This window comes from Alligator mississippiensis, chromosome 1, assembly GCF_030867095.1.
Source record: "Alligator mississippiensis isolate rAllMis1 chromosome 1, rAllMis1, whole genome shotgun sequence".
In the NCBI taxonomy this organism is placed as follows: Eukaryota; Metazoa; Chordata; order Crocodylia; family Alligatoridae; genus Alligator; species Alligator mississippiensis.
The window spans coordinates 75904582-76048760 of NC_081824.1; the positions used below are offsets into that span (position 1 = coordinate 75904582).

General features: G+C 43.4%; 1 protein-coding gene and 1 long non-coding RNA gene across 5 annotated transcripts; one reads left to right on the forward strand and one right to left on the reverse strand.

Moving 5' to 3' along the window:
- The first annotated feature begins 24348 nt into the window (after window positions 1–24348).
- On the forward strand, window positions 24349–78041 carry LOC109285549 (uncharacterized). Its single transcript, XR_002093327.2, has 3 exons — window positions 24349–24526; window positions 49209–49294; window positions 77917–78041. It is a non-coding gene; the product is annotated as an uncharacterized LOC109285549 (long non-coding RNA).
- CNR1 (cannabinoid receptor 1) lies at window positions 56428–79036 on the reverse strand. Of its 4 annotated transcripts, none has more exons than XM_059731878.1 (4): window positions 78913–79036; window positions 77729–77920; window positions 74501–74679; window positions 56428–62259 (listed from the first exon to the last, which is right to left on the reverse strand). In XM_059731878.1, exon 4 carries the CDS (start codon window positions 62193–62195, stop codon window positions 60777–60779), a length of 1419 nt encoding a protein of 472 aa, XP_059587861.1. In that variant the 5' UTR covers window positions 62196–62259; window positions 74501–74679; window positions 77729–77920; window positions 78913–79036; the 3' UTR covers window positions 56428–60776. The 4 variants fall into 4 exon arrangements, with proteins under 4 accessions (XP_059587861.1, XP_059587860.1, XP_059587862.1 ...); XM_059731877.1 differs by having other exon boundaries at window positions 74530–74679; window positions 78913–79035; XM_059731879.1 differs by lacking the exon at window positions 74501–74679.
- Between the last annotated feature and the right edge of the window lie 65143 nt (window positions 79037–144179).

Here is a 144179-nt window from a genome sequence, read left to right on the forward strand (position 1 = left end):
CAGGAAGCTTAAGACTCACATATCAAACCTGGAGAAAGAGGCTAAGGCTGACTGAATAAAAAAATTGTGAGCAGGTAACAAGACAGGAACTGGGACAAGGAGGCATGAGTGTAAAGACAGGAATCAGACAGGGGCAGTTTGGAGGGGATGTGGTCAAAAATACCAAGAACTGGAAAAATAGATCATGCTCCTATCAAGATTTTGAAATAGAACCCAGTGCTGCTAGGTCTCATCATCATTCCTGTACTGCCAGAAAACACCTGTGAAACCCACAGGCAAGGCATGTGTCAACCCCAGAGAGAGGATAACAACCTAATACTGCTGTCAGTTACTTCAATAGCTCAAGTGGCAGGAGGCCTGTAGTGCCAAAAGATGTAGCCCTGCTTTATGACTGTCAAGTTAATACCACATGATGAAATCTCTGGGGTTTTTTCAGCTTGGTATTTTTTTTAATGTAGGAAATTACACACAGAAAAAAACACATTAAAAGAATATTATTAGAGCTGCAAAATCCAGGTAAATTAAGTTCGCCTGTGTCAGTTTTTCATTTTATCTTTAAAGCTTGCAGAGCTTTATAATTACAGTATTTAGAAAGAGGGTAAATTCCTTGTCTCATAAAAAGTTCATTAGGTGAAATATGTAGTTCTTTCAAAATGTCATCAGTCTTCCCAGTCCAAGTGATCCTCCTAGCAGTTTCCCAGCTTGCAGAAGTCAAAATGTCAGCTTCCTTTCAATAGTGTGGGAGCCAGTCATGTATAATTGAATGTCTTGTTTTTATTTTTCCAGTGCTGATTTTATTCAAGCTGCCTGTGTGCTGCCCAGGTGATTTTTATTCGTTTCAGGGGAAGAAATTTTAAATTTCCAGAAAAAAACAGAGAAGCCAAGAGTTCATAAATTCACTGAGCTTAACACCAGAAACTCTAGGGATCATCTGGTCTGAAACTCTTGTATATTGCAGATCCTTACATTTCTGCCACTGATCTCTGTAATGGGTTACATAGCTTGTGTTTGCATTTGGCTAAGGCATATCTTCCAGAAAGGCATTGTCTCAAGAATTCATCACCTTCACTGTCAAAAAAACTGAGTGACAGATTTTTAATTTGAGGTGGTCTGCCTTCAACTTCCAGCCACTGGTTCCTATTAAGCCTTTTTATGCTAACGTATAGCCCTTTAGTACCCGGTATTTTCTCTCCACATAGTTACTAAACACTCTAATCAAGTCACCATTCGTTTTTGACTGAGCTATCAATGAAATGCATTCTCTCCAGTGCTCTCATAGTTTTTGTGGCCCTTTTCTGTACCTCTTTGTTTTATACATGGAAGAATCATAGTAGTGCTTTCTGCTATACCACTGCACTGGGAGCTCATCTTGAATTATTTGTCCCCTATAACCCCCAAATCCTTTGCAGAATCATTGCTTTACATGATATAATCCCCCTTTCTGCAGGTATGGCCAACACCCCTTGTTCCTAGATGTATAACTGTGCTGTGTAGCTGTATTCCATGTGCATTTTATTTCAATAGCCCCAGCATATCAAGTGGTCTAGATCACTCTGAACATCTGCCTTGTCTTCATCCTTATTCACCACTCCATCCGTCTTTGTGTCCTCTGCATATTTCGCCAACAGTGATTTTATATTTACTTGCATATTATTGAGGAAACAGTTGAAGGGACTGGGGCCTAGTGCTGCTCCCTGTAAGACACCATAAGAAAACTGCCACCAAGAGCAACTTTTTGAGATCCACCAAGCACTCAGTTGCCCATCCATTTAGCAGGTGCTCTGTTGACACTGTATTGGCTAGTTTTTTAATCAGAACGTTGTGTGCTGCTAAGTCTTAGGGCTGGACCCAGTAAGGAATGTAAGCCGCTAAAATAGGATTTAGGTGGAACCGAGGCACTTAAATCCAAAAACATGATCCAGAAGCCCTTTGCTGGCTGCTGCCTAAATTCCCTAAGTGTGACCTGTTCAGCCTTGAAGCTCTCCTTCTGTGCATGCCCTAAACTGTCCCAATCTGAACTGCTCATCTCTGCATTCCCTTAGTTACCAAAAACTGAGGTATTCTTCCTCCCTCACAGCCTTGAGGGGAGCTCATCCAGTACATGTGCTCAGAGGATGCTTAACACACACCAATAGTTTTGGGCTTCCTATGTTCTACCTAAACTTTAAAACTAACTGCCTGGAAGGGGAAGTGACATTTGTATTCAAGCAGCATGGAAGAAGTCAAATGATTTCACAGCTCCTTATAATTAGAGATCCTGGTTTTCACTGATAAAAACGAGCAAATTCTCTGATTAAAGAACCCAAAATCTGCATTTTTCCACAGTTAAAATGAAACACCACTAGATATGTAGGTATCTGTTGAACACAATGTTTTATTGACATATTTACAATTTTAAAGCAATGTGGAAGCCCATCAGTGCTTTAATCATTATAATAAAATAAATTCTAAATACCTATACATTTTGGCATGTGATTTGGGGTTTTTTATCATGGAAAATTAGAGCTCTCCCTATTCCCTTTGCTCACCAGGATGTGAGTCCAGCTGCAGCTGTCCCCGCCACCCCTTGCCCACTGCTTTGTGGCACTGAGCAGCCCTAATATGCTGGTGCCCTGCCCATGCTATTGCCCCTCACTCCTGACCCATCCCTAGCCCTGCCAGTAACTTTCACTCCCCACGCACAGCCCCCTCGCCCTGCTGGTACCCCTCACACCTGACTCACAGCCCCCTGGGGCCTGCTGGTGCCACTCACTCCACCTCCACAGTCCCCACAGCTCCCCCATCCCTGCCAATGCCCCTTATACCTAACCCACAGCCCTCTAGGCCTCCTGATGCCCCTTACTCCCATCCTGCTGGTGCCCCTCACTCCCAACCCACAGCCCCCACAGCCCTGCCAGTGACCTTCACTTCCCCCCAAGCCCCCTGCCCCCCCTCCGGCCCATCCTACCAGAGGGGGATCCTAGCTACCAGGGTTACAGGGCCAGGGACCCAGGTTTGCAGCCCTTTGCCCCCCCTCCATCATTGCCTGAGCCTCAACTGCTGCTCACGGGAGGTGGCGGCTTCTGTGGGAGAGTGAAGCATGGAGGCCTGCTCCCTCTCCCCGATGGACGGCACAGCTGGAGTGGAGCCCATGGGGCGTGGGTGGATGTAGGCTAGTAGCTGCAGGCTTGGGGCTCCCCATTCTGCTACCCTCCCCCTGGGGGTCTCCGCTGCCCAGTGGGCAAGATTCAGCACAGCAGGGCAGAGTGGGGTGAGGTGGCTCAATGCCACTGCCAGGACCCATCACTATGGGGGCCTCAGTCGTCCCGTCCCTCCCCCCTCCAGATTTATCTGTGAGAAGCTGCAGGAGCTGCTCTTATGCTGCCTGGCTGCCACGTGCATGTGCGTGCTTACATGCACATGGTGCCCGCTTCCAGGTTGCCCTCCTCCCACTCCCCTGAGCCCCTTGCAGGCTGGAACTCTGCCAGCCTACAAAGGGAAACCTGCTATTTCCTGCATTTTTCTCCTGTAAAGGAGAAAATCTGCATTTTTCTCCTTAAAAAAAGAAAGCCCATGTTTTACCATATTTTTCTATGGTGAACAGAAAACCGAGATCCCTGTTTATAATCTACCAGATACCTGTTAATCTTTCTTTATTCTATAAGTATGAACAATCAGGGGCAGTTCTGGGGCCGTGGAGTAATGGTGCAATTTCACCTCTCTTTGATTACTGCTCTATCCCAATACTAGTTGCCAGGTGGGAAAGTGGCATTTCTGTTTAGACAGCACTAATGGAGCCAATTGATTTCATGGCTCCTTATAATCTCCCTGATTCTTGCTAATCTGTTTTTTCATTCCATAGGTGTTAACAACCTTCTCTCCTTTTTAATGGTCTCAATGTTCCACTATTCAAACTATCCTTTTTCTGTGATTTTGCTCTCCGTTAACCATTCTGGGTAAGGTCTCTGTTCTGCTTTGCAGCCCTGTAGACCAGCGGTGCTCAACCACCAGCCCAAGGACCAAATGCAGCCCATGGATCCTGGGAATCCACCCCATGAGTCTCCCCATGGGTTGGGTAATTTTGTGGTGGGGGAGAAGTGGCAGTACTGCCACCAAAATTCAAAGCCCTGATGGGTTAGTTGGAGTTAGGCCAGGACCCTCTTCCCACACAGGCAGATTGGAGTCAGGGCACACCTCCTTCCCTCCATGCAGCTGGGTTGGGGCTTGGCTGTGTCCCCTTCTCCCTGAGGCTGGCAGTAGTGGGGGGCACTTCTGTGTCCCCTTCTCCATAAGGCTGAGCCATGCCCCTTTCCCCCTCCCTTCAGGGCTGGGCCATGCCCTCCTGCAGGGCTGGGCTACATCCCCTTCCCTCTGTAGGGCCAGGCCATGCCCCCTTCACTCTGCCCAGCTATGTTGGGGCTGGCCTATGCCCCATGGGGCCAGATTGGGGCTGGACCAAGACCTCTTCCTCCATATGGTTGGATTCAAGCTGGCTGCCCCCCTTCCCTTTCTGTATGGCCAGATGGGGCCCTGCCAGATCCAGCATGTGAAGGGATTGGGCACTGCCCATCCAGCCTGCTGGCCAAAAAAGTTGAGCACCACTGCTGTAGACTGTTTTTAGCTTTGGATAAAAACATTAACTCAGGTGTAGTAATATTACACCTGAAGGTGTAGAAATGACTAACAGCGAAGTATGGGAGGCACTGTCTAGATGTACAAGAAGACTTGATTTTCTTTTATGACTTTGAATAAGAGATGTATAATCGAATGACTACAAGACTAATGAAACAATATCTTTTGACTGTTTTGACCATTTTTTGCCTAGTTTGTTGTGTTTTTTAAACTTAATATAGAAACTAGCAAATTAGTGCACATTCCAATAAAGTTATATTTGTTTTTGCTTTGATATTAAACTGAATAACATAGCCCTGGGCTCCTAGCATATTTGTAAAGCTTCTAGTTTCTCTCTAACTGGAGAAAATATTGGTTACATTATATGTGACAATGTGACAATATCTGCATACCCCTTTTCAAAATTCTAGATCTGCCCATGGCAATGATTATGGCACTTGGGGAGTGGGAGTCCTGGGTTTTGATCCATACTCCTAAAAATACTCTGTATGTTAAAATAAAAAGCCACTGGCTAAGACAGCGGGACAAGGATATGGCTCATGGTCTGGATCTAGCCTGCAGACTTTTGCCCTGATTCTGGCTGTGATGAACAGCCATTTGAGTGAGACCCACAGCTCTGCAGCCCCAGTAGCTTGTTCTTGTAGTGGCAGCCAAGTGCCTGGGCAAGAACCATAGTGCTGGAGACACAGCAGCACAGTGGCTTGTTCCTGTGGCAGTAGCTAAGTGTCTGTGATGCCGGGCTTCTTTTCACGGTGCTACTGGTGCTCCAGCACCACAGTTCTCATAGTCCTGACTGCCAAGCACACAAGCAAAAGCAGTGGCACTGGAGTCTCAGTAGTACTATGAGAAGAAGCCCAGCACTGTGGCATGTTCCTGCACCTGGATCTGGCATGGGGGGATGGGGAGGAGAGACTATGGGTCTGATCCAGCCCACAGGGTGGGGTCTGCACCATTCATCCAGCCTGTGAACTGGTCCTGCATCATTTTTCTGGCCCTTGAGATTTCACGTTCTGGTCTAATGAATCTGCACTGCTTTACATGATATAATCCCCGCTTCTGTAGGTATCACCAACATCCCGTGTTCTTGTATAACTGTCTATATAGTGCTATTAATATGCACTTTATTTGAATAACCCAACACTAATGAATTAGCACTAATGACTGCCCAGGGGGTTGGCTTCAGTAGAAGAAATAGCAGGTAACTCTTTATTCCCTGGCTAGCTGGTAGCCTGATGGTTAGCACATTCTTCAGGGAGCTGGGAGATGAGGGCTTGAACCTCCTCAGATTGAGGAAGGAAGCAATCCCAGATTTCTGACTGCTCTAATCACAAGTCACTTATGATATGTGGGTGGTACCATAATAACTATTACTACTTTTAGAAAGTGTGATCCCTGCTCAGTTCTCTAAAAGGATCTAGGTGCCTACCTACAAGAGAGGGTCTAGGCCTCTGTGTTCCAAGTGGACAAATTTGCAGCCTTGAGTCAGGTGTCCACACTCTGGAGAGGTGTGGGATTTCAGACACCGTCCTGTATACAATGTTTTCTATATTCAAGCTCCAGGAGCTCCCTACTCAATGTGGTGGCCACTGTGAACCTGTTTGGAGGCACTTAGTTCACTTCATGCCCTGCACCTGAGGGTTCAGTAGAAGGGACAGTGTGACAAAAAGGAAAGTGACCTGTGACTTCTTGGAAGTCAGAATTGCAAAACTTTCCATTTTGCTATTCTAGCATTCCAGACCTGGAGGAAGTTTTTCAAAGTTACAAGGAACTTCACAGTGGAAAAAGAAAGAAAATGTGGAAAAAACCCTAGGAATTTATTTCTTAGCACGTGGTGCCAAAAATGAGGAGGAGAGGAATAAAACACCAAATTTTGTTTTCTGTTTTCAGAAAATATAACCAAAACTATTTCAAAATACCTTTAATTTTTCCAAGTAACCAAGACCAACATTTCCTTTGAAAGAATAATTTTTCAGGAAGATTATTTTTGTTTTCAATCAAAAAAATCTGGATTAGCTCTGTCAATGACTGGTTTATACTGTGAGGGCAAAGCATGTTTTGGAGTTCCCTGTGTTAGCTTTCCCTGTCACCGTGAGTAAAACTACCAAGGATGGATGCTGCAATCAAAAGCTGTAGATAATGAGAAAACACCAAAGAGGTACTTTACTTTAGATTGTACTTTATGTTTTGAAAAAATAGCGGGGGAAGAAGAAAACCTCATCTGAGTTTCTGCTGTCACAGCTCTGTTCATTTCTGTTTCAATTCTAGTTGAAGAGAATAATCAGATATCCTCAGTGTGTAAATAAAAGGAAAAAGAGAGACCAGGAGAATTTTTCCCCTTCTGCATACAGATCTGCAGTATTGCCTCGTGTGACAACAATATGCTTTTATAGGGGAAACTTTCTCAGGGGCTCACTCAAAGCAGGACTGTTGATGCCATTTACAAACATATATATGAAATGAATATTTTATAAGGGGGAAACAGACATATTTACATAGATGAGATCCTTCTTTAACTTAATCAGATTGCATCCTCAATCCAGGCAACCACTGTGCATACATTTAAATGTCCTAACCTGCTGAGTAGTAGGTGTGCTGTTAAAAAGTTGCTGTTTTAACATACATTTTGTTACATCTCAATGGGGGTGAGATGGACACTGGGTTTTAGTCGGTAATTTGGTTTCTGAACTGCTTTGGAATTCTCTGGTATGAAAGCTGCTGTACAAATAGGAGAGTGTTATCACTCAGTGATTGGTGGCATAGAATCTATGATTACAGAATGTCTACTTCAGAATATTTTTATCCTTGATAAAAGCTAACACAGCTTTTCTTGACCATGATTTGCATCTTACATACTGACAGGGCCTTATTCTGGTATGAGTCAGACTGTTTTTCTAGTTGCCTAACACCACTAGTTGTCAAAATTTACACCAGTATAATAGAGCAGAATCCATCCTGCAGAAGCCTGGAAAGGACCTAGCATACCTCTCACTAAAATCTTATGATTTCACTGCATTCAGCAAAATTGGTTCATCAATAAGTGACATGTCAAAACCTTACCAGGGAAATGAGTAATATCTATCACTCCCCACCTCTTGCAAGACACATCCGTCTCTGGAAGACTGATTCACAGCAGTGTTTGAAATGCGAATTGCATTGCTAGGCTTTTCAACCATGAGAGGAAGCACAAAAATGAGAAACCAAAAGTGGAAGCACTGGAATAGAATGCAGAATACTTCTTTTCAGTTGTCACTTGTAAATGCAAGTATAATTCATGTACCTGTGATGCTTTCTTCATCTTCAGAGCTGAATTTTTCTGTTTTCTTTCTTTCTTTCTTTCTTTCTTTTTTCTCCATGATTTTTTGTGGTTTGTGCACAAGTTCCACATACAGGATGAAAAAAATCTATTGACACTGGAAAATGAAGAATAAAAATTTAATTTAGGAAAATTGTAACCATACTGCTATTCATGGTGCAACCCCATGTTGTTCTGTGATGATAGAGAATTACTGCCAGAATTGTCAACACTTACCTTTCTCAAGCACTCAGTTGATTTGGGGTTTGATATAACTGCCACAGAATCAGGTCCTATAGAATCAAATCATATAACAACAAAAATGGAAGTCTAAGTCTTTGGATTGGAAGCTGTGGCCCAGATCATGGACTGCTTTTGACAGCTTTGCACCACTTGAACAGTGCAGAATTTCAGGTTTTAAGAAGATTCTTCCAATGTGGAGTCTTAGGTAAGGTGTCGAGTAGTGACTATAATACCTCACTGTTTGGTCACTGATGCAGAATGCAAACCTGGGAGGAAAATGACACTTCCTCCCAATCAGGCAAACTGTGGTAGCTGGAATGAGTTCTTGGCAACCCATGATAATTACAGCAGCTTATGCTGGGCACATCTACATGTGATGCTATGCTGCCGTAGCAATGTGCTATGGTGAGGTAGCTTTTGCAGGCAAAAACCGTGACACTGAAACTATGTATGTAGCAGCTAAAAATAACTGCGCAGCATGCACACAGTGCAGTACAGGCTGTTACTGTGCTGTCATTTAGTACTTCCAAAAGGAAGTACTAAACAACGGTCTAGTAACAACAGCACGTGTAGACGCGCCAGCTGAGAACCAGATCAGGACCAAACAGTCTCTGGATGAAAGGCAGAGGGAAGGAGTAGGAATGTAACCCTAACCCAAGTGCTTGTCAGCTACACTGAAAATCTGGTTGTAAGTGGGATATACATTGTCATGCACTCACTCTCCACACCACAGCTTTCACTTCCAGTAAGGATAGTTTTTGTTGAGTATGATCTAACTGAATTTTCTAGCCCCCCTGAGAGGCAATTGGCAAAGTCTTGGAATCCTTTGGAATCCACTGATCTAAATGATTTGGAGCGCTTTTCCCTGGTATGAAGTCAAGTGACTAGGGCTTCACAAGCTTGCCATTGCTCCCAGGTCATCATGTGGAACATCTCCTGTGGCATTTGAAATAGGTTTAAATATTTTCAGCTGTGAAATTTAGTGACAGGCCACACTCTTTACCTTAATCTCCTTTTCCGTATTTATAGATTATGCAGTAGTATTTGTTACTGTTACTATATAAATTATGTTTTATTCTTTGATTCTGCAGCAACAGAAAGAACATTAAAAAATACAATCTTAAGCTTGAAAGAAGGAATCTCTGGGACAAGTAAGGCTTAGCAGGCAGAATGTGGACAGGAGATCACCTTAACATTGTATTATGTAAAATTCCCAGTCTTTGGTTTTCAGCAGGACCTAGAACGCTCATATTCAGGTGATTCTCAACCCACTTAATTTGCAGCAGCTTGGTGAATTAAAGACACCACTTGGCTGAATGCTATCTATGGCTCATACTGCTTTTATTGCTGTTCAGCTGGAACTCCTCAGTGGTCCCACACAGGTAATGGGAGAAGCTGCTGCCAGTTGAAATGAAAGCTGCAGAAAACAGCTGGAGCACTTCAGCAGTCTCATGCACCTGTTTGCTGTGGATCTTGGCAAATCCTCATCTTCAGAGGCAGATGAGGAACCTACCCCTGTGGAGTATCCAGGCCCACCATGCCATTTTCCCCTGGATTCAATCTTGATGGTCTATGCAGTTTGCATGCCAGTAACAAGAGTGACACATCCAAGAGCAGAACAATTTAAAATGTCAAAGTGATTCTGCCTGAAAACCACAACAAAGCACACAGGAAAACAAAAGGAGCAGTACATTTTGTGTCATTCCACATCTCCACCATTAACATAGAGGTCAGTCTGGCTCCTAGTAACAGTATATTCTTTCCTGCTTTGTAACTATGCAGATAGCTGGTTGAGTCACTTAAACAGTTTTGTTTCACTTTCCTGAGAGAAGCAATTTTGTGAGTAATTTCAAATGCACAAAATGAACTCACAAAATAGAGGCTGCCGAGTATGTGCACAGGAAAGAGAGGCTCCAGGCCAAATGCATTCAGCCCAGCAAGGGAGCATGAGGTGGCCCATTAGAGAATCATAGGCATGGCCACTAGGTCAATGATTACATAAATCAAGCAGTCATACACACACACTGGGGATTCACAAGGGTCACGGCCCACACTCTAGCTCAGCTGGAAAAGCATTTGCAACAAGGTATGTACTGCCTGGAGGTTGGCTCCCATTCCCACCCCTCGTGCGGTTCCTCCACATAAGGACTGTTGAGCTGGAGGGGGCTCAAGTCCAGAAAGCAGGACGAAGGGCTGTGCATCAGAATCTGGGGAAACAGTTGTGAGTAGAATAAACCCTGGAGCCTGCAGCCTCTGAGCAGCTCTCAGGGCTCATGTTAACAGAAACACTGACTTTATTTTGCAGCTCTTGAGCTGGTGCAGCCCAGGGATGGTGTGCAGCCTAGATAATGTTATACTACATCTGCAGTCCCTTCACCTCCCTATTCCTGGGGCTGGCTGAGAACTAGACCCACGAGCTGTAATTTACATCAAGCTGCCTTTGGTGCCAAAGCTCCTGGCTTGAAATGGTATATTGCCAGGGCATAGAAAAGGCTAAATTCCCTTATTCTTATGCTGAGAACCAGAATAGGCCTCTAGGGTTTTCATCCAGAGGTAGAAATCAGATAGTTATGCAGCCACGGTGAGGCTGAGGCTCTCTGCTTGGATGTTGCATATATACCTAATAGCATTAAAGGCAATATTTAGATGCAAGCGGGTTGTATACTTAATTGATTCTGTCAGTTCAGCTGATTATGTCCACCAGGGACTCCTTGTATCTCTCCATGCTGTCCCAGAAACTCCCTGGATGCTACACTCCCATCCCTCTCTATCACACAGGCTCTCTGCCACCTTCCATCTCTGCCTCCCTATTCTGGGTGTTCTGTGTGTGGGCCAATTGCTTTCCAAAGAGAAGGGTCATTGTCAGAGAAACCCAGGCCAACCACCAGGTACCTGGAAAAGAGGCCTGTTGGAAAAGGGAGGCAAACCATTTCTGGGATTGATCAGCTCAGGACGAGAAATGCTGAGCCTTTCACAATGACAAGGATATACCGGGGGAAAGGACATTACGAAGAGAATGCAAGATCCCACCCCCTCCACCCCCTAGCCAGAAGGGATGTTCAGGAAGACTTTCTTGCTCCCCTGGAAATGAGATAGAACAGTACAGACAATAGGACTTCATAGTTTATGAAGGGGGTGGTGGTGCTGATGTTAAGGTATTTAGGAAGCGTCTGTTGGGCAGATGTAGTTTTTGGGGTGAATCTTGGTCTCCAATTATCAGAGGTGGTACAAGTCAGTGGGAAGCTGGTCTCTGGAAATACTGACAAAACTCTCTGAAGGACCGTTATAGTCAGACAAGAAAGTGAGAATTACTTCTATACCCTGCCAGCAGATTCTATGGGTAATTTTTTCTAGAACCATTTATCTCTGCTGTAAAGAGATCCAAGCCTGCAGACTGTTGAGCTCAGCGGCAGAGCTGACTTCAGGCTTGGAAATTCTGAAGAGCTACTGCAGTCAGGCTGGACTGCAGCCAAGGGTTGAGCTAAGGGGTTTTACAGTATAGACAGTTGATGGCTAAGGTCTGTAGGGTGGCCATAAGGTTGACCCGAACCGGAAGAGCAGATATGGTCTCTGTCTTGGTCCTGAACATTGCGCTGTTTGTATATGCATGCTAGCTTACTGCTGCTCCTCCCCACTTGTCTTGAGTTTCATCTCCACTGCTGTCCTGCCTCTGTAGCTGTCTCCTATGACCTGAGTCCCCAGTGCAGCTCGGTGTGGTGCTTTTTGCCATTGTTGTGTATGGTTACTGGGTGGTTGGATCCAGACCGTTGATCAGTAGATTGTAGCCTTAGGGTACTGGCTGCCATGTAGTAAATCCTTTTGCTATATGTTTGCCTTAACTGAGAGCCTGTGGTAAAGTGTGATTTCAGAGCAACTGAAAGCTCAGGCTTGTAGCTTCTTTGGACCTATAATTTTTTACAGCCTGAAGGTTGTGGAACTGGCAACGTTTCCCGTTCCAGCTGCAGAGTCTGGTGTGAGGTCAGCTGGAACTAGGGGACAAGGAGTTGTCCAGGGGGAAAACCTTAGTCTGGTCCTTGAGACAAGCATCAGGACAGTGGGGAGAAACTTGGGGCTCCAGAAACAGCTTGACAGCAGGGTTTGTGACATTAGGCCATCAGCTTTGTGCAGCCCCTTCACTCTACTTTCCTCCCATGACAGGATCCCTCCCGCATCCTTAAACTAACCGGGGTGCGGGGGGGCCCCGCATCCATCCCACTTATCATTCTGCTTGGGAGGTAAAGTGTACTGGTCACTGAGACGATCTTATTGTTATGCTGACAGGTATTAATGGCTGCTGTTTCATAGACTACATGCTAGGTAATAACGTGAGACCCAATGCTTGTAAAACACAACCAGCTAGTTGATCATTAAAAGAACTATGCACAGAAATGCTGCCATTGTGACTGACTCTCTAAGCCCCAGCCTGGCTTGTGGGTGTCTCCTCTGAACTCTTCACTTCCACAACCTGTGCTCTGCCCTCCAAGTCCAGTTAAAATGCAGATTGCTGTATCTTTTTTCCTGATTGTTTCTGTTGCTGTATCTTTTGCAGTGTTAATTTACTTGTTGGGTTACTATACTAATATCTAGTCTCCTGCACAGAGCTGACTTATACTGCCAGTCCATTACAATCTTATAGTCTTTTTACTGTGCTGTTCTTTGAACCAGCCTTGTTTCCTGTTTGTGCCATTCTGATGACTGTCTGTATTCCTAATAAACCTAATTTTGTCTAACCCTTCCATATCATGCTGGCTGATGGCTGAGCTTCTAAAGGCATGTCTGCACTACTATTTAGGACTGACCATGTGTCCTCAACCGGTCTGAGGTGCAGGACCTGCCCTTCCCCTATCTACATCAAATGTTCTAGCCCAGACCAAAAATGTCCAATTTCTTTTTCCTAAGGCAGGGCAGTAAAATGCAGCCAGGTTCCCTGGTAGACCCCCACCAGCAATTGGTTTGCCAATTTCTCTTTTGTTTGTCTGGGTTTGTCCCTTATAGTTAGTAGAGAGAGGAAGTGTGGCCAAAGACAGGAACAGGGCACTGTGGGATTATCCTTAGCCAATGTCCTGTGCTCAAGACCTCACTGGGGTAGCTATAGGGCACTGGCTGCCAGCTCAGCTGCTGTTCTCATAACCCCTTCTCTGAACTCTCCCTTTTTCCTCTGCTGGGAGCTGCAGGCTGCTCCTCATGGGAAGTAGAGACTTGGTTCTCCAGTTCCTAAATTCCTGTGCTGGGCTACTAAGTAGTCTCCAGAAGCCTTCAGGAGGTCACACTCTGTTGGTTCAATAATACAAGATGAGGATACCTTCCTGTTTCTTTTGCCTCTATCAGCAGTCTCTTGGCTTTCTGTACTGGCAACTCTGTCTTCCTGTTGCTCTGTAGGATACCAAGGGAACATGTCTTGAGCTCACATTTCTGCTTGGTGTGGCCCATTCCCAGGGTCAGATTGGGATTTTGTGAAGTTGTAGTGTTTCATTCAGTAGTTGATCTATTTTCTGCATCTCTTGTACTGTTCCAGGTAAACTCTCAACTCAGCATTCATACCTAGCCAGTAGATACATGCCTTAACTCATCTGAGGAATGCATCTATCCCCAGGTGGGAGGCTTGTAACCACTGAGGATATATCAATGGATCAACTTAAATCCACTGGGATTATTATTTGGTCCCCTTTAAACAAAATCTTATCCTGCACAAACAGCTTATTCCTGACAATAAGGGACAACCTCCCAGAGCCCCTGAAGGCTAGGGGCAAGCAAGACTAGGCAGCATCTGAAATCCAAAGCCTCTGGGCTTGGGGTTTGCATGTAGGATGCCTGCCATGGATGCGGGAGTATCTGAAGCCCCAAACTGAAGAGTCTGGCAGGTAGGATACTTGTTGATGGTAGTGCTATATTGATTTGAACAACTGAGCTCTCCTTCATTGATAGAATTAGGAACTACTTTGGCCCAAGGCATGAAATTTAAAAAACAAACAAACAAAAAGCTTTCTGGAGAGAACCAACTGTGTCTATTCTCCCTTTTCTCTCACAGCAAGGGCATTCTGGTGTGGTCCTGAAATCAGATCCACAGCTTGCCCAGTTGGTTGTAGCTACTGTAAACTCCAATGAAATCTCTTGTCTTTCCACCTTATTGACAGCCTGCATTTGCTCACTGGCCTCAGAATGGTTTTACTGTACGTCGCTAGCACTTGATCACATTTCTTGAGGCTAATATTGTTATTTATCAATGGTATTGGGATTACATTGCAGCTGGCTCCACAATCCATCTGGAATCATATTACATTGGTTAGTCTAATAGCATAAGCCAATATACAATTGAATGCCTTTTTCTGCAGTGCATGTGTACTGAGAATCTCTAGTCTGCTAATGCACTCTGTAGACACCCTCCTCTTCACTGGAAGTCTCCATATTACAGCTGTTTTTTCTTCCTTGGAGCAGCTGTAACCAGGGCCAGATTAACCCTTTAGTGGGCTCTTAGCAAAAAAACTTGTGGGCCCTAGGCCGATTGAGACCCCCCTCCCTCCCCACCTTGGCACTGCTGCCTGCTGGGAACGGGGTTCAGAGCCACTGCTAGAAAGCAGCCACTGTTGTGGCAGGGCCGGCAGAAGGGACAGGAGGGGAAGGGAAAGGGAAGGGAGGCAGATGGGGACATTCGTGTCACTGGTGGAGGGAAAGACTGGGGGCCCCTGCAGCTCAGGGCCCTAGGCGTGTGCCTAGTTTGCCTATGCGTTAATCCAGCCCTGGCTGTGACAGCAAGACATAAAGTGGTTTCTGTTTCCCATATACTTTGTACTGTTGTCTACTGGTTGTGCAGTGTATTTTGGATGAGGATGCCTGCATTCTTAGTCAGTCTGTCTGGTTCCTTTGAATTATGTAGTTTTTCTGCTTTAGTGACTGAAACCATTCTGATCTTCCCTTGGACAGTTTATCTGCCATTGCCTATATGAGGGAAATTCTCTAGGGTTAGAGCTGTCTCACAAATTAGCCTGTCTTCAATTATGAAAACTTTAAGGTTTCCAGAGCTACACGTGGGCACCTGAATTCTCATCTCTGCATTCTGATATCTAACGGCAGTCCCCACATGTTTTAGCCTAACAGCTGAGTGATTAAAGCACTACCCCTGGAAGTAGGAGAGCTAGGTTTTAGCTTTCCCCTCTCCTCATGTAGAGGGGATATGAACTTGTGTCTCCTGATTCTCAGCACCATTCTGTTATCACCAGGCCACAGACTAGGCATTATACAGACCCCTTCCTGCCCCATCTCCTAGAACCTGGCTAAATTGACAGCAAAGCATGGGTGATATGTGAGGCCAGGAGGACAAGAACAAGTCAAAACATGTGTAGTTTCATGAGATCATGCTTCCCTGGATGGGATGTGTCCTTGAGTTCTGGCTTTGGGTCCTTGCTCCCAGTGTGGAAGAATCTTTCCCACTATTTCTCTCTATTTTATCCAGTTAATATTAAATGCAAGGTGCAGTGGGCGAGACACAGGTGGTGAAACAGAATTATAAATTGTTCATAGAGTGCCAAAAATGCCACTTTACACAGCTTGGTAACTGCCACTTAGGTACATAAAGGTAAACAGGGTTTTGACCCATGTGCCTAATACATGTCTGCAGCCAAAGCCCTGACTTGCATGATGAGAATTAGGGAGGAATTCTGCTTCGCCAGGGAGATGTATAGTTCTTTTATGCTTTCAGTGGGGAGTTCAGTGGACACTCTTGTGGCCTCAGAAGTGTGTGGCTAAACTTCACCCTGAAGAACCATATAGCTTTCCCATTCATTTCACTGGACAATAATTAGATGCCTCCAAACAGAGATCTTTGGTCTGATATAATTGCAGGACCTTCACCCTCCTCCTCCATAAGTAGCCTAATGGTTAGATTGCTTAGGGGACCTAGGTTTTAGGGCCCTTTCAGTCTCAGGGACTTGAACCCATACCTCTGAAGTCCCAGCAGAGTGCCCCAGATGGCCACCTCCTCTACTGAGTCTGTATGGTAAAACCTGGAGCATCTTTCATCATGCCCCTCTTAGAGCTGCCCCCTAGGCCAAAAGGGAAAGAGTCATGGGGCAAGGGGGGAGGGTTGGGCAGAGGGTCCTGTCCTGGAAGGGATGGCACTGTGGGTTCTGATCCCTGCTCCCAGGCCTGTTCATACAGCTGGATCCCTTGTGAGAGGTGTCACAGGAGAACTGTGATTTCAGGAGAGATCTGACTGTGGAGAAAATCAGCTGGTGTCCCACCAGGGAGGGTGGGCTAATGACAGAGGGCTGGAGAATACTGAATATTGCATGTGTTCAGGCCTCCTTATTTTCTCAAAGGAAAGTCAGAAACCTTCAGATTGGCTACTACCCTGTGTACCAGCCAGTAGTTTCCTCTAACCAAACACAGCCACATCCTCTTTCCTGGAGGAGCTTCCGGGTCATATCTTCCAAGTGACCTTTCCTTCATGAGGAAGTTCTGCAATGCAGGAAGCCACTCACAGCCTTTCTGCCCAGTGCAGTCAGCAGGCAAGGAGTTTCAAACAGGAGGGGCACCATGTGAAGAAACTTTCTCTCTACACGCACTGTTGCTTGTGCAGTTTTTCTCAAAGGCTATGTAACGCAAAATGCACAAACATTAGAAGCAAGGGCTCCCTGCCAAGGGAGCATGCACCTCTTGTAAAGGACAGAATTAGGTTCCCCCTTGCTTGTTTATTTTCTGTCCCCACCCCTGGCTGCACAGTGACACAGCCCCAACAGGAAGGTATTTTTAATTCCATAGCCTGGGAATTAGAGTGCTGCTCTCTGACGGGGGGTCTCAAATCTCCTTGGGGGAGGGGACCTAGAATCAGGGTCTCCAACTTTACTCCTTGTGATAACAGGTACCCTAATGCCTCAGCCATCAGGCAAGAGGTCAGTGCTGATGCCCTAGTACACTGAGTTAAAAATGAAAAAAGTTAATAGCTGTGATTTTTGACTCACCACGATTTGGGGCTTAACACGTTGCTTCTGGGCATCCTAGGCAAAGCTGCATAGCAAGAGAGTGTGAACGGACTTTGATGCCTCTGAGGCAGTAAAATATTGCTTCCAAGCATACATAATAGGGACAAACCTAGTTTGTAGTGCAAGAATGTAGCCAAGTAAGGTATTTAGGTGTACACAGGGGATTTGGGTTGTTACACAAGGCAAATTAGAATGTCATTAGGTGGCTTGCTGTATACATGGCACTTATTCATCTTAGCAGTGAAACAGAATTCTGCCTTAAGCCTTTGCCTCCTTGGTTGTGCCAATTTTTTTTTGGCTGGAATTTTAGTGTTCCTGGAAGTCTGAGTCTATCCATCCTACCTGTTTAATCTGTGTCTAGATGCTACTGTGGTTGCATGTTAATCACATTATTTTCCTTGCTGTGGATCTCATTTAACTGAGTTCTGTCACCATGTTTCAAGTACTGTGCCATGGGCAATAACTTAAGAGGTCTTCATGCTTATTACACTCAACTAGCTCTTTGATATTCAGGGAATAGTGTTCTGAAGTTCTGCAAGTGTAAGTAGCATTCAAACCACGGGCCCACAGACCAGCTTCCTGGTGCTTCTTTCAGTTCCTTCCATCTTGCACCCTGTATGTCCCATCCAGGTCCTTGATCCTTAGAGATTGCTGGTTAATTTGGTGTGTGCCAAGGGATTTGTGTGTGGAGGGGGCATTTCCCTCCAACAATTTTCAACATTTCACCAAACCAAAAGGGCTTTGGTTATTGTCTAGAGCATTCCTGGAAATTTTGGAATCAATCGGATGTGGCAATCCAAAGTGTTTATATTACAAGTAATCAGACAAATTCTGGAAGGCAATTTGTGACAGGCTCAGCCAATAATGAGAAAGAGGATGTCTCTTCAAAACCTTGCAGGCTTTGTCAGTCTGACTAGTACTGCCACTTTCCAAGTCAGATTTGCTCCTGCCTATACTGGTATGGAAAAGTTATACCTTACTGCACAGTAGGTGCTCTTGTGCACTGGAAGACATTCTCAAGGAAAAGTAAAGTGGGGATTGTACTGCTGTTTTCCTCTTGGTGGGCAAGGGTAGCTTTAAATGATAGCTGAGGCTTTTTTGTCAGTCAGCTGGCAGGCACTGCTAAGGAAGTGGACTGAATCAATGTATTCCCCACGTACCTTAGTCATGCTTCTTCCATAATCAATATCACCCACTGCTTTGGCTAGCTGTGAGCTCTGCTAGCAAAAGGAAAGAAGGGGCTATGTGTTGACACAACCCACCGCTGGGCAGATTTTCCTTCACTGAGAGTAGAAGAGTGAGTAACTTGGGGCATAATCTAGCCCACTATTTATGTATGAGTAATTAGTCATGATCCGTACTGATGTGCTGGGGGTTTTTTAAGTGCTATGAGTGAAAAAGTGTTTGTGGAGAAAAAATCACCTTCACATTCCATTCAATGAAGAGCATTATTGCAAAAAAAGCCTTAGAGCCACATCCACATAATTAAAATATGCACCTTAAATGGGACTTAGACTACAGATTAAAACACAGGTCTCTCTACCCTCCCAGATGAATGCACTAATGAATAGACCACAGAATCAGGCTCCCTTTGGTTTAATCGCCTTTTGGCCCCATGACTGTATAAAGGCACAGATTCAATAAGAGGGAGGGAAGATACTGCATTTCCTTAACCGAAGCCTAACCCATAGCTTGATGGTTGGGGCAGTCTCCTGAGATGGTAGAGATGTGGGATTGATCATTCCAGGTTGAGGAAATCCAGGTCTCCCACTTGTTGGGCAAGTGCTTTAATGACTAGGCTGTTTTGTAAATGGTAGGTGCAGTGGCATGAGCATGACCTTCTCCTCCTTTCAGCACGTACCCCCAGCAGAGAACTATGACTTCTCAATCTCAAGTGAATTAGGGCACCTAATGTGCAGTCCTGAGTTGGGAGCCTAAGATCTGGAAATAGGTGGGAGTTCAGAGATATCCCTGTGTTTAATGTTTCCTATTGGCCAGCTCCAAGCAACTCCTGACTCAGAGCAATCTGAGTCACCATTTGGAGGCACCTAACTCTCTTCACTGACTGTGTAGGAAGTGTGGGTGTGTAACTCTGTTTCTTTGAATTGTCTTCTTGGAGCTAATTTTTAGGCATGCTAAGGTCTGTCTATGTGCAGGGTATCTAAGGGGCCAGTCTGGATTTTGCCATTCATGTCTTCTGCAATAATTGTCCACTGTTCTGGGAACCTCCCATTTAACAAATAGCTTTCATCAGGATAATGTGATCACTTCCTACAACTGGAGGCCAGGCTTGCCATCTGTGGGTACTTCTCTACTGCATCCCCAGGCTGTCCTGCCCACCCACCCAATCCTGCACTAACACACTAACCCTGGAAATGCAGCAGTTGATACCATCCCAGAGACACTCCCAAAATCTCCCTTCAAACATGTCAGAGACAGACGTGTTTGCTCCATCTGCAGGAGCTACTCCCTAATTGGCCCCCACCCCTGCATTTCTGGATTTATTATGTATGATCAAGAACTAATGGGCAAAGGGTGTCCCAGAAAATACCTCCCTAGGAACCCTGGTGACAAGGTGCATACATATTATTTATGTTTCCAAAGAGCCTGTTAAAGCAAATGGGAAACTAAGGATTGTAGGATCAGGTGTCAAAATGCTGTAATATTTATGTATTTCAAATGCCATATTGTTCCAATTACAAGTTGACACATATGAGTCAACTCCATACTTTTTTGTTCAATTTTATGGAAAATAAGCTTTTTCCCTCAATATAAGTCAATAGCTACAGATAAAGACCTTGAACTGCTGTTGTCCCTACAAAATCTCACAGGAGAATCAGATAACCAAGGAAAGTAATCAAAAGGTTAAATGTATTCAAACATTAACCTGCCCTGAAAAAAAGAAGAAGCTAAAGTTGGTATTTTTACTGCTTATACAAGAGTATTGCAAGTCAAAAGTCAAGACTGATGGCCTCTCTATATGCTGACCCTGCACACAAGTCAAGTGCAATTTTTATAGTTCTAGAGGAAAAAAAAGTAGACTTGGGACAGTGAAGTAGCCAACCTACAATGAAGGCAAAAACCCTACCAGCTTGACATCTATGGAAATATTATATGAGTAAGGCCTAAGAACTATAAGCTTTAGTTTCTAGTAAAATAAATATTTACCAAATAATTCACACTGACCAGTCGGTGTTACCTTATAATAAGAAACTCTTTTATATGGTTTGAACCTGCTCTCAGTCAATGAGTGGGAGTTTCATCTTTGATTTAAACAGAATCAAGATTGGATTAATTATATATACCCTTGGGTTGGGGTGAGTTCCAGTTCAACATAACTGAAATTCTTAATCTTGGGTTTGACATACCAGTATTAATAGACTGTGGTCCAAGTGCACTTAGTGTAAACATAAATATTTTCTTATGGGTCAGTCACTAAATGCACAACTATCAACAACTATGTTTAAATAAATGCAAATACAGAAACATATCAAGATATGTAAAGTTAACTTGTTACTTAAACTTCAATTATTGAATCTGATTGAGTTCTTTATTCTTCACAAGGACCAGGAAATAAGGAGGTAATTGGACTGAGGTTTGAATTTCCTGGTCCTTTCTGTTTGCTGTCTCAAAGTTAACACTATCCAAATAGGGTTTTTCTAAATTTAATTTCCTTTTTCTTATTTCCAAGTCCCTCTGGCTTTGACTTTCAGGTTTTCCTATTGTGCAGTCTCTTGCAAAGGAGATTGCTTGCAGTTCAGGCTCTCACTTATGTTTTCTGATTACTTATACTCTACATTTACATTTTTTCTTGTTCACCATTCACGTTTCTGTTTGATGACATATCTGAATTCCTACACATATGCTGAACTTCTAATACCTGTTTGGAAGTTGAGAAATGAAGATATAGTGGACATATTTTCTAGTATATCTTCCACTTCCATCTGAAAGAGCTGCCTTTTTTTTAATACTGTTTCTTTATCTCTACCCATGGGCAGGTCCAAGTTTTCCTAAAGGGGGGTGCAGCATACTGCCCCTCAGATCATGGAGGCATGAAAATGAAGCATGGCTGGAGTCCCCAGGTTGGCAGAAGACACTGTGGAGCTGGGCAAGGAGCAGGCATATCAAGGAGAGGGGCGTGTCCTCTGTTCCTGCTGCCACCATTGCCACTGTCCCTGGCTGACCTGAAGGCAGGGGCAGGGGAGCAGAATTGCTTTTGCCCTACTCCAGCCAGGGGCTATGGGGAATGGCTATATGGGGAACTGAGATTGGCTAGGGACAGTGGTGGTAGCATGCAGTTTCCTCTTTCCAGTCCCTGTTCCCTGCCCACTCCCCACTCCCCTGCTGGCTGGGAGCAGGCTCTGGAAGGTGGAAACTGTACATTGCTACTGTTCCTGGCTGAATGAGCTCTCAGCATAGCTGCTTCCTGTAGCACAGGGCAGAAGTGGGGAAGGAGCGGCTGCCTCTGTGCTTGTTTGAGCTGCAGATGGTGGCCGCAGTGCACAGGTTGCTCCTTCCAGCATCTGCTGCTGGCCAGCAGGGAGCACTAGAGGATGCAGGAGGCAGGGATCAAGCGCTGGAAGGAGGAAACTGTGTGCTGTTGCAGTGGTCCCCAGCCAAGCCTGGCACCCTGCACAGCCACAACATGAGGCTGGAGTGGGTAGAAGCAGCTCTGAGGATCTCTGTGTGCTCAGATCAGCCTGGACCAGTGGGGGCTGTAGCAGAAAGGGGGTGCATCCATACCGCTGCATGGCCTTGGATCCACTACTCTTTCTACCTGCCGAAGATCACTAAAAATCAGGGCTTCCCAGCATCATCAGACCTCCAGCAAGTGTATCTTTGGTCCTTCTGCCTGTTTCAGTCAGTAGCAGAAATGGGCCTTTTACAGAGACCACAGTTCAGGCTCCTGTGATCCATGCTATTACTCTGTTAGATCAGTAGGCTTCCATGCAAATCCTTTGCTGTGATATTGCTTAGGGGTCCCTCTGTGAAGTTTCCAGCCACTGCTATTACAGAGGAGGAGGTGTAGAACTCAACATCCATTTTAAGGGCTTGACAAAACCAAAGCCATGTTGAGGCCTTAACACAGGGGCAGGCAAAATATGGCCCACAGGCCAGATGCAGCCCACCAGGCCATTCTATTCAGCCCACAGGGCCCCTAAAACTTTAGAAAAGTACTATTTATCTGCTTCTGACTGCCTGCCAAAGATGACAGGAGCCAGGGGCAGTAGGACCCAGGGAGAGCTGGCAGCAAGTCCCATCAGCCCAGCCCCGCCCCACCCCCAGCCATTTCCCTGCTTTCCTGTTGCTGCACTGCTCCAGTACCACATGGCTCCTGGCTGCATTGCCAGACCGTGGGAGCATGGGGCCCATGCCAGTACCCTGGGGCCAGGAGAGGGAGGGGTGTGTGTGTGTGTGTGTGTGTGCAGGGAGGGAAGGACAGAGTGTGTGTGTCCATAGGGTGAGTTCCACACGCACACCCCACCTCACACTGCCATGTTTGCATGCCCTCACACCCACACCCCCTCATGCACCCCAGCCACCCACCCTCCCACACAGCACCCCACAAAACCCCATACACACCCACATGCCACACCATACACACACCCACATGCTCCCTCACCCCACACCCACACCACCCACACCCTCCCCCACATCCCACATACCCACACATCCACAGCCCCCCACAAACCTATATCCATCCCCCATGCCCCCCCCTCACAATATACAAGATTAAGCTTCATTTTAAGCTATTTTGCAATATGTACACTATACAAACACATGTAAATCAGGACAAAAATATTCTTTTAAATCAAATTAATAAATGTTGTAGATGTTTACTTTTTAGAATATAATTTGGTATTTTTCTGGTTCTGAGTTGGCAAAATTCTGCCTTAACATAACCAGTACCATTAGCTAGACATGGGGCAAGCAGGTAGCAGCTTGGGGGCGGGTGGGAGAGGGAAGTGACCTAGCTAGTTGACCTACATAACTAACCTATTTAACACTTAGAAAAGTGAAAGAATGTGGGTAACAGTAACAAGATGTTTGTTGCTGTGAAGGGAGTGAGCGATGGGATAGTTGCTGAAAGAGAGTGATTGGTGGAGAATAATTGCTGTAAAGGAGAGATTGGTTGGAGCTGGTAACACCATCCTATGTGAAGGCATGTTAATCATGTAGAAAGGAAAAAATAATACTGAATGACATAAATAGCTATTGAAGCAGCTTAACCTTAGGAAAGCTCAATAGTTGAGAAGATGGAAACCTTAGAAGACACTTTGCTGTTGTGGGTGGAAGTCTCAGTGATTTGACAATGCCTGGCCAGCTGAGCTGTCGCATTGTGTGGAAGCTCTACGTAAGAACCCCCCTGTGTTTTTCATGTCTTTAATACATTTTGTCTTTAAAGCTGGAATAGCTTTGATCAATTAATCTGTCCATGTCACCCCTTTAATTAAAATTGAGTGTAACTGAGTGTGACGACTGTAGGTGTTGTAGGGCTTGCTACCACTGCCCTGAGTTAATTTTCCTACAGGCGGTGACAGGGTGGACCTCAGCTTCAGATCACCTTGTCTGCCAGGAAGTTGATCTTGTGTTTCTTGCCTGCCATGACTTTGATGAAATTATATTCCTAGGAGACAATGCCCAAGGTGATCCCACCCAGTCTCAATCTCTGTTTTCTTCTGTGGGGCTCCAAACCTCCCCTTTACCCCACCCTAGCCTCTCCAGATGGTACTCAAAGTCCTCTGCAGCCAGGTCTTAATACTGCCTGTTAGTCTATTGTTCCGCCCTCTGCCGCCAGGGTGACCATTGGCTTTGGTTAGGTGCACCCTTCCAGGGCTGGCCTTGACCTGTGCTCAAATATCCAAAAAAAGGAACAATCCCCCTCCAACCCCCCTCCCCCGCCCCCCAACTGCTCTCTGTCTCCTTGCCAGGCTCAGTCCATGTCTCCTTCACCTGGGATTAGGCTCTCATGTCCCATTCACACCAGAAAGAAATCAATTAGTCCGATCACAGTCCTAATGGGATCTCTCCCATGCACCGCAAGGCTCTAACCTGAGGCAGCAGTTCTTCTGTCCTCTTCCCCAGATCCTCAGCTGTCACTCCACTCCAGAGATTATCAAAAGCCATGTGTGCACAGGCCTCCCCCTGCCTCCTTCTCAGGGTCACTCCCCGAGGGTTCCTCTGGCAAGTTTCGCAACCCTTACCTTCCTTCCGGGACACTCAGCCACTCCTCTCTCTGTGGCTTGCAGGGATTTGACCCCTCTCTGCCCCTCTGCAAGACTGGAATTACCTCTGGGAAGCCTCCCACCTCCAGACCAGAATGAGATGCTGCTCCAGAAGTGTGGTGAGTGTTTCTCTTCCCTTCCGGTCTCCAGCTGCAGCCCTGCCGGCCCTCCATGCTGTAAGTGTTGTTTATTTTCACTCTCCCTATCTGTTGCTGCCCACTGTCTTTCTTCTTCTGCCCCACCTTGCTCAGCATGTAAGGTACCTCAGGGCTTTTGTTTGCTTTCTCTCACCCTTTCACACTGAGGGACCAAGCATACATCCCTATTTCATCCGGTCCTACTGACTTCTATCTCTGAGGACCATCAATGAACAATATACAAGAAGAGTCCATCCCCAATTGTACCCACATTCTGCATGAGCAGGCAGCCCCATTGTCACTTTGGTGGGACTGTGAGAGCATGGTTCTTTTCACAAATCACTCATTGCAAGATCAAGGTTTTAATCCTGAAATAGTTAGCTTGTGGTTCAACAGACATCACAGCTTTGATTGCCACTAGGAGCTGGCTTCATGTAAAATGATAGAAGTTTATTCCTATCTCATAATTGTGTTTATTATTGTGACTTCCAAGAATGCCAGTCTAATTTAACCTACACATTATGTTGCATTACTAAAACCCTATTATTTTTAGTTATTCTAATCAGATATTGTTTATTTTCTCAACATGGTTTTAAGCAAGATATTTCTTATAGAAGGAAATAATTTTTGGGAGCTATCTCTTATTGGACCAACTGCATGTTTGGAGTCAAGTTATATAAGCTTTCAAATTCAAGGCATTCTTCATCAGGTTTCTTTACAGAAGGAAATAAAGAAACATTTTCTAAACAAAAGTACTGCTGTTAATTTCAACCATATATACCAAACTTCCACTACAATTTAAATCAAATTAAAGCATATGGCTCAGCATGTGTTGAAATTATTTTCTAATAATGGGTAGATATTCCTGTTTATTATTTATGTGCATATAATTGAGAGAACAATTAACATCTTAATGAAATCTTAACATAGAATAATTTTTTTATGAAAATAAGACTATGAGAATGATTTGTTGCCTCTAGCAAACAAAACATAATCAGATTCTGTTTAACAGTGTACCCAACTATTAACATATGAAGAGCACACTCCAATAACTCAGGCCAGATAACACCAACATCATCAAAACAAGCTTAACTCAGTCTCATTTCCCAGGGTTTTGCAATACAGATGAGCCCAAGGTCTGATCTCAGTTATACCACGATGACCCCATTGGCAAGCTGCTCAGCAGTTTGTTTACTGAGGGCTTGTGCATTGTCAGCCTCTGTTTGGTTTTCATCTCTGTAGGTTTTCACCCATTGGGATTCCTTTCAAGTTTAGATTTCAAGAAACTTGAAACTCAACAAGCAATAAAGGTTGTGTTTATATTGGGGATTTGGCTGGATTATAACCATTAGTGACAGCCATCCATAGAGCTGCACTTGCACTAGACTGTGGTATAAGTAGGCAAAACTGCTGTTTTCATCAGTGGAGGTTATCAAACAATTTGTCATGATTTTTCCACTCTACAGGAAGCAGTGGTCCTCAAGCTTGCCAGACTCAAGGGATTTCTGGACAGACTCGAGGTACCCTCTGAAAGTGGCAGTTTTTAGTTTTCATTCTTCTTCGGCTACAGAAAATAATAGAACAGTTTTTCTATTGCAAATAACTCAGAAATACAACAACTATGGATTTATATTTGAAATCTCTGGGTTTATCTTGTTTGCATGCCTTATAGTGCTAACATTGTGTGGCACCCCACAGCACCCTTGAAAATATCTCAAGGCACCTTGGTTGAGAATCACTGGGTTAGACAAACATTTGTCTGGCATGGTTTAGCCAGGGAAGATCCTGCCTCAGGCTGAGGTGGAAGGGAACTAGATGGCCCTCTGAAGCCTCTTCCAGCCTTATTTTTCTATGAATGCAGGTTATGAAATGTCATTGCAGTAGATGCTGGGACTCTTTCCCTTTTGGGGCAGTGTCCATTTCATTGAGTTGCACTTTTTCTGTCTCTCCCCCCCCCAAACTTCTCTTCTTGGCAGTGCAGTTGCAAGCTTCAAGAGGAGGGATGGAGAAACCCAGGGCAGCTGTGCTGATGGCTGATGTGCTGTGGGGCAGATGTCTACAGCAGATAGGGTCTAAAATTAAGGCCATTGGTTGGAATCTCTAAGGGCCTTGTTACACAGTAATTTTAGGTGGAACTTGGAGCTCTTAACCCCTGGATTGTCCAAACATTAGCATCTGAAACTAGTTTTAAGCACACTTTAGGTGGCTTATAGTTATGCCACTGCAGACCTGTCCTGCCCAGCTCATGCCATTAAGCTGTGGCCACTCTCCACAGATGAGCCACCCAAGCTGCAGTTCTCCAGCATCCCAGGATTCAGTGTACCCTCACCTGCCCTCCTGTTCTGTGTGAACAAACTTTCCATCACCTGAACTCTACTTCCCAGGAGGCCATGCTGGCATCAAGCCAACTCCCCCTCCCACTTCCAGGGGTGACCTTTCCATCCCCAGGGGTACAACCCCATGCAAACAGTCTGTGGAGCACATGCCAACTAGCCAGGCTGTAGGACACAGAAAAGTCTAGGATCTAGAGATGTGAAGGGGAAGCAAGGTAGGAGGCCAGATCAGGTCCCCATGAGCTGAGGCTCCCTTTCCAGGGCAGGGGCAGTAGCTCCCCCAAAAGCATTTTCCTTCACTGCTCCCACCTCCCAGCCACCCCAGGAAGCATGACCAGCATCCCCCATACTCCAATCCCAATTTATTAAAACATGAGACCTTCTTTGGTTTACTTCTTTATTTCTTTGAACATTATTTTCTTTTTACTTGTAAAGTGGATTACTTTCTTCAGTTCACCATGCTTCCCCCACCCCATTTCCCTTCCACCTCCTATTTCATTGCCCACCTACATCCCATTAACTCTTCACCTGCCAGCTCCATGTTTCCCCCTGCACCCCCAAATCTCAACCCCCCCCCCCCCCGAACAGGGCTAGAAGCCTGTCCTGGCTCACCAGCCCTGTAGTGGCAACTCACAGCTGTAGCTCCTAAACAGGGCTCTGCTCGCCAGCCTTCTAGTGGCAAATCTCAGCTGTGCAAATGGGGGACAGTCAGAGGAGGTTTTCAGCCTTAAGGTGTAACTGCTCCAAGTTCAAGTCAGCAATAACACCAATCAACATTTGAGCAGGTCAAAGAGCAACATGTAACAAAACCCTAAGGTTCCCACTTGAAACCTTAAATCCCTTTCTAAGTACATGGTGGGGGGAGGGAAGTTTGCCTAAAATGTTTTTCCAAGGTTAGGTGAATCAGACCTAAGTCAATAGAAACATGGAGAAGGCAGGGTACATTTGTACCTTTATAAACTAATCAAATAAACTATATATAGTACAAGCTTTTGTGAGCTGATGCTCACTTCATCAGATGCTTTGAAAGGACATGTACAAAACAGAGTATGGAAATTTAAATACAAAAGCAGAAGAGCTAGAGTGGGAGGAAAGGGGAGAAGCGCAGTGCTGTGAAAGGTAAACATGGAAGTAGTAATCCCATAGGAACAAAGGAATCTCAAAAACGAATCCAGGTAGAAATCGCAAAATGATAGAAAATTAGGGTTGTAAGGGACCTCAGGAGGTCATCTAGTCCAACCCCTGCTCAAGGTAATGGGATAAAAAAACCATAGTCTCTGTTTAAACCATACTTAACACAATCCAGTCATGGGAACGTGGCCCAGACTCAATGGAAACCCATGCCTAGACCAATAATTAGGCTTGACCTTAACATCATCCTTGAGCCCATTCCCACTGATTCTTACATTCAGGCCACTTGAAACATGGAAGCTCTGCTAAACTTCTATGTATGATGTCAAACTTCCCACATCCACCTTTCTTTACATTTTGTTTAGAAACTACCTGCATGTTGGTACAAGTAGTCTGTCAGCAGCAGTCCCACAGTTCCTTGCTTCAGGACTTTCTGTACTTCACTTCCTCTTCTTACCGTCCATAAATATATACAAAACCAGGAAGTGAGACAAGTGGTCTGTAGATTCCTAGAAGGTCTCAGCTTTTCACTTGGCAAGGAAAGTAGGATCCTTTTTAGTGGTGTGTTTGAAAAGTAGCACAAGGTGAATAGAAGAGGCAGGACAGTTCATGTGACTGAAGCTAGAATTTCTAACATTTGACTCAATAGTATTATAGACATATTCTCAGTATCTGGAAACCTCTGTTAACCATTTAACAAGTTAGGCACAAGTTTGGGGTTCACTATATAAAATGAAATTAGACAAATTTGACTCCAGCTCTGCTTCTGTACTTTTTCAAAAGACACTGCTCTGCATGAGCATGCTATGTATTGCTGTGGCAGACCAGCAAGTGGGTAAAAAAAGGAGCCTGAGATTTAGGAACCTAAACCCTATTTTTAGCAATCACTTAGGCACTTAAGAACATTTAAACCTAGGTAGGCTGAATTCCCTTACTTTGATTTGAGTTTGTCACAATCTTGGTGTTATTTACATATTACAACCCAGATTTCTGAACATGGGTGCCTAAATCCATATTTACACACCTAATTAGGACCAGGAACACATAGTAATTGATTGACTGGAAAACCACCAGATTGGCACTTAAGTATATGTGAAGTGATGCATGCTTCATCAAAGCCATGTACAAAGGTTTAACAATTGATTCCCACAAGAAACAAGAGAAGCAGGAGGTGAGGCAGAGGTTAAGTAGCTTGTCCAAGTTCTCAGAACAAGTCTCTAGCAAAGTCAGGATTAAGGCTTAGGGCTACTTGGTTCCCAGCCCTCTGTTGGATCATGCTGCCCTGTAAAAATAGGGTATGGCTTGACCCTCAGTGGAAGGTTTTGGCTCCAAGTAGCAGCTCTTACATTACAGGTTTTCCTCACTAACCACGGTTTTGACAACCACGGTTTTGAGTATCTATGCTTCAGAGAAGGGGGTGGGGGGGGCAGTCTGAAAATACCCCCTATAGCCCCCCTGGCCCTACTCATGCCTCTCACTCCCCCCCATAGCCCCCACAGCTTTGCTGGTGCCCCTCACCCCCCACCCATAGCCCCTGCTCCTCCAGCCCTGCCAGTTTTGCCAAACACGGTTTTGCCAACCATGGGAACTTTTAGGAACCTAACCCCCATGGTTTGCGAGGGATACCTGTATTTGAAAGTTTCTTCCGTAACCTTTCTGCCAGACACCATATGGCAACAACAAGGGTTGAGTTCACCTTAGGTGTTTTACATAAATGAATTATTTTGGCTTGTGCTCTCACCCAGAAACCTGGAAAAATAATTTCTGCCTGCATGTTCCAATGTGAACAAGCTTCCCCACTCAGAAGCAATATCAAACTATAACAGGGTTTATTAATGGGGAAACTGAGATGGGATGACAAAACAGGTTTAAGAACTACTTAATAATTAGAAGCTCATCTCAACTGCATTAGTAGCAGCATTGCCAGCAGATGGAGGGAAGTAACTATTACCCTCTGTTTTGCAATGGTGAGGCCACATCTGGAGTACTGTGTCCAGTTTTGCACCCTCCCCCCTAATATAGAAAGGATGTGGACAAATTGGAGAGAGTCCAGCAGAGAGCAATGAAAATGGTTAGGAGCTGGAGCACATGACTTATGAGGAGAGGCTGAGGGATATGAGCTTATTTAGTCTGCAGAAGAGAAAACTGATGTGGGATTTGATAGCAGCCTTTAACTACCTGAAGGTGGTTCCAACGGGGATGGAGCTAAGCTGTTCTCTATGGTGACAGATGACAGAACAAGGAGCAATGGTCTCAAGTTGCAGCAAGGGAAGTTTACATTGGATATTAGGAAAAACTTTCTCACTAGGAGGGTGGTGAAGCACTGGAATAGGTTACTTAGAGTGATTATGGACTCTCCATCCTTAGAGGTTTTTAAGGCCTGACTTGACGAAGCCCTGGCTAGAATGATGTAGTTGGAGATGGCCCTGCTTTGAGCAGGGGGTTGGACTAGATGACCTCCTGAGGTCCCTTCCAACCTAAATTTCCTATGATTTTAACCCACTATTAGCAGTTCAGCACAGTCAATATGTTTAGAGGTCTCACTTAGTCCCACACAGGGTGAACAGTATAGTCAATAGAGCTAGTGTAGCTCTTAGTACAAGGTTTCCCTTGACTCACCACTGCTGGGGCAGTGTTCCTCGCTGCTGCTGGGGGGTGCATGTCCTCAGGGGTGCTGCTCATCATTGCTCCTCGCCACTGCCAGGCTCTTTTAAATGCAACCTCAGCTCTTTGGGAACTGGCAAGTACAGGCTTTACCTGCTAGTACCCTAAGGATTTCAGCCTTTTAGGAACAAGTGGGTAACAGGCTCAGATTGAACCCATTAAAGGAGCCTGTACATCACTAGCATTTAGCCCTTTATAGTTTGATTTTTTTTAAATCTTGTTTTAAGGGTCAAACCAGTTTTGAATTCTATTGGGAAAAGCCCAATAGTCAGATTCCAAATTTTGACTAAGTAGAGCTCAATTATTCAAGTCTACGTGTGTGACTCTATCATCAGGCAAGTGTCCTCCCTCCCAGACCCATCAGTCTTTGGCTTCGGATACTCCCTAAATCAATGGCAGGCATTGTACATGCAAGCTGAGGGCCTTGGGGTTTGGATGCTCCCTAGTCTCCTAGCCACAAGGCTAAAGAACAAGCCATGGGGGAAGTATGTAAGCAGTCCTCCATTGTCACATAGTTGTGCAGTCAGGATCCCCACATTCAGGCATGCTCACAGGGATCAGCCTACCCAGAATGCAATGGATAGGTCTCACCCTGGCAGAACTGCCTTGGGGAAATCACAGGAGTCAACCTGCCCAGAGCACAAGGGACAAACCTCTCCCTGGGAAAACCACTGTGTTGATCATGGGATCTCCCCTGCAGCAAGATGCTCCTGTCTGGAACCTCTTCTCCTTCCCTTTGGGTGCCTTCAATTTAGACTTCCACAGAAGTCACAGTGAGCACTGATCCCTCAGCTACATTTACTCAACTTTCTTATAGGGTATATCTACACATGTCATTAGCATGTAGCAATAGACTCCAGTGCAGTTTGCACTGGAGTTTATTGCTCCCAGGCACAGCATTTGCACATGTGCCCAGGACTGCAGCATGTTGAGCTGCGCCAGAGTAGCCCCAGCTGGCAGTCACAGTGGCAGTGGGGTCAGCCTGCCAGCCTTGGGCTGTTCTGACCCAGCTCAACATACTGTGGAGGGGCTGGTTGGGACATGTGGGTGCGTCAGTGCGGGGCTAGCCAGCAGGCAGCCCCTGCATTGTAGCACCTTTGTGCCCCAGCCAGCCATGTCAGTATCTACATGTGCGTTTTGTGGCATGTAACTATTCCACTGTAGAATAGTACTTGTGTCAGTCAGTACTATCCTATAGCAGAGTTAATTAATTTACTGCAGCCTAATAGCATTACACATGTAGATGGTGATGCTTTACAGCGGAGCTAATTAGTCAGCTCCACAGTAAAGTGTCTCATATAGATGAAACCATACAGCATCAGTCTCCATTAGGAATGTTACAGTTTTAGAAGGCAGAGCCAGATTTCCCTGGCCACTCACATTCAAAATGTTAAAAGCAGTTAAAACATGTTATCACAGTCAAAACAAGCACAAAAGATTTTTTCACTCCCTTGCCCATGCATACCAATGGAGGATATGCAGATAAGAGATGCAGTCCCCATAATCCAACCTTGCATACCAATGGTAGCATGCAAATAAGCACCAGAGAGAGTTGTCATACCAGTAGAATAGCAACAGGGTTACACTTTGGTCCTGGATCTGTTCCTCTGCAAAGGAATTAAGGATTCATCTGGACAAAATCTTCAACAGTGATTTACCAGGGGTTCCAAGTGCATTGTGAGGATGCAGCCTGGGGCAGGTGGGACCATTACAGGGACTTGTCTCCTAAAAGACAGTACTGAATACTTTCATTACCTTAGTCAAACAAGCGGATATGAATCTCTCACCCAACTCCCGCAACATCACACTGAACTGTATAATATAAAAAAGAAACATTAATCCAACAGAAAAAATACCCATGTCAACTGACCAAAATTTGAAACACCAATACCATCCTCCCCTCTTCTCCAAGGAGCTCTGTTATATGGAAGACTACTAAAAGACTAAGATTCTTGGCATCTCGCAGCTCCAGGGTCTGTGTACATAATCTAGTATAATATATTCACGGTTTGTTTCTCTGTCAACATGTGTTGGCTTTTGTTTATCGCTTTCCTTTCAGTTGTGTGGCATATGTCACCTGTGAAAAATGTTAATCTGCAGAACACAGCTTTCAGACACCAGTTAAAATGGTATTTTGGGCCCTGGGAAAGACTGAGCTCAGACAAGAGTCTGTGCTGCTAACATAATACTAATTTGATGTTTCGCTGGCTGAGTAGGTTAATCCTTAGTATCATGCTGGAAAGTCATGGGGAAAACCTGTTCTTTTCACTTAACAAGTTGTTCTGTTAAACTCAGGGTTTTTTCCTAGCACATCTTGGACCATAGCCATGATCAATGTGGTTCTGTTTTATTTTGATGGGATTCTGTATGCACCTGGTGCTAAATACAAGTTGTCTGGTATATGTGTATTCTTAACAAGATTATTGTATCTTCAAACAAATAGATCAAAATACTTTTCTTCCTGACTGCAAATACTTCAGACATTTATGCTTCTGAAAAGTCTGGACAACTGGGAGCTGTTTCTATCTAGACATACCTGTATATTTCTGATAGAAGTGTCTGGAAATATGCTCCTTTCTCAAATAGGTGCACCATGTATAGCTTCCAACCTATAATGCTGCTGGATGAGAAAAAGCCCACAACCTTATTTTGGTTACTTAAGAATTGCTGTGTTCAGTTGCTTCTGGAAACCCAATTGATCTTTTAGGATTTTTCCCCTTGAAATGAAATTGTGGATTTGTATTTCTAATGTTTGTTTCCCATGACATATACAATATTTACATGTAGGGCCAAATTCAGCCTAGCCAGTAAGTGGGTGGCTCTAGGATTTTGAAAAAGAAGGATGCAGGTGGTGTGGTGCATCACCACATAACACAACACATATTTTATCCAATTAAAAAGACATTAAAAGCGTTACTAATATTCTAGGGGGTAGGGCTATATGATTCAGTTTCAGATCCAAGCAAAAGCATATATAACTGAGTTTGGGTGGGTGGAGGGGTTGACTGACAGCTCTAGGGTGGGCAGATATCTGGTGCCAGGAGGGTACAGCTGTTACCCCCCGGCTCAGCTACAGACAGAGCTTCTCCCAGCACCCCAACATGTGGGTCCCCAAGACACTGCACCATGGCTCTAAAGTGCCCCTCACTCCCGTTTGTGCACTTCCCCTGCCACCTCAGATGCCCCCTGGCTCCATTCTGCCCCCGTTATCCCACATATCCCTCATGCTTAGCCTCACCTCATTATGCCCCAAACCCTATCAGACCCCCACCATCTCCATCACACTGCACTGAGTCCTACCTTGTCTCCTAACGTCCCCATGAATGAACTGCATCCTGTACTGACCTGTCCCCATCATGCCTCAGACTTCCTGACCCCTCACCACCCCCTTGCACCCCACTGAGCTTTTCCCTTTTCCTTTGAGCTCCCAAGCCTCACTACAGTCCCTCCCATTTGCTGGTACTCCCTCACCACAATCCCTTTTGCTTCCAACCCCTCTCGCATCCCATTTGACCCCCACAGACCCCCACCACATTCCTCAGCCCAAAACCCCTTGTGTCTCTTACCATAATGCCCCAGCCCCTCCTCACTCTACAACCCTCTAGCCCACAGCCCCACCTTGAGAGCCCCTTGATGCCTGTGACGCTCACCCAGTCCCTTATAAGCCCCCAGGATGGTGTCAGCAACCCCCCCCCCCCCCCCCCGCTTCCCCTCACAATCCCTCCCAAGCAGTTCTCCCCACCTCTCATGTTCCCTGGTCACAGGGCAGGTGAAAGTAGGGCTGTAACTGTCCTCCTTCCCCACCATTTTCTCACCCTTCCCCACAGCATGCCCATAGCTGATCTCCACTGCCCTCCACCCTCTGCATAAAGAAAGAAACAGATGGGCTTGGGGAGGACTCACTTCAGCTGCTTGCAGCACCTACTGTTACCAGATTTGCCCATTACTTTGGGGCATGCTCATTTATTAGGGATACATTTCTAGGGTCTTGGTAATTCTATCAATGCTCTGCTTGCGTTACTTGTGTTTCTATACAGAGCTGTATATCTCCCTTCTGCAAGTCCTCACCCCCAATGGAGCTATCTTGCAGGACTCAGTTTCAATGGGGCTGGGTTTCTCCAGTCCCCAAATCAGTCCTACACACAAACACACACAGATTAACATGACATGCCTGACCCGGCCGGGTTGATCAGCATGGACAGACTGACACCCTCATATGCCAAGAATCAGTTCATCAGAGCAACAGTAAAATGCAGTCAGACACAAGTGCACAGGTGAACAGAATACCTCTGAATCTGGCTGGGTGTCCAGCTGACACCCTCATGGGCCAGCATTCGGTTCATTAGGGCACGCTTGAGTCAAACTGGGTCAATCAGCGTGTAGAAGCTGATCCCCTTATGTATTTCAAACTCAGCACGTCCCAATCTTTGGCCTCTTGATGAGCAGACCTCACAGTATTTTTGGGCTTCACAGGGATCTTTAGCTTAGGTAAAAGATGCGCTGCTACAGAGCACATGAGGAAGGAGAAGTAGAGAAGGAAAAATGTACCCAGTTACTACCAGTTTGACTATAAAAGTAATTTATTGCTAAGTGTATGAAATATATATAATGGTACTAAAAGTAATAGAAATGCAAAGGAAAAACAAACACAAACCATTACAGTATTACCCTGGTTTCACTAAGTATTTGGGGAAACTTAGCTCAAGCTTAACTAATACAGTTCAGGTTCAGAAATGTATGCCTAGAGAGAAAAGAGAGAGAGAGAGCGCTGGAATCTCACCAGTCCAAGGTACTCGGGTTGCAAAGCTGACAGGTAAAGTTCATAGCACAATCCTTGAAGGGAGACGATCTGTTCTTCCAGCGTCCCAAGAACAACAGGGGATGGTGTCAGCAACCCAATTTTTCTTCTTGAAGCGCCCCCACTGCTGCTTTTTTACAGATTTTTATACCCTCAGTTCAACTGCTTCAAAGCATTCTCAACAGTGTAAATCATTGTCTTTTCTATTGACAAGGGGTTATCTGGTTTTGAACATCTCAAGAAACTGATTGATAATCAGGAAACACATAAGGTTAGGGAGTAACCAGATACTTGGGAGCCAGCTTGAAATTCCTATGGATAGCAGATATACTGATGGGATATCTCCTGGCTTCTTCAGAAACAATAGATAGATTGCAGCATCAGGCTTTTGGATTTTTACTTGTTGTGAACAAGCCTCAGCTTAGTATGACTTTTCCATATAGTCTTTTAACAGACTTAAGGCAATTATTGGGGTGTTTATAACCTTTGGGCAGGAGGACTTCCACCAGTTGTCCTGGGAAAAGTATGACAACACCTGTGGTTAGGGCTCCAACGGGCTGGACGCTGTGATGAACCCTTAACCATTGTTCGAATTTTGCCCATACCCCTTCTGACTCGGTCTCTTGCCTCAGCATTCCCTAACCCGGCAACTGAGTTTTAGTCAATCAAGTTTAAATAATGGGACCGGGGAATGTACGGCCCAAGATGCCTATTAAACTTAGAGGTGTGTGTGTGACTGGGGGGAAAGGGGAAGGTCCTTTGTAAATCCAGATTAGAACTGGTCTGATAAATACTGAGCTGGGTGTGTGTAAATGTGGGTTGATTAGCATTTGGAGTACAGATTCCCTATCATGCAGTGCTCCCCTGCTTCTCTGATCCCAGAATTCACTGCAATCTCTGCTTCAGGCTTTCTGTTCTCCATCTCTCATGTAAATGAATGCTCATCTGGTTCCATCTTGGATGCAATTGAGACCTAGGGCAGTTGTTTCACTCTGTCACCCTTATCTGGAGGGTCTTAGGTGTGTCTCTCACTGCATCTTAATCAGTTTTGTTTAGGTAGAGGATGGGGGGGGGGAATTCTTTGTGAGTCAGACAGACTGCATCCTGTGCCAGGGTTCCCAAGACCACAGAGCTGAGATGTAACACTACCCAGGGAGACTAACTCCCCTGGATCTGTCCATGTCTGTCTTTGTGCTGCTGGTGCAGCCCCCCCCCCCCGCCCTTCCCAGCTGCCCTATCTTCTGGAAACAAAACCATCCAGTACAGGCTCCTTGGTAGCAGCACGTCTTTATTGGACACACTGGGGAGTGAGTAGCGAGACATTACCAGTAGATAGCAGACAAGATAATTGTAGAAGAAAGACTAGCTTTATTAGTGGAAGATCAAAGATTGTTGACACCTATGGAGTGAAGAGATTAGTAAGTATCAAATGGATAATAATAAACCCTGAAATAAATTGATTCCCTCCGGTCACCCTGAATAGGAGTGCAGCTGTCCTTGCTGGAAAAGTTTGTTTTAAACTTTGAGCGGAAGAAGAATCAAGAATTAAAGGGGCTGGATACCGGACCACCAACCCTCCCCAGATCTGCCCCTGATGCAGTCGGATATTGATGTGATCTCTGTCTCTGGTGTGCCCAAAAGTGGCAGCAGGGGGAGCTGTCAGCATGATTTTACTATCTTATTTCTGGGTTTGCCATGAGCAGCCCACAGAGGAGTAAAGCAGGCTTGAGGGCAGGGCTGTGGAAACAGTGTAGGTGTGCCCTAAGTCAGTGGTTCTCAACCTTTTTTGTACCAGGACTAATTTGTAAGCATCAATGGCCAGTCCCAACTTAGTGCCCCTCACTCCTGACCCACTGCCCGCTGCCCCCAGGTCCTAGCCACAATGTGGGTGTGTGAGGTGTAGGGTGCAGCATGGGGTGCCCCAAGCAGCGCTATGCACACTGGAACTTTGCCAGTCTGCAAGGGAAAACCCACAGTTTCCCACATTTTTCTCATTTAAATGAGAATCCATTTTTAAAGTTTGTTCACAACCCTTTCACATATTCTTGCAACCCGCTTTTGGGTCACGACCTATGGGCTGTTGGCCAGTGAAGGATTATGCATCAGATGGGGTAACCAGGGCATCACCAATGCTTCATGGAATGGGAGCCTAGTGGTGCACACACAGGGCCACATTGCATTCTATCTGCCAGGCATTTGAATGGACTTAGGTACCAAAGCACAATTATATTTCACCCTGTTCAACTCCCTGAAAATCCAGGAGTATGCCTACTTTTGTAACACACTATTACCGTACCCTTAAGAATGACTTGCAAGAAGGCAATGAAGAGGAGGATCCACCCACCTTTTGTATTAGAAGTTTTTCAAGCAAGATGAAATAGAATCATGCTCAGGTGTCTAAATCTACTTACTTGTAATAGAATCCAGCCCCTTGATAGCATCATAAGTGCCAGCTGGTTTGAGAAGCAGGAGATATCCCAACCTGCAGAACATACTTCCCTTGGGGATGATGTGGGCAGGCTATCGCATTAGTTAGGTTTGTCTGGTGCATCCTGCTGCTTATAGAGGGGGCCAAAACTTCCTGTGTTCCTTTGTGTAGAATTGTAAGAAGTCAGCCCTGTAACTGGGTCTGTCATATCAGCAGTATGAGTCTCTCTCTCTCACCTCCTCCATATCTTTTCCCTGCAGCATCTGACAATTACAGTATTCCTTCCATTACCATTAAATTTAATATAATCCATCAAGTATTCCCACAGGGACTATCTTTCACTTTGGATTTATCTGCTAATAGACACATGGTAGCAGATGATGGTTCTCTATCTATTTTCAGTGAGATTATTAATTACTAATGCAATTTTATCACAGAAGACTAAGAGTCTCCAAACACACGGTTATATGTTCCTATTTAATTTGAACAACTCCAGTGTAAATTACTACCTTATGGTCCTCATTTCTATAGGCACTCAGACTTCCAATATAATTGCTGAAAAAATAAAAATTAATTAACTGTTGTCTCTTCTTACTGTTAACTCTTACCGTCTCGTTAGATTCAGTTCTGTACTGACAATGGGCATATTCATTTTTCTCAGCCCTATGAAAGATACAGTGAAGGCTTTGGATCAATTTTCCCCCTCAGTTATGTACACAAGGCTACCATTTAGTGGAATAGCTTCATAAATTCTGAAGGCTGGACAGGACCATTATAACATCTTGTGTGACTTCCTGTATATCACAGACACTTAAATTCTAACCAGTCAGTCTCTACTGAGCCTAATAACTTGATTTTAATATGGCTAAAGTATATCTTTCAGAAAAGCATTTAGTTCTGATCTGAAAATGTAAAGAGTTGTAGCATCTACCACTTCCCTCAGTAGTTTCAATGGTTAATCACTCTCACTGTTAATATTTTATCTCATTTCTATTTTATCTATTTATCTGCCTTCAGCATCCAGCCATTGATTTTTCTCATGCATTTGCCTGCTGGTTAATACCTGGTATCTTCTGAAGGTGCTTACATGCTGTGATCAAGTTACCTCTTAATTTTCTTTTTGATAACAGAAACAGACTTAGTCCATTCAGGCTCTTACAGAAAGGGATTTTCTCCAGTCCTTGAGTCATTTATATGGCTCTGTTCTTTACCTCAACCACCTTTTCCACCATTAAGATTTACATGTATACATCCTTATGACAAAATCGACCCCTTCATTTTTACATCTTTGGGAGCGGTTTGCATTGCACATGCCCAGTGTTTTTGATACATCTTCCTTCACAATCCATTTATTAAATATTCCAGTTATAATAGAGACATTACCAATATAAAGCATAATAACATGATATGAGGTCAGTCCTGCAAGGTGATGAACAATCTTGTCCTGCTCAGCAAGCTGGGTAAGTCCCCAAAGGGATTTCTCATAAAATATGGTGGGTTTGTGCTGTCACTACTCCATATGTGGAGCTCTTGTCAAAGACAATGTGAGTTTGGCATACAACTTGATGCTTAGTTGTTCTGTGTGGGCGCATCTGCATGTGCATTTGCTGCAGCACCAGTTTACTTGTGAATAAATTACTCATGAGTAAATGGTGCTGGGCAGGCATCTACATGTGCAGGGAAGCGGGAGATTTGCTGCCAATCTGTTCCCACCTCCTGGGGCCCTGCAACGGGCCCTGGCCACCACCAGGAGGAACTCTACCGGGAGGAGCTCCAGGCTCCAGCCGCTGCTGCCAGCAGCTGGCAGCTCTCTTCAAGGGACAGCACACAGCAGCACTCTCCTCACCACCTCTGCCTCCCTGCACCATGGCTGCTCCTGCCTCTCCCCCTGGCAGCGATGATCAGTGCCCCACACTCCTTCTGGGTGCTGCGCAGGCCCTTCTGGCATGCTGTGCTGGCCACTGGCTGGCTCATAACTGTCTCACCCCTCCTGGTTCACCCACATACGGAGACTACCTGCCCACCTGCCATGTGCCATCCCAGGGGTGCTGACACACACCTGCCACCTTGAACCCATCCACCAGGCTGGACCCTGGCCAGGGATGCTGACAACGGGCTCTTGGATGCCACCACCAGGGCTGCCTTTGCCCTCCAGCTCCACTGCCTCTGACCAGCCAGGACTGATAGTGGCATGTCATCCAGCACATCTGGGACTACGAGCAGTGGCTGGAAACCTTCAACATCACAGCCTGTGTGCTGCATATGTGGTGTCCTCTGTGTGAGGCCCAGGGGGAGCTGTTCCATGAGGTCTAAGCAAAGGAAACATGGTGTGGGGAGGACGCTTGGCAGCAGGAGTGCCACCTGTGGTGACAGTAGCAGTAGCAGCCCTGCCCTCCTGCCAACCGAGACCCCAGGAGAACCACACACCCACCAGCAGGGGCCGGGGTACTGGTTGCAGGAGGCACTGGCTGAGCACTTGCTCTAACGCTGGCTCCATACCCATGTGGAGTCGGGGTAAGCGGCAGGGCTGGGCCCAGCAGGGAGGTCTGGGTGGCGCTGGACCCAGGGCAGGTCTAGGGCAGGGGCTTCTGGCTGCTGAAAGCAGTGCAGGACCTCCTCCAAGGCCCAGACAGGGACCTGCTTCTGGGTGGTGGGTGGCTGCCAGGAGGCAGGCAGGGTTAGGGTCAGGGGCTGGGCAGCAGCCAGCATGAAGGCAACCACCAGGACCAGAATGGTGTCCAGCACCCAGCGGTCATTGTCCATAGTCTGCACTGCCCTACCCAGGACTACAGTGTCTCCACCCCCTCACACTCCAGGGCCAGGAGCTGCACCTCGAACTCTAGGTCCACCCTGTCCTGCACCTTCTTGCACCAATCCCACACATCCTCATACGTGGTGTCCTCTGCCTGCCAGGCCCAAGCATTCACCATCCAGTCCTCCAATGCCATGACAAGGCTGTCCAGGAGTCGGGTCCTGTCCAGGGTCCTCCTCTGGTCCTCCAATGTATCCACAGGGCCCCAGCTGTGGATGTCTTCTTCCCCACATAAAGCTGCAGGCCCTGTAGAGCCATGAGAAAGAAGCTGTTTGTCTGAGTTTGCAGCATTTCAGAGATAAGATGCTCTGCATCAGGGGCCACACAGTGCCTGCCCTCAGATCAGAGGTTGGGCATGCATGGGTGCCCAGGGACCATGGTAAGTTGCGTGGGCAGGCCCAGGCAGTTGCTGGCCAAGCTGCCCATTCCTGCTCACTTCTCTGGGGCCGGTGAGCTGCTGGGTGTTGGCCACAGGCAGCCTGCCTCCCCTGCCCCATTTCCAGGGCAGGACAGACTAGGCTCCTGGTAGCACCTGCTTCTGTGGCTTCAGACCCTGCTGCCCTTTCCCCTGACCTTGTACAGGTCAACTGCTCTGCTGCACTGCTGTCCAGCCCATGATGCCTGGGCTCAGGGCACATGGGACTCCTGGACAACTGGGATGGAGCTGCCCGTACCCCCTCCCTCCCCACAGGGGGCTTCTCCGGGGAGGCCAGCCTCACTGTGCTGCTGCTGCTGTGCCCCAAGTGTGCCCCTGCTGTGCACGCCCCAGGTAGTATGCAAGGAGCCATTTGTGTGAGTTGAGGGATGCCTGACCCACTATGCCCTGCTGCTGCTGATAGCCATGGTGTTCCAGGTGCATCTGCGCACCTAGCAGAGGACCCTGAGCTACGACAGCACAGGGGAAAAACCTGGGCTGCCCCGCAACCTCCTTCATCACCCGGAGGGCTACCTGTGGCTTTGTTACATGTCCCTGCTCCCCGCAGCTGAGCAGGACATTGCCACCAACATTAATGTATTCCTCAGCATGTGAGGCCTGTTCCTGTCTAGTTGTTGGGGGCTCAGGTTGCTCAATAAAGTTTTGCACTGTCTCCCACCTCTCTGCATACTGGTGGGGGGGGAGGGGGAGGGAGGTGAGGTGGGGACCCAGGGGCAGTGGAGTGTGGGCGGACTGGGTGGGGAGTGGGGGCAGAGGCATAGTAAGCCCTCCTCCCAGTGTAGGGCTTACCATGTGGCCAGGGCTGGCGTGGCTGGTGGCATCCACAGATGTATCACAAGCAGGTCCAAGGAGGTGATCCTTGCCTTCTATGCGACATCGGTCAGGCCGCAATTTGAGTACTGTGTCCAGTTCTGGGTTCCGTACTTCAGGAGGGATGTGGACAGCATGGAGAGGGTCCAAAGGAGGGCCACTCGCATGGTCAGGGGGCAGCAGGGCAGGCCCTACGAAGAGAAGCTATGGGACCTGAACCTGCTCAGCCTCCACAAGCGAAGGCTGAGAGGGGATCTGGTGGCCATCTATAAACTTACCAGGGGGGAACAGTGGGGAACAGGAGAGTCCCCATTCCCCTGAGCACTACCAGAAGTAACTAGGAATAATGGCCACAAGTTGATTGAGAGTATGTTCAGGCTAGACATCAGGAAGCACCACTTCACAGTCAGGGTGGCTAGGATCTGGACCCAACATCCAAGGGAAGTGGTGCTTGCTCCTACACTGGGGGTCTTCAAAAGGAGGCTAAATAATCACCTAGCCGGGGTCATTTGGCCCCAGGATTCTTTCCTGCTCATGACAGGGGGGCAGACTTGATGATCTGCTCAGGTTCCTTCTGATCCTACTAACTATGAAACTATGAAACAGTGCACAGCTCCAGGCAGTGCCCTTGGACAGCAGGGTATGGTGGGTGGGCACCCAACCAGGGCCCACTTGCCCCCCGAGGAAGAGTTGGCACTGCTGACAGCCAGCAGTGTCATGGCCAGTCACATCTTGTGGCAGGGGCTGGGGTTGCAGAACTGGTGCAGCAGGCGTTGGCCTGGGCTCTCTGAGCTGCTAGTAGAGGGTGCAGCCAAGGAGCTCAACAGAACAGGCTGCTGGACACCTGAGGGGCCCACCCCTGGTGATATGTCACCATGGGTGCCAGCCCAGGGTGGGGGCTCAGGCAGGCTACCTGTGCTACTGTACACAGCACAGCTGTGGCCTGGGTCTTGTGGTGTGAGGATATCCGTCAGTTGCCACATAAAGGGCATGGACTTACAGGCACTCTCTAACTCATAATTGTGGTCGATGATGGCAATCCACTATGCCCACAAGGCCTTGACCTTTTTGCAGCACTGCCACACCAACCGGTTGTCCCCATGCTCCCACATCAAGCCTGACATCCCCTCATAGACATCGGCATCAGAGCACCTGCCCTGCTCAAACTGGCACTGCACCTCTGCCTCACCCCACAGTGCCACAAGATTGCCAGTCTCCTCCAGTTGGGGCCTGGGTGGAGGGCATGGGCATAGGCATTGGAAATAACAAGGCCATTGTGGGTCCTGCACCAGATCTCTGGGCCTCTGCGTAGCTGTCCCTGTGCTGCCAGCTCCGGGCAGCTCCTGCTGTGCCTAGCACAGGGCCTGGTGAGGGACTGGCAGCTGTGTGTGAGAGGCAATGCCCCGCAGCACCTCCAAGCTCAAGGCATGCTGCTTGGGGTGGGCTGCAGGCAGGTGAAGCTGGCCCCAGCAGCCAGAAGCTACCTACAACTGGGCCTGGGGGTTGGCAGGCCTGGCTGGGCCTGTGCACAGCACTGTGGTGCCAGGCAGAAGTGTCAGGGTGCAGGCAGGCTGGGACCTGGAGTGGGCTTAGGCTCCCTGCAGGTGTGACCCAGGGCTCAAAATGCCTGCAGGCTTTTAAAGACCTGAGGCAGGGGCTGCCATAGAGGCAGCCCAGCTTTTGGGCAACAGAGGTTTCAGCTCAGAGCCCTGGAGCTAGCCTTAGGCCAGGCCTCTCATGTCAGGGCTGCCCTGGGAGCAAATTTGCTCTCCAGTTCTGTCTACATATGCATTACTGCACAGTAACCAATCGAGAGTAAATTTGATACCTGCATTTTCAGGTATTAAATGTACATACAATTAGGGGTTTTACTGTGCAGTAAGCATGTGCATGTCTATACATGCACACTTCCTGCACAGTAAACTATGCTACTGTGCAATTAAGCATCTCATATTGACATGCCCTGGAAGTCTGATCCTTTTCTACTTGCTTTTGGAAGCTAACTAATTGGTAACCAGGCTTTAGAAAGTAGAGTATGGTGGTACCTTAGAGGCTAAATGGTTGAGAGAGGCATGAGCTTTTGTAGGCAACAACCTACTTTGTCAGATGCTATGACCATAAGCATAACTAGATGGGAAACCCATCTTTAAAAAGTTACAGCCTTATTGTGGCATGGTACATGTTTTTATCTAGGGTGACCTCTCATAAATACACTGCTGAGAACCTGGTTTTGTAGAGAGATAAATGTGCTTTATATATGTTATTTCCAGAGACATGTTGGATGAGTGGTCACTTCAGGTCATTGTTGGAAAGGACTATAATCTATCGTTTAACAATTCCATGTGTAGTCATGCAAGCATGAACACAGGAACCTTAGAGAGTCCTGGTGAATCTGGCCCTTCATTTTTCTATCTGGCTTTGGTTTGGCTTAATTGTTTCCTGTAATTCACCAGGAATATCTCTTGTTGCTGCTTATAGATTATGCTTTTCATTTAAAGAGATACATAACTTTTAAAAATGAACTGTGACTCAACTGGGATGCACATAGAATCCATGGTGGAGAGAAAGGTGGAAGCACTGGCCCTTGCTATAGCTCTGTCAGTGCTTCTGTAACATCCATGACCTTTATTTTTTGTACTTATTTCTGATGGACTAGGTCCTGCCATATTTTTTTTTTTATGAATTCATTATTTGCAGCAAGTAAGTTTTAATTTGTTAGGTTGCTCAGGGTACAGGATGGGCATGTCAGTAGCAGCAATCTCTCTCATACAAATTGAAAGAATAATGAAGCCTGCACAAAGGCTGCATAACAAGGTACCATTCTCTCTTGTTCAAGGAGCCTATAGGATATGTGCCCTTTAAATCCCAGTTAAGTTCCCCAGTAAGGCATTAGCAGTTAAAGACAAAGCTCTGTGTGGTCTTCAGCCCTGCGCTGAATCTCTTTCTAATAAAGTGCAGACTGTAATACAAGTTGTCTCTTAGTAGGAAAGATGTCTTGGGAATTAAATGCAGTGCTGATATTTCTCATAGGAGCAGGCTGATAAAGTCTGTTTATTTTGTTGTGTTGCTGCTGCTACTAACCTCTGTTATCACACATTGCCAGGTGTAACAGCAATATAGACAGGAAAGTCACTCAGACAGTGATCTTAGGAAGAAAATTAGGGGCTGAGTCATTTTGGGCCATAGCAAATATCAGGGAGCTGCAAGGCAGCTGATGATGTCTCTTGCTTCTGTGGATGGTTTGGTCTTTAGTATTGTTTAGAACAGCTTAAGTCAACGGGTTATTGACTTTAAAGGGGGTGGGAGTAGTCCTTGACCAAGATTATAATTCCCCTGGGGTTCCAAAATATTTCTTTGAGACCCAGAGAGATTTATAGAGATCCCCTCATCCTGAAACCTGGTGGGGAGGAACTGAACAGTTTTGTCAGAATGGCATGCACGGGATAGGAGCACTGACTCTCCACTCCCCAAAGCCTTACTGCAAATATGGGCCTACTCCTCAAGCACCACCCCACCCCAGATGCAGAGTAAAATGCTGCTGCACTTGTTGCAAGCCTGCAGCCAGGCACAAGATGCGTCATTTGCTTTTATTTTTTCCCCCTTCTGCAGAGGGAGAAAAGCCACTTCAGTTGAAGTTAAATTTGTGCAGTAAACACATTTTCCATTGATGTAACTGAAGTGTGACTGGGTGAGCTAAACCAGCGTCCGTCACTCGGCCTGTGAATGTGGTAGAGCTTTTCTAATTCACAGCAGCTTCCTTGTCAGATTTGTTTGCCAAGTTTGGTCTCTAGAGGAGACTGATTTTGATACAGGACTGGATGTGTTTTCTCTCTTTTTAACTGTGTATGTCCCACATGCCTGCAAATGTTTGTTTTTTAGTCACAATTTTTCCTGAAGATCGTTCTCCCAGTTCTCATGGCATTTAAGGTAGGGATTCAAATAGGATATGAGGATTTAAAAAAAAGCAAACCCTGAAGGCTTCTGGTAGCTAGAATGCTTTGGTGGCTGCTCAGCCATAAGGGCAGAAGAAATTTATTTTTCCTCCATCTTGACTGCCCTGTTGTCCCTAACGGTCAGTCCCCACTCCAAAGCATGTCTGCTTTTTCTTCTTTTTTTGTCAGTAGTGAGAAAGCAAACCTTTTATTTCCAAGAAATCTTTGGGCCAGTATTATGGAAGGCAATGGAGCCAGCAGTGCAAAGGAATCTGGTGGTATCTGTGACTCATTTTGACACAGATGAACAGGACTAGAAGTGTCCTTTTGGAGAAGGAACCAACTAGAACAAACACTGAAGTTCCTAAACTTTGTCAGAAACTGACACATGAGCAAGCTGAAACTTTTTATGCAAACATACGAGTTTCAACAAAACTTTCCTTGGAAGAGGTTCCTTTGCTCCAGAATTCAATGTCTAGTCCAACGGTGACAACCAATGGATCTCAGTCCACAGGTAGATGTCAGAGCCCCTTGCAGTAGATCTCGGAGCCTCTTGGAGTCGATCTGAGGCTGGGGTGGGGGGCTGAGTGCCCACATGCATGCATGCATGTGCCCCAGCCCAGCAGGTCAGTCCATGGGGGAAGGAAGGGGTGGGGGCTAGATCGAGGTCCCTGGGGTGAGAGACAGCACCGCAGAGGCAGGAGCAGGGGTAAGTTGAGTGGGGCCCTGGCCAGGTAGCACTAACCTGCTAGGGAGGTGTGTGCCCAAATATTTTTTTCTCCCTCTGCCTCAATCTGCCCCCCACTTTCCCACCCCACAGACTTACCTGCTGGGCGGGGGGAGTGGGGTGGCAGTGGCGCATGGTAAATCTTGGGTTGCTTTTAAATGCCAAAGGTGGTTTCCTTCTTAAAAAGGTTGGAGACCACTGGTCTACTCAAACCACAAATAAGACCCTCTGAAGAATGGCCCTGCTGTTAGAGTACTTACTTGGGATGTGAGAGTCTCAGTTATAAAGGGGATAGTGATAGACTGTTTCTATGGTTGTAGGGACCAGCAAAGAAGTAAAGGTCTTGATTTTCAACAAAGGAAACTTAGTTTGGATATTAGGAATAACTTTCTGACTTGGGGTGTGGAACAGATTAAGTAAAGAGATTGTAGAATCATTATTCTGGGAAAGTTTTAAGAGTAGGTTAGACAAATATTTGTCTGTAAAGATTTAGACAGGGATGATCCTGCCTTGAGCAGGGGGTTGGACTAGATGACTTCTTGAGGTTTCTTCCAGCCTTATTTTTCTATAATTCGATGTGTTGGCACAGTCTGATGTGGGGGGAGGGAGGAATTCTGTATTTGGAAATGAAAAAGTTTGAGGCTTTTCTAGTGGGGGGTGACAACACCCCAGAAGCCCCATTACACGGTGGCAATGAAGACAGAACGCAAACAACAGAACTTCTGTACTGCAGCACACATGGGAATCCCTAGCTTTGTTTTTCCCTGAGGCTTCACCATATTCTTTCTCCATGGAAGCATTTTGCTGTTCACACCTGACCTCACACTTGGCTGACTAGAAGAGATGTTGGCTTTCCATTTTGGTACAAGCTATCAACAGTAGGGGCAAAAAGGGTATTTCCAATTACTTTAATCCATAATTTCATAGTCAGCAGAAAGGATCAAGCTTTATGCCAAAGCCAGCCAATTTAGAGTCTAATATTAGATATCACAAACAACTATTTAAAAAACCTCTTGTAATCAGCAAGATAGGGCAGATTGGGAATTAGTGAGAACAGAACAGCATGGGAGTCTACACTGAATGTGAAAGCTGGCTCTGTCCTTTCTTATTACAATCAAGCTTTGTCATGTAAGGAATAAAAACAGAAAGACTTACTCTGGCTTCTAGGTGTGAGGAAGTCTAGCAATATTTAATGTGTGGATAAAAACAGAGTGCTTGCATCCACAAGGCACTGAGCACCAGCAATTCAAGACTGAAGGTCTTGAAGGAGAGAGCACAAAAGATTCTAGATTTGTTTTCTAGAGAGGGTGCCTATAGGGCCCTAAAGCTGTCATCTTCTTCTCCAGCACCAGATACAGCCTCTGCCTCTCCAGCTAAACTAAAAAACCTCTTTCCCTTCTCAAGGAGACAGAAACTCAAACAACAAATTACAAACATTCAACTTCTACCCCAGGGCCTTATTCTGCTTTGGGACAAAACTGAGACACCATCCATCACTGGTTCAATTCTTGCAGACTCACAAGCAGTCCCTGATCTCTTCAGACCTCTGCGAGTCTCTAGCCCAGACAGGACACATTTCACAGGGTTCTTTCCTCAGCCTTTTGGTAATTTCTTTTGGCCTCTTCCAAAACTCCTAGTATGAGACTCTGATCTCTCACTAGTATCAGAGAAAGCTATTTCTTATTTCTCCCTGGCAACTTCCCAAGCATGCTTTGATGCACCTATAATTCCTGGGATCCCTCTGGACTACAGACCTTAGAATTTGCTATTCTGTGTAGAAATGGTTAGAGTAACACACTGGACCTTAAAGGACCCTGCTACAGTTTTCGTTTTCTAATATTATTGAAACATGCAACTAAATGAGTCTTTCCATGATCTAAGAGTATGGCTACATAGGCATGTTACCATGAGGTAAGATAGGGTAGTGGTTCTCAACCTTTTTTGTACCAGGACCCATTTGTAAACATTGATGGCCGGTCCTGACCCAGTGCCCCTCACTCCTGACCTGCTGCCCTCTGCTCCCAGGCCCCAGCACCCCCAGTGTGTGGGACAGGGAATGGGTGTGTGGGGCATGAGGTGTGTGGGGGGGGCGTGGGGCATGGGATCCCCCAGGAACCCCTTGCAGGCTGGAGCACTGCCAGCCAGCAAGGGAAAAGCCATGGCATCCTATGTTTTTCTTCTTTAAAGGAGGATACATTTTTTAAGTTTGTTTGCAACCCTTTCATATATTCTTGCAACCCATTTTAGGCCGCAACCCATAGGTTGGGAAATGCTGAGATAGGGTATAAATATGTTTCATGCCAGCTACTCCCCAGTAACTGTCCCTATGGATGCTCTTATCCTGAAGGAAATGGGAAGTATCTCACCTTTCAGTGAAAGCAGGGTAAGCGTTCTCACATTTACCACAGGGTAGGCTGTGCATATGGCCTGTGCATATGGGTACCTTTGGAGTACTGGACATGCTGTGAGTTGACACCCTAACTGGCCTCATAGTGACTCTTTGTGTGTCCATACTCTGAAAGACTTTTATGAACTTCAAAACCAAAAGCCTAAGTCACTCTCACATGGTAAAAAGTCTATATTCTCTGTGGATCAATTCAACATGGATTACATGAGCACTAAAGAATCTCTCATGTGTTTATACTCACAGCACTCCTGTTACCTGTTTTTATCAAGTCACAAATGAAGAATTGAAGCAGAGAAACTAAGGACCAGATTTGAAAGAAAAAAGAGATTGTAAGTAGGACATAAATGAGTGCTTAAGTCAAAAACTGCAATCCCGAGACCCTCCAGGTTAGTTGCCAATTAATCTAGGATGTACCTAAATTCCAAAAGTGCCTTGCTTTTTTTTAAAGTCCCACAGACACCTAAAATGATGCCTGTGCTTATGACTAAAGCTGCCCCTGTCCTAACAGAACTGAGCAGTTGAGCACCCAGCTTAGATATTTCATGGCACAAACCAGATATGGGTTAGGGATAAGGGCACACAAGCCAAGGGTTGCAATACCAGGGAGTCAACAAGTTGAGGGTATACTGAGAAGTCCAAACACTAGGGGTTAGGCAGACAGACACACAGGCAGGAGCTGAGCACTAGGAGCTAGGCCCAGGGGTTCTGGCTTGGCAAAAGAGCAGGCAGCAACTAGGTGAGGATTCAAGCAGGAGTTGGGGACTAGGAGCTAGAAGAGTAGTAGGAACCAGACTAGACAACGGGGAACCAAGGATCAGGAACTAGACTATGGAACTCAGAGCCAGGAACCAGTGTAAGAAATCAAAGACCAATGCTAGGAGCAAGGAATCCAGAACCAAGGCCCGGCATCAGGAGCACTGAGACTAGACAGATGAGATATGTGTCTCATTACAAGCCCACAGAACACTGCAAGGGCTGCAGGTTATATGCAAACTCACCCAAGGACTTCAAAGGGGGATCAGCTGAAGGCACTCAGGCTGCCAACTGCCAGTCCCAGCTAAACTATCCGAGCCAGCTGGGGTTTGTCTGTCTGCCCATTGCCCAGATCCCTGACAATATCCCTCTCATGGGAGCCAGAAACTAGCATGTCTCTGCTATAATCTAGTAGGTGTTTGCAGCGTGGGCCTAAGACACACTGATGGAATCAGGATCTTCACAAAATGCACTTGTGGCCACTACTTTCTTTCAAAATGGGAGATGCTATTCATCTTCTATAGGTTCACTTCCTGCTCAGTCTCAGGATCAAGCCCACATCTCCCAGAAGAGAACCCATGGCAGCAGGCTGTAGGCTATTCTGGATATGTGGTGGGGTACTTGCCATCCCTGCTGGTGAAGACATGTTGCCTTGTAAAAAGGAATACAGGGCAGGGCAGGGAAGAGGAAATGACTCTGTAGTATATTGATTTGGAAACTCACCTGAGAAGAGGGCGCTCTGGGTTCTGGTCTCTGTTTCCAGGACTGTTTCTTGTATTTTATCCAATGATTTTTCGATTTAAAATATAATGACAATAATGTGAGCAGGGACCAGAACCCAGGATTCCCTATAGCTGGGTATGTGCCCCTACTACCAGTTTAGTGTCAGACACCTTCTTGGACTTTCTCATCCAGTGAATCTGGGTGTCTAACTCCGATTGATCCTTTGAGAATCTGGGGCTAAGCAACTTGCTGAAGTCAAACAGGAAGCTTTTGGCAGAACTCAAATGCAAAAAAATCCCCCAAAAATAAAATACAAAAAGAGAAGGCGGCAAGTAATTGCTATTCTTATAGCCTGACTGCCAGTCAATTTAATGTGAATTTTGTTTAAACTTTAAACACTAAGTTTAGATAAAATACCTCTATCATTAATTTTGTCTGATCAAACTGGAATTTGTAAGTGCAGGGTGTTAATATGTGTGATGTGAAAATTACTGTGGATTAGGTTATATGTAATGAGTTGCGGAGGTGATGATTGCATTGTTTCCTGGATTGATATGGCAATTTACAGGATCAGATTATCTGTTTTAGTCTTTGTGAAGGTTTATCTTGAGAGAAGTGTTTGCTGAATGGATTTACACCCTGTATGATTCTCTATGCTTCGCTTTATAACTAGCATGCCCTAATCCTTGTTCTTTTAACTAGAAAATAGGAGGTGTCAGGCATGTCCACAGTCCCCATTTTGATTTGCTTCATAGTACCCTGGGGGGAAACTGGAACCTTTTCTGGAATTATGGTGAGGTCTATTATTGTAATCAAAGCTGTGTTATACAAAGATAGTTTTTTTAATGTTATATTTCTTATTCCAGTGCTTTGGTCCTTTGCTAGCTCTGTTTATTATTACTTATACATAACGTTTATTATAGTATTTATTGATTTACTTCTTTTCTGAATTCAGTACAAAGTTAGGAAAATACAAGAATTTACTTGATCCTTCCTGTTTTCCTAAGGTGTCTTTGGATTTTTCCTCTGAGATGGGCAAAAAGGTTGTCCCTATCTAGAAGGCGGTTGGGCTGGGGAGCAGTCTGTTTCATTTCTCAACGCTTAGAGCTCTTATTAGTGCAACTCCATTACTTGGAAGAACAGATATGAATTGCTAGAATGGGCTGGTTATTTCCTGTCATCCCTTGGATGGTTTTCTGTACACAATAATCCCTTTACCTGGATTTCTGCACATTAAAGACTTCAAGAAAGAGCATCTGACACTTTTCTTGTTTTCAGTTAGACAAAAAGTCTAAACATAAAGTGGGTTCTGCTAAAAAAAAAAAGAAAAAAACAGCCAACAAATGGGTGGAGTGGAATTTCCTGCTTTGATGGTATATAATAGGGTGTTTTGGCTGAAAGGATCCTTCTGCTTATGTCTCAGCTGAGTTGATGCTAAGTAATTGTATTTGTGTTCTTAGATAAAAAAGATGCTTTCAAATCCTTTCTTTTTGACTGTTGCTTGATATTTTGGAACTCTTCCATGGCACAAAAGGTACTTCTTTCAGTGCCATTAATAGACCAAAGGCTCAAATGGTTTAAACTGGCATGTGAAAGGGACAGGCCAAATCCTTAGTGCAAACTTGCACAGTCTATGGATTAGTTTGTTAATGACTTAATGTTATTACTTTAATTAACAATTTTATTTAATGACAGTCCTCTTCACTGGCCATCCTCTTTTAATATGGAATAGAGAGTTCTCACAGGGAGCCTTTTCAGAATTGCTTATTTTGGTCAATCTTCCCAAATTGCCAAACCTAGCAATTGCTTCCTATTGTTCCCTCCAGAGGAAAAAGGTTTTGAAATCTATGAAGGGTGTCCGAAATATATCGATCTCTGGAATGTATAGCTAATCTGCAACAGCTCTTTAGGTCCCTTCCCTGTGTAGACAAGTCCTCTGTGTCATTTCCCATTACTTTCTGGTCTCTTTTCAAACCTTCTTGGGGGGTAATTGTATGACAGTTTTAGATTTTAGAAGACAGTGTTCTGGGAGGTGGATTTGGCTTCTCCATGACCTGCTGAATCTTGCGTTTTTAAGTGACGGAGTGCAACATCAAAAAACACATAAAATGGGCATTTCTAGGTGATATTTTTCCAAGGCGAAGTGCAATCAGGATACTGATTTTCAGATTCCCAAAAGTATTTAGGCAACTTAGTCTTTGAAGGGTTTGTGGTCAGTAAAAACCACATGGGGTCTACCTTTTCTTGGTTAAGCTGCTTTTGCTCCACAGTCTTCATTGGAGAAACTCCTGACTTACACAAATACGAGCAAAGATTTAGGTCCCGTAGCTTTGTTTTATTTTCAAGAGTGGGATTGCTAATGGGCTGCTCAGTTTAAATTCCAACTTTGCATGTGCTTTTTAAACCCACTGGCTGGTATTTCTATTGGAGAAGTTAGTCTTTTCTACCCCTCTGAAAGCTGGTGGGTAACAGTGGTGATGCTCAGTGGAATGGAATGGATGCATTACAATGAAAAGTGAACAGGTTTATCTATATACAAGATCAGATCCTTCCCTCGCCACTGTAAATTGTTAGCTGAATGGAAAAGTTGCCCACTGTGTATAAGGCATACAAAGTCCAGCAGTATGAAAAGTGGACTTGACCCTGCTGCAGCTCTACACAGAGAAGTGCCACTGAAGCCCATCAAAGTTCCCTATGCGGAGGCGCTACAGGACTGGTCTGCAATAAATCATCACCATTACCAGCATCCCCACTGACTCATAGTATTCTCTGCAAGCTGCTGCTTCACTAGAAGGTCTGTTCGGTTAGATTCTTTAGAAGAGGAAACCTCTTCAAATTGCAATAACAGATTTTGATCCCTCCTACTAAGAGTATAAATGGAAAAAGAGAAAATTGTCTTGTGTGCAGTCAGTGTCAGTGAAATAGTGTCATGTTATGATTTTCTCTCATCTGGCAACCAACTTTTTTTAGAAAGGTTTTGAATTTTATTCAGTTTTGTCTTGGTGCACTGGATGGGATGTTCTCCTCTGTTACATAGGGGAAAAGGACATGAAGAACAGAGTCAGGATAAATTCAAAAGGAATGATTTGGCCAGCTTTGCTCTGCTGATCATCTTTTTACTCATAACATTTTCCTGACCTATCTGTAACCAAAGAACCCAATTCTGCACATATGCATAGAAATAGCTTCTGACTGAAACCAAGTCAGGCTTTCCACTAAAACTAAAAATTGATCCATCTCATTAAAAAAAAACTTGATTTTTATCAAGACTATTGTTACTTTGAAAACCTGTTAATGAAACTGCAATGGTGCTATAGATATTAAACATGAATTTGGCAATCTTGTATGAAATATCAGCTCCAAAGGAGTCAATTGCAAAACTCCTCAGTGACTTCATTAGGCCTGGGATTTCACCCCTTTCTTTGTTCTATTGTTAAAGATAATGCCTTGCTTTGTAGGGAAAAAGGTGCTGTAAAACATTGGAGAAGCAAATAATATACTACTGTTAGTATTGCATGGAGACCTGGTATTATTAGATTTTTCTGAAACCTGAATTTTTAAAATGTATATTGTGCTTGTATTTGTTTTCTCTAAAACAAGGATAATTGATTGCAATTAAATAAACCATCCCTTGCCATATCTAACTCTGTTATGGTAGAACTCTGAGTGTGATTTTAAGGTCCATTTCTTAATAAGACCAAAGCATGTGAACAGGACACAAGTGGAAAAGTATGCTAAAATATAAGGGTGGGAAAATCTGTTTTTCTGGACTGGAGCAGGCCTTCTTCAGTTATCTTGGAAAAGCTTCCTATCCCTTGTCATTTCTTTCACTGACCATAAACACTTCATCACTTAATCTAGTCAAAGTTTATATTTTAATTGGAAATAAAAAATAAGGATTGAGTGTGATGATGCTGTGACTTTTTAGAAAAGACTTCAGAAGAATCGGAATAATGATAGATCTGATGTTTACTTGAATGGCTGAAATGATGGTGGTTTATGTGACTACATAATCCCTGAATAAGAGTAGCTTGGAAAGACACTTGCTTGGGAATTTGCCACTTTTTCCTCTTGGGCTGTGAAGAACAGGCATGCAATTTGGTTATGTAACACTTTAAAGACATAATGTGGCAGTATTGCTCTTATTTACCAATGAAACTTGATGTTAAAACAATCTGAATATTTTCCTAGTTGTCTTGATACTGAGCGCTTCAACTGACATGCTCAGATATTTTCATTTACATAAAATTTGATCTTGATTTTTCTTTTGTATTTGCTTTTTTGTCAATAATTCACTAGCAAATATCTCCTAAAATGTAAGAATTACACCACAGTAGCAATACAGAATGTCCCTTGTCCAATCCACAACTTAAAGAGCTCAGAAATCTTGAAAGCATAAGGATAGCTAGAAAAAGTTGCTTAAGTGCTGTACCATGAGCACCTACAGAAACCTAATGAAGTGAATGGGGGGTCTTTTTATTAGTCAACGGTCTTTAAACAAGGCCTTTGAGGGCCTCATAAGAAACGTAAGATTAGAGAAAGATTTGAACTGAGCAAGTATTATTTATCTCATTTGTTAATAGAAAAAAGATAAACGGAGAGGGAGTAGATAAGATTTGTCACTGTGAACCCCACATTTTGGGAAAGTGGAAATATAGTTGGGAGTTGGATGGTGCAGAGTGAGATACATTGCATTTCCCTTATGCTAGGCAGGCTTCCTGTGTTCTTTGAAGTAATCATTCCAGGGGATGTAGCCGTGAATTTGTTTGTTGGCATCTCACATGGGTTATACCATGAGGAGGGGCTTGTATTTGCCGGAAGCCCCATACTAGTGTCACTAGTGTCTACTGCACAATGTTTTCCGTTAGCAAGTCCTTTAGACAGCCTTTCCAGTCTTTGACCAATGCTGGTTATTGGGTTGAACTGGCTCTATCAGCCTACAGCAGACAGTAGGTTGCCATCTCAAAATCCCTTTTTATAGACTTTCCTTCTAGAGTCAGAAAATGAAGTCTGCAAGGGACCTCAGGAGGCCATCTCATCCAACCCCTTGCTCACAGCAAGATCATTCCTATTTAAACAATCCCTGAATGAATCCAATTCATCAGGTTTAAATAATTATTTTTATTATTTTTACATTTACTAGTAAATTATTAAAGGTTTTTTTATTGTGCTACTTGTCAGATCTTTTATTTTTTTATCATTATAAGATTTTTTCTAATATGATTGCATCTCTATGCAAATGTAATCTGACAGACAAAACACTAGAGCTAATAATATTTTAAGGCTTTTTTAAACCAAAGCTTACATGGGGACTCCATGCTCAACAATACATTAAGGGAAAGCCTCCAAAGGAAATTGCAGCTTTCCACAAAGTTCAAACATTTAAAAGCCTAGAAATTATAAGTCAATACTATGCCTGATAAAACAAGGAAAAGGTCAGTAGAAACACCTGAATTTCCAAAAAACCTTCATCTGATTTGCAAAAACTCTTCAGAAAGAACCTGCTTAGTCATAATTGCAGGTTTTGTGTTTAATTTGGGTGTTAGTGTCAGAAAATTGATTTGATCCTTATTGGCATCTTAAAATTTCTTGTCAGGGAACTTGCTTAGGTTTTTAAATAAATCAGGGAACATTTTGTCTGATTTCCTTCATGCTTTACAGGAAAACTCTAGTGTGCCAGGATTCAAGAAGAATAGTTAAGTTTTTGCAGGTACAAGACAAAAATTAGCTATATAATTAAATGAGAGAAACAGTCTTAACCATATTTTCTCCCTTTTGTCTCCATACCAAAGGCAAAAACATAAAATATGTAGTCCACCCTTAAAGAAATCCAAATACAATGACAATCCATGAAGCTTGAGAAATACTGTATAGAAAAGTGTCAGACAAATGTATTAATAAGATGTACAGCTCTAGATTGTGGATTGAGATGGCATCACAATGCAACTTTCTCAGCAAATTTTGAAAGGCAAAAATAACAGAATACTTTTTCCTTGAATAAATAACAGTTTAATTACATTATAGAAATAAAATATGATATGGTAGTAATACATTGGAAATATTACAGAAATACTATTCTGCTACTGGTAGTTAAATGGTCAAAGCTAGTTTTAATGACAGTCTTACCAGTACTTGTGTACAAAGTATTATACAAGTTGCTAACAGGAATATATTGCAGCAGCTGCAAGGATGTTACCAGCTCAAACAAACATCTAATGATACAATATTCTTCTAAGAGGAAGTAATAATGTTAGATTTACAGACTAAAGAATTATGTTCTCCACTTTGAAACATTGGAAATAAAAAGCTCAGGTAATCCAATTTCTTTACTTCATATTATCAAAAGGAAAGACTTCCCTTTCTTTATGACATTGCATCCCAAGAGACCCTGTAAACAGTTTATTTATAAGGTAGCTTTTCAGATGTCACAGCAACTTCAACATTTGTCCTATTCTAAAATTACAGACTTTTGAGGCCACTGCTTGTACAGCTGTCTTTTCATTATTATTATTATTATTTTTCACTTATTTACATACATTCAGCCCAAAAAACATTAGAAAAAATGTTCTATCTTATGGCAGACATTTTCATCAGAAGGCCAGTGCAAGAAAACTTTGATAGTGATTGCACAGCACTGAGGAGATAATATACAAATATACAACTAAACTGTTGAGAACCTAACTTTGCACGTGATACGGATGGTCTCATTTATAGATATATAACACTTAAGAGTTGATAAATACACAGAACTGTAACTAGAGTTATTCATTTTGTGAGGTTGTGGGTGGCTGTGAAATGCTATGTAGGTTGGCTGTGCTATCACCAGAAGAAAGTGGGCAGTTGCAAATTAGGATTACCTAAAGCAGAAATGTAAGTACAGCTAATCTAGGAGCAGTAATTGATAATCTAATTAAATAATAGTTATAGCTCATGTATAGGTTGTAGGGACATATTTGCCACCTCATTTAATGAATGCATTTTTAAGTTGACAAACACTTCACAGAGCTTTTTAGAAAACTCCTATGTAAATGAAGGTATTCAATGACACATTAAAACATCACAGAATGCTATTTCTTATTATATCAGTAAGCACCAAGTTTAGTGCCAAGACAGCCCCATTGCCCCATGTTTTGTCATGTAAAGTTTAGAACTTGAATGCACAACAGAAATCTATAAAATCTGCATTAAATTCACAAAACGACAGTTTAAAAAAAATGGCTCTTAAAGTACCTTTTAATTTGACAATTATGTTTTCCCTAACAAACTGCTTTGGGATGAGCAGGTTATATTTGGAAAGGGAAAAAAAAGCTTCTATAATTAGGGTTCACTAGCGATCAAGCTAATCGTTGTTCTTTTACAGAGTACAGAGTGCTTCTCACCTTCCACCTCTCAGGGGGTAAAGTGTCCTGACATGCCCACCAAGTTAAATGGGAGTGGTAGTAACTCTGCACCTTGCATGATTTGACTCTTAGGATGAGTCACAAGTCTTAAAGTGATGGGCTAGAATCTCTCCTGTCTGGTACCTTACATAGCTATTTATACCTGTGCATGGCAGGAGAAAAATGCAACTGTTCTGATTTGGATTTCACACAAATGCAAATGACTAGGCATGGAGTTAGACCTTTGACGCTCTGATCCGTGCAGGGCCCTAGACAGGCAAAGGGCCCAAGGGGCCTCTATGTAATGTAAGCTCCCCCCACAACCCTGGGGAAGGCTGAAGTTGCCACTAGGTCTTTGAGGGCTATTGGCTGCTCTGACCTGCACCCAAATACCAGAGCTCTAAAAGGGTCACTCCAGAAGCTTGGGATCACCATAGATCCAGCTGGGCTCCCCTTCCATAAGCAACATGACCAAGAGCTGGGTATGAGACATATGGCCTATGGAGCCATTTTCCTTCAGCCAAGTGGGTTCCTGGGGGACCCAGGAATTTGGGGTTATGGCACCTTTGGTGGCAGAGGGCAAGTGATGGCTGTGCTGACACAGTGCTGCTTGCCTGCTGCTGCTAGGTCCGGCTCTAGCCCACAAGGATCTGGTTTTTGGGCAGGGTGAGTTTGACACCCCTGCCCTAGAGCATGGAGGGCTGGATGGCAGCATGGCCTTTATTACACAAATACTAGGACAAGAGAGATCCTCCTATCCTGCCTTGGTGAACCCTTGAGCTGATAACTGGCTTAAACTAGTCAAAACAGGAAACAAGACAAAGCCAATGGTACTTGCCAGTAGGGAATCAGACTCAATGCATTTTATTCAGAATGAGCATTTCCACACCAGTGCGATTGTTTCATGAAATACTAAAATCCCCAGTTTTAGAGAAATTCCATCCTAAAATGGAACTGCATCTTTGAATCTACAATTTTTCTTTCTTTGCCTTATATTTAAAGGTTTCAGGCTTCCATTGTCTTTTGTACCCTGTTTAACAGTGAGATGCAACTACATTTCCATTAGTTAATTTTAGAATCACAGAAAATTAAGGTTAGAAGGGACCTCAGAAAGTCATCTAGTCCAACCCCCTGCTCAAAGCAGAACCATCATGACTAGACCATCCCAGCTAAGGCTTTGTCTAACTGGGTCTTAAAAACTTCCATGGATTGAGGTTCCACAACCTCTCTGGGTAACTTGTTCCAGTGTTTTACTACCCTCCTAATGAGAAAGTTTTTCCTGATATCCAACCTAAACTTCCCTTGCTGTAACTTGAGACTATCACTCCTTGTTCTGTTATCTGCCACCACAGAGAACAGTCTAGCTCCATCCTCTTTGGAACCAAGGACTCAAGTAATACTCAAGGACTTTAAGAATAATTTTTTTTTTTTTTTATCTTCAGCATTCACAATGTGTTTAAAGTACTGTAAAACACTGATTTTCAGTTGTCTATTTTTGTTCATGGCTTGTTTTGCCTCCTGCTAAACCTTGTGCTAAAGCAAAACCAAAATGCTGTTTCCTCTAATACATGAATAAGTCTCCCAATATGGATTTGCTAGCATGTTCTGAATTTTAAAACCAGTTAATTTCATAACTAGTCAGGTGGAAGAGCTCAGTTTTAGAAACAGAATTCATGTGCAAAGCACGCAACAAGAAATACAGCTTACGTTTGGTCATAGTTTCCTAGCCTAGTAAAATGACTCACACTTATTTAGAATACATACACATGCACACATTTTTGTGCACGTGCACACACACATACATGTACACACAGATATTTAATACTATACCCGCTCACACATAATAAAAAAGTCTAATCCTGGCAATACTTCCTCCTTTTTTTAGTAATGACTGGAGTTTGGCATCTCAGGCTTTGAATCTGTTTAATCTGGATATAGGAATGCAAACACACGTCAAATATACATCAACTGCGCAGTGATAACATTACACAATGAGTCTGACACATGCTGTCTTGAGAAGTCCAGTGATAGCATGAGACCAAAAACAGTTGCCAGCTAAAGAAGCCAATATCCAGTACCTTCTCTTCTCAGTGTTCATATTCACATGTGCCCAAGAGAAAGGAAATAGTCTGTATAACAATAAATGTCTTTATGTTTATACGCAGTGGTATTTAAAAGTCTGAACCAATGCATTCCTTGCACTTACATACTTCTATATTCTCTTGTTGCTGTTATTCTTTACACCCTCAACAAAATTAATGGGGATTTCTAATGTCAAATAATTTTAGTAGAAGAAACACAAAGCCTTTCCTCTAAGTCCACAGAAGACCACTAAAAGTGTAAATTCCCAAAATAACTCATAGGAATTTTTCAAATACAGTTAAATGTTTTCAATGGGGTTTACATAACACATAATTCACATTTCCACATAAGTCTACCTTATCACTTTTTTAATTAGACAAATATCAATAACACATAATAAAAACAGCATACATTTCACAGGACAACACGTTTTACAAAACTGCTAAAACTCAGTACTGCCGCTTTTTTGGGGAAAAAAAACACCTCAAAACTTCTATTACTTACAGACATTTAATACATTTCACATTGCAATGAGAATTATGATTACAAGGCTTTTTCTTATTTGATGAAGTTGTTTTATGATGTCTTAGTTTTCAATTAGGTTTCGCCATTTTTTAGCACAAACTTCTTAAGATTTTGCCAATTCCATATTTTCTATACATTCTTTCAGCAATTTGCTCTTTATTATTCAATCAACATTTTTAAGTGAAAATTGTTTTGTTTGAATCCCTAATTGTAAAACTTGGAGAGTTGGCTGATGGCAATGATTCTTAAAATGATCAGTAAACTTAAAAATGTTACAGATGAGGGAACAAACACTTTGAGTCTTTTTTTGAACTAATTTCTTTTCTCAGAATGTTGAGAGGTATTTGACTTACAATGCCTCTGCAGTTGTGTCCGTGGAGACAGACATGGTCACTTTGGCGATCTTAACTGTGCTCTTAATACAGCTTTCAGCAGCTCTGTGAACATTACCTGCATTGTTGGCATGCTTGTGTTGGCAGTCAGACTCCATACTGTTATCAAGAGGCTGTGCAGTCCCTTCACAAGTTGGAAACATACTCCGGAAAGCATGCCTCAAGTCCTTGCTCCTTAGAGCATAGATAATGGGATTCACTGTTGAATTCATCAAACAGAGCATGCTACAGAATGCGAAAACAGTCTTAATGAGCTTGTTCATTTTCCCAAAGACATCATACACCATAATTGCAAGTAAAGGGCCCCAGCATATGATTAAAACCACCAAAATAAGGACCAAGGTTTTGGCTAACCTGATGTCCATACGAGTTTGATCAGGTCTAGTGATGTGTACCTTACCATCCTCTGTAGTCTGAATTATTATGCTTTTTTGAGTGCCACGCTGAATCATTCTGACAGCATGGCTGTGAGCCTTCCACAATATATACATATAGGCATAGACGATGAACAGCAAGAGCACACTGGTGACTCCAATCCAGAACATCAGATAGGTCTCATCAATGAGAGGGAATATGTCTGAACAAACAGAATTGAGCTTCTTGCAGTTCCAGCCAAGCAGAGGAAGGACAGCTATTATGATAGCTATGGTCCACATCACACAGAATGCTACAACAGCCTTTGGTCTGGTAACAATCCTTTTGTAAGCTAATGGCCTGTGTATAGATATGTACCGGTCTATTGCAGTAAGGAAAAGGCTGCCTACTGAGGCAGTGAATGAGGCTGTAACTCCACCCAACTTGAACAGAAAAACATTAGGACTGTCTTTCCGATGGAAAACATGGAAATCGACAAAACTGTAGACAAAAATTACACTGCCCAGGAGGTCAGCTACTGCCAAGCTCCCAATGAAGTGGTAGGAGGGCCTGCACCTGAGGCTTCGGGAGTGCAGGATAACACAAAGCACTAGAAGATTCTCCAAAACGGTGAAGGTGCCCAAAGTAAGGGACAGCACTGCAATGGCCAGCTGCTGACTAGGGTTTAAAATCATAAAACACTCCATATCCATGAAGTTCTCTCCACACTGTATATTCTCATCATTATCCTTGAAGGATAGGGACTTGTTGTAAAATTCTGTAATATTGATCTGATCCGATGGAATGATACTTAATAGGGGATCATCTCCTGCCGTCATTTTTTCTTGGAAAGGATCACCCCTGAAGGAAGATAATGGGAATTTCTGTGGATAGTATCCTGGCTTGGAGGCCATGTCACCTTTAATATCTTCGTACTGGATATCGTTGGAACCCACGTAAAGCAGATCTGTTGTAATTGTGCGGAAAGTCGTGTCTGCGAGGCCATCTAGGATTGACTTCATAACCTCAGTCTTGTATTATATAGACTTCAGAGAGACTTGGGAAAAAAATACGTCTTAGGAAATCCTAAAGGGAAAAGATCAAACTAAATTAAGATAAATGGAGAGATCACGTCTACAAACAACTTAGCTGAGATGTGTCAAACAACATTTATCTTCTCCTGTCCTAAATCCAATTGAGCCTATGCCACCTCACTAGTCAGAATGAGTCAGAATGATCATTTCAAAACAAAACATCTAAAATACACTGAATGGCTATACACTAATAAGTGCCTGAATAGTGGTGGAAAATATTCCATAGAGAATAGTTTTTATTTTCTATCATTTTTTTTCTCAATAGCTTCACCAGAAATGTGGGTTTTTTTTCTAATTTTGAATGGAGGCATCCAATTTCAAAGACCTTCGTCTACCAATATTCTTTAGATGTTTCCATGGGGCAGCACCAATTGTCATTGCAGAGACTGCCCTAAACAGAATTATCATCCTTATCCTCACCAGCATCAGTGTTTTGATTTTGAAAGGTTCTGAGAGTTTGAAAATCTAAATGCATGGAAAGAATGAAGAAGGAATCGATCAATCAAGACTCCCATGTAAATACATGTTTCATTGTTCATCTTGCATTCCTATATATGTCCATCAGTAATCCAAGCTAGGGTAGCAAATGCACACTTGCTATTCTAAAATGTTTTATTTACAGATATATGAATTTGAAGCAGTCAGATTTTCATTATTCTGTTACTTTTTTATGCTAAGCTAGTCAAGGGAATTAAGATGGTCAGAATCCAGGGAAAAAAGAAAAAGAAGGATATTCTATACAAGCTCTGTCTGTCATTCCAGAAAGACCAAGACTGTCTATTAAACAAATACAAGTGAAATAGTTAATAGCAAGATTTTGATTTGGATCAGTAGTCTGAAGTGTTAACACCTCTTAGAGGTGAACTGAAGCACTTTACACAGGCGCTAGACCTATAGGGCACTTCCATACATGCGGGGAGCCTGCTCCAGCGTGCTGGAAATTCACTGCATTGGAGCACACTCCATTAATCATATCTGCTGGAGCACATAAGTTGATGTGCTCTGGCAGCCCTGTGCATCATGTGTATCAGCAATGCAGCGTACCTCTGTACTGAGCAAATGGAGGTAGTGCGCTCTTCACTCAAACACGTTCCATGTGCTTTAGTTCAAAGCGCACAACCACCATTTTCTCAGTGCAGCGACATAGTGTGCTGCTGATACATGTGATGTGCAGGCACTTTAATTAGTACAGCTTGCTAATTAAAAAATGCCTGATGCCGTGTCAGGAGCACATGTAAAGATGCCCATAGGGTCTGATTCTCATTTATACCATGACCCATCTGCTCTACTTGGATAGCACAAAGGGGCCCTAAACACTTATGTAAAGGGCCCTTCTTACTGACAGAGCAGAAAATAAAAATCAGAGCCATTGTTTCTCTATATCTATATGAAGTTGTAATCAGACATTTAAATGGTTATTTCAGCAACTGTAAGAGGGTCTGTTTTTAAATGGAAGTTTAAACTCTGAAGAAGTTGTCCTAGCCACTAGCAAATTGCTAATACTGTGTAGTCGTGCCTTGACTTAATCTGATCACTTTGAAGCTGGCAATAAAACAATTAGAAAATGCGCAAGAGATTAGCTGACAAAAATCCAGAGAATGTAATTACTTCGACCCCTTAATGAGGGGAGTTGCCCATTTAAAACACATCTGCTCAGTTTTTCTTTAAAACAGGGTTGGTTTTCTTTCTCATGACAACACAAACACGTAAAATGACAGGAAACACAGAAACTCATTTAGCTAGCCAGGTATTTATACTGCACTTACGCTTTCCTACCTGAGCACTTAGGCCCTTGTCCAAAATCTACTGATATCAATAGGTGTCTACCTATTGATTTCAGCGGGCTTTGGATGGGTTCAGACTCCAAGATAGCCAATGTCAAAGGTAGGATATGCATCTACACTTCCACAGAACACTGCAGTCTTGGTGTTGTAAATATGGTGAAAGAATACATGTAATGCTCAATATGAGACTATAACATAATAGAAACTGGCTATGTGACATCTGTTGCTTTGTACAGGTAACTTATCTGGACAAGGTCATAAAGTTAGAAAACAGATACTCTTATAACAGATTGAGTAATTTAAATTCTGAAGGTCTGAGTAGGGAGCAATGGCGGAGGCAATGGTAAGGGAAGCAAACTTTCCTGAAGTGCGCACTGAAATTGAATTATCATAATCTGACATGCAAGGCATCATTCATCCAGAAGGTACTTGACAAGTGTTCACAGTAGATTTAGCATATTCTATACATTATAAAAATGATTTAGAAAATTAGCATATGTCTAATTCTGAAGTTAAATGTGGTAACTTCAGCAGAGCATAGCAATACCAGAAACAATTTAGCACAAATGAAGAAAATCCTGTTCATTTAAACCTTTATTTTTTTTCAACTAACTTGAGAGATTAAATTTCTCTTAAAAATATATATTTTATAAAATACAGATGATAACTGTAGTAACTAAAATATTCAGTTGGAATAATGCTCGTTTCTGTTATAGGGAAGACAACAGTTTTAACATTTAAAGCTGAAGCACAAAGTCAAGAAGATTGTGTTTGAGTCAAGATTTTAAATTTTTATGCAACTGTGCACTTCTACCAGACAATCAAATTACTATGGAGACAGTTTCTGCTACAGTCACATTAAGTATATATTTTTTCAGCATAAAGTACAGCCTTGGTTCATATCTTACCTTTGTTTGAAATACAAATGGAAAAACATGTATTTCTATGTGCACTTTCCAAGGTGTCAGTAGTGAGTTGTGTGACAATACCACTATACATGCATATGCTATGCTAACAGCATGGTTAATAGGATCATGAGTGGCAAATCCTACTTGGCAAATCCTACTCTGAATTTCATTTTTTTTGCTATTTCTATATTTAGATTATTACAGTAATTTCCACCTTATTGTCTTTGCATAGAGAGTTTTCTTTAAGAGTACTTTGGAGTTCATTAGTAATGTAGTTTAGGCTTTTGGGGATGCAGCTGACATTAATTTTGTTTTTGTTTGCTGCTGGGAATATCATAATTGGAAATCTCTAGCAGTATCTGTGGATGCACCTATTAAAATAGCAGTTGATTTTTATTAAAGTTGCAGTAAAACAGCCATTCCAGTGCTGCTGAGTTGTATTTTCCTGGGGTTTAGCTTGGTCTAATATAGGTGGTATGTTATCCTCAAATTGCAGCACTGATCTATATTTAACCAGTTGGAAATACTCCTCATTGTCAACTGGTGAAAACAGTGTCAAAGTTTATGGCTGTAGGGCTATGTACATGTTGGTGTTGTGTGATGTCCAGAAAAAGTTCAATGCTAACTCCACAAATGGGAAAAACTGGTAGTATCGCTGACAGCAGTTGGAAGGCTGAGAGGACTGATAATAAGTTATGTAGTCACCTACTTTCAAGCAGTTGGTTTAAATGCAACACAGACGAGTACTGAAAGAGACATGATCACCTGGTGATGATGATAAAAATAATAAATATGGGGATTTAAATATAATTTCCTAGCAGATGAGAGGCTATATTGCAAAAATCACCAGCACATTTCGGGCGTTGTCAGCAAATTCAAGTGTGAAACAAGGCTTTCCAGTTCAGCTCAAGTCCCTCTAGGACAGTGCAGAGACATGCTGGTGAGGCAGTATGCAAAATCTTGTATTGCTACTTCCTGTGCTGTCTGAACCTATTCTGAAAATAGAGGAATTCAGTCTCCAAAGCTCTTAGCCTGGCACCTTAAATGGGCTTTTTATGCTCACTTTTTAAAATGGAAAAAATGATTAAAGGTGAGCAGCAGACAAACACTGGTGCTGACACTCAACATTTTAGTGCAGTTGTGTAACTATGAGCAGCCAGTCACGGTAAATAATAAATTCTATTTCCAGACAAAGGTTGAACAATTAACACTTAAAACTAATCAGGACTTCCTTTTTTTCTTTCCCCAGCTGCACACTACTATAGGCTATATCACTCTTTCCACAAACCTGTGGCTTTTGTCTGGCACTGCCAAAGAAAATGTACAAAAGCGCCTGCCACTAGGTGTAGCTTTTGCAGACATATTGGTTATTTATCTTTTGGTGACTTTGTTTAACAATTCTTTTTTTTTCCCCACCTGCATTATTAGGGCTTTATTGTGCAAGATGATGAGCACCCACATCTTCTACTACAAGTTGTGGAGACTCAACACTCTGGAGGACTCAGCCTATAAACAGCTGAATTATTAAAGTGCAAGGAGCAAATCTTGCTTCTGCCCCTGGCTCTGCAGCTATAGAAAACCTGTTAGAAGACCTCTAGATGCTACTAAAATCCATAAACTAACAGCAGTAGTTACTGCAGAATGCCTGACTGACTCACTCATGGTTAGCACAGAGGAGGATTATCTCTCTCCCCAACCCTTCTGTAAGTCTGCAGGCAAGGCCTATTCACTTAGGGGAGAAGACCTGGCCTTCATCACAGCAACAAGTCTCTTATTACTTGAGGCAGGAAAGTTATTGAAGTTATCACCGTTATCTACAACAGTTGCATTTTTAGTTATATTTTTCAAAGTAGGATAATCTACAGAGCAATTTTAATAACTTAATAAAATAGTAAATACTTGAATTTTTTCTTCAAAAAGTAGTTACGAGGACTATGATAATGTTACTGAAAGTGGCTATAAACGCACTGGAACAAGTAGTCAAAATCAAAAGGGAAAAGTCCTAAGGGTCAAAACAAATATAATAATAAAAATAATAATGAGGATTCACTGGGTTCCTTTTTAAGATACTTGGATTTTTATTTTTATACCCTACTTCTATGATATCAACTGCTAATTAAGCATAGGTCAAAGGGCAGCAGGGTACAGATGAACGGTAATTTGTATACAAAAATCATATACTGCTCTTCATCTTAGGCTGTGAGAACTTTGGGTCAGGAATTGTATCTTATGTACTCAGACAGTGCTCAGCACAATAGGACCTCTACCTCAACTGGATCAAATGGATTTTACCATGGTAGAAATTACAATAAGTAGAGACATAGGATCTAAGAGTAAATGATAGCTTAAATGAGTTAGAACTGACCTAGAAAAGTTAACATTTATATTGCTAATAATTCTCTTGTCTTATACGTTAGTGAATAATATTGCTGTCTAGAACATAATTAAGGTTTCCAATCCTGACTGATGACTTCAAAAATGATCACTGAAAATTATTTAATTACATAAAAGGTAGGATAGTTTCTAGCTGTGGTGGGCCAAAATCATCCCTGGTACAAGTAAGTGCAACACCTACTGAAGTCTCTGGACCAAATTCAGTTTTGATGTAATTCACTTGTGCGTTTATCATTGGATGTAAACTGGTCTGAAACCAGAGCTAAGTGGTTATTATTAGTGTTATTACTCAAGCAAAGGGTAGGGCAGGGTGATCCCTTAGGGTGGAAACAGACATCGTCCAACATCTCTTTTGTGCCACTATAAATGTTTTTGACGTCGATACCCTTTTCTGCATCACATGAAAGGAAAACCACCTGTGCAACAAAGGGTGGTAATAGCATCTGCCATGGTACTGAGGCAGAGATCTATTATCTCTGTGGCAGAAGCGTACAAGCAGTCCAAGCTGCTTGCCTTCTCCTGCCATCCTGGCAGGTGTGCTGGAGGCTTGAGGGGTCCTCAAGCCCCCAAAGCACTTTCCCCACTTAGAGAAGCACCCCAGGGAATCTCAGGCTGCCTCTTCATAAGCAGAGAAAAATAGAGGTTCCCTGCTTAGTAAGATTCAGAGAAGGGCTTTTCTTCATCCAGTCAGACCCATGCCCCAGGTCTGGTTGGGCAGAGAAAAACCCCACTTTACCCATCTCAGTCAGACCCATCCCCAGTGATCGCTGGGAATGTGTCTGGCTGGTTGGGGAAAGCGGGGATGCCTTGCACCATCAAAGGTGTGTTTTGCCCAATGAAAAATAATCAGCTGTGCCATGACACAGTGTGCCATGTTGGTTGGGAACACGGATTCATCAAAATCAAAGCTTTCTGTGGGGATATATGCACCAGATTTGGCAAGGATGGATCCTCCGTCAGAAAAAGAAGCTATGCCTCACTTCCAAAATGGCCAGTCAACAGCACTCACCTAGGATGCAGGAAATTAAGTTTGGAGTCACTGCTGGGCCTGCTACAGACAGAGGACCTGATTGTCATTCTGCCCGGCCAGTTGAGTGTACTGTCCACTCAACTATTCTGAAATGGAGTTCTCCTGTTGCAAGTATTCCACTTTAAACAAATAATTAAGTATCTATTAGGTTAGAGATAAAAGACACTGATTTCAGAGTCCAGTGATTAGGACTTTGACCTAATGTAGGAAATTGAGGTTCAAGTCCCTTGTACAACTAATGTAGACAGTGGAGGGCAATGAAAATGGTTAGGGGACTGGGGCATATGGCTTGTGAGGAGAGGCTGAAGGAATTGGACTTATTTCGTCTACAGAAGAGAAAACTGAGAGGGGCTTTAACAGAAGCCTTCAACTATCTGAAGGGTGGTTCAAAAAAGGATGGTGCTAGACTGTTCTCTGTGGGGGCAGATGACAAAACAAAGAGAAATGGTCTCAAGTTGCAGCAAGGGAAGTTTAGGTTAGATATCAGAAAAATTATCTCACGAGGAGGGTAGTAAAGCACTGAAGCAGGCTACCCAGAGAGGTTGTGGAATCTCCATCCTTGGAGGTTTTGAAGACCTGGCTAGACAAAGCCTTTGTTGGGATGATCTAGTTGGGGATGGTCCTGCTTTGAGCAGGGAGTTAGACTAGATGACCTCCTGAAGTCCAATCCAAACCCAATTTTCTATGATCCTATGATTATATGACACAAATTAGGGTCTCCAACATTCCAAATGAGTGCCTCACAGCTGAGCTATTCATAGGGGAAGTTGTTTCAACTTTTTCCATGGAAAACTTCAAAATGAAGAGTTCCTATATAGAACAAGATATGTTCTGAAATCTCTAAAATTTGTGACAGAATTTTTTTCCCACCCAGCTCTAGACAAGATGAAATAATATAAGAAATGCCATACAAGGTCAGAACACTGGTTCCTCCCACCCACTATTCTGTACCTCACAGCAGCAGAGTAGATGCTAAGGAAAAGAGTGTTTTTGTAGGGCAAATCCAGACTGATCTGTTTCCTGCTCTTCCTCTCTTACAGCATCCAGGGGTCTTGGTATGGTTGCAGCCACACTATCATATTTAATACCTAGTGATGGACCTATTGGACATTAATTTGTCCAATCCAATTCTGAACCTAAAGTATTTTGTTGCAAGGAGTTCCAGAAGTTAATTACATACTGTGTGAAATCTCTAATTTCACTCTATGTCCTCTAATTCTGATATTGTGAGACAGTAAACAGTAAATCCCAACTAAGGTAATAAACCTGTAACTGAATACTATGTAGCCAGAACCTTGGGTCTGTGCCACACCCCCTTAAGTCACTAGGGATTCACATGGATGCAGATTCATCTACAAATCTAAGAGACCAATTGGAGGAGGACAGAGGCCCTAAGTATGACTTAAGTTTGTTTTAGACTGCATCTCTCAAACTATAATGCAAAACACTTTGCAAAGGTAACACAAAAACCAAATTGAAATAAAAAAAGAAAGCAAAGGAAAGAAAGTTGGCAGGGAAGAAAGGGGAGAAAAAAACAAATTCTAAAAGTAGATGGAGACTTGAGAGGGAGCAGAGATACAGAATAGCCATACCAAGGGGCAAAAGATGTACAGCAAAAGGCTGACATACCAGTAGCTTTAGGATTGTGCAAAGGCACAGAAGAAGCCACCACTGAACAAACACAGGAGAGAAGAAAAAAACAATGGCCCAGATCCTATTCCTCTTCCAAGATGTCTCAGTTTTTACCATCTTTGGTCCAAAAATAATGTGTTTAACATCAGGACTGGTGCCTCAAAATTGAGATTCTCTTCCACCCAGGAACACACAACTCTACCAAATGGGCAAGCTGGTATGCCTTCAGAGGTTGATCCTACTCTGTTCTGTGAAAATGCATCTCTCTCCTACTTTCCCATGGCATAAAGTTACATGCTTCCATCATTATGTGCTCAGAGGGAAGATGTCTCCATAAATTAGCATGTCTAAAAGGCAGTGAGAAGGAGAAGGCCCAGCCACTTTTTATGCAGCTTAGTGCTTTGGGTACTTCCACAGGAAGTGGGATACCTAGGTTCTGGCAGTGCCAAAAACACCCCCTGTTCTTCCTGATGAAGTTGTCCCTCGAATGGAAAGGAATTTTGGCTAGATTCATTCAGGCTAGAAGAAAATATGCAAGATGGAAGTTGACTAGTCAGCTCAGTGAAGAAGGCACTCCCCTAGGAGAGGAGGAGTCCTGGCTTCTGCCCCCCCAGTACTGTTTGGACATTTTGCATTATATAGTAAATAGGTAACATGTATAAACAGCATTGGGAGCAGAAACCAAAACCTAGAGCTCTCTCCTTCCTAAGGAGCGTACCCTCCACACTGGGCTGTGGAATCAGGCCTCTGGCCTGTTCTTCCAGTCTCCTACTTCCAGACCAATGCCCTAACCAGAAAGAGGTGGCTGGGCTTTCCTGTTCCTTATTCTATGCAAAGGTCTCAGCTTCACTTAATATGTTTCCTCGCCCCCCACCTGTGGAACTAGAGACTCAAACCAACTGTGTGCACTTCTCAGGGAGACTATTCATTTGGAAGAGCTTAGGCAAAGGTAGACATTGCATTGGCTGTTCTGTATTGCTTCTGTGCATATGCAGTCACCCACGTTTATTTGCCCATGCCACATTCTCTATGCTTTACCCTAGGCAAAATGGAGATGCATAAAGAATCTTGGCATCTTTGTGGAGTTTTGTGGATGTTGCATGGGATGGAATAGGAAGGCTTCTGTTTATAGACATACATGCTAGAAGCCATATACATGCTCCTGCTATGTCTTAGAGGTGGAACAAGAGCTGGGAAATGTCCACTAAAGTTTAAAGATAAGGCCATTGAAAGTTTAAAGACAAAGAGCATAGTTTTGAGTGAGAATACAAAACGTACATGGAGCCATCTGAGTTGTTTGAAGATGCCCTAATATGATTACTTTTGTATGGACAAGTGAGAAGCTGGGTAGCAGCATGCCGTACATGCTGGAATCTGATAAAATACTTCAAAAAAGCCGAAGATGTTTTCATTTGAGAAGATTATGTATTGTTTGTATGATGCCAACAATATGCTACAAGATATAATATGCAACAAACTTTTATGAGGTCATGGGTTAGGATTTCAGCAGAGGTAGAGCTGAGACTGTAGCATGAACAGAACACATACAGGGAGGTGGCTCCAACGCGCTGTAATTACAGCACGTTGGACCAGACTCAGTTAATCGAGTCTGCTAGAGCACAGTAATTCCCACACTCCAGCAGACTCCAGCATTACATGCATCAGCATCCGCATGCTGAAAAATGGTGGTAGGGGCACTTTAACTGAAGCTGGTTTGACGAGCTTTAGTTAAAGCGCCCCCACCACCATTTTTCAGTGCAGGGACACTGAAACACATGATGCTCTAGGCACTTTAATTAGCACAGCTCTCAAAGCCATGCTAATTAAAGCATTTCCCTCTCCTCCCCTCGTGTCCCTCCCTCCCCGGAGGATGTCCATAAATGCCCAATGACACCAAGCTTATGGACAACGGAAGCAAGTAAAAGTCTGGACTCAAGAGGAGAGACAGAAGAGATGGATGTGTTCGGAGACGTTTTTCTATCTCAAGAGAAGCACTTCTGTCTTAGAAACATTTAGCTAAGAAAGTTGAAAATTCAAAGTTCCTTTTACCTACTGAGGCAAAATGAGTAGAAAAACAACTGATCAGTTGAAAATATTTTTTAATTTTGACTTGTCAGTGGAAAATTTTTGTTGAGCAAAGTGTTCCAAAAATCAACATTTCAACAACATTTTAATTAAAAAATATTTTTCTGCATTTTTCAATGAACACTAACACTGCTAGGTGCAGGTGCTAAGTACAGCTACTAGCACTTACCTAAATGCTAAATACAGAAAGAAGAGAGTGGAGTGGCTTTGAATCATGTGAGGCTGTACAAAAGACGGGGCTTAGCATAGAGAAGGTGGGATCACCAAATGCAAAGAAAGAGAGCCAGCTGATTTGAAGGAGCAGAACTACAACAAAAGGAATCCAGAGACTCCTGAAATGGCTCAGGTGGATGAAGTGGTTTACAATGTGAAGTTAGGGAAAATAAAAAGTAGTACGAGTAATTAATCACCCAGAAGTGAATGGTACCAAGTGGCCAGAGCAAAATTCAAAACAAAGAAGGTCAAGGACCTTATAGCTATGGGACATGGATTTGGAGAAATTAAGAAGGAAAAAAACCCAAACCAAAAATACTTTATTAAGAGAGGGAAGAGTAAAGATAGAATAGTAAGGGAGTCGAGTACCACAGAACATTTTCAAGGAAGTCTTTTCCCACCCCTCCTTCCCATCCCCAGAAGAGCCACACACTGATTAATAAATACAGAGGTGATCAGCAACAGATTTTACATACCAATTTTGCCAGATGCAAAATACTGAGTGGTGGGGCTGTAGCAACCATTATAGGAGAAGGATGTGTGTGGGTTTGGGGAATAGAAGGGCAAGTGAATAAGTGGTTTTGTAACAGAATGTGGGCATGTCTACACATTTATTAAAGCAGCTGTAGTTACTGCTTGATGAAGTACTAACTAAATGCACAGTAAGTGGAGTTACTGTGTACTAGTGCTGGCAAATGCCTTTTTAGGTGATGCTACTGTGCAGTAGCCTAATAATACTTCACAGTAGTGTATTAGCACTGCTTGTGCTGTGACGTGCTACTGCGCAGTGTTATTAGGCTGCTGCGCATGAAGCACCTTGTGTAGACGTGCCCTGTATGTTGTCATCAAATGGGAAGGGAAGTGGAAAAGGTATCAATAGATGGAGCTGTAGGAATGGAGAGGATATTAGCACAAGTTCTAGGGTGCAGACAGAAGTGATAATTTGTGTTTAGATTTAAAGAAGGAAAACAGACATTTTGACTGGCCAGGGAAAGCTTGGTAGGTAAAGAAAAGAAGTAACGGTATGAAAGAGTTTAAGGACTACTAGCAGCTTCTGAAATTAATGAGGACAGACACTATACTTCTGAGATGTTATAAGGTGAAAAGTATGTGATGGTATTTCATGTGAAAAGTATCTGATGGTATTTCATGTTCTCGTAATGGATCTGAAGATTGGGCAGATACTGTTGTTTTTGGAAGGACAGGTTTGTACACTGTTCGTTTGAAGGTCCTTTTTTAATCTGCACTTAAACAGTACAGGAAGAAATGAAGGAGTAAGGTCAGTAAACAGGACAGGGTTATAAGTATATAAATTGACACAAGGGACACAAGAGGTGGAAAGGGTCAAGGAAGGGTGGTTTTGAACAGATCAGATCAGAGACCTTACTGACATCAAAATGACTGGGGAGAAAAAAAATGAAGTATAGGGTACATATCTGAGGGGTGACTAAGAACAAAGGATGTGCAAATATAAACATGGATGGTCTACACAGGGGATATAACAGAATTGGAAAAGGGAAGGCAGTGACCTAAGGACAGTGCCTAGAAATCCTACTGGACACCTACAACATAATATGCTTTCAGCTCTAGTTCACAGGAGCCCACCTCTTTCGGAAAGTATTATTACATCATCTTATATTGACCACGCTCAGAAGTTAGTACTGCAAGTAAATGTGTCATCTCATATTATCAATATAAGTCAAGAACTCTTGGTAGGATATAGGATGTCAGGATTTAAATACTCCATTTAAAATATGGAAAGCGTTTTACAGGTTTTGAGGCTGTCTGGCTTTTTACAACATTTTAAATAAGCTCAGATAATTTTCTCATTCTTCACTTCAGAATATAATGACATTCATATATACTGCCCTCAAATACACAAACAACTTGTGAAATTATTTGCTAGCATATTAAGCCACTACACCAGATTGCTTGGCAATGGTGCATGTCTTTGAAATGAGCAGATGCTTTTCTTTATAAAAAAGAAAGGAGAAAGAGAAAAAAGAGAAAAGAAGAAAGAGAAAAAATAAATTACAGTAACTGATATTAGTTAATCAGAATCCCAAAATGCAGACGTACATCCTGCCAGTAAATATATCTGACGATTTTTTTTAAAGGTAAATAAGTTTTCATTTAGAAATGAATTAATATAACTGTACACAAATATATACACAGATATACACGCACATTCATAGTATGTCTATGTGAAGTCTTACAAATGCTGAAGAGGTGTGTATCATCCGTAAACCCAAATTCCTGGTGCCAAAGGGTTAGTAGACAAGATAAGAAATAATAAGTGTATGTAAAATACATGTATGCGAAATATCTGCTGCACACCACTCTAATGTTTCCCTTACACAGCCTTCCTGGAAAAAAGCAAGAATCTAAAATTAGTATATCCACTGAGATCCTGTAAAAAAATATTTATTTTTAAACTCCAAACCCATTTTACATCATTTTTCAGTTACATATATACTCTGCACTTGAGTACTGCATTGTGTTAAACAGAGGCAGAATTGGCTAAAAATAATGATTCCTAACTATAGCAGGCACATTTCACATATTCACCAAGGGGAAACAAACAAAACAAAAAACTCTGAAAGGTTTCCTAAAAGGCAGGTGTGAAAATTACTCCAGCGGGGGCTGAAATAGAATTCATAGTATTTCCTAATCAACTGCTTCTGCTCAGTACTTTTTAGCGAGTAAACATGGTTTTCTCAACAAAAATGAATACACACAGTTAGAGATAAACTAATACAAAATCATGTAAAATCTGATCATTTGTAGCCATAATCTGCATAATTAAAACAAAAGCTTTACATATTGAGAGTCTGGTTATGCCAATAGCTTGACACACATCTCTGCAATAAAATTTGGGTTAAATAATGCAATAGCAAAACAGATACTGTACATTCATTCCTACTGCAAATGGAACAGCTAACTTGTTCAGAAAAAGGTGTGAACACTCCCCTGTTCCCATTTACTTCAATGGGACTAGGATCAAGCTCAGTTGTTACATATTCATAACGTTCTCCTATAATACACAAAAACATTATGATAAAAAAATATCCAATCTCAACTTGTTAATTGAACTCTTTTTATATGCAACAAGGAACTTCAGAAAGAAAAGTTATTTCCAAAAAGAAATTCATTTACAAGCAATTATAATCATTTCACAGAAATGGATCCAATTTAGTAACAGTGATCAGGAGCAAACACACACATTCAGAAGTTCTTGTCTCACCAACAGTAATTCTGTGTGCACCTTTTAAACTAATTCAATGCCAGTTCACACAGGGAGAAGTAGAAGAGAATACTGACAAGCTAGAGGGCAAAATCCTATCAAGTTTTAACTTTCTATTAAGAACAGAATGTCATTGCTGCTTATTCTGGCACATTTGCAGGCTTGCTTTTGAGTACTAGGGCCTGGCATACATTTCCACTATAGATAGTCAAACAAGAGCAGCCTTGTTGTGATTAAAAGGGTCTATTTCCCTCTGCCTTCTGTCTTCTGTGTCCATCTGCACAGCTGCTTTGAACTTGGCCAAATCCCAGTGTTAGGGTCACTTACAGTACACATTTTAAATCAGCAGCAGACTGTACAATTTCTCTATGATTGCAAAGGAAATATCTAGGTTTTCACTTAGATGGCTGGTGAATGATTTTTCATGATATTCATCATTTTGGATAGTCTGAAATATTGGGAGAACTGCAGCAAAACATCTCCATAGACATGTACCATTTCATGAGGAGAATCAAATAAAGGCAATATAGTCATGCACCAAAAAAATGAAAAGAAAATCACTGTGGATAAAAATGAATTCTGCAGATGCACAGAAATCTGATTGAATCACTAGCAAAAGGTCACATGGTTTGCATTTTCAAAGTTACGCAAATCACTTTCTAAATGTACAGAACTTTTTTTCTATAAGAAATTAGTTAGGTGACTGGAACTGAGTGAATGAAACAGACCTGTGGAGTCAGGAATTAAAAGAAATTTGTAAAATCCTTAGGCAGAGCTAATTGAATATATAGGTTGGCTTGGATTTCTACTTGCCTTTTAATCTCCTCACCAATCTCTTTTCAATAAAAGGAAAAGGCATCAGAGGACTCACTCTCAAAAACGTAACAACAGCACCAAAATGCTCAATTCTATCACAGTTTGCGAGCTTTCCATAATGACCACTTTAAAGAGTCAGAAGGATAAAAGTAGGAAATGATTTTTTAAAGAAGTTATTCCACCTTTCAAACTTTAATTGCCCAACTAAAAAAACTGACCACAGAAAGACTGGCACACATTGGTTGGGACATGTCATCCGTTTAGCAAAGCTTGGTGTCCTTTATGCAATTATAGTTAACTAAAGAACAACAGCTAAGATCAAAGCTTCAAATAATTTACTCTCTCACTAATATAATCCTGGTTCCTATTCTACTTGGAATATTGCATGGTATTTTTAAGTCGATGTTTTATGTTACTGGGAAGTGATGAGGTAAATTTCTAAAAAACAGTCTTTTTCTTTACTTAGCCAACTTTTCCCCCGAAGCAAGAGAAGCCTGCTGGCTCAGAAAAAGATATTTTGCTCTTATCAATCTCATTTTTAATGTTTTTATTGAAATTGCTCTGCCTCTCATTCCAAACACTAGCATATAATGAGGCAAAGATATGCCTGTATTTGATGCTTGCTACACAGCCAATTTGAACCTCAAGTAAATAGAGAAAATTACACGTTCATCTTTTGAACTATGTAAAGATGTTTCATGCTTTTCTTTTCCAGTGAACTTAAAAGACTCTTTTCTGCATTATAAAAATTCTTCCACCACAATCAGTGACGCTTTTTTTTTTTTTTTTTTTAGAGAAAAGGGGAAACTTTTGCAAGCTGTAATTATTAGGTATAATCTGAAAAAAATTAACAGCTCTCAACTAATTGTTACACTTTCAACAGTTTCTATTATTTGAATATTATTAAAGAGAAAAAAATATCATTGTGGTCTTCTGCCTAGCCTATGTAGATGCAAATCTCAATACCACCACTGACAGACAATATACTCCTTTAGGAAAAGGTGAACAATAAGACTGAACACGAGGGATATACATAAGGAGGGGAAAAAACCCACTTTCTCACATTTAAGACTTTTGCAAAATGCACTCAACAAGCAATTATTTCATAAAACAGAAAAGCACTCAAAAAGACAGATTGTTCAGATCTAGTTCATAAATTTCCCTAACTCTACTGAAATATACTACAGCGGATCAAAGCTGTTAGCACGTTCTTGTAATTTCAGCAAGTGATCCTTACAGCAATTTTTTTGGAAAAGGGGGAATATTATGGAGCTCATCTTCTTCACACCATTTTACTTCTATTAAATCAAAGCATTGCAGTGAAGACCTTCACCCATCAAACACACAGCACATACCTTATCCCGGGGTGTTCTCTATGAAGATTAGCGGATAGCTTTGAAACAAAAACATGTCCACTTACAGCAAACCCATTTGATGACTTGTAATAACTCCTCACAATCCGAAGGTTTATTCTGACGCGCACAATATGATTTTTTTTTTAAATGCCTCACTGATTTGGGGGTTTGGGGTTTTTTTTTTTCAGATCTCTGTTTTAAAAAAGAAGAAGAAGAAACCTACTGAAATATTCACCAGATATCAGATGCCTAACGTTTAGAGGTGCAAAAATCTAGAACTCTTGGTTCCAAAATGATACCTTTTATTAGACCACCTGAGAAATTGAAAAAAAAAAATATATATATATTTTTGTTAAAGGTTGAGAGGCATCTTTACTAAACACCTTTCCATACAGACTCACAAGTGGTCCTTTATTTCAGCTAAAACCTCAATAGTGGAGTTTGCAGGGGAAAAGTGCAGGGAGGGAAGGGGGGGGGGGAGGAAGAAGAAAAAAAAAATCAATAAGAATGTCATCCATTGTAAATTACCAGTGGGTGAGGATTAGAAGAGAAACCCTATGTCAGACAAAGTCCTATGGGAAGCTAAGAGGTTGATTGCTCTGCCAGCTCCCGTATGGAGAAGAATAGATATACGTTAACCATAAAGCAACCAGTCCTTAGCACCTATGGGGTGCTTTCTTGTCAGGAGCAACACCCCCCAATCTATTCAGTGCACATCTATCTATCACAGGAAAAAAGAAAATGGAGAGAGAAAAATGTCCAGGCGGTAAAGCCTGCCCCAGAGAACACGCCTCGACCCTGCCCTGCGCGACCGCGCTTAAAACCTGCCCCGCACGACCGCGCTGCAATGGTCCCCATCAACCTCAGGCTCAATGGCTGAAATCCCAGGGAAGAAATAACACCCCGAATAACAACAGCAACAGACCCCTCGGAGCACCCGAGCCTTGCAGAGGACCCGGCCGAGGAAACGCATCCAAGGAGCCCGAGACCTGACCCGGCTGCTGCCCGCCCGCGGCCCCGGGACCGGGACAGCGCCCGCCCCTGCGCTCCGCCCGCGCGGCTCCCTCCAGCCCGCCCGGGAGCGCCCACAACAAGTTGCTCCCGGCGCCGCGAGCGCGGGGCAGCGGCCCCCGCGCGCACACACACACGCGTGCGGACGCGCGCCCAGCCCGGCGCTGCCCTACCTCCGCCTGGCCCGGCCGGTCCGTCGGGGCGCGGGGCGATGCGCGGCGCTGCGGCTCAGCCAGGCGCTGTCCCACGGGCCAGCCCCGCCCCGCCCCGCCCCGCCGGGCCCGAGGCCGTCCTAGGCAGCGCGCGGGGGGCGAGCCGGAGCCGCCACCTCCTCCGCCTCCACCTCCTCAGCGCCGGGCGCGGAGCTGCAGCCGCGCGGCTCGGGCTCGGGCTCGGGCTCGGGCGGAGGCTGCCTGGGCGCGCCCCCCCGGCGCTGTCGCCGGCCCCATTTATGAAGCCCGGGGCCCATCACGTGCCACGCGCCTTTGTCCTGCGGCTGCGGCCCGCGCGGGCGCCCGGCGGCGGGAGCGCCCGGCTCCAGACTTCGCCGCCTGCCCCCCCGCGGGCCGGGCCGGGCCGGGCCGGGCCGGGCCGGGCCGGGCGGGGCGGGGAGGGGAGGGGAGGGGCGGGGAGGGAGGCAGGCTGGCGCCGGGCACGGGGGAAGGGGCAGAGGCTGCTGCCTTGGCACGGCGGGGCAGGGAGGTGGCTGTGGGGCGGGCGCGGCGCTAGGGTGCTCCGGGCGCTGGGGTAGGGGGTGGCTCTGCAGCTTGGATAGGGAGGGGTCTCTGCTTTGGGGTAGGTGGATGCAGCCCTACTTCTCTCTGCTGTGCGGTTTGCTGTGGGCACTGGGGCAGGTGGGTTTGCTCTGGGTAGGGGGCAGGTGGGTTTGCTGCGGGTGGTGGGAGCTGGGCAGGGTTTGCTGTGCATTGGGGTCCAGCAGGAGAAAGGGGAAGTCTGGCTGCCCTTTGCATCAAGGTGCTGCAGGGCAGGTTGGGGGGGGCAGATCTGCCTGCCTGCCTCCTCTCCCTACTGTGCCCCGGGCAACCCCCCCCCCTTTCCCGGCCACACACCAATTCCCCCCCCCCCCCATCTTCTCCTTTTCAGCAACCTAGCAACACGTCCCCGCCCGTAGCCAGCCCTGCCTTTGTAGGCAGCCTTCCCCATTCATCCCGTGAGGGGCTCTAAATTATTAATTATTATTATCAGCAGCGTCTCAGTGTTGCCTCTTGCATCGCAGCTTTCTGCTGAGCAACAGAAGCTCTAGGATGGAGGGTGGGGGGGAGGTTGGTACCTGCTGCCTGTCCTAAAGGTAACACCTTCCCTTACTCCCAGGGGGGCAACAAATTGTTCCCCCATCGCCCCCTCTGCCTCCCTAACAGCGGGGAAGTGTTCTCCTCCGGTGTTGCTGTCCCTCCAGCCTCTGCAAGACCTAGGGGAGGCAGCATCTGGTACCCAGTGCAATTCACACAGGTGCAGGATTAACTCAACTGCTCCCCAGCCCTTCTTGCCTGGTTTGGGTTTGCATCTGACAAGGTGAGGTCACCATTGCCTCCTCTCTCTTCTGTGTCCAACCTGGGAAGCCTGTACCACCAGGCTCTGGCTGCTGCCCCAGCAGGAGGAATTTAGGGGACATGCTAATTAGTCTGTTCCAATAACAGCAGCCCCTTGCTTCCCATATGCACATATCAAACCTTGATTGGACTTTACATTTGTCATGGTGATCCTTTGAGGAGAAAAAAACTACACATATGCACTACGAAGCTGATGAGCAGTGTCACTCACACACCACAGTGATGAGCAGTCTCTCTCTCTCTCTCTTACACATACACACTCTCTCTCTTACATCTCCCCTCCCTCCCAGCTGATGAGCAGCGACTGTTTTGTTTTGTTTTTTTAAATCTCTTTCTCTTGAGGCATACTTTTCCAGCCAGGTTGGCTACAAAAATATTCTGTACATCAAGATTAAAACCTCTCTGTCCATTTCTAATGCACGTATTACTGTCCTAGCTAGGCTCAGAAATTCCAGAGCCTATTAGCTGTGGCCCCTGTTATATCTGATCCAGATGACTGTTTCTTTGGGTCTTAATTTTTATGTTTGTACAGCAGCCAGTGCAATTGTGGTGCTCAATAATAACATCAGATATAGTGGAAGGCATCCCTCATCTCTGAGGGATGAAATGTTACTCAGGACTCAAGGACAAGTAGCAAGCCTGAAAAATTGCAATTTATTTTAAATATTATTCCCTGAAAAAGAATACATCTGCCTCCCCTCCAATAGCAGCCGTCTCCAGGAGGTACAAAAACGTATTTGTCTCCCCAGACATTCATACATAATATTTGTCTAATACTTAGATAATGCTTGGTAGTCTGAGAGTGATGTTGCAGCTGTGACAGTCTAGGAACTATGCTAGAGACAAGGATTTCTTAGGGTGATATTGGTCCAGTAAAAGATATCAGCCTAAGAAATCTTTGCCTCACTTAGCATTTAAAGTGTACGGGAAAACATCAGTTACTCAGTCCATAATACCAACTACACAAGCAAGTTTGTAGATAGGGAAAATGAGGCAGAAAAGGTGTTCCTTGGCTCTGCAGAAATGACTAGAGATTTCTGGTGTTTATCACGTTTTTAGATGCCCAACATGAGACATTTTAAAAGCATATGATTTGCAAGAAGTGTAGAGCAGCTGCCTTCTGAAAATTGGGCCCCTTCAAGGGGTCTTAATGGGCCACCCAAATGTGGCCCACCTGTCTGTTCAAAAACAGGCCAGTATCAGAACTGGGATTAGAATGTAAAAGTTCTTGGTTCATTGTCCTGTGCCAAGTTTGTGAGACTAGGACTGACTGCTTGTATTTCTGGTCCACAAGTTACTTCATAGTTAATCAAATCTACAGGAAAGAGACATTTTAGAAATGACAGCATCACTCCTAGAGGAAGATGCAGGGTGGAGGGGAGATACTTCACTTGTGCGTCATGGCAGTTTCTGAGGAAAGTCAGTCTTCTGCTTCTGAAATGCTGGTATGTAGAAAGAAACCTTGTTTAATGCAGCAGTAAATCAAAGCAGAGTTCTCTGTGGCTGTACATTTCAGAAAGTACTAACATGTCCTCCTAAGAGAACTGAACATTTTTATTTGATTCCTTTTTTTATGAGAGGTTTGTGCTTTTTGTTTTTAATTTAAATCTGTTGGGTTATGCTTATTTTCCGTATGAGTTGAGGGAGGCCACGTCTCCTATCCTAAGGAAAATTGTATTCAGTAGACATGTAGACAAGAACCAGCCCACAGAGAAAACCAAAGAACATGTATAATTTCAACACCTCGTTCTACCTCCCAGTAACCACCTTGTTAAAAATCTGCAACCTGAGGAGGGATTTATTTCAAGAACAGCGTAATTCTTCTTTCTGTCATTGTGGTAACAGAAGAGGAAATTTCAATTTATAAATATGCTCCAATTGGCCACAACCACACTAGTTTAGCTCACTGGTGGTAGTAGTGACAGTAGCATTACTGGAGACAAAAACTGGTTTGAGAACTAGGGTGTTTAAGCCAGTGGCTCAGCTTTTTTCTCATAATAAGCCCCTGGTATTCTCTGCCACTTAGACAAAACATAGGAATACAGTATAACCTCAAAAATCTGGATATCAGAAATCTGGAATTCTCAAAAATCCAGCAATTTTTAAAAATGCACTACTGCCGGATGTGGAGACAGAAGCTCGCATGAGGCAGCTGCCATCCACCACCTTGTGTCGCCGTTCCGTGTGTGGCTGTTGCTTTGGGACTGGCTGCTGCTCCCCTCCCCGCCCCCATCCTCCTAGACCCCACCATCCACCACCCCACTTCATGTGCAGCCACTGCTCTGGGTCCAGCTGCTGCTCCCTCCTCTCCCTCCGCTCCACAACTGGCCACCGCTCTGGTTTCAAAAATCTGGAATTTTCAAATTTACGCCAGGTGCTCAGTCTCAAGCATGCCAGATTTATGAGGTTATACTATATAAGCATATAGGACTAGAACAGTGATTCTCAACATTTTTTGTACCAAGACCCATTTATAAACATGGCCAGTTGCAACCCAGTAAATAGTGTAAGTAGAAAGCAGCCCCCTGGCTGTGCTGGTGCCCCTCACTCCCAACCCACTGCCCCCCAGTGTGTGGGGCAGGGTGTATTTGGGAGCTCTGGAACTCTGCCAGCCTGCAAGGGAAAAGCCACCATTTCCCACATTTTTCTACTTTAAAGGAGAATCCATTTTTAAAGTTTGTTTACAACCCTTTCATATATTCTTGCAACCCACTTTTGGGCTGCAACCCCCCACGGGTTGAGAAACGCTGGACTAGAAGGTACCTCCTGCATCACTAGAAAACATGCAAGCAACACCTGTGCACAAGAATATCCAGTGCTTCCTGTGCTCTGTGGCGGGCCAGTAGGGGGTGCTCCTGCACTAAGTTACCCACCTCACTGTGCCTGACCACCTTCCAGGCTCCCAGTGCCTCCCTGGGGGCACCTCATGTCTGGCCAACCCCCTTCCTGGAGCACACCCGCTAGCCTGGGGGTAATACCGCCACCACCCAGGGTTTGGACTGATCCTGGCTCTGTGCCCCCTGGAAACACAGGCCTATTACCCTTGAGGGGATTCAACCCACTTCAAGAAATTGGGGTGCTTCCCTCAGTCTGAAGCACAAATAGTGGTCTCCCTTAGTCAGCTGAACCAACATGACCCCAAGGCATACCCCTCTCCCAATAAGTTTCCCACGCTAGGTACAAAGGAGAACTTTATTGGTTACAAGGAGTAGGTTTGGAATAGGGTACAGGGTGGAGCAATATCAGAGAAATCCCGTAGAGCAAACAGGGTGGCTGGGTAGCCTTTGATCACGCATCTGAGTTACTGCAAGCTATATATCTAGTTAGATATCAGGTATCTTACTCACAAGTATCATCCAGAGGCAGGTGGAGATTCCCTCTGGAGGCAGGCAGTTCCTTGATCATGAGTTTCAGAACAGAGAGCAAGTTTCAGATCCTTCAACTCTTCTCTCTCAGTGTTTATCATGGCTACTGTCATCCTCCTGGGCAGTTCTTAACTTATATAGACCTTATGACCTCATTTACCTGATCCAATCAAGGCCAACACCTGTTGATTGCCAGCCAACCAATTTGAAATGCATCACTGGTTGCCAGGTAGACTGGCAGGGTCTCTAGCTCCCTCCCAGTCAGGTTGGCATTGCTTCGAACAATAGGGAGCATAAGCACCTCACCCAGGTATGTGATGCCAGGCACATAGGCAGAGGGAGCAGGAATGTATCCAACTCAGGTTACCTAAAGAGATGGGATGTTTGCCCTCTGCAGGGCCCATTTTAACCAAATTGTCACAGAGCAGAGTTTTTGGGGAGAGACAGAGGTGGCCTTCTGCCACATGCTCCGCAGGTGCAAAGTACCCAAACAAAAACACAGCAAGCCACAGAATGGCACCAATACACTATGGTGTAGCACCTGTTTCTCATTTAGTACCATACCAAGGCAGGATGGTTATAGGCCCATGACACCTATTTCTAGTATAATTTACTAAAAAAACTTAGAACATTTCTTCATCAGAAAATGCAGTTTTGTCAAAATCAAAAAGCTTCTGAAAAACATGCTGATTTCCCTGAAATAGTTTAATTTTGGAGGAGAAAGGGGGAAACTGTCCAACAATGTTGAAATATTTCATTTTGATTTTCAAAACTGAATTTTTTTGATTTTTTTCTTTTGGAGTGACTTAATTTCAAGATGTTTTATTTTTGTTATACTGTGTGTTGCAAAATAATACACTATTTAAACATTTGAATAGGACATTTTGATCAATCTGAAACATTTTCCCCATAACTTTCCTTTATAAAGAATTTAAGAAGGCTAGGGTTTCATTCAGAATTGGAACAAAAACAAATTTTGATATCTTGAAACCTACAAAATAGAATTTAGGATCATGGGACTGGAAGGGGCCTTTTCTTGGGCCTTCCAGTCCAGTTTCCAGGCACTCCTTAGTGTCCAAAATTGCCACTTTAAACCCTTACCTACAATTACAAGATCTGAAAGGTCTAAAACACCCTATAATATGCCATAGCTAAAAAGGTGTGTGACATGGGCTCTATTCCTTACCACTGTATCAACAGGGAAGTAGTTGGTTAATAAATGCACAAAAGATCCTAGGACAGTGGTCTCCAACCTTTTTATGGTGAAGATCACTTTTTGTAAGTAAAGAGCACCCCAGGATCTACTGTTCCCACCCCTGGCCCCGCCACATTAATTAAAAGTGCCTAGCACTGCATCAGAAGCAAGTGTATTAGTGGCACAGTATGCATCAGCGCTGAGAAAATGGCATCAGTGCACTTTGAACTAAAGCACATCAAATGTGTTTTAGTTCAAAGCACACTGCCGCCATTTTATCAGCGCTGATGCAGGCTGCACTGCTGATACACATGACATGCAATGCTGCCAGTGCACATCAATTTACGTGCTTGAGCAGATTCAATCAAGTCTGCTCTGATGCACTGGATTTCCCACGTGTGTGTAAGTGCCTGGAGGTACTAGATTTAATGTGAATTAACTAAAGTGCATTAATGCATGTGTAGACACACCCAGAGGGCACTTTTACACCAGCTCCAGAGGTGGGGCAGGTGGTGCTTTAATTAAAGCAGCTCTCTAAGAGCGTTTTTCAGAGTTGCTCTAATTAAAGTGCCTCCACGTCTCTTGTATTAGCATCCCTGTGCTTAAATGTATGGCAGCAGGGACACTTGAACTAAAACACGTTCAATAAGCTTTGGTTCAAGCACCCCTGCTGCCATTTTTAAGCATGGGGACACTGATACACAAGACACAGGAGGTTGCTGAAGCATGGTAATTGCCACACTCCAGCAGACTCAATTAAGTCTGTTCCGACATGCTGTCATTCCAGTGCACTGAAGCATCCTTGGTGCTTGTGTATAGGCACCCAGAGGTACCAGATTTAATGTACATTAACTAAAGCACATGAATGCATGTATAGCCAGGCCCAGTGTAACTGAATGGAAGAGCAAGACCCTCTAGCGAGGAAGTTACAGATTTTCTGTAACTTTTTTATCAGCATACCCCAATCAAAAAACACTCAGCTATGGTCAATGTCCCAAGGCCTCTGAGGAGGGTGACCCCCTCCCTACCCCCTGTAAGCCATTAGAATTCATAGGGAGAAAATATCTCCTTCCTGTGCCAGCTGGTAAGCAACAAAGCCTTGAAACACTGGACTACCAAATGCCTTTCATGCTACAAAAGCTACCTGGGGACCACCACATAGGACTTTTCTTCCAGCTCTGGTTACTGGCTTGAGGGCAATAGCCAACACCTTTTCTGAGTGGAGTTAGATCACAAAGTGTTTTAAATGGTGGCTACCATGTTCCTACACTTCCTAATATTTTCCAACATTCACTGGCATCAAAACACATTATCAGGTTTTAGGTTGTTTTCATTAACCCTCTTCCAGCTCCTTGATGGCCACAAGGTCTAATATCATGGAATGGCTTTCTCAGAGAGATTTAGCTGGTCTGTTTTCCATAGGTTGACTGTGTGTCCAACTTTTCCCAGGGCAGTTTCAACACCCACCCGCCAAGATCTTACCCCCACTCCTGCTCTCTGACATGCTTAGCTGAGACCAGAGCTCAAAAACAGATGACCATGCCAGAGAGCTGCAGGGTATTGGAGAACCGAAGCGTTCTGTTTTGAGACCAGAGAAATATGTTCACCCTAGTCTTCCATTATTATGACCACATGCATTGCCCATTAAAGTAACTATTTTCTAAGGCTTATTTCAGACCTCTTTAATTTTTTTAATAGCATAAGAGTGTTAACCTTAGGCCCAACCACCAGGCTGAAAGACTAGTGGATTGCTCCTTAAATCTAGCCAGTATCTTTTGACCTGCCTGGCCTGGAAAACTATATGGGCAGCATGGCTATGAAGATCTTTTAGTAAAAAAAAAACTTTTTACTATACACATAATTTTTGGATATTCTACATTTTCTCAGGAGTCTGTTGAACAGCTGAGGATGGTCTGACACATTGGACTGGGACTCAGGGATTCAGTCCCTGATTCTATCTGAGACTTCTTGTGTGACTTTAGGTAAATCACTTATGACTTTATATTCAGAGGTGCTGAGTAGCCATGACTCTCACTGACTTCAAAGGGAGCTGCAGGAACTTAGCACCTCTGACAATCAAGCCATTAATCTTTCTATCCTACAGGTCGCCATCTGTAAAATGAGGATAATGCTGCTTCCTTTCTGTCACCCGTTGACTGGCTTCTCTATTTAAATTGGAAGGTCTTCAGGGCAAAAAAAACCTCTCTTGCTAATAGCTGTATAGCTCAATGGAGCCACAAGCTTGGGTAGCACCTCTAGGCATGAACACATGGCAAATAATAACAATAAAAACCCAATCAGGAATATTGGTGTCCAGAAGTAGCTTTACTGCCATCAAGTGAATAAGAGAGTCCAGAGAATGACATAAGCCTGGAAAGTGAATCAGCTACCCAGGATCTCTGCTGATTATCTAACCCCATGTTTGCCAAATGTTTTTGAAATATTTCAGATAAAATTTTGCAGTGACCCTAAAAGATGGAATGTAGGGTATCATTAAATTGTATGAGTAATGCTATTTTCTCTTTCCCTTTAAATGTAATATGAAGTTAATCCTTGTGAAGGGTGCTGGATTGACAGCTCTGACAACTGGTAGTTACTGCCTGTATAACTGATACAGGACTGTGAGACTGAAAGCTCCCACGCATTGTCCCAGCTCACCCATACACCTCAGTCCTATTCTGAGGATAAGACAGAAGCTCTGTCTCTGTACCATGTCCATTCTTGGCCTCTCAACTACAACAGCCAATGAGATAGCTAATTATGCCGAATGATTTCTTACTTGTAATTTATACTGGTGGATATTTGTCTATTAGGAACAAGACTGAGACCGCCAACTCATTTCATGTAGGAGAAAGAACAGCTATCATATGCTAATGGCTTTCTGTCACTACTGACCTGAACCAAATTAAAACCAGTGATGCAGGCATTAAAGTCTCTCTATCCCATCATTAACTATCCCCTGAAGCTATCCAGTTCCCCAAACATTAGTCTCTCCAGTTTCTTCTTGCTTTGTCCTTTTAAATTGGAGTTGAGTGATGATGAACCAATTTAGCCACTGTTCTATGTAATTTAGGTTATGCACTTGGAGAAATTAAGAAGATGAGAGAGATACAGAGCACAGTTAAGACTGCCTATAAATATATATTTTTTTAATCTCAACTTATTCCTGACAGGAGGGTTAATAGTCACAGTGGACGGAATGCATTTGAGATTAACCTTCTGCCTTATTGATTTTTTTAATGTTTTGACTATTCTGTTGTGGGTGGCACTGCAGGGTACTAACAAGGTTTCTTTTTTAGCTCTGGTAGCAGTGATGTTACATTTTATGACCTTCCTTCCCCACTTTCCCAACAAAGGCAACAAAGAGAAGAGCTGGTAGAGTGACAAGTTGTCTGCTATGAGGGATTCCTACTTTTGAAACAAAAGCTTGTCAAGCTTCTGCAATTAGGAATAGCTAAGTTAAAGCCCCTCTGTCTGTCACAGGCTTGCTGATGGTTAGAGAAGAACTCTTGAAAATGTTTTTTAGGGGCCCAGTCCATATTCCTCTCCTTTCTTTCTCCTTTTCTCTCTGATGCTCAAGTCTCTGCTTAAAGATACTAGGGGGAAAATTACTAAGCAAACCCTGTGTTCAGTCTGAAATCATGAGACACTGATCCCATGCTGCACATTATGGTTACAGCAACTTCATTTGGCTCTGTGCTTTGAACTATTTGCATAGTCTGCTTGCTCAGTGTGGCCTGTTATTGACTTGCTCTTCCCCACAAGTCTAAGGGGCAAATGGCAGTAATCTCACGAGCTTAATGCTCACAATTTTGGAGTAGCTTGTTCTCCAGAGTTTGAATCTTTGAGCAGATGACTGCAGTTCTGGCTAAGACTTCATGAGCTGCTCCATTAATGATGCATGCAGCTTAGCACACCTTGTGCAGCATTTCCGCATGTTCCTCAGGAGCTAAAAGCTGGTTAAGGCAAATGAGATTTCTTTTCACTCAACCATCAGAACATTTTTTAAAAGCTGCTCAAGGTGGAAAAAGCTGGTTGCCAGGGAGGGGAATGAGTGTGCTGTGTAATAGAGGACAGGCCTCTTTGACCTTGGAGATGCTGCTTTCGAACCTTATTTTTTACATTCTTTTAACACAAAGGAAATCACTGCAGCTCCTAAGTGATCTTTCAATACAGAGGAACACCCTCATTAGTTTTTTTCACCTTCTCACCTTCTTTCATTAAACCATACTCTTTACAGTCCCAGTTGAACAGCGGGGAACATTATGAGCCGACTGAAAAGCATTTTTCTTTGTTAACATGTTTTTTTCATCATTGAGCACTAGAACAGTAACGAGGACATAGATCATCTTTTCATCATAAATATGCACAGCAAAGTATATAAAAGAAGTAGCTTCCAAAAATAAATAAATAAATACAACAACTGTGTAGTGAAGTGAAGGGGCTGAGGAAAACAGGATGACAAAGCTTTTTCCTGATTCCATAAACTCTGCTTAGTGTACAGAAGCATCAAAGCCAGGAATATCTCCAAATGACTGTGAGTGCTGTGAATGTTTCATTTAATGGAAACAGGCATAGGATTGTATCTGAAACTTCAATGCAATGCAAATCTATATTATTCATTGGTTTGGCAAAAAAAGAAAAGAAACAAAAAAGAAGGGAAGAAAAACCAAAAAATATCAACACAGCATGAAACAACCCCAACGTAGATTGGGTCTTTCATAGGAATATACAGATTTTTCTCCCTTGACTTTTGTTCACAATTTTACTTATTCTTGTTATACATAAAAACAATCCATGTCAGTTTTTAAGTAGGAACAATATATAGTGGTCTTTTTAGAGTTCATGTGCAGATCCAGCAAAGGAAAACCAACATGACTGGATGAGTATTATATATTCTCAGTTTATGTCTCCTAACAACCTTGGCTCCTTAGAGAAGGGAATTTTTCTTTACATGTGTTTTGTAGCATCTAGCACAATGAGGCCTCTGTTGGGATGGGGGGCTGAGGTGCTAATACTACCCAACAACTATAATTAAATGTAAAATAAGAGCGTTATTACATAAGAATTAGATTTGCAGTGTGTAGTCAAGCCCAGCATAAAGGACACTACCTTTTTGCCATGCTCCTGGAGAAGCTACAGTGGTAGTGGCGAAGGGAGGGGGTGTTTGAAGGATTGCAGCTGGGGTGGGGTGGGGTGGGGAGACTGCAGCTTCTCAGGTCACAGGCTTTTCTCCCTGGCTGCTTCAGAGGCAGCACAAAAAAAGGAAGGCTCAAGTCACAGTTCCCTTCCCTGTTTCCTCATTTCTCTGAGAAAAGCATAAATTAGAGAGATATTTTATTTACCCACAGCAGTACACATTCACTCCCCGATGGGCAAAGCCACTATGCTGCTATATACATTGAGACTCATTTTGATCTGTTCCCAGAGTTAAGCCTCAGTCAAGGCTCCATATAGCTCCCCTCCCTCCACTAGCAGCCTCCATTCCACTCCATCTCCCTGAATCGGGGATGCATTCGGTTTGCAGAACCTGGTACCTCTGCATTTTGGAGCTGGTGGTGTGCATCCACTGGAAGAAGTAAACAGTACCTACCTCTCTCTATTCCCCTTGGCTGGTACCCAGGCTGGCCCACAGTTTAGTCTTGAAGATTCAAAGTTTGGGTACTTACCTCAGCTGATGTTTCTCTGCCCTGTCTGCAACCACTACATTTATAATAGTAAAATTTATTTGAGGGGTAAAAGCATGCTAATGCTTTCAGGAATGCATTCCCCCCCCCCACACACACACTTTATTCATTTAACTGGCTTCTACAAGAAGTGCAGTTCTGTGTACAACTGTGTATGTAAAGTTTCCTTTAATAAAATGTCTTGGTTATAGGTTCACTGTTTCTGCTTGTGTATTTTTTTACATGCTTTGAAATAAAAATTGTACAGCACCTGCATTACTAAAAAGTTGTCTGTCATTATGGATCTCAAACTGTGATAGGTGCTTTACAGATGCATGTTAAAATAACCTCATGAAGACACTGCACCTATCAAAGGGAGCAAAGAACTTATCATTTAAGGTATGATTTCATTACTAGATCCAGCTGAACAGAGTGTGTACCTTTTCAAAGTCCCATTATTTCAGTGAGGTTCTGCCAAGATGCTGGGGTCCCCACACACAGTTCTGATAGCAGGAGTATGGCTTAACATTAGACTTAATGTAACAAGACAGTGGCAGACAGTAGGTGGAGAAGGGGTTTCTAAATCAAGGTACCAGGATGATTGTGTGTTGTCATGTGTTCTTTAGACCGCATCTTGAAACTCCATTGTGGATATGTTGTATGGAGTTGTGTTGTTTGTATCTATTGTGAATTAACTCATTTTATGGAGGTGACACTATATAAAATGTATTTGAAAATGGGAAAAGCAAGAAGGAAAAACAAAAGTAAAGTATCTATGAAAGAGCACAGGGCTTTCATGTCAACACTGTAACAAGTTAAAAGCAGATCTGAGAACAAAACGGCAGATGAAGTTTTCACTTGTGCACAAGAGGTTTTTAGGAATTAATGGTTCATTCAGTAAGTGTGTGTGTGTGTGTGTATACATACACACAAACACGCAGAGATACTGAAGTATAGGGATCTCAGAAAATAAGATATATATAGGGGTATGTGTGTGTGTTTCTTCACAGTAAGGGTGGCCAAATTTGGAATGGGCTTCTAAGGGAGGTGGTGCTCTTCCCTACCACAGGGGTCTTTAAGAGGAGGCTGGATAGGCATCTGGCTGGGGTCATTTGACCTCAGCACTCTTTCCTGCATTGTATTGTGTTGCATTAAATTATTTCATGTCATGTCATATGGCAATGGAGTTACACCAGGGATGAACATGGGCCAAAAAGATTTATTTGAAATGACTCCTTTCACTTTTCTTCTGCACCTTCCATTACCACCCTCCCCCCCCACTCATATGCCTTGACTCCAGATATAAAGGTCATGTAACATATTCTCAGTTAATAGAAAAGTTTTAGCAGTGATGCCAGAAGCCATAGGGGTTTAAATATTCTTCAGTTTTTACTGTCCTCTCCCTCACAATTACTTTAAAAAGCCATTTTTATTAAAATCTTATTGGACATACAGCCTGCTGCAGCTTGGAGTTTGTGCAATATATTGAACAGTAAAATAAGGAACAAAAAAGTTTTTGCTTACTTCAGGGTTATGCTTCTCTTTTCTTCTACAGTTCTTGTTTTCTAGAGTGTGCCTGAGAAGCCTAAAAGTAGTATGGAAGTCCCTAAATGTGCTGCTGCATCTGAATTACTCTGCATGGAGACTTCTTTATTTGCAGTTAATATTTGGTTGATCCATGTGGTTGATCCTTTTTAGGATCAAATCAGCTTTTACAGCAGTGGGATATGTTAGATTCTCACCCTACTGAACCATGCTTTCCAATGCATGAGTTGAAAAAAAAAAGACTATATGAGTGTGTAGGGTTGTATTACCAGGTTTGGTAACTTCAAGTTACAAGTGAAAGCCTTGAATGAATTACAAAGGTTCTCGCAAATAAGTGGTAAAATAAACACTTTATAGAATTCCTGCACTGTTGTATTTACGCACCGTACCCATCATTTCTGGCTGAGGTATCATCCAGTGGACTCAATAAAATGATAAGCTTAGCAGGGGTATCATCTAGCAAGGAAGGCAAAATCAGATCTTTTTATGTTTGATTTCTGTCCTTTGTGTGAGTCTACATGACCTCTGCTCCCTTCTCACTTCCTTGGAAATGTGTATTACTAAAGGAAACAGTTATGCCATTGGTATGGGCAGCTGAGTGACATCCCCGTGTTCCATGTAAAGGTAGAAAATTGCAATACTGAATAATCTTACTGTCCATTCTCAGGCAGTGTCTGTGTCTCTGTCACTTTTCCATGTAAGGTGAGGTCCTTTTTGTAAAGGGTGATATATGCCTGAGCTGTGTTTCAGTAGGAATTTATGACAGTGCACAGAACCAGAGGTTAATAAAATATAGGTTCAACCCTGACCTCCTATAATGACCTCTCTCTGCCTTAGTTTCCCTATCAGTTAAAAGTGGGTGGTCCTTCTCTACTTCCTAGAGGTGCTGCAAAGATAAAACTAATTAATATTTACAAAGTCCATGGACGTCATTGACTGGAAAGTGCCAAAGGAAAAAAAATATTGTTGCTTGTTGCCAGTGGGATTTCTTTCCTGTAATGCTCCATAGTACTGTGAAAAATTATAATAAGGGTCATATTCTTTAGAAGCCTGTTACTCTAGTAAATGTGTTTTGTATGTAACAGTGAATAATGTTTCTATTTAAAAGTTTATTATGTTCATTATGCTTGAAAAAGTAGACCTTTTTGAATCAATCTTCACTATTTTTCACTGGTATTCATTTCCTGATCAGTCTATTTTAGCTGCACGTAAAGACACTGCAAGGTTTAGGATTATGGAGGAAATTCCATCTCTGGTGGCTTTGTCAAAATCACCTGAAGTTATAAGAGTTGTGCCACCCAGCTGGGCAGGTCACAGCAAATGCATGCTTCTTACAGATACAGAGATGCTTTCAGAAAAAAACACTATTTCTCCAGTATAACTTTGGGTGGTAAAGCTGGAAAACCTGGCTCAGACTGGAGGAAGGGGGAAGCATTATTTTTATAAAATGTGACATTTTAAAATAAGATTCCTCTCCTCAACTTCAAACAATCTGCCTATTTAGTTGGCACAGTTTAGGCTGAAGCAGATGAAAGTCTCTACGGATTTGAAGACTGTAAACGATCCAAAGCCTTCCGTTGAATATATGGGCACTTAGCATAAAAAATACATGCACAGACATCTTAAAGATTTTTTTGCCTACTATATTTTTCCCTTTCATGTGCATACTGCAATGAGAGATGGTGCAATGGTACATTAGTACTGACCCATGTGTCTGTAATATGATATGTCCACCAATACCATTAGCTTCTATTCTTCTTTCCTTCCGTGCTCCACAAATGCTCCTGTGCCTTCTTCCATGATATCCAACAGACTTAAATCTATCCATCAAGCATCCGCCCTTGCTTCATTCAAATCACTCCCCAAACCTTCTATAATATTGCCTAGAAATATAAGTGTAGTTTATTATTTAATACTACTGTGGCAGTACCTAAAAGCACAACAGGGCTAGGCACTGAACAGATACATTAGGAAGAGCATTCTCTTTAACAAATTTATAATCCACAAACAAAACAAATAAACAAACAAAATCCCTGAAACCCACAACAGGTGGATACAACAAATGGAGCACAAGGTAACAAAGAGATAATTATGTCCAGCATGATAAGCAGCTGTCACAGCCTACCAGCTGCCTAACCATTTACATTTTACATTGGGCGGGGGATCCTTTCAGTCTGTAGACAAGGGTATGTCTAATTAGAGTAGTTACACTGTCATGTTTCTGCAACCCATACCCTTCTTCATCCTCTCCTTCCTTCCTGGGGGATGTTAAACCCTCACTTGTCTGTCACCATTTAGGACTAGAGCATTGTATTAAGGGACAGCTGTTTGCAGGGCATGCTGCAAAGTTTCACTGCCCTTAGAGAGGGTGGATCCCAGCTCAGGGGAAAAGTCTTCTCCCAAGCTCCAGGTTTCAATTAGGTCTGTCTCCACCCCTCAGGGTACCTGGCTAGTTCAGTAGGCCACTATCAAGGTGGGCCAGGACCAGGTCCCTGCCATGTTTGGAGTGCTTTATATCCTATGTGCTTACCCAAATGACTGCTGTTTATGTGAGCTGCTCATTGCTGCCTTCTTCCCTATACCTTCAAATAAAAGCTTGACATGATCTGCCCTAAACTTAGTCTATGATCTCCCAAAGGCTGTGATTTTATCCTGAGTGCTTTCTGCAGGGCTTAGTATGCATGTGGGTAGGTGAAACTCGAAACTTGACTGAGCAGTAAGAGGGCAAGGCCCTTTAATACTTTGGAAGTCAGAGGGGTTTTTGTGCATAGGATGGAAAGGTGGAGCGTGTCAGATCCTTGAAACAAGCTGTGAAGCAACAGAGACCATCTCACAGGATGATTATTGCCACAGTGCCTGCAAAAACTTGAACACCTTCCTCTTAATCATACATTGAATCAACAGGCTCCAGCCTTAGTCTCAGCCACCTGTAGCCTATGGGGAAAAATGGCACTGTAGCAACTCACAACTGCCAAGAAGCAGGGTAAATTAGTCCACACAGAACTCTGTGCTGCCACAGCTACACTTCTTCACTTACCTGAGTTGGCTTAGTGTTAGTTTGTTTAGCTAGTTTAGAGCTAATTTGGGCATCCCCAACACTGCACTCCAACTACTTTCCATGTTCTGCCAATTTTGAGATATGCATTGGACACTTTAGTATCGAAACCTCCTAGGCTGAGAGCATGCTATTATTGCACACTGTAGAAAGAGCTAAAGTTAGTATCAAGGATAAATATCATAGTTAGCACTGAAGAGATGCTATATGAAACCAGTTACAAAACAGAATGATCTGCGGTTTCTATACAGGGTTTTCTCCAAATGTGAGATGTCTGCAGCTGACAGCTGTGGGTTTCTGAAAAAAAAAGAGAAAAACGAGAAGTTAGTGATGGTAGCATCACCGTTCCAAAGCTCTAAGTAGTAAACTTTAGGATGTCTTTGGACATTTGTTAGAGTTTTCTTAGAACTTCTGGTTCCAACCATAACTCAGCTTCAAAGGCTAGTACAAAAGGAACCATGCACGCAATACAACAGCTTAAATGGTGCTGCTGGGGCAGGGTGAAGGGTAGTTAAGTAATATTCACTGCATACTTATATGGCTATTTTTTGCAAGCAGAATCTTAACTTGACTTTTTAGCCTACTAGATGTCTGAACTACTTGATGAAACTACGATGTTCTCTTGCTTTTTTTTTTTCTGGCACAAGTGAGTGATGATTTGTTTCAACACTGAATGTGGGTTAACAATGTTTTTGCCCATGCATAACAACCAGTATGTACAGCACACTCCATACTGAGCAGCAGCAATATATTATGTTCACCTAATGAATCACAAAGTGTATACATAACCTACAATCAGTCACACAAAGACATGGGTAAATATAGTTTCCACATGCCCATCACAACAGGGAAGAATAAGGAGTGCAGGCTGTAAGAACACTAATGATTCACAAATGTCAGCCACACTTTAGTTGCATTAACTACTTTCAAATCAGAAATAAATGGATCGTTGATTTGTTAAATTAAACAAGCCTTTGAAAAGGAATGAAAGAAAAGGGAAAGTATTTGAAAAAATTAATTACACACTAAGAAATCCATGCATATTACAAATCAGCCTGAATTTTCTGGCTATTGGAGACAAGGGTCTAGAACTGTTTCTGTAAGGACCTTATAGAGTATGAAAATAAGTTAAGAAGGATAAATAAAGGTCACCTCAAAACTTGTGTTAAAAATGCACCCTCACATTTCAGTGTGAGGAGCCTTTTACAAATTTTATTCCTTAAGCCATCTTTATTATTATTTGAAGCCTAGAAGATAGAAAAAAAATGCACTCTTCCAAAATTCAATCAAGTGAAATACAAGCTGAACTTTTCTGTTTGAAGCACAGACATTCCAGAGTTTCCATGTTTTAGTAACTGAGTATTTGTCAAGGATGCCAGCCACCAACTGAAAGCAGTTTGACTAACAAGAAAAAGTATGGAGACTTTCTATTTTGTTTCAAAGCTCATCTTGCCTCTCTAGTTATTTGAGATAAATGAATCCTTTAAAATTATACTGCCTTATAAAGAATTACATCTTTTTACTTTGACATATAGTCCCTTTGTATTCAGTTCATGGTTTCTCCTTGGTCACTGTGTTCCCCTCTTTTATGCATGTTCATACTAAAATCCTCCTTCTCATAGCTAGAAATAATTCCAGCACTGGGTTGTAACAACTGCAGTCACTAATGGTGAATAGTTTTATAGGAGAAGTCTATCATTTGAGACATCTATAATTAGGCTGCATAACTGGAGCATTCTTGAGCAGCAGTGGCTCATGAGGCAATATCAGGGGCCGTGCTGTCAGCAGCAGTGGTTGTAACCAGGCTGAGAGTGTAACTGCTGTGGTTTTTTTTGGAGCTGGTGTCCAAGTTGCCCACAATTTTTGTGCAACTTGACTGGACAAAGTACTAGAGAAGATACTGTAAGAAACAATTCTGCAGTGGAAGAGAAGCCTAACAGGCCTTCTCTATCTCCTATTTCTGTGTTTATAAAAAAATGCAAACTGCTAAGCCAGCTAGAATTGCAGCTAGGATGCATAGCAGCTATTCAAATTTCTGCTTAGGGGAAAAAATGGGCATGGAATATTGTTTTCAGATTTGTGTACCTATCCATGAAAATTTGTGATGTATATGAGCAACCAGGTATTTTCTGCATTTGTAGCTTTCTGGAGACCCTTCAAATACTGGAAGAGAACAATTTTAATTACTTATCTCTAGACCTTAGTCTTGCTCTCTTTATATAGAAGTCATTAGTATATCTTTACACTCCCATTCTTTTTTCTTTAAATTTCTTCCTTTAATGTTTTATAAATGTGTATTCAGTGTATGTCAAGCCAAATATTCCCCCAAACAGAAAAAAAACCCACAATCAACAAACATATCTATATGCATATTTTGGGGGAAAAAAAGGTCTGCAGGGCTTAAATATCTTCTTTTATCTTGCCTGTCTTTAAACAACGTCTCAAAGCCAAATGATAAAACAATTGAAGGAAAAATCTTGCACTCCCTGGTGGGAACTATATAGGGACAATTGATGGTGCTGTCAACACATATATTCCAAGAGCTAGTCTGCTAAGGCAGGGCAAGATGGTTCAAGGCAGCCGTTGCAGCAGTCATTAAGGAACTGCTAATTTGCATGCCAGGCACTGCCTCCTTGAAGGTGTGGTGTGCAGATGGGTACAATAACCAAGGCCTTCTCCAAATGTTCCGCAACACTAGGGAAAAATACAAGCTGCATAAATACTGTAATGATAGGTACGAGAAAGATCATGCATGCATAGATCTTGCTGTATATACCTGGGCAGGGGACAGGTAGAAGACGACCTTTGAATAACACAGTTCACCAAAGCACTTAAGTAGAGTTAGTCAGAAATTCTCCAACAGGCTTTTTTCATCAGGTCTTGAAACGTTTGTCTAACTTGAAATGTTCTGTGGTATCATAACAATTTCAATGACTTTTCATTTAAAAGTCTATCAAAATGAAGCATTTCAATATACTCTCTTCTCAGAACAAAGTCTTGATTTTTTATTTATTAACATTTTCATTAACATTTTCATTTCAGATTATGTTTTATATTATTCTTTATTTAATTTTACAAATACATACATTTTATGGATTAATTAATTAGTTATACCCATTATAATTCCAATTGCCAATCCCACTGGCTGTTACAAATGACCAATTAGAATGCCAATTATGAGTGAAAAAGGTACCAATTACCAAACCTTTTAGAATACCAACTACCAATTTCAAAGGTAATTACCAGTTACCAGTTAGATTAAGTTCAATAACGATTTGGAAAAACAATTAGCAATTTGAGTACTGTCACCTAATCATTACATTCTTTCATTTTATTTTATTTATAATGTAAAATGATCTTTTAAATGATATATGTATAGTTTAAAAACATAAAATAAAAAGTAAGGAAAAGCCAAAAACAGACGTAAAATCTTAAATTGATCCAGAACAATGTTTTTTTTTCAGAAATTTCCATTTACAGAAACTGTCTAAATGTTGGCTCTGTGTTTCAATTCAGAACAATTAAAAAAAAATCAAAATATAATTTCCAATTAAATGGAAATTCTGTATTTCAGCCAGCCCTACACATTAGCAATAACTGCTGAATTTGGTGGATGTAGGCACATACCCCGTGGTTTCCTTTTTTGTCATATGGCCAAAAATGACATTTTTATTTAGATTTTCAATTATGGTTAGATTCTGGTACCTTACTCATACGGAGTAGTAGCATTATAACTGCATGGCTGAGCCACTTGGTATCTTTACATAGGCATATTGTGGAGTTTTATAAACTGGTAAGATTATAATTCCATATAAAATTCATGCACAAGTTACTTCTATAGGTAGATTATCGGGGAGAGATCCACTTTATAGATTAACTGAATCAGAGATGCGTAAGCTATGAGTAGGTATAATCAAACACTTATGCAAGTTATACTATTCTCCATTACAGTTACTATAGAATAACATGTGTTTGAACTGTCAAATCTAACAGACATCTAAATATTAGTTGGTTGGTCATATGTTTATCTCAGAGCGTTGCTTTCACAGGTTAAAAAATGCTAATGTTCCTTCTGTGTTTGATTGCCCCTGTGGGATATTCAGGGCAGAACCTGAGCTTTGTAATGAACCTAATGTTAATACAAGATGGAGAGGTGCCTTAGCAGATGCTAATATAGATGATTAAACCCATGCACTGCATAATTTATGAAATTACAGAAAAATTAACTTCTGAACCATAGATTTCAGTTTTTTAAGCTTGCATAAGTGGAATGTTACCTTCTAAGAGGCAATGCAGACAACTCCAACCCAGTAGAAACAGGGCCAAAAGTAGATTTAAGACCAATTTAATTGCCATAGTCACAAAAATCATATCTGTGCCATATTTATCCTCTGAGACTGGAAAGGTTACTGGGATTACTTAACTATTTCTGGTGGGCAGCCTAGCCTGTCTCTCTAGGATGCCTTTTGGGTCAGCCCACTACCTAGGATCTCCATCTTGGTATGTACTGTAGCTGCATTATTGGGTACCGTTCTGCTTTCTGTCCTGCCCTGTATGGCAAGATCAAGCTCAGAGCAAATCTGCTGTGTCTGTGGTGTGCAAATTCTCCTTCAGGGAGATACAGAGCTCTTCCAACCCTGTAATACTGCTATAACCTTTTTACCATGTGAAGAGGGGCCAGAACAGGGTAAGAATCTCAACATCCTAAAAGAGAAAGGCACTCAACAGGATAAATATTTACTTGCAATAGCAGTCAACATATGGTATGATGAAAGGAATAATCAATTTTGTGCTGCAGCTCTGGATTCCCAACAAGTAAACTTAAAGTTTACGTGATCTTTACCTGCTTCCAAAAATATGACCTTTATTCTTTTTCATAATTTCTTCTACAATGCCAGTGATCTCAGCTTAAGTCTTGGGATTCTTGAAGTTCAGAAGAACCCTGAATGATAATTCAAGCACTAGTTAATAAGAAGGTAAATGAGACTGCAGGTAAATAAATGAGGGTGAATAAACACAGCAGGACTTTTCACTTAAACAGCACCTTCCACCTCAGGCTGGCGAAACACTCTACAAACAACAGTAAATTTAGCCCTGCAACACCACATTGACATAGTTATTATGATCCATATTTTACAGATGAGAAAACAAAGACAGAGAATATACATCTTACCTAAACTTGCATAAAAATTCTGTGGCAAAGTATGGGGTAGAATTTAAATCCTCCTATGCCTTATTCCCTTAAACCAGGAAGCCATTTTTGCTTTTTAAAGGTAGAATCTTATTCAGGGCTTGATCCTATTTCTTTTGCAACCCAAATTCCCACTGAATGTGTTCAGCAGGATTGGGAGTGTTGGATACATGAGGGAAGCAGGGTAGAGCCTTTTGGCTTTTATAATGAGAAAAATGCAGGTAAGGGGGGAAAATTATAGAGAAGCTTCATGAAAGCAAAAATGCAAACCTGAGCATATTTGGTCTGACTGGTAAAATGCATAGAAATAAAAAAGCTACCCACGTCCAGATTCCACATTGTGCAGCAGTGTTTAGAAAGTAATGAAAAGAGCTGGTTAACAGTTTTGTTTCAAACCCATTTTTGATGATCTTTTTTCAAATGCAAATGTTAGTTTCTCCCCCAAATTTATGACTTTTGGCTGGAGAAAAATGGAAACCAAATCAAACTCCAAGTTCAACTCTAAACGTATTTGTTTCCTAAAAAAACATTTTTTGTATCATTTTTTGAAACCTTTTGGCTCCCTGAGTGGCAGAAGCTAAAGGGATCTGGCTAGCTGGAGATAGAGAATCCATGATCTGATGGAGAAACCTAAACCAAAAAAGCTATCCAGGGAACAAACTGGAATCCTGGGAGCACGGTGACCAAATCCTAAAGCAGATAGATGTAGATAGCTGTGTTTGCCTGAAGTTAAGTAGAGGGCAGAGTAGATTTGCACCTTATAGAATAACCAAAGTAACTACATATTTATCTATACAACAAGGTTTTGTGAGCCCAACCTCACTTCATCAGAGCCTCTGAAAGGACATGCATAGAGCAATATAGAAAATGGAGTGATTTGAATACAGAAGCCAGGAAGGGGGGGAGAGTTAGGAAAGGCAGGGACAGTGCTGGGAGAGGCAAACAAGCAAGCAATAAACACACAGGAACACGGAAGTCACAAAAACTAATCCAGGTAATGAGATAAGAATCCACAGTCCCTGTTTAAACCATACTTAGCACAATCCAGTCTGTGGGTGATTTCTTGTTCCAGGTTTCACATTCAAACCAGTTTTTAAAGATGCTGCCTAAGAACAGCCACCCTTGGGTCAGTGATGGAGTGTCCAGGTTGGTTAACATGTTCTGTCACAGCCCTGAATAGCTTTCTGTAGCATAGTTCTCTGCAATTAATTCATTCTTTCATGTAGAGATCTTCTGTCCAATGTTGACAGCAGAGGGACACTGTGAGCAGGTGATGGCTTATATGACATTGGTAGTTGCAAGTGAAGTGAACCTCGGATGTGGGCCCTGACCCTGTGAAGTTTAAAAGCACAGACCTAGCAGATGGATATCCAAACATAACTGCCAGTAGGGGGAGCTTTGCCTGGACTGTAACAAAGCTCCTCAGTGGGCACATCTACCTTGATATTAACGTGCCTGAATAAACTCCATTGTGAAATACTTCCAGGTGCAGCATTTACACACGCGCCCAGGACTGCAGCATATTGAGCCAGGGTGGAGCAGGCCAAGGGGGCCTAGCTTGCCAACCTGGAGCTACTTCACCCTGGCTCAAAGTACTGTGAAGGGGCTGGCTGGGGCACAAGGGTGATATAGTGCAGGGCTAGCTGGCAGTCACCATCTACACGTGCGCTTTGGTGCACTAAATAAATTTGCCATAGAATAGTACTTATCCTGGATAGTACTATCCTACAGAAGGGTTAATTAGTTTACTGCAGCCTAATAATGCCTCACATGTAGATGGTGACACTTCACTGTAGAGCTAATAAGTCAACTCCGCAGTTAAGCATACATGTAGATGCACCCAGTTATTAGGGGAAAATACAATTTTCCAACACAATCCTCTTTGACTAGACTTGGGAACAAACAGATGCCCACAGCTGTTCTGGCTGGACATAGATTTTTCATTCCAAGGGCTAAAAGATGTGTCCCAGTCTGTCTTGGAAGATATTATCCACTATGTTTTAGAATGTTCTTTATATACTGACATAAGGAGAACCTATTTATTACCATTCTGCCAGAAATTGATACATTTTTCAAACAGAGAGAAATTAATCTGGCTTTTACAGCAAACAGATCCAAATTTAGTAAACCGTCTTGCAAATGTTGCGTATAATGCTGAGGTGATTAGAGTTAAATACCCTTTATTACTAATATGAGTGATACATTTTAACATTAGATTTGATTTTATTGTCTCAATTGTGGAACTATGTACAACAATATTATAGATTCATGTCTTGATTTACTACTATATTTATATTAATAAGGTTTTTATGTTGGTGGGCTCTATTTTTAGTATATTTGTAGTTAGGTTACTTTGTTCAAACTTATTTATATTATAGTTGTATGTGTGTTATGTTAGGTCATTTTCAGGAGCATGGCATTTAGCCAGAATTCTTAATAAATTGAATTGAATTATAAATTGAATTGAATTGAATTACAGTGAACTATTTTGACAGGTCAAAATTTTTGCTGGTGTTCTGAGCATAGCAAGAGAGCAAAGAAATTGCCTACACCTCTCTTCTTTCCTTGATTCTTGGGTTTATGGCAGAACAGCTTCAGTGCTGCTCTGGCCTGAAACAACAACTCTTGTCTCAGAGGGTGGGACCCCACGTGCAGAGGTGTGCAGTTGGTGGTGCCACAAACCACACGCGGGGAACATAAAAATGTGCACTGCAGTGCAGCATCAAAATTTGTTACTGGGAAATCCCAGTAACACCAAAAAAAAAAAAAAACTCTGGAGAAAAAAGCAGTGCAGAGCACGTGTCAATAGTGTGGGCCAGATAAATGTAGGGCTGGCCATCCAGAGCAACACTCTGACTGCCGGCCAGGTTCCATGCTGCCAGATCTGTACCCCTGCAGCACCAGGACACCAGGTAATATTGCTGGGGCCAGCACAAGTGTACACCCCTGCACGTGGGGACTCACCCTGGGTAGCACTCCTTTATCAGGACAGTGCCAGTGTGCAGTGCTTTCCATACTTACTCCATCCTCCCTCCCCACATGCATAAGAATAGCAGGGGTGGAGATGTAAGAAACGCCTATCTCTGGTTCACATGAGTACACCCCCACACCAAGTGGGGAAGCATGTTTCCTGCTTCTGTGCCACTGGAGTAGCATAAAGACATTGGTGAGAATCTAACCTGCTGTATTATGGTGTCTTTGATGTCATAATATACCAATGAAATCTGTCCTGACAAACTAACAGATCTTCCAAAGGCCGAATCTGACCTCTAGAAACAATAATGCCCATCCTTTCTTCATAGGCACACAAGGCTCTAGAGTTAAACCAGGAATGGATATGGCCCTGACATTTTAAAATGCAGAGCAGATTGTTATATTGTACATCATTTAGCAATTAACAGGCCAAATCTTTTCCCATTGCTGGAGGTGTTCATTGTACTTTGCTCTTCTCCCTCTAATTTATGACAAGGGAGGTTTAGTGACTACAGGGCAGAGTCAGTCAGCTCTAGAAAATGTATTTCTACAGAGTTTTTAGCTGTCTATTTATCTGGCTCCACTGTCAGCCCTTTTGGAAATATTTAGAGAAATATTACAGGTTCTGATTGCTGATGACTCTGTTCCAGTCATTTATTACTTCATTTATAAAATATTAATTTTCTTTATGTATGTCTGCACTACCCACTCAATGACAGGTAGAGATATCCAAGTTAGCTGTAAACAAGCTAGTTTGGGCACTGGAAGCAATCTACCTGTGGTAGCACAGAGCTCTTCAGGACCAGAATACCCTTGAGGAAGTAAATGTGATCTTGAATATGCCTAAGGCAAAGAATCTAACTGAACCTACCTCTTCTCCCATATTTCAGGCAAATGCCCCAACCACTAGACCTGTGGTGTCAAACATGTGGTCTGTGGGCCCGATCTGCCCTGCAGAGCCATATTACCTGGCTTATGGATCTCCTGGAGGAGCTGGGAATTTTGTGGTGGGGTTTACCACTGAAATTTGGGGTATGGAGCCCCACTGAGGGGATGTGTTGGTGGTGGGGAGCAAGCAACAGCTGCATTAACTTTTGCAGCTCCCTGCTGCTAATCACCCTGCCTACAGAGGCAGGTCCAGATCTGGCCTGTGAGGAACTCTGTGGTCTGGATCTAGTCTAGGGGGCCAAATAAGTTTGACACCCCTTCAGTAGTCTAGTTATAAGGAGAAGGGGCTGGTACCACCTCCCTCACCTCTTCCTTCTCTTCCTCTTTCCACAGCCACGTTTTAAAACAATCTAGTGGCCTCTGTTGTGTTTGAAATAAATGGCTTAGAGCCAAGCCTAGATTAGCTTTACAGGCACTTCAGCTTAGGTGTTGAATCACCTAAGAATAGGTGCCTTGTCCCACAAAGGGTGATCCAAATTAACAGAGTTGGGTGCCTAGGATATCCATCTAGAGATTCAGGTGCCTCTGAAGGTGGGGTCCAGATTGTCTAAGTGCTGAGCAAAGACTAACCAATAAGAAATACTAGGCACAGGGTGCACCTGAAGTCGCACCACTTCTCAGAGCTCAGGGTCCTCACTCAAGACTGTACATGAGATACCTCCATCAGTTCAGGTGCACCCCCTACGCATCGCCAATGGGTCCTGGCCAGCCCAGCTACTTACAACACCTTGCCTTTCAGCCCCGAGTAACCTTAGGCCCAAGAGAGGAGCCTTTACTATTGGCTAGTTCTGGGTTGCTCTCTGCTTAGTGTATTAGCTGTTTTGGCCCACTCTATGGCACTTCATTCTCACCATGCACTGTGTAAGGACCCAACACAGATTTCTGGATTCTACTTTGGGCACCAGGTGCCCATGGGTGGATTCAGGAAGTTGAAAACAGGGCTGTAGAAGATGGTTGCAACCCCCCTCCCCCCCACCCCTTGCTTCCTCAGGCTGCACCAGGGCAGTTGCCAAGAGAAGCAGGTAAGACCCCTCCACCAACAGCTCTCAGTACCCCTTCCCCTTCAGTACAAGCCCTGGGACTACTCCAGCTCTGCTCTAGCCAGGAGCTGTGGGGAAGGCTGCACAGGGTGCTAGGTCCCTGCTCCTTCCCCCTCTACTACATTTCCCCCACTGGCCTGATGGCTACAGCTCTGGGGAGTGGCTGCACAGAATGCCGCACATGACTGGGGATGGCAATGTCAGTGGGTGATCCTCCCCTTCCAAGGCCTACTCTTGACCTGCCCTCCAGGTGCCCCCCAGGGCCCGGGAGCAGGCCCTAGAAGGAGGAGGAACACCCACCGATGCCACCATCCCCAGCCCTGCCTGGAACTCTGTGCAGCTGCTCCCTGCAACTGGAGCCCCCTGGTCAGTGGGGAAAAGAGTGATGGGGGAGGGAGCAGGGACTTGGCACCTCATCCCCACGCATCCCTGTCCACAGCCTCTGGCTGGAACCAGGCAGAAGTGGTCCTGGGGCTTTTTCCATCCCTAGATCACCTGGAGACAACAGCAGTTGTAGATAGTCCCCCTTCCTCTCCTGCTCTCTGCTTGGTTTCCCTTGGGTCTTCCACTCCAGCCCTCCCTTGGACACTGTAGGAGACTAGGCACCATGGGCAGCAGAGAAATGGAGCTGCCAACAAGTGACCTTCTCTGTAGAAAAGGGGTGCAGCCATGCCACTGCAACTCCTCTGGATCTGCTCCTGCAGATGCCTAGAAGTTGGGCACTCTGACACTGAGTATCACAAAACCCAAGTCCTTTTTTGTATCTACCCCCAGTTCCCTATTCCTTTCCTCAAAGGGCTCACAGTCCCTAAAATGTCCAGACTTACACCTTCCCTGAGGCTTGGCATTCAAGGTAACTAAAAAAAGAAGAACCCAGGATATTTCTCAACTTAAGCTCCTCCATGAGCTTGGCTGTAGCCGCAGGCTTCCCTTGGGAGTCTCTTAATCTTAGCTTTTTTGCCCTGATAGCTGCTTCCACTTCCCTGATATCCCAGGTGGATTTAATATGCTGAATTCAGAGCTGCTTTATGCGGGGTTCTCACCCATGCTAGGAATGTGGGTCAGAAGAAAAGTCTTGCCTTCCTAGTACACAGACATTATTTCAGTGTGCTTGTCAGAATGCAGGAGGTAACAAAAGAAAGAAACCTTCAAGGCAATACCAGCAGCTGTGGCTTCTGAATGTTGAATACGTAGCCTGTAGAGTCTGCATTTGGTACCAGTAACTGAAACAACATGTTTCAAATGGGAGGAGCACTTAAGGCCTCGTTCAGGCTGATGCTTAGCCTCCTTTAAAGTCAACTCCCAAGGAGTGCTCAGAACCTGACAAAATTGGGTGCAGGGTATCTGATGGGCAGTAGAGGATTGCATGTGAATCTAGTTCACGATAAGCCATGTATTTTACAGCTCCTCAACTACAGCAACGGGACCCGGTGCCACTGAACACCTCACTCAAGTCACTGAGGATCTCTTGAATTAAGCCTTACATTAGCAGGCTGCTTCTCTCCTACATTTTGGCTTTGCTTTCCTAGCTGATGGCCTTTTAGAACAACACATGGCACTAATTGTACTAATTTCTTCCAGGGACCCTGCTAAGGTCAATAGGCCTAAAATTTCATACACGTGTCCTACCCTAAAAAAATTGAAATGTGTGTTGGTTCTCTTTTCACATATCTCTATTAAAAGGGAAAAAAAAGAAAAGAAATACCGCTTTCCAAAACAAGGGCTGAAATAGTCTGAAAATCCCAGCTGGGTGACCTGTTCACAACAGATTTTGCAGATGCGGGCATGCTGATGACAGAGTTTTGCCTGCCAGCTGTGCCCTCTCTTGCCTCTTTGTGTCAGCTCTGTTACTGTGAGTTGGCAGAGGATATAAACTGGCAGGATCCTGCACTAGCATGTTTTTGAGTGCATGATTCTTATCCCTGTCAAACCTCTGCTGGTGTACAAGACAGGTCCCACAGGGCCTCTGTGGTGGAGGTCACAGAGTGGTATAGCATCGTCTTATAAAGTGCCTATCCATGATACCCACACACTCAACATCCTGTGTTTGCTGTTTTTTCCCTAAGTTCACAAGCTGGGATTTTATGACCATTACACATCTCAATCTGGAACTTCCTAATTTTATTTCTGCTTCAGAAGAAAATACTTGAAAAAGAAGAAATAATATTTAAGAAGAATCAGATTTTGATCATGTCAGTCTTCAGTGTATTCCTTTAACTTATTCCCACCTGCATCCTGGCTATATTACTAGGTTTGGCAAGCTGGTTGGTCAACTGACTGACCAAATACTGTCAATTCACTGGTCAATTGACTGCATATTTTTTGACCGGTCAAAGTTTGTAGCAATTTTACAAAAATGCTAAATTTTTTTTGTAGCTTTCTTGACAGACACATGTTTTTTATTGTTTTTGACACACATTTTTAATGGAAAATTTGTGCTTGTTCTGTGCATTATTTGGACCTATTGGCAATTTTTTACAATTTTTTACCAATATTTGACCAATAGATTGACCAAACTTTATTTAACTGGTCAAATATCCAACCCAATAAATACACACATCTGACACTGAAGTAATAGTAATAGTAATAATAATAATACAACTAATCAGACATAGTGTATACACACACACACACACTGCCTGGGGAGCTTAACACTGAAGTCGAAACAAAAGGAGGGTATTATATAGGAAAGTCTTTATAATTAGAGCAGGAGATGTGAATGCATCAACCTGCTTCTTCATCTTAATCTTCAAAATCTTATCAGACCTTTTACCCCTGTATTTATTTTTGTTATCCAAAAATGGTTACATGGCAGGATGGACAGATCATTGCAAATATTGACTGGCTATGATGGTGAAAAGCAATAAGACATTGCCCAAGGGAAGATAAACTGTTCCTGAAATTGTCATACATTGCTAGAAGGAAAAGAATCAGGACAAAGTGCACAATAAAAAGAAACTATATTTATCCGAAGGCAATTTCATTTCCTGCTCTTGCCCTCAGAGACAGTCATGGTTTGTTGTTGTTGTTATCATAGTAATGCTCCAAGGCCCAGTTATATTAAGTGGGCATTGTGCAAGGCACTGTACAAAACGTGTTAATTCTAACGACTCCCCATGCCTCGCTCTTATTTTTTGGAATGGCTTCCTGAGATAAGAGAAACCTCAAGGTCTGATCCCTTGCTGGGGGTAGCCTCTGAGGAAGAGTTGTCTCTACTCGCACTGTTTCCTATTTACTACTGCCTCATATTCATGAAGAATTTGAGGTTGCAAATTCTCCTTAGGAAGAGGAGGTCAAAGGAAGGGCATAGCTGGTCACTTTAGCTAGCATATGTAATGGACTCAGCATGGACAGTCCTACTTGTCCTGCTGCCATGGCTCTCTGCTCTACATCCACAGCTGAAGAGCAGGAGGGAAGCTGGAAAGGCAGCAAAGAAAACTGTCAGCCATCAGCTATGCCTTTTGTTGCCAGTTCTGGTCTTTTCACACAGCTGATACTTTGGAGTCCCAGAGAGCTGGCATTTCTTAGCAGCAGCTCAGAGCTGCTGGCACCTGCACTTCAGGCACTGAGTCAAGATATACATATAATATTGCCCTGTGCATTATCACTTTCTAAGGCCAATAACATTTTTGGTACATTTTTTGGTATTTTTATAAATGTGCTGAGCTTCTATCTTCCCTCAACAGCGCACAAATTCTGAGTTAGCATGCAAACTGGAGGAAGTGAGACTTTATAGGGTTTGGTTTTGCTGGTAACTCAAACACAGTAAAATCCTTCACTAACTGAGTTGTCCCCAGAGCCTCTCTCCTTTGTCCTAGTTCTTCCTTCTCCAAAGTGCCACAGACACCCTTTGTATTCCAACTGGAGTTAACAAGCTACATATGTCAAAAAGAGTCAGTAGAAAATCAGCAGCTTTAGGCAAGCTTCTAACACATGCTGTCAGGATGGATCAAAAGATGATCCCTGTTTCTCTGGTTCCAGAGTGTTTAAGAAACCCATTTACACACATTTATGAGCACTCTAACCTGAATTTTACCTCTAACCTGAGAAATTAGAAGTCACTTATAACAAAGTGTTTTCATTCATTTCTCTTAAAAGGAAATGGACCATGCACAAGAGAGGAACAATAACATTTGCTATAGCTCCCCTCAGTAATGGTCACAGTCATTCATTATGGCTAGGGACAGAAATTACACATCAACTGGTATAAGTGATCAGAGACCGGTTCAAATCTGTAACACAACAAAAGTACAGTGCACATAAACTGCTTGCAAAATGGCTGAAACTGGTTTAAGATAAACTGGTTTACTGGACTAAGTAAATATTTCACATTAATGTCTTCCTATCTCTCTTGAGGAGTGTCCTTTTTTGGTGAAGGGACTTTTGATATTTGTGAGGTGGTGATAACAGGATATAGGTCCTACGCATGCATACAATTCAGGATTCCTAAGGAACCTGGATGTGAATATTAATTTCATAGTATGAGAAACAGAGAGCAATATTTTTTATAATATAGAAAAACTCCTGGTCAGATAACAGGACCATAATATTCTCTCTCTCACTCACTTTCTGCTGAAAGAGTAATTTTGAAGCTCTGAGATAAACCAAAAAAAACAGGGAAATTCAAAGTTCAGGGTTCCACTCCCTGAATGTTGCAATACATCATATACTTATCTGCAAGACTGCTACAATACTCAGACACAACTGACTGAATTAAGATCAGTGTGGAAGATTTTTTTTGCACTGTTTTTTGCATCAGTTTTGTGTCATACTCCTAGGGCCAAATTTTCTGAAGTAGAATCAGACAGTTTATCTATTACAACACATGCATACCCACATATTTAGTTGCTATGTAGAAATCAAATATTTACATGCAAACAAATAGGCATACAGTTGCTTAACAGGTATATCATTTTCTTTTTGCTGGCACAGTAGGTATACACACTGTTTGTGTGCATGAAGATTTGCTCTGAATGGGAGCATTTACATGAGATGCTTACTACAGAGTTGCCTAATTAATTTATGGCCCAACATAGTTTCATTTTGCTTCAGATTATTCCCAGTATTGAATATTCTAGTTTTAGGGTGTTAGTCTTTAAAGTCTTTTGTATGCCCCTCCCTCCCCAAATTTTAGAGGAATAAAAACATGCTAGTAAGGATTTGTCTATCTCATTGCAAAATTCTTATGAAAGCATGATTGCATCATATATTTTGAAGTTAGACTAATTAGACTAATCGACTCAGTTTTGTAACAGATGTGGTAGTTAATAATATTGAACTTTACATTAAAATATTATCTAATTTAGCATAAATGAAATAAGAATTTATCATATTTGGTAAAATGGCCACTTTTTGAGCAGCAGAAGAAAATAGTATGTGAATAACTATCCAAATACGACAGCGTTTCCAATTCTCATGGTTAGTGTTAAAGAAAAATCAGATGTTCAATCCTACTGAAAATCACAATACTTTGACATTTGTTTTTATCCTGAAATGGAGCAGATTTAAAAAATATGTTGACTCAGAAATAGTAAATCATTTTATTTTGGTGCTCTGGAGTTAAAATAGTCTCTTTTTGGGACAGGTCAACATTAAGTGATATCTGCTTCAGGTGCCATGATGCCTCATAGAAGCTACAGTTCAAATACTTCTTCTCATTCATTTCTGTGGAATTCCCTGTCCATTTTACTTCACATAGGATGCACCACTTGGCTTAGTTAGATCAAGTACTCCAGTGAATCATGGGACATATGGTCCAGCCAAGGAAGGAAAAGACACATGAAGTACCTGATCCACAAGGCACCATGACACCTCAGGAAAACATAGGTTGATGTTGAACTGACCCAAAAGTAAATGTTTCATTTCAGCTCAACAAACACATGCTTCATTTGATCCAGTTAAAATGAGAAAGCATTTTTTTCCAATGGAGCAAATTTCTAACAGGGTCAACATTTTTCTATACAAATTTTCACTTTTGCAGAAACTGGATTTTCCTTACAAACATTTCAGAAGAAAATTCCTACAAAGCTGTCTAGTCAAAATGCTGTTTTAAACTCTGTGATTTAAGGTGTCCAGTTTTAAACCCGTTCTTGATTACATAAGCACTATTTACTCATGATTTTTGTACTTACTAAAAATGGCTACTGCTGGTTTCCCATTGCTTTCTACAAGACTGAAGCCACAATGACAGCCGGACTGGGAAACAAAAAAGTAGATACATACATCTATGTAGATGCATATATCTATGTTCACATATACTTACATATACATAGAAGTATGAAATCCTAGCGTCACTGACAAGGCTTCCACTGACTTCGGTGGAGGTTGGATCTATGAGTTTTATGTCTGAGTACATAAAGTCATAAAAAAGTAGGGCTAGAAGGTGTGGGGGGGGGCAGTATGGGGTGTTCCTGTGCTGAGCCACCCACCTCACTGTGCCTGACCACCTTCCAGGCTCCAAGTGCCTCCCTCAGGGTGCCTCACATCTGGCTGACCCCTTCCTGGAGCACACCCACAAGCCTGGGGGTAATGCTGCCACCGCTCACGAGTCTTGGTCTGTTAGTGGCTCTGAGACCTGAAGGGTACTTGACCCACTGTAAGAACTTGGGGTGCTTCCCTCAGTCTGAAGCACAATTAGTGGTCTCCCTTAGTCAGCCAAACCAAGGGGACCCCAAGGCATAACCTAGGCCCTCTCCCAATAAGTCTCCCATGCTAGGTACAGAGGAGAACTTTTTTGATTACAAGGAGTAGGTTTGAAAGAGGGTACAGGGTAGAGCAATATCAGAGAAATACCTTAGAGCAAACAGGTTGGCTGGGTAGGATTTGATTATGCATCTGTGACCGCCAGGACTTGAACACCTGGTCACGTGCAGCCTTGATCCAAGCGATGGGTGGTGTTGCCTTGCAGACTCCTGTAAATGGCTGAGTAGTTGCTCACTCCCGAAGTAGTTTTGTCCTATCTCGCCTGCCACGACTTTGACTGTTCCCAGTGGAGGGTTGACTCCTCGGGGTCCTTCTGCAGCACACAGTCTGCCCGACGGTCACTTACAGGGCTCCGCCACCCCTACACCCTGTCCTTATGCCACCTTGCTGGTTGGATCCATTTTCTTGGCCAAGTCCCTCTTCTCCCCGGTTGTAACTGTGGGGCCTCTCGGTTGCTTCCCGTCCTATATGTTAGCTGTGGATGCTTATTCGTTCATCCCGTCATAGACTTTTTTATACTTGGAGGTCCTGACCATAGAACCTGTATTTGGCTAGCATTTACTCCTGTCCTAAGGATTAAATCACAATGTAGAGCCCTACGGGCCCTGCACCAAGTACTCAGTTTACCTAAGCCCATCCTCTCTCTCTCAACCTCTTCACATGGGGAAACATAAAAGACAAAAACACAAAAGAAAACCACAAGATAACTCACCTGTTGTCTTGCTAAGACCCAAAGTAGCCCCCTTTCTGGCTCCTTTCATACAGGTACCGGGAACTTCGTTCCCTGAAGTCTACCTAGGGTTTGACCCTTGCTTGGGTCATATGCCCGTGGTCTCCTGTTCAATTCGTCTTTTTCCCTTTGTGAATCTTTCCGCCAGCCCCGCGCTGCCCCACTTCTCTCCTTTCTGGAGTGTCCCCGTCCGGGTGTCTCATGGTCCCACTGAATATGGCTGGCCACCTTTTGGGTTCAGGGTAAGTGCACTGCTTTTCCATTGCCTTTCCTGTTGCTCCTTTTGGGGCTCTCCTCGTGGGGTTACTTCCTCCTCCTCCCCGTTATTCCCAGTACTCCCACCTGTTATGCTGCGAGTCTTTGTGGGCTCTTCTCTACCTCCTTTGTCGCTGCTATCTTTGCAGCTTGCAGAGGCTGCTTCTGCCTTGTCTTCACTACTAGCAGCTCGTTCCCCGCCACCGCCAATACACCCCTCTTCAGGAGCCTCTGCTGGCTCCTTGTCCGTGGCTCTGCTCCTCCTGGGGGATTCCCGTCATGTGTCCCTCGTCCACATGCCCCTCTGGTCTGCTCTCTCCCCCTTTCCTCCGCCATCCGCCATTTTTATCTCCGCCAGCTGATGATTGCTGGTGACGTCATCGGCTGGCCTCAGTTGGATAAAGATGAGGCTGATGAGCTGCATGGGCTTCTATCCTTGTTCCTGCAGCACCACGACTCCTCCTGTAAGTAAATGCTTTTTCCTCACTTTTCTGTTTGTTCCCTCTCTCTCTTGTTTATTCTGTTCCCCATAACTTTCTTTTCTTATTCGGGGGCTTCCTTCTTGTTCTTCCCTGGGACAGCACCTATGTTACTCCAAGCTGTATATCTGGTTAGATTTCAAGGAGCTTACTCACAAGTATCATCCAGAGGCTGATAATGTTTTTGTCTGGAGGCAGGCAGTTCGTAGTGTGTCCATGTGTTTCAGGAGCAAACTAGAAAGCTGAGCTGCCTTCTGTGTCCTCATCATGACTGCCACCCCTCCTCCTGGGTGGTCTTTAACTTATATAGACCTTATGACCTCATTTACCTGATCCGATGAAGACCAGCAGTTGTTGGCTGCTAGCCAACCAATTTGAAATGCATCACTGGTTGCCGGGTAGTCTGGCAGGGTCTCTAGCCCCCTCCCAGTCCTGATGTCATTGCTTAGAACAATAGGGAGTTTAAGCTACCACCCGGGTGTGTGAAGCCAGTCATGTATGCGAAGGGAGCAGGTTCTCCCCTCCTCCCAGGAATGTATCCAGCTCAGGTTACATCTCAGGGTTACCTGAAGCAAATGGGGGCAGGGATGCCTGCCCTCTACAGTGACCATGGTAACCAAATTGCCAGATAGGTAATAAGCCTGATAGCAGAGACTGAGATGGCATTCTGCCTCATGAGGTAATGTAGTCCAACCCCCCACTCAGTGCAGGATCATCCTAAACCCAGTTAAATGTCTGTCTAACTTGCTCTTGAAAATTTCCAGGGACAGAGATTCTGCAACTTCTCTAGGTAGATTGTACCAATGATTGACTACCCTCATTGTCAGAAAGTCCTTTCTAATCTTCAACCTTAAAGTCTTCTATTGCAGTATGGGACCATTGCTTGTACTCCTGCCCTCTATAAACATAGAGAAAAGGCTATCTCCATCCTCTTTCTAATCACCCATCTGGTGTTTGAAGATTATTATCAAATCATTGCTCCCCAGTCTTCTCTTTGCCAAATTAAATAACCCTAATTCTTTCAACATTTCTCCATAAATCATGCTTCCCTCTAAATCATTTTTGTCACTCTCTGCTGGGCTCTTTCCAATCTGTTCACAGCTTTCTTGAAGTGTGGACCCCAAAACTGAATATGGTACTACAGGCAAGGCCCCATCAGTGCCCAACAGAGTAGCAAAATCATTTCCCTTGATTTGGAAGCAACACTTCTTTTAATACAACCCAGGATGCTGTTGTCTTTTCTTGCAAGAAGAACACACTGTTGGCTCATATTCATCTTGTGGTCCACTGTAACTGCCAGCTCCTCTACAGTACTTCAGCCTAGCCAAACTTTCCCCAATCTGTATTTGTGCATGGGATTATTCCATCCCAAGTGCAGGATTTTGCACTTATCCCTGTCAAATCTTATCTGACTGATTGTGGCCTAGTTTTTGAGTCTATCCAGGTCATTCTGGATCCTAGACCCACCCTCAAGAGTGCCTATACTTTGATCCAATTTAGTGTCATCTGCACATTTGCATATGCTGATATGAGTGAAATCTGTGCTAACAGTAGATCTGGTCTGAATTTTTACAATGGAATATTTAATATTTTTCCATTATAAAATACTGGCTTGTCAAAAGGAAAGTATTTCACAGAAACTTATACATTTCCATAGAACCGGAATGAAGTAGCCAGGACGGTCCAGGAAATGTGCAAAAGGCAAGGATCTTTTGATGATATCTTTTATTGGACCAAAGTTTCCTCCACTATCCAGTTGTACCACTAAAAGCTATCACCAAAGAATCCATGAATTTCTATAATATTTTATTTTGAGGGGAAAAGTAGCTAGATAAGATCAAATCATTCATGTTTTGAAATTTTTGGAATAGTGTGTTTTCAGTTTTCATTTCAATACAAGTTCCAAGGTTATCTCATATTATAGTATTTTTAAAATTACAATGATGGAAGAAAAACAAAGCTTTTTCATCATCCTGAACACTTTTTAATACTCTTTTAATTATTTTTTTTTTTGCTTTTGCTTTGCTCGAGATGAGAAAAATTTTAAAAACTGTGGAATTTCTAGTGAAGCAGGAAGTCTGTTTTCCATATAGTTCCAGTTAATTTCTGAGAACAGCAAAAATCTAGTATCTAATAGATTAGGGGGTCAAACTGAAATCAGCTGGCTGGCCATATTTCCTACCAGAGCTGCTGTGTTGGCACAGCTAGCACCCAAGGGGTTAAAACTGCTGCTGCTCAGGGCCCTTTTCCCATCTCTGATGGCTACTGAATTATATTTCTAGCAGTGATAGAAGCCATACATTTGTTGGCCCCAAAGAGAGAGTAGGTCATGGTAACATTAATTGCTGACACAGTGGCCCTAGAAGCTTCAGCAAGAAGCCCTGAGGGCCAGGTGTCCAACCTTCCAGAAGCCCCATTGCCTGAATGACTCACCTTTGTGGGACAACATAGAAGCTCTGATGAGAAGCCGCTGGGGCCAGAGGACCCAGTTTTGCAGGCTGGATCTGGCCTACAGGCCACATGTTTAACACCCCAATAGAGGGAAATTGTACAGGAAGCTCTAAGAACTGCCAAAGTTGTAGATAGATTACCATTGACCTTATGGGGGCTTGGATTGGGCTTTCATACTGCAAACATATTGGGACATGAGATGTATTGTTACCTTATTGTCAAAGATTACCATGTATAAATAGCAATATGTGGATATATATATGCATGAGAGAAAGACGTTACTTGGAATACTTTTAGAAAAATGCCATTATAAAGTGCTAAATTTCCTTTCTAACCCATTTGTAAATACAATTAGGAAAGTTTATTGTATGTTACTGCTTTTAGAGGATTTAAAAAAATCTAATTTACTTGTAAATGCAATATGTGAGACTTCATAACTGGGCTGTATGTGTAGCTGCCAGAAAGAACAATATGTCATGAACCAGTCAATATTTTAATTTTGATATCTATATTTGGCTTTTCAGATCCATGAAAGACTTCTCCTTACGCAATAGTGTTGTGTTATTTATTCTGTTTCTAACATTTTCATTGTTGTGTCCTCAGTTTCCCATTTCAGAGAGATAATTTTATTGTTGAGTTGATAGTTGCAGGATTATGCTTCTTTCAGAACTTCTGAGAAAACTGTCACATCATAGATGAATTTCAGACTCTGCAGTACTAGCATTGGAAGCTACAGAATATAAGTGATGCTATTATCAACCAGAGAATCAATCCTTTTGTTGAGAAAGATTCAAGATCTGAAAAAAGTAAAAAAAAAAAAAAAAAAAGAAAAGAAAAAATTTAAAAAAGAAAAGAACACTATTCATGTATGGAAATTAAAATAGTGACTGAAGACTCCACAAAGCAGCAGCTCAAATTATACTCCCAATTCTCAGGTAGAAGACTGCAAATTATAGTACTAGTTCACAGAGAAAAATCAATCTACAGAAAATGTGTTGATTTACATACTTGATATAGTTCAGATGCAAGGAGACCACTTTTCAACATAAAAAAGCAAGCAGAGGACTAGGATTTGAGTTAGAAAGATAATGGAGGAAGAATTGTGCAGACTGAAAGCAGAGATAAAGGAAAATGGCATTTTAGAGAGATGAGGCTGGCCCCCAGCACTTTGTCTGTGTGACAGGCTGAGAGCTCGCTCTAAGAAGGCATCACCTGGAAAGATGGTTTAAGGATCCTTTAAAGTCTGGTAATGACATCTGAAATGGACTGAAAACCTACAAGGTCACTTCTTCCCTTCTAAAATCTTATTTGCTGGAAAGCATAACCATTGGGCCATTTTCAGTTGCTGTTTCAGATTCTGAATGTCTCTTTTTATTAATATTAGAGCCTTTCAACTATGACAGTCTGCTATTATATTCCAACCTCTTCATTCTTCTTTTCTGTTTGCAGGCGTGGGGAAAGAGATGCAGTGAGCAGGCCACTGAAACACACACTACAAGTAGTTTCAAACTAATATAGTCCTTTCCAGCGCTCCAGATAGGCCATTGGTTCGCAAGACTCAAGGCACCCCTCATTAGGCTTGAGGCACCCATTGTTACGCTCAAGGCACCCCTCAGAAAATTTCAGCTTAGTTTTTACTCATTTTTTGGCTGTGGAAAAAATAATAGAGCAATTTTTCTGTTGTAAAGAACTCAGAAAGCCCCAAACAAGTCAGAATGTTTTTAAGACTATGGATTCCTATTTGAAATCCCTGGGTGTGGCTTATGAATCATGTTTGCACACCTAGAAGTGCTAACATTGTGTGGCACCCCTGAAAGGATCTCAAGGCATTCCGGGTCACACCATGGTACCCTGGTTGGGAATCACTGAGATAGGTATACTTATTCTTATATGAAACATGTTAACATAGGCCCCCAGTCCTGTAGAGTGGCGGATTGCCATGAGTTCCTGAGTATCCTCGATTTTGTGAAGCCACCAAACCTGCATCATAAATATAAACCAAATCAGAGGACAAAAATATTCCCTTATGTTTATTGTAATCAAATCTGGGCCTAATTCTGTCCCCCTTATTCATGCTGTGTCTGATCCAAAATCAAGGGAAGATTTCCATTAGATTAGGGCCACTAAGCAATAATGTGGCCTCGATACTGACAGACGCTAAGCACTTCACCATCAAGCCATGAAGCTCTTTGCCATATTCTGAATTTTAAATACATGATTAAGACTCACTGAAAGCAATGGGACCTGTGACTATATTATATGCTTTGCTGAACTGAACCGAAGCATTCATTGAATTGGACCTTGAGTAACAAGGATGACAGAGCCCTTTAGCATTCTGTACCCACAACCTCAAACATTTGTATATGTGAGAATGGAGACAAAAACAAAAGCAGGTACAAGGGTGGTTGTGTTCAGAGATGGATTAGCCTCATTTAAGCCAGACTGGAAATCATAGGAAAATCTGGAAGTTAATTGTTCTCTTTAAATTGCTTTCTCCTCTGAAAGCCAATTGATATAGTGCACTTACTTCTTCAACACAGGAAGATTAAAAAACATATTTTGGGACTAGTGTAGAAATTCCTTCCTACTTTTTTTTTGGCAAAACTCCCTCTGGCATCAGTAATGCTGGCCCATTAAAAGGCAGAACATTTCACACTCAAAGATATCGGTAACATTACCAAGCCAACAAAGTGTGTGATGGGGTGTCCTTACCTAGATTTATTAAAATATCAAGCCAAACAACTCTGAGACTTCTGAATGCCGACCACAGTTCTTTGACATTGCAGACCACAGCAACTAATGCAATATTCACATCCTTGTTAGGAGACCAAAAATAAATTTACAGGAAAATAATACATGCTTTCTAATCTGAGTCAAACCTAAAATTAATCAGTTATAATTATCAACCCTAATTTAATTAAAACTAGCTGCTCACCATCTGGTGTTATTTGTATAAATTTGGGAATGTACTACTTTGTATTAAATTCCTCCATTTAACAAATTATATTAGATAATATATTTCTCCAGTATAATTATTATGTAATTAATCTTTGGCTAAATTATATTTTCCCCCATTTGATAGGAACATAATTTGTATAACAAGACAGTTGCCCAACTAATTTTTTCTTCAAGATTGACCTCTTTGATATTAAGCTCTTTAGATTTAAAACTAACATTAACAGAACCAATCAAAATAGTTAATTATTAGAAATACAACAATGAAAGATCCTTTACCGCTTCTAACAAACTGATCATTAAATGCATCATTTAAAAATTCATTTGAAATTTAAATACATGCATTGACAGTATAAAGAACAAAATATGATTTTAAGTGAGATAAATATGTGATTCTATGGTGCAGCAGCATTTATTTCTCTCTTTCTAAATAGATACAGAAATCATCCATGCAGTGCTGTGTAATATTGATGCTATAATCATGAGCAGAGTATGAACTAGGATATTAACATTAAGAATGAATGTCTGTCACAGCTGTCATGAGAGTCTTGGCTTTCATAGTAGTTTCTAAAAAAATCTCCCTGGTTTCTGACATCTGGGAATTTCCATGAGAGCGTAGAGCAGTGAATAAGCACAGTACAAAAACTATTAGACAAACCCGAGTGAGTGTCTTAGGGGAACAGCATATACTGTAGGACTGCACAGAAGACTGTAAGAAGGAAGGAAGACAGCAGCAGAGGTGTTATGGCCCAGTGGACCAGACAGCAGACTAAGAAGCAAGGAACATCAATTCTATTCCCAGCTTGGCTATCACCCTGCTGTAAAACCTTTGGAAAGTCACTCTGGCTCATTTTGTCCTCTCACACTTTTTGACTGTTTAGAACTTAAATTCTGAGGAATAGCATCTCTTTTTCAGTCTGTTTTTGTTTATCACAGAGCCCAAGACGGCCCTGATATTCATTTTGGCCTCTAGGTACTACTGTAAATACACTACACACAAAGGACTAAATTCCTATTGGGTTACAAAAGCATGGAAAGGCAAGACAAGACAAGCAGGTAAGAGAAAGCAGCGGTGGAAATGTACCATTCTATAGTCGTTAAGGCACTTTTACAGATCCTCTGATACGTTCTGATTAGATTTGATTAACTGGGGCAGACTCAATTATCTGATGCTGCTGGAGCATCGTAATCAGAACGATCCAGCATGTTGCAGCGTCTCATAATTCAGCATCCTCGCATTTCAAAATGGTGTCAGGGGTGCTTTAACTAAAACTTGTCAAACAAGCTTAGTTAAAGTACCCCCACCACCATTTTGAAACGTGGGACGCTGAATACACAAGACGCTGTGAGCGTTTTAATTAGAGTGGCTTCCAAGTGCCACTCTAATTAAAACACGCCCCCCACCCACCCACTTCAGAGCACATGCACAGACGCCCTAGGAGACTTTCTCTAAAGCATATTTTTACCCTCTATTGTGGATGCAAAATTAGGTATGGATGCATATAGCAAAATTTAGTCATCTAATCCCATATGCAACAACACAGGTTTAGCCATGCAACTCTGATAGCGCACCAGCTCTGAGCCTAGGAAAAATAAAGAACTACACTAAATTTCAAGTCATAAAAGCATCATCAAACGAAGGCCCTTATATTGGTGTCACAGTTCCTTAGGTTACACCATCTATATCCTCTCCTGACCTCATCAAGTACACTCCTCCTATGTCTCAGGTCATTACTTTGTTCTGGGTAGAATTATGGGATTCCCTGACTCTTGGACCATGGAGGATGTCATTCCTTGACTCAAGACAGCACATTATAGACAAATCAGAGATATGTAATACAAGCTTTCGTAAGTTCAGGTTCACTTCATCAGATGCTGCCATTCCCATGACTGACACTGTAGGTCTGACTCAGATTCAGATGTTGGAGTTCTGGTCTCTGCAAAAGCAATGGCAGTGAATAATACATCAACCAGATAGTCTCCCTTGAAACAAAGAATGATTTATTTGGAACAAAAGCATTTAAGAAAAAAAAACATTTCTTAAAAACAATGAAGCAAGCTATATTAGGTGTCAGCAACATATGACCTTCAGGCTGCAGAACCACTGAATCAGGCTCGCAGAACCATTGGATCTGGCTCCATAGACCTGGAGTGTTTTGCCTGTGCCCGTGCCCACATCCATGCTGAGCCAGGCAATGAGTAGCTGTGTCAGACAGCTACCAGCTGCATCCACACTGTTGCTGCTTCTTCCCACCCTGCTTGCTTCCCCAGCTGCAGCATGGGTTGCCATGGACTGCAGCATGGGTTAAAGGTTGCCCACCACTGGTTTCTATGCATACTTATGAGTAGCCAAGCTTCTAACCGTCTTCTGTGTGGGAAGCCTAGTAGGCCTTAAATTCCAATATGCTCCTGCTGAGGCCCTGAGGTCCACCTCACTAAATATGTCCTTTTAACTCATGAGTCAATTCTCCTTAGCTTCAGCAAGAGTTCCTCCTTAGATACCAGTCAGTTTTTTTAAATCTCCAAGTTCCCAGCTTGGACAAACACGTTTTCATCTTCCTTGGAGACAGGATTTTTGCAGCTAACAGCTTGCCCCATTGTGTTTAAAGGTATGCTTCAGTGTCCTTATCTATATGTATTGTGTTAATTTCCTGATTGCTCTTCCCATAAACCCCTTCTCCCCCCCCCCAAGTTAAATCAATACAGTCATACAGGAAATTCTAATTACCTACCAAAACTATGCAATGATTTTACCTCGCTAACGAGGTCACTTCCAATATTCCTATTATTGTTGAATATCAGGATTCCTAGATAAATACATAGCAGTTTCAAAAATAGGTGTTTAGCTATTTGGCAATAAAGTGGCTCAGTGACAACATTTGATTCATTGTGGAATCCTGCTAGATTGCACCACAAAGTGAACATAAAGCCATGGAGGGACTGCTTCTGTAACTGAAGGTGCAGAACAGAGGTGCATGCAGGAGCCAAAATGATAGATTTCCAAATTTATGCATTGAATACAAAATGACAAACTGCTAGATTCAGTTAAATTAGGGTTGATAATTATAGCAGTTTAATTCAGGGTCTGACTCAGATTTTGATTTCATAGTGGCAAGATGACAGCCTGGGGAAGGTGCTTGCAAGTGCCTGACTCACAGGATGATGATCAGTGCTGTAATGCCTATGGTAGTCTCTGACTATGCTAGTACTATGTGTTTATGGAAACAGTGATACAAGATGTCAATTGCTTGTTTAACTCCAGTTTCTGAGCTGTGAAGAAGAGATGGTAGTTTCACTGGGCAGAAGGAGTAAGTGAATGGGGTAAGGAACATGATAATCTGTGCAGTACAAAATAGTGATTTTGCCATTTAAGTTAACCTCTTCAACCCCTTTCTCTATGGCCAAAATTACCCAGCTTTCCTTTCCCTGTTTCTGCTGTGAGTTCAGACCTTGATTACTAGAGCTAAACAAATAGTAGAACACTTTTTTCCTGAAAACGTTCAGCCAAATTTGAAAACAAATTTCTGTTTAATCAGGCACAGGCGTGAGGCTGGGCAGAAAGCAGTAATTCTGTCCCAGAGAGGACTTTCAAGATTTCATTTCAATTCAGAATTAGGACAAAACATTTCTAAGTTCCCTGTGAAACAGAACAACTTTGCTACTCAGAGCCCCACTTCTGAAGGAGCTGCCAGACAGGCAACACTGGAACTGAAGACCCTGAAAACCCTTGGTGCCTTTTTTTTTTTTGGCAGTTTCTTGGCCAGCTACCATGGAACTGAGGAGCCTGGAAGCATGAAGAACCACAACCCTACAAATTTGGGACCTGGGACTTCCAGGTCTTCTATGCTGCTGGCTCTTTGTTAGCCTACCAGACAGGCTGTTGAGGAGCCCAGAAGCTCAGGCTCCCTACCAGGCCATCTGTCATGAAGCCAGATGGGTAAGCTAGTGAAAAGGGGCCTACCAGACAGGTTTCAAACTCCTGCCTGGTTCTAGCAGAATTTCATCAAAGTTGAACTGACTCTTCAGAAGAATTTCAATTTCAACAAATTGGCAAATACTGACAGAAATGATTTATCAACATTTTTTCTATTAATTCTACTTGTAACATTTTCATTTATGGTTTCCACAGTACTCAAGTTTTTCTTGCCCATGTACTGATGAGAAGCAAAGGTTTAGTTCAATACTCAAGTAACTGGTGAAAGCAATTCTCAAATCATATATTTCAGTGCTTCTCAAAGTGGTGGTCTGCGGACTGGTGCCGGTCCATGAACCACCGGTCACCGGTCCACAGCAAGTGGCCAGGAAAGAAAGAAATATATTTTCAGAAGCATAACATTGATATGTCATAGCGCCAGAGTTCGTACATTCCAACACTCCAGGTGACGTCACATCGTGTTAGGTGAGGAAAGAGAAAGAAACAGCCAGTCGTGCATTTCTGTAGCACTGCTACACGCACTTGCTGCCACTGGCTGAACTGGGCACCGGTCCCTGGCCCACTGGAAAAAAAATTGCCGGTCTGCCACATCAGATAGTTTGAGAAGCACTGATATATTTGACTATAAATTTTGCAATACATGCTATGCTGGCTCAATATAAGCAGGGATCATAAGAATTATGTAGTTACCCCAAAATCCGATCTTATAAACACATATGTGACTGCTTAATTTTACTCCTGTGAATAGTCCAGTTGAATGATGCACCTATTAGGCCTGTGCGAAGCGACTAATATTTGCTTAGGATTCGGATTCGGCCGATTCAGGGGACAGTGAATCAATTTGGTGATTTGAATCACTGTTCCAATTCAATTCAGCCAAATCTGATTTAGAGATTCGGCTGCTGCAGAATCTCCAAATCAGCCAGGCCCATCCCCCACCCGCTGTCCCAGCTCGGCAATGGCTGCCCTGCCTGCCCCAGCTCCTGGCACTCAGGAAAAAATGTCCTGACTCACTGCATGCTGCTGGGCACAGGGGGCGATCGCCACTGCCCCACACTGTGTGGGGGGCCCTACATGAGCCCCCTGACCAACTCTTGCTCCCTCAGCCCCCCAATGGGTGCCCCACCCAGGCTAGCTCTGGCCCTTTAAAGAACCCCCCAACTCACCACTCCTGTTGGTGAGAGGTGATCCCCACTGCCCCCCGCTGCCCTGCACCATGTGGGGGGCTCTGCATGAGCCCCCTGAAGCCACCGCAGGAGCAGTCAGTCTGGGAAAGGTTTTGGGGGGGTTCTTAAAGGGCCAGAGCTGGCCTGAGCGGGGCATCCATGGGGGGGGGGCTGGGGAAGTGAGAGGGGAGTCAGGGGACTCGTGGCAGTATGCCCCACGCAGCATGGGGCAGTGGGGGGTAGTGGGGATCGCCCCCCTGCCCAGCAGCACCCGGTGAGCACTGGGGGGTTTTTTAAAGTACGGAGCTGGGGCAGGCGGAGGCAGCCATGGGGGGGGTGCTGGGGGAGTGGGCAGGAGTCGGGGAGGTGGGGGAGTGGGGAGGTCAGGGGGGCTGGCAGGGGTCCCTCCATGGTCCCTTCCACCTCCCTCAGCCCCCTCCCCTACCCCCTACTTACCAGCTCTGAGTCCGGTTGCAGCATCCTGCTGCACCCACTGGGGACTGCCCGAATCATCAAAGCTCTCTGAAGATTCAGAGAGCTTTGAATTGATTCAGACCTTTAAATTGGTCCCCTGATTTGATTCAGATTCAGAGATTCAGCCACCGAATCAGGCCAAATCTCCTTTGAATCAAATCAGCACCCAAAGCTTCACACAGCCTAATCACCTATCTACGTTGGTCAAAAGTAGTAAATGCACACACAGAAATGTTTGCAGGACTGGGGCAAAACAGCAGTAATTCTAATATTATAAAAGCCTACGTCTGTCTGTCTGTCCATAATGCTTTATTCACTCTCTGATTGGCTGATGGAAACAGTCAACCAGAGTGCTCCAAGCATGGAGAAGCACTGCCATGATTCCGAAGCTGCGCCAAGGACCAGACAGAGGCTGGCAGAACAGCGGCAACATGGGGCGTTAGGTGGCACCACTCCATCCCAGCCCCCTCCCCGTAGCCTCCCTGTCATTCTTGACGGGCAATTGGCTAGTTTATATATAGTCACCATGAGCTCGTCATGAATGATTTTGAGACTAAGAATGAATCACTAAAGAAATGTGTGGGTTGCAAACAGAAATAAAGGCAAAATGCATCAAATGGATAATTGATTACAAATTAAGTTATATTAATTAATAGCATTAAGAGAATAATTTATTCATGAAATTATTTTTTGTCCATGGAATACCTATGAACACATTGTGATTTTCTTTAATCATTTGTTATTCAAATGTATTCAACAAATACCTTTTCTAATCTTTAACTGTGTGGATTGAAAACAAATATTCAAAATTCAATCTGAGTTACTTCGGTCAGATAAGCCATTTGCTATTGTTTCTGTTTCATGATGAGAACATTGCTTTAGTATCTATGACATGAATACTTGCTTATGCAAATTTACAATTCAATTGTCACAAATACTTGTGCCTCTGACTCTGAAAACCACTTCCCACAAACTTTTTAATCAGTAAAGACTGAACTCTCAAACATTCATAGAAAATGAATACAAAAGGAATTTAAACACAGCCACAGCAAATTCCTTTACAATGTTAGCCCAGATGTGAAAGGACTATTTAGGAATGGGCTTAACTTTAAACATGCTGGACTATTCCATTTGAATTCAGCAAGACTATTCATACCCTTAAAATGAAACACGTGCATAGCCTTTATAAGATCAAGGACTCGACTAAGATTTTTTACTATTTCTCTGGCTACAATAACTACTGCTTGGGTTCTCCTCCTGAAAGAACTATTATGATTGTCTGGCTGACTTATTTTCTTCAAAAACCTTTAAAACAACTATGTAGAGAAATAGCATCACCATGTCTTCCTCAAAATATGACAACAGCAAAGGTGACAGGTAAAAGTTAAAAACCTGTAAGGGATAACTCTATAAGGGAAAAGTTCTAGATCAGTTTTTAGGAAGCTTTGTGGACTTCTTGCAAGTAGTTTATGGACTTGGTTATAACAATATGGTTTATTTCATTGACACATTTTTCTTCAACTTCACGATTTATATATAAGGGCAGATTTCAGGTCTTTCCACAAGTAGCTAACAAAATCGCTCAAGAGCTCCCACAGTTTTAATTAAATTCTGATAATTTTTAATTATGGCGTATGAGTGATGGTATACATTTACCATCATTCATGATCCATAATTAAAAATTATGCTTAAAATTCTTGCTTGTATCAATGGGAATTTTGTACAAAGATAAAGTCTAGAATCTGGCTTTTTTATAGTAACTGAAATTTAACTATCATTTCAGACATTTATTTTAATGTTGCATATCAGTCACTGAAAAGTATTCTCATGTTTCTGTTTCTGCTCCTTCTCTCTTTCCCTTCTCAGTCAACCTTTTTCTGTGTCTTGCTACCTTCTCTGTCTCAAGGAAGTATTACTGCTTTGTTTCACATTTGGAAATTTTTCCTCGTGACCACAAAGGCTAGAAATTTATTGTTAGGCTTCTTATCTTTTGTTCTGATGAATCTGAAGGTATCATATGGAATTATAGAAAATTAGGTCTGGAAGAGACCTCAAGAGGTCATCTAATCCAACCCCCTGTTCAAAGCAGGACTACCCCCAACTAGATCATCCCAGCCAAGGTTTTATCTAGCCTGGTCTTAAAAACCTCTAAGGATGGAGATTCCACAACCTCTCTGAGTAACCAGTTCCAGTGCTTTACTACTCTCCTTGTGAGAAAATTCTTCCTAATTTCTGTCCTAAACTACCCTTGCTACAACTTGAGACCATTGCTCCTTGTTCTGTCATCTGTCACCACTGAGAACAGTCTAGCTCATGGGTGGGCAATTATTTGGGCCCAGGGGCCACACAGAGAGGTTTGTTGAGTTGTAGTGGGCTGGGCCAGCGCCCCCCACTACAACTCAACCCCTGCTGCCCCTGCCACCTCACCTCCGTAACAACTCACCAAAATTCCCTATATGGAAGGGGCCAATGACAGGAGGGTAGGGAATAGTGTTTGGGAGCGGGGTAGGTGGGTGAGGCTGGGATCACAGAGCGGGGTCACAGGGTAGTGACAGCACAGGGCTGGGGCCTGGGGTAGAAATGCAATTCATTCTCTGCATGCCTCTGCCCTGTGTGGGGTGTGTGGAGAGGTGTGTGTGGGTGGTGGTTGTTGGGTGTGTGGGCAGGGGGTGCATGTATGAGTGTGCGTGGGGGAGCTACTTGGGTGGTAGATCCTGGGATGCTGGATAGGGGTGAGAGGATAGAGGAGGAGGCAGGGGCCACATGCAGTATAGCTTACCCAGTCAGTGCTGTCTTTGGCTGCCCCCATGGCACTGTGCATGGGGCTGAGTCGCACCTGGTGGAGCCTCCACCATGCTCCAGGCCATGCCCGAAGGCCCAGCCCCAGCCAGCACACACAGCTTACTGGTGGGACTGCTCCTAGTGTGGCTGCAGCCTCCCGGCTGCTGCTCAGCTCCCCTCACCTCCAGCGGTGGTTGTTCCTTCTGCTGCTGCTGTGCCATTCTGAACAGGGAGAAAACTTCATCTGGCCAGTTCCTACCCAAGCACATGGGGCTCCAGCTCCAGATTCCAGATGCGGGGGTGACCAAGTGGGTAGAAGGCAGCTGGGAGCTGGAGCCAGAGTCCTGTGTGCTGGGGCAGAAGCCACCTAGTGAAGCTTCCTCCCTGCCCAGAAGCTATTGAAGAAACTAGCTCCAGGATCAACCTCTTGGGCACTTCACTTGATACCAGCTGCCAACTAGACATTGAGCCATTGATTACTACCCTTTGATCCCAACAATCCAGTCAGTATTCTAGTCACCTTATAATCCATTCATCCAACTGTACTTCCTTAGCTTGCTTGCAAGCAAGTTGTGGGAGACCATATCAAAAGTATTGCTAAAACCAAGGTATATCGCATCCACTGCTCTTCCCGCACACGGAAAGCCAGTCATCTCATCATAGAAGGCCATCAGGTTGGTCAGGCTTGACTTGTCCTTGAGCTGCACAAATTCATCACAGACAGACTAGAGCAGATGGTCATATGCAGGTTCTGAAGCTGAGAAGTAGATATCCTCTAGTGATGACATGTAATTAGAATATTGTATATAGTTGTATCCACACTAACACTGTACTTATCCAGGACTGGTGATAGGATTACTGGGGATGTGTCCCAGAACTATTTGATCCTTACTAACTTGAAAAGCTCTGTGCAGCTCTTTTCAATACAGTGTGGGAGTACTTCTGTGCCCTTCCAAGGCCCCATTGCAGAAGATAACTGAGTATGCCAGCAAATCTAATAGAGGCACTTCTAGCTCTACGCAATCCTCATTTACATCTATATTACCCCTCAGTATCAAACCAAGGACCCAGTATTGTTAGATGAGCTGTTTCTGCTGCTGGCTTAACTGTTATTGCAGCAATGTACAGAAAGAAGATCTGCTAGATGGCTGCAAAGTGGGTGGGTAGAAAGTATTTCACCAGCAATTATGCCTTTTGTAAAGCCGGAGTAGTTCACAGAGGGAAGTTCATTCCTAGCAGATTGGAGACACTTGTTGCTTGTTGCTTATTGCAGTCACCATTCTTCCTATGCAGACTAGTTTGAGAAGAATGGACTTCCAATACTCTGGGTACAGGGACAGGGCATCAATGGCACATTAATCTGCCCTGGTTTGTTTGTCACAGGCAGAGCCGACACGAGCAGGGTGCAGGGCCCGGGGCAAATCAGCTCGTGTGGGGCCCCGCCCCAATCCCACGTGCCCTGGATGCAAAGAAGCTGCCGCCGCCACCATCGGTAGTGGTGCCAGCAGTGGGAGGGAGTAGCGAGCAGCTGAATGCGAAGCCGTTGGCGGCAATGTAGAATCACCACAGCCACTCCACCCGGCTCCGTGGGGCCCCCCAAAGCGCAGGGCCCAGGGCAGTTGTGCCAATTTGCCCCACTCCCCAGGGACAGCCCTGGTCACAGGAATCTGATCAATGGGTTACCTATAAAAGGTGCAATCTCATTGTCAGGAAAGCTTTTATCAAACTAAAGGCGTATATATAAACACTAGCATGGAATATACAGGAAAGGTGCATCGTGTCAGGTTGCTGAAGGGGTAAGGCACTCACACAGACCTTATTCCTACTTAATACCTTGGTTATGAATCAAGGGTCTGTACACACTGTTACTTGAAGGGAACCTATTTGCCCTCCACTGCCATGGTTCATGGAACTGTATCTTGATGCCAGAATGCAAGTTAGAAAAAGGTATATTTGAACACAAAGGAGTTGCTGGATGGTGGAGCGTACATTCAGCAGGTTGAAGGCAAGTCGGCATTGCCTCCGACACTGTCTGGATGTCAGTGTGGCCAATGCCAACACATTCCTGTGACATGTTGCATCTTGTGCAAGCATAACGTTGAAAGTTTTTACTAGGTTTGGGATCAAGCCACGTCTGGTTTGCAGGCCTGGATTGGGTCCTCGTAACAGAGAACCTGGGGCTCCCTGTTCCTTCCAGGAAGAAGCAGCCCAATGTGTGAACACTACAAGCTATACAGGGTGCAGCAGCTGCAGGTTGCCAGGGCAACAGGCCAATTAGACCAATTGCCAGTCACCTGTCGGCAGCCCAGGCAGTCTGCTGACTGGAAGCGGGCAGGGCCCTGGGAAGATATAAACCCAAGCCTGAGCTAGCAAGCTATTCTGTCCCTGGTGGCCACAGGGTAAAAAGCTCCCAGCAACAGGGATCCTGAAGAGCCTGCAGTGCTGCATATGGATCCCTGTGAGGCTAGGAGAGCTCACTAGAATATAGCCCAGGGCTGGGAAGCTATCCTAAGTGAGGGGTGAGGGAAAGTTTTCCCTCTTAAAGGGAAGAGGACTGCTTCCCCTTTATGTTTATTTTACAGACTGTGGCCTTATGGTTTATGTTAAAGTTACACCGGCAGTTTGGATTGGGACTGTAGTGGCAGTGTACGGAGGTCCCACTAGTGCCTGAGGGGCACACGATCACCTTGAGCCCTGCCAAGTGCTGTGGCCTGGCACACAGAGGCAAAGGTCCTGGCAGCGAAGCATGGTGCAACCCACACAGAGGCCTGGGGCCCAGCAGACACGGGCCAGGGGCCCAGTGCTGAAAAAGGCCAAACCAGAGCTAGTGCCTCAAAGCCAGGTCCGGCATAGTGGGCATGGGCTAGAGGGCCTAGCCAGAGTACAAGGGCAGAGGCCAAGGAGGCAGAAAGCCCCAAAAGGAGAGAACAATGATACTGTAACACCCGTGAGGCTTGGGGCATGGTGTAGGGAAGGATTGGAGCCATGCAATTTGCCCTTAAGGCTTTAGGTGCCCTCCAGGGCACATTGACCAGAGAGGCCCAGGGAAGGGCCTCAGAGTAGTAGAGCCAGCGGGGTCCAGCTGGACTGGGGCTATGCAAAGACACATGGGCAGCCTCCCTATTTATTATTATTCCACCAAGGCGTGGCCAGATAGAAGGGAAGGTGCCCTAGGGGTGGAGTGGGCCACACTCACAGAGCCACTCGAGGATGTCATGGCTGCCCCTGGGACCCCAACATGCTACAGTCCTGTCCTCACTGGGACTGAGTCCGATCAAGCATGGGAAACAAAGGATGCCTCATGTGCCCACAACTCTATATTGCTGGGTGATACAGGCTGCAGTGGGGGGAGGCAAAGCTGTACACTGTTGCAGTACCTGATCTATTCCTTTGCTATTGCTGATTTGCTATGGTTTATTTCCTATTAGTTTGATGTGGTTATAAAAGCATTTGATACTTTATTAAAAACTTTGGGCAAAATTTCACAATTCTTCCTTTCTTTCCAGGTACTCTAATGCCAATGCCCTGCCCTACTACAATAAATGATTAACAAAATCAAAATCATTTGAATTATCAAAAGTGTACTGCAAATCACTGCAGGCATCCAAGCTGCCTGTCCACAGGTGACAGGGCACAAGGTAAAATACTGCAATAACAAATGTTAAAAAATAAAGCAGAGACATACATCATGTATGAAGTTCATTCTTATCAATCTTACTGGTAGTCAAAGTGGATATCAGAAGTATGGTGATTCTTCCACACAGTTAACCAGGTTATCTGGGTGAACAGGGTACATATGTATAACCCAGGTACACCCAAGGGTGTGCCCTATTCTCAGTTGAATGGGGTGGGTAGGCAGGAGGGGGTGCTGTGAGAGGGATGCCAGAATTTCAGGCAGATCCCTCTTTCCTCTATAGAGTTAGCCCAAGCCCAAAGTTCTTAACTATACATAATTTATTAAGTTATAATATACATATACATAAAACTAAATATCATATACATATATTTACATAGTGAACACTAACCAATAACCAAGGTCAAACCCTAAATAACACTATTTACAACATCACAATACAACATTTCAATCGCAAAATATAAGGCACAAACATGAATAATCTTAATATCATCTATTCCTTAATACAGTCCCTGACCCATGGCATGAGATAGTCCTCCTTCCAATGGGGTCCCTTGGAGGGGGGGTGTCCAAGAAGCACCAGGGGCCCCTCCCCTTAGGGCCTTGACTAGGTGGGGAGCTACCCACCCAGCCCCTTCTCTGGGTTTGCCTGCCCCAAATGTCTTTCCCCTGTGGGACTCAAGGTCCCAATGACTCACGCTCCCTCAGGTGGCAGTGGTCAGGGCGCAACTTGATGGAGTTTCCTCTGCTGGAGCGCCTCTCCAGGCCTCTCCCGTGCTGCTGGGTTCCTCCCTACCCTGTGCCCCACTCGGGCACCGACAGCTCAGCTCCTCTCAGCTGCTGCACCACTGCCACTGGTTCCTGGGTGCTGGGCCTCATGCTGCAGCACTACCATTTCCCCATGCCCTGGCTCAGCACTGAGGGCTGTCTTAGCACAGGTCAGGCCCTTCATGCTCCGGCCAGCCGTCCTCACGTTGGGTGGTTAACTCAAGCAGCCTCCGCTGCTCCCTGGCTCCCAAGGCTCAGGCCCATGCACCGCCCTGTGCACCGTGGGACCTGGCTGCTTGCTGGGAGATGAGGCCTGAGCCACCTCCCTGAGGCCCCCAAGGCCCTGCCGGGGTTGCAGGCTCAAGCCACCACTTGCGGCTCCCAAAGCCTGGGCTCCATGCACCGATCTGTGCACCGTGATGGGCCCAAGCAGTCTCACACCACTCCCAGGGCTGGGTCTTTGCGCACTGTCCCTGTGCACCGTCAACAGCCTGAGCAGTCTCACACTGCTCCCAAGGCTGCTCCTCCAGTGTCAGCTTCAGGAGCCTTGGGCCTATTGCCTGCTGAGGGACAGCTCCCCAGCTTTTCTCGGCTCCACTCTTCTTGAGTCCCTCGCTGCATCTGCCCATGTGCTGGGCATGCAGCTCCTTTTATATGCTCCAGGGCTTCACCCCTGAAGTCTTCCAGACCTGACAGTTTACAGTCTTCAATCAGGTCTGGGGAAGCTCTTCTCCCCCTCCCCTCAGGAAAGGGGTGTTACTTAATTTCTCCTGCTGCCCCCTGATTGGTGGATGGGCTCCACCAATCAAAACAGCAGGATCTCAAGCCTGGGACTCAACCCAAAGGTGAGTCGGCTACATATGCTTGTTCATAGTTGTTCATAGTGAAGCTGTTGCTAAAATTATTCAAGGGCTGTGGCAGTGTGCAGGAGGGTGGATGATGCTGTGGGATATAGCCTTAAACGACTCCCTCTGTTACATTTGGTCTTGATCCCTCATCCTCTAGACATTCTTCAGGAAATTAAGATTTATTCTCTCTTCTTTCCTCTCTGGTACTCCTGTTGTTTGTTCATAAAACAACTAATCTCCTCCCCTTCTTTTTTTCATGATGCTTCAGGGTCCTCTCCCAAGAGCCCTGCATTGCTACTTCAGTCCATATGAAGTAGATATTCTTGCTAAGAAAACAAAAGGGCATAGTATCTTTTGTCCATGGAAATAAAGACAAGAATCCCTCCATTTTATGGATCACAACAAGGCCACAGTTTCCTACTTTTATCACTTTAGTGGGAAGTGTTTGTTCCCTGTATAAATGCTGGCCAGTCCAGAGGCTACCATCACATGTATACCCATAATAAAGACACATTATCATAAGAACTTTATCATAAGAACACATTATCATAAAAATAAGTTCAGGCCTTAGCTAGTGGGGAATCAGGTAGAGCAGTCATATAAGGGACCTGTCATCAATAGTGATTTTTGCTCTATTTCAATTCAGGGAATCTATACTGTAAGTTCCTGTGTGAAAGAAGAAATAGCTTCCCTGAGTGGTGCAATTCCATCAGCCTATATCAAGGAGAACACTTTAGCAAGGAGGGAAAGGGTGAGTAGGGTAATGATGTGGCCATGAGAAGTTTGTTTTGTTCTAGAATTCAAGTTATTCATTTATGAAAATATCCCAGATACCACCTGGCAGAAAATCCAGACAACTCCTGAACAGTGTTATGAATGAATAGGATAAAGTAGCCAAATCATGATGTTCCCAGTTCACTTTTCTTGAGGTACAGCTACTTGGACTTTTAATCAAGACTGTCTGGGACACAGCTATAAAACTAGTAGCTGCCTAATTTGATATTAGTTCACTGGTATGAAAGACAGTTCCAAAGTGCAGAACATGAAGAACTATTTACTCCTTCTTCATAAGCCTGTAATCCTGTTTTTCTCTTTTTCAAATTTTTGTGAACAGTATTGATCATTGGAGGTTTGCATTTTTTTACCTTAATTTGCAATTCATATTGGTCCATGCATGGTGAGAGGAGAGGTACAGGGAGATGACCTGGCCTCAACTAAAGCTAATCCTATTCCATTGCGTGTAGTATACCCCATAACCATAGCTTTGTCAGTCATATCCTGTAAATTCTTCCATTTATCATGCATATTTCCTCATAATTCTAATATTATAAAAGCCTACGTCTGTCTGTCTGTCCGTAACACTTTATTCATGCTCTGATTGGCTGATGGAAACAGCCAATCAGAGTGCTCCAAGCGTGGGGGACCGCCGTCATGATTTTGAAGCCAGGCCAAGGACCAGACAGAGGGTGGGGGAGCTGAGGTCAGCATCACTGGCCTCAGCTCCCCCACCCCACTCCCTGCAAGTCATGCCAAGGACCGGACAGCACTGGCCTTGGCTTCCCCACCCCACTCCCTGCAAGAGGCAGAACAGTGGCAGCATGGGGCTTTGGGGGTGGCACTCCATCCCAGCCCCCGCTCACCCCACCCCCTGTCATTCTTGACAGGCAATTGGCTAGTGTTTCATAAAGATGGAGGTTGTCACTCACCCAGCTGTATCTCTGGCTTCTGCTCTGGTACTACTTCCTCTCCAGGCTGCTCACAAGACCAGTCACATCCAGTTGTACAACAAAGACTGGTTTCATTGCATTGGTCCCTTCCTGTAATTCTGTCCGCTCTTCTGTGGTCTCTTCTAATCCCATCCTCATCCCCGCTTTCTCTGGTTTTAAAATCATACTGGCCCTGCACAGAATCCTGTTGTGAATTGGAGAGTTCAGGCTTAAGGAAGTGGAGAGATGCTGATCAAATTCCTAGGTGCAGGAAGTCAAAGGATTGCCCAACCAGTGTTTTTTAATATGCTCCCAACACTGGACTGCAGTCTGCTTGATCCTCAGCTCTGCTACCTTCTTCCAGATGACTTCAGAGAAATGAACTTTCTGTAGCCCGGGTGTACATGGGTTTGTATTTCCCTCTCCAACTGAGGGAATTATTGGTAGGGCAGTGTGCTGTGGATGGACACAACAGCTCAGCAGCCGCCTCCGTCCCCTATAGAGTCAGGTCCAGTCAATCAATTACTTAACTATATAGAGATTTATTATTACAACAAAACCATTAAAGGGTAAGGACATAGAATATATATATATGTACAAATTTACAAAACAATAAACCCTATATATATATATGTGTGTGTGTGTATATATATATATATATATATATATATATATATATATACACACACACAGATATGCACACACCCAGTAATCATATAAAATACAGATGAGCAGTAGAACAAACCAGACCAAAGGATATTGATTAGGCAACCTTATAACTCTATTCATACACAGAATATTACTTCAAATTATTCACATAAACTGTAAGGCACAGTCCACAAATATAATCAGCAGTCCTTAGACTACCTGGGTGCCCTCCAGGGCAGGGGCCCCACTCCCAAGGCACCACTACAGGAAAGGAGGCGGGAGAAAAGAAAAAGGAGAGGAAGGCCTCAAAGACTCTTAAGCTGCTCCGCTATCACCCAGGAGCGGCCCACGTGGTGCCCCTTCGCAATCCTTGGAGGGGTCCCTCCCCTGTGGGGACCCTCTCTCCAGGGTAACTTACTACTCCACAGTCCCGGAGGGTTGCTTCTTGTTCTCCAGGTCAAACTCTGTTCCCTGCCAGGTTTTCCTGCTGCCTGACTGCTGCCGCCATCCTGGCTTAGGGCCACATGCACAGCTGTGTGTAGCGGGCGCTTCTCCTTGGGCTAGGGGTTGGAGGCCTGGACAGCTCGGGGCTCAGTCTGTTTCCAGACTCTTTGGGCAGCGCCGTCTGCACTGAGCTGCTGCCCTGTGTCAGCAGCTGTATAACCGAGCCACCTCAAGCAGCTCCCAAGGTCTCTCACCCTCCATACAGTGCCTCCAGCACTGAGCTCCCAGCCTTGTTCTGGGGGTTGAGGACCGGAGCCCCCACAGGGGCTCCGAAGATCCTGCTCTGTGCACCGGCCTGTGCACCATGTCTCTGGCTGCATGCCAGAGGTTGCAGACTCAAGCCACCTCACGCAGCTCCAAGGGTCTGGACGCCATGTGCTGTGCTGCGCACTGACAGCCTAACCGCTGGAGCCGTGCCATGCTCTCCACTGATAGAAGTCTTCAGGGGCTCTTCCTGGGCTACTGCTTTGCCCTGATGAGCAGCTCTCCTCAGCTCTTCTAAGCCCCGCTCTTCTCACTTCTCTGTCCCTGACACATCTGCCCCTCATGCTGGGCACGCAGCTCCTTTTATATGCTCCAGGGCTCTGCCCCTGAAGTCTTCCGGACCTGACAGTTTGCAGTCTTCAGTCAGGTCTGGGGGAGCTCTTCTCCCCCTTCCCTCAGGAAAGGGCCGTGACTTAATTTCTCCTGTTGCCTGCTGATTCATGGATGGGCTCCACCAATCAAAACAGCAGGACCTCAAGCCTGGGACTCAACCCAAGCTCTGAAAGGTAAGCCTGCTACATTTCCAGATGCTTCCCCCGCATCCTGATGCTGTCAGTACTCATACCACAGGTTAATGTAATCCTCCTGACAGAAATCCATCAGTTTGGCTGAACCAGATTAAGTTTTGCAGAGAATTAAGGAGACCAGGTGTCATGAACTGATATATAGATATAGATATAGATATAGATCTATATAGATATATATAAACAGCCAGATAACATCTGGCCCATAGGAGGTCAGTGGGAAGTGGGTAGGTGGATGGGTTGGAACACATAGAATACAATCTAAATGCAATCTCAGCTACAAGTATGTCAAACAGCATCCTCATTCCAAAGCAGGTGGGGGACTTAAAGCAAACTCCCACCCAGACAAGTGAGCCCAAATTGAAAGCACATACAAACCAATGCTTAAGGGTTTCACGTGTAGATAAAAAAGACTTTTGGGCTAAGATGCACAAAAACACAGGGTAAGCCAGCAGTGTGGACATATCCTCCAGGTACAGCAGAGACACTGGCCCAGTGGAGTTAGCCAGGTATTAAACCAGTTTAAGCAAGTTCAGAATCAGGCCATGTAGTCATCAATGATTCTCTATTGCAAAAAAATTAGCAAACAACTTTTCTACCTTAAAATCCCATCAAGATTGCGATATGCTGGCTGCAGAATTGGCTTTCAGGCCAAATATGAAGGCAGGTTTCCTGGGTCATCAAGAGTTCATACTATTCCCTTAGCATAAGCAGATAGATGACTTCGAGATAAACCTGGACCAAACATGTCAACAGCTCGATGCTATCATTTATGCTCTGAAAAAAAAGAAAACGAGAAGAGCTTGCCAAAGGAACAAAGGACCAGATGTCACCCTAAGTAGATAACTGCCTTTTCATGGGTTGGTTCCTGGGTCCTCTAACATCATCCAATGAATACAAGCAAAAAACAAAAAAAAAACCAGGACACTGCAAAACACTGCAATAAGCTACAATTTCTAGATGTTTCAAAGATTTCGTAGATACACTGAATGCTCTATTATCACCCTGGAGAGGGTCCTAGGGTGAAACAGCAGGGTCTCTTTTTAAGCAGTTGGTGTGAATATAGGTCGACCATAACTCTGTATCAATATGAAACAAAAGCTATGAATCAGTATCAATGACATTAAGAACAACATCTTACCTTCAGGTACACAAATGTAGCACAATGGCCTGCAGTGGGAATTGAGCATAAACCTCTGAAGGAAGAATTTGATCCTGTTGCTGCAGAGAGATTTATTATTTCATTAATTTACTACAGAAAAATGTAAACAAGCCCTTGTCCTCACTTTCAAGACCCTGCATAACCTTACCCAGAAGACACTTGAAGGTTATTCCTGCAGCCTCTCCCAAGCATATCAGAGACAGAGAGGAGACCTGTGGCGGGGGCATACCCAGAGCAATCTCACCAATTCAGTTCTGAGTCTGGAGCATACAGAGTTTCATAGTATCATAGTGCTTAGGATTAGAAGGGACCTAAACAGATCATCAGGTCCAACCCCCTGTCCAAGGCAGGAATGAGTGCTGGGGTCATATCACCCCAGCCAAATATCTGTCCAGCCTCCTCTTGAAGACCCCCAAGGTAGGAGAGAGCACCACCTCCCTCGGGAGTCCATTCCAGAGCCTGGCAGCCCTAACTGTAAAGTAACGTCTCCTGATGTCCAGCCTGAACCTTCTCTCTAACAATTTGTGGCCACTATTCTTAGTAACACCTGGTGGTGCCCAGGGGAACAGGGCCTCACCCAATTCCTGCTGGTCCCCCCTGGTGAGTTTGTAAACAGCCACCAGATCCCCTCTCAGCCTTCTCTTGTGAAGGCTGAATAGATTCAGGCCCTTCAGCCTCTCTTTGTAGGGCCTGACCTGCTGCACCTTGACCATGCAAGTAGCCCTCCTCTGCACCCTCTCAATGCTAACCACATCCCTCTTGAAGTGCAGCACCCAGAACTGGATGCAGTACTCCAACTGTGGCCTGACCATTGTCATATAGAGGGGAAGGATCACCTCCTTGGACCTGCTTGTGATGCATCCATAGATGCATGACAAGGTGCGGTTAGCCTTACTGACTGCTTCCTTGCATTGGTGGCTCATGTTCATCCTGGAGTCAACAATGACTCCAGGATCCCTTTCTGCCACCATGTTGACAAGAAGGTTGTTCCCCAGCCTATAGGTGTGTTGCTGGTTTGTTCTCCCTAGATGCAGTACCCTGCACTTGTCTGCATCAAATTCCATCCTATTCTCATCCTCCCACCTCTGTAACCTGTCTAGATCTAGCTGGATTCTGTCCCTCCCCTGCAGTGTGCCCACCTCACCCCACATCTTGGTGTCATCAGGGAATTTGGACAGCGTGCTTTCCGCCCGAACATCCAAATTACTGACAAAGATGTTGAACAGTACAGGCCCCAGGACCAAGCCCTGGGGGACTACACTGCCCACATCCCTCCAGGTCAAAAACAACCCATCCACCACCACTCTCTGGGTGCAACCATCTAGCCAATTTGCCACCCATCTGACTGTGTAGGCATCAATGCCGCAGTCACCTAGTTTTTTTAAGAGAATGTGGTGGGAAACAGTCAAAGGCCTTCTTAAAGTCCAGGAAGACAACATCCACTTCAACGCCCTTGTCCAGGGACTTGGTGACCTGATCATAAAAGAAAATCAGGTTAGTCAGGCAGGACCTGCCCTCAATGAACCCATGTTTGTTGCCCCTGAGTATTACCTCCCCTGCTGGGCCCTTGCAGATGTATTCCTTGATAATTTTCTCAAAGGTCTTCCCAAGGACCGAGGTAAGGCTGACTGGCCTATAGTTGCTGGGGTCCTCCTTTCTCCCCTTCTTGTAAATGGGGACCACATTGGCCCTTTTCCAATCCTCTGGTACCTGGCCAGTGCCCCACGAGCGCTCATAAAGCCATGCCAGGGGCCCTGCTATGGCCCCTGCCAATTCCCTCAGTACCCTCAGGTGAAGAGCATCTGGACCTACTGATTTAAACACATCCAGCCCCTCCAACAATTCCCAAACTAGGTCATACCTGACCCTAGGCATGGTGGTGCCTCCCCTGGGTCTGTCCATAATCCTAGTGGGGAAAATGTTCCGGTCCCTGTTCAGGAATATGGAGGCAAAGAATTAGTTGAAGAGGTCAGCTTTTTCATTAGCCACAATCACCAGATTGCCAAGCCTGTCCTGTAGGGGCTCCACATTCCCCAGTGCCTTCTTCTTACTCCCTCTGAATTTGAAAAAGGACTTTTTGTTATCCCTAATTTTGGTTGCTAGCCCTAGTTCCATCTCTGCCTTGGCCTTCCTAACAGCCTCCCTGCAGTCACAAGCAACGGAGGTGTAATTCTCCTTGGTGATAGCCCCTTTCTTCCACTGTTTGTACACCTCCTTTTTTGCCCTGAGGGATTCCTGGATGCTTTTGCCAAGCTATGGGGGCTTTTTAGCACTCCTGTCCCCTTGGTGCGCATTGGGACTGGCTCTCTTTGAGCTTGGAGGATTGTCTCCTTGAGGAACAACCACCCATCTTGGACTCCCATCTCATTGAAGCTCTGAGTAGGGACAGATGGGCAGGGTTTATTTTTTGGTGTCAGTCTCAAGAGTACTGTGTATATAGTGTAGACATGCCCTAAGTTCTGAGAAATCTTTCTCTTTTTTTCTCTCTTGTACCCCTTTCTTTCCTCCTTCATATCCTTCCTTAAAACCTGCTACTTCTTCAATCTTTTCTCCTCCTGTTTCTTTCCTAACTTCTTGACCTATGAGTTATCTCTTCATCTAAAATGATCATCTTATAAGCAGGAAATGTGCCTTCCTCTGCAGGTAGAATAGAGAATGTAAATTTAAGGTAATATGAAATTCTTACTACTAGTAATAACAGGAGGCAAACTAAGGGCTGCACTGTCATTTTACAACCTTTCCTAAGGAAGAAGCAGCCGCAGTGGCATTATTCCAAGAACAAGATCTGAATATGAATGATGCCTTTGAGTACCAGTCCCTTCCTAACTTACCCTCTTTTTTTTGTGGAGAAACCTCTCTCTTCCTTTCCATCAGGCCATCTACTCTTAGATTGATAGCATTTAAGGCCAGAATAGATTACTGGATCGTCATCTAGTCTGATCTCCTCTGTATCAAAGGCCCTTATATTTCACCTAATCGCTCCTGTATTGAGTTTAATCACTTGTATTCAGCCAAAACCTGTCTTCCAGGAAGGTGTTCAGTGTTGAAGAGAGCAAGAGATGAAGAATTCAATCCATCATATCCCTTGGTAGTTTGCTACTGTAGTTAATCACCTCACTGTTAAAACGGTGTGTCTTTTTTCTGATTTGAATTTATCTGGGTTCAGCTTCTATCCATGGGTTCTTGTTATATCTTTCTTCTGTAAATTAATGAGACATGTGGCATTTTTTCCTCAGGGTGGTACTTACACTCTGAAATCAAATCAATTGTCAAGTTCCTTTGGAATAAGCAATGCCATTTGTGCTGGTGAGAAATGAGGCAAGGCTAGGGCTGTTCCTGTTTCTCACTTCTCCTCATGTACACACAATCAGAGGGGTACCGGGCAAGTAGCCGGAGCTGCCGTCTTGGCAGTGGTTTTCCCCTTCTGAGCAGCAAAGTGATGGCTGTGAGAGTCCAGCCCTAAGCACTCACTTGTTCAACAAATGTGAATAGTTTATTTTGTTGCCCAACAAGAACTGCGCTGTCCACCTACTCATGACTTACAAATCTTGAGCATGAAGGGGAACAAAGGCATCTGACAGGTTCTCACTCATTCTCTGAGGCTGGAATACAGCAGCACTGCTCCATTTAACGGGGGAAAAAATGGAATATAGAGCTGCTTCCTGCTATATTTTCTGAAAGGATAATATAGTGCTTCACTGCCCCTAGCCAGCACAGTGAATAATATAACAATGCCACATTCCACTTACATTGTACCTGTTATCCAGAAGGAGACTAAAAAGTTTATAGATTGTATAGGTAGAATCGCATCAGCTGTTATTGAAATGTAGTCAGTTCTGAAATGTAACGATAGCAGCAGCCATTCTGTGTTCTCATCACCGTGCAACAATTCTTATGATGGGAAGTAATAAATAATAAGCCTTTGTATGTATCCTGTGTTTTCAAGGTTCTTTACAGTGAAGAACAAGGGTCTTTACAGTGTCTTCTTTAGCCCTCTGTGACAAGTCCTATATGTGGAATTGGGTAAAACTAAGGTGCTTTGGGGTTAAATGATTTGCGCAAGGTCACAGAATAAAGTCAACGGAGCAGTAAGGAGTCATTGTGATATCAGCACGGCTGCTGGAACCATGCAGTATATCTGTACAGGCAGAGGACCACCGTCTGGTCACCTCAGGATCAATACATGCATGGCTTTTCCATTTCTGCATGGAAAGTGCAGCAGTACAGAAAAGGGGATGTCATCTAATTCAGTCACCTTGCTACTTTTCCTCAGAGACTGCAAAAAATGGCACAGATTTAGCTGAGGTGGGAGAGAAGCCTGGGGCTGGCTGTGCTGCTTGTATTTCCTGCTCCAATTACTAGTCTGGAATCTGAGCAAAAGTTAATACAGTTTCAGCCCAGATCTTTCTGATACCCACTAATTTCATGGTGCTAGTTTGTTGCACCAGTGTCACAGGCTGACTAGGCATGAATGGTAAAACTATAATGCCAGCAGTGTCATGGTACTGCTATAAATAAGGGCACTTTCTAATAACAAATGCTATATCAGTTTTCAGTCTTTAATGGAACAGTCTATTTACTGTTCAGAACAGGATAAATCAGCAGAAAATCCTCTTTTCAACAGAACCTCCATGTTTTTAAGTAGCCTGCATGTTTTGTTAAAGAGGAACCATCTTTTCATCAGGAACAGAAAGAGATGAAGAGACAACATTTGCTTAAACTTCTTGACCTGTCACCTTAAGGAATGTATTCCTTGCCCTTGAACATTTAATGGTCACAACATGGTCAGGGCCTCTTCCATATGACTACTGGCACTATATACATGGAGTGGGAAGCCTATACCCTTCCCTCCGTACTGGTTCATCTTGCCTCATTATGGATATGGAAATACAGGATTATACCCTGTTTTTCATTATCAGTGCCATATGAGGACCCCAGTCTGCCGCTCAGTAGCCATACTACTATCATGGAGAACTGCTCATTCACAGAGAACCCTTGTGGGGGCTTCTACAATTGTTCCAGGTGTCTGAAGCCTTTTGGGGAAAGTCCACCTGTTTGCTTATTACATGGTCTGTGGGATGACAGGCATGTTGCTCTTTTAAACAATGACTTAATACTCTCATCTCCTTTCACCACGAATGCAAAGTGCTTATAAAGCTTCTCTCTCCCCAATACTTGTATTACTTCTATTAAAATATTTCCCCACCCAGCACTCATGTGAGATAAGGAATTGATATCATTCTCATGTTATAGGTTGGGAACTGAGGCACAAAGAGACTAAGTGACTTACCTCTCAATGCACAGGGCACTTGTGGCAAAGCTGGGATTTCAGGCAGGATCTCCTGAGTCCCCTTATGCACTGCAGTGGACCCCCTCCTTGCTTTTAGCTTCCTTCTCCATTGCATTCATTGACACACTGGCCTGTACCTTGTGCTCTCTGTCAAGCTGTGATTTGGAACTGGAGGAAGTGGTAGAGTCTCTCCCAAGAGCTTATCAAAAAACAGAGCCCTGTGGAAGAATGAACTAGGTCATTTCTCTTTCTCTTTTATTTATGTTTCTTCAAAATGAGATGACTTCTGCCTCTCTGCCATGTGACAATGATCAAGAAGCACAGAAAACCAGTTTCTTCTAACACTGTATAGGGAAATTCACCAGAATAAAGGAAACAAGATTCTCCTTAGGGCTACTCTGCCTGTCATTGGCTTGTATCAAACCAAGCAAGCCCCTTTCTCCTTGCTGCTGCTTATGATTTAAATACAATTATTCTTACAGCCTCAGCTTTACATCTCATAAATATATATATATATATATATATATATATATATATATATAGCAGGAAAGGTCTGCAGACGCCATGGAGGAAAGAGACAGAATTCCAGATGTTGTAGGATTTTTCTTCCAGCTGCAGCAAACCTGCATGTGGCAGCTGCCACTGGTACAGTCCTTGACAATAACAGCTGGAGGGGCTATGTTGCTAATGGTAAATTCACTCAGGAAGGAAATAGAATACTGTGAGTAAAAACAGCCTGCTTTAAATTCAAGATGTCAAATTGCCTATAGTATAATTTTCCTTTTGTTGTAAAACAACAAAGAAAGTAATCAAGATGAAAATAAAATTAGACATTTAATTCTGTATACCATCACACCAGATGCACCACTATGGGCCTTTTCCTAAATGATGTGCTTCCATTTCTCGTGGAGCCAATAGGACAGACAATAACAACAGGGAACTGACAAATGCCTGACCCATTTTGCATCCACTTCTAAAGTGGTGTAGAGATACAATGTGAAATAAGGGTTACCAGAAGTCTAATATAAAAATTTTTGAAAATCACAAACAATGTAGCACACCAGAAAAAAATAGATTTATTCTTCCGAGATTTGTTTTGCTGAGATGTTATTATCTGAGGAAACAGTATATTAAGGCAATATGTAAGAAATAAAGTAAAGTAGAGGTTTATATCCTCACTAAAAAAAAACCCAGTTACTGTGTTCATTGTCTTTCGTATTTGATATATGCTTAGTTATATTATATTCTAGGAGCATCTAATTTCCATATAAAGTGTAGCTACTTTCAATTTTACTATGTAATGTTCAGGAGAGACTTTGATTCGTGTGCCCTAGGGTAGATCAGAGAAAATGCATAATTTTCTTTAAGTCCTTTCTGTCATGCCCCATCAGTAAATTTCTGTACAGATTACAACATGGATGTTTAGTCAGAGGCCTGCACTCCCACTGAAAGGAGTGGGAGGAAATAATAAATGTGTGGACCAAAAGAAAAAAAGAGAGAGAGAGAGAAATTCCATTAAGAAAGGTTATTGAATCAAAGAAAATTTATCAAAAGTAGAGTGGTGGAAGTAGCTCTTGAATTTTTATGAATTTGTGGGGCACACAAGTCTTAGACTG

What these genes read in the sequence shown, in the direction of transcription:
- CNR1 (XM_019496893.2), bottom strand. Translation starts at nt 62,195, where the DNA reads ATGAAGTCAATCCTAGATGGCCTCGCAGACACGACTTTCCGCACAATT.